This window comes from Lagopus muta, chromosome Z (assembly GCF_023343835.1).
Source record: "Lagopus muta isolate bLagMut1 chromosome Z, bLagMut1 primary, whole genome shotgun sequence".
Classification (NCBI taxonomy): domain Eukaryota; kingdom Metazoa; phylum Chordata; class Aves; order Galliformes; family Phasianidae; genus Lagopus; species Lagopus muta.
The window spans coordinates 65,727,409-65,871,587 of NC_064472.1; the positions used below are offsets into that span (position 1 = coordinate 65,727,409).

Genomic DNA, 144,179 nt, shown 5'->3' on the forward strand with positions numbered 1-144,179 from the left:
TGTTGGCTTCCAACATCTGATGCTGACCAAACAGAGGTGTTCAGTGTATTTATTGTAGCTGGTTTATCACTGTACTCATTCCTCTCTTCCCAGAAATTACAGAATATCTTACTTGCCAGTTGAGCTAGCAATAGTCCCTCTAATTCGTTAAGTGAGCTCAACTACCTACACAAAGTAAATAATTTGTCTCATTTTGCTGGACACAGTTGAGGGAACTATCAGGTCAGGGGAAGGCGATGCACTACCCCCAGGCAAAGCATGGGCAGTGCCTCTCACTGGAACAGCGATTTGCAGAATGATGTCAATCTCCACTGCTCAGTCTCTTAGGGAGATAGCCAAAGTTGTTGTTGGAGTGAGACATTTTTAAGGACCAATTAGGTATATATTGAATAAGCCATTAAAACATCATTTTATTGTAATGATTTGTATCTGCAAAAGGGTGTAAATTAGTACTGGCTTATTAAACTTTACTGTTGAAGTTATTCAAAAAGACCCATGAATAGAAGGATGATACTAAAAAAATTACACATATTTATGTTTGCACATGCAGTCACACACATGCACATGCAGTCATATTACTGGCGGAACAGCTAAAATCAGTTTCTTTTTGTCTCACACAAAATAAATGGCAAACACACAGCTTGAGAACTGCCAAGAAAGCTGATTACCAGCAACTATTTTATATTTTACAGTTCATTCTTTCACTCTGTATTTGTTTCTCTTCAGATGGCATACTCAATGCAACACAAAGTTTTGCAACTACAAAACTGGAATTCCTAGATCCTTCCTGAAGGCTTGTTATTAGGGAGGCTGCTGAAAAGTAGCTGCTGGTTGATCCTGAAATGCATAATAGTAAGCAGTTATGGAAAAAAAAAAAAAAGAAAAAAAAAAAGATTAAAAAATGTAAACACTTATGGAAAAGAAAAAAAACCCGGGACACTAATTTTCCTTATTCAGTATAGGAGGTATAATGTCTTTATAAAGTAATAATTAAAAGAAAAACAATTACTGGTGCCTTGTGCCTTATCTGGGCCTTGCAGCTGTACTTCTCCCTTTTGCATTAGCAGTGTGTGTTCTAAGGTTATGACAAACCATGAAAATTGCATCTTAAGAGGAGTTTTATTCTTTTTCCTACGATTTGATTGAAACAGACAGCTACATTTTGTGTATATATAATTAGGCAGTAAAATAGGCTTTGAAGGCAGATTTATGTTTAGTATGTGAGTCACACGCACACGAGTCTTTCATTCAGCAACTAAAGACTGATCTTTTTAATGCCTCAACTCTCTCAATGTGTTTTCTGAATGCTACATCTTGCAGGAAAGGGGAAAAAAAAAAAAAGAAAAAAAAGAGAAAGAGAGGATGGAGAAAAAAACCAAAAAGCCAAAAACCCCAGCTTTTTAGCCATATTTCTTTCCTTCTTTCTATTTTTTCCCTCATTTCCCCAAATGAAAAACAATCTGAAAAGCCAATCTAGCTAGTCTGCAGTGATTTAACCTTATGACAAACTGATTTTTATCGTCTTTCTTTCCCAATTGTTGTCCAGGGCAGCACTGAATGCTGCACCAGCTCTAGGCGTATCTAATCCCTCTCATAAAAGGCCACTGTGGCTGTAAAACTGAGACCAATGGCTTTTTCATTCTCCACCTCTCAGCGCTCCAAAGTAATGGCATCAGAGTCTCCTCTTCACGTTTTTCTTTTCAGATGCATAGTTTCTCCCTTTAATAAGTCTAAAATAGAGAGAAATAAAAGGAACACAATCACATTTTCTTCAAAGCTCCTTCTATAAATGCCTTCTGAAGAACTGAATTTAGAAACAATTATCTGCAGTCTGAGTTCTTGTGACAACGTGTACGAATATAGCAGTGTATCCTTGGAATTTTCTGATCATTCTGAAATATGTGAACATGCTAAAATGTTGGGCAGATAATACTCAAGGCTTCATGTTTTCTGCCCAGGATCACATTCAGGCATTCTTCCTCTCGCTGAAGCCTGAGGAACCGCAGACGTGATAACAGCATTACCCAACAGGCACAGTTCTCATACCTCATCTTTGCAAAGAAACCATGGAGAAAACATTGTCCTTACTTTATGCACATGCAACACAGCTTTGTCAACAACATTTCCTCCAGCACAGACAAATCATAACCCAGTTTTATTACAAAGAACATGTAAGAAGAGAAGGCAACAAATATTCTCCTGAAAAAACACTACTTTTTTTTTTTTTTTCCTCAAAAGCCTTGACCTCAGTGTTTAAATGTTTTTATTAATAATACACTCATGGATTATATTTCAGAACTAATCCCCCTTTTTGAACAGCAGTACAAGAGAAAGTTGGCCTGCATTTGATTACAAATTTTTATTTGACCTCAGAGGAATGCTTTTAACCAGCAAAATACAGAGTGCTAGATAAAAAGATTTACAGCTAAAAACAGCTCAAGCAAACTCATTTATCCATAGCAAAAAAAAAAAAGAAAAAAGAAAAAAAAAAAAAAAAAGAGGGCATTTTAGTACTCCTTACTAGTATCGATTAGAAACTATATTTTAATATCATCATTAGAAATAAAAATCAACAATGTTATTCAAAAGCTATAAACTTTGCTTCAGGCAAAATTTAAACACCATGTTTTAACTCTGAGGGTGTTATATTTGAGCACTTAAAGTTACAGAACTGTTAAATTAAAAAGGAAATGTTATAATAAAAGTTGTATAACTTACCTCCATTTTGGTTGTGGGAGAAAGGGAAGGAAGAGTAAACATTCAGAAAAACACTTTCCCATAGTCCAGATTATGACATAATTCATAAGCATCTCTGTCCTTTTGCTAGGCATCCTTGATGAATACAAGTAAGAATACACTATTTAGATGCAATGGTGTAATGATCCTCACTACATTTCTTTTAGATTCTTTTATATCACTTCTGTTAGAAGATAGTTGAAAAAATAGCACTTCTGGTTCCAAGACCCCACAGAACACCTTGGGCTTCAGGATTATAGCTGAGCATTTCCTAAGGGATTAAAACTTCTTTATTCAGAATTTTGAAATGTTTTCAGAGGCTCTCTGGACCACAGAACATCTCCATGGCTATCCACAGAATCACAGAATATCCTGTCTTGAAAGGGACATTCAAGCACATTCAGTTCCAACTCACATGCCATGGGCTGGTTGCCACCCACCAGATCAGGTTGTCCGGGGTCCCATCTAGCCTAGCCTTGGGCACCTCCAGAGATGGGGTGTCTGCAGTTCTCTGGGCAGCCTGTGCTGCCCAGCATAAGTAAAAACAAATTTCTGAAAAAGGTGGAGTGGGAGAACAGGGAACGTGTTAATGTAACTCTTTCTGGTGCTCATCTATTAGTATTTGGAAGTGACCTGAGACAGCCAGCACAGTTTAAACCAGGACAGATCATGCCTGACTGATCTGACAGAATGACAGTTTCAGTGAACAGCAGAAGGGCAAGTGATGGAGCTTACATGGAGTTGTGCAAGGCATTGACATAGTCCTGCATCATATCTTATCTCTAAATTTTAGAGATATGGATTCCGAGGCTGGACTATTCAATGGGTAAAAATGGTCAGAACCAGAGGGTTTTAGTCAATGGCTCTACATGCAGGTGTAGGCCAGTGATGAATTGTGTCCTCCAAGGGTCTGTGCTGTGACCAGTGCTCTTCAACATCTTTATCAACAACACAGGCAGTGGAACTGAGAGCGTATTTAGCACATTTGCAGACCACTAACCTGAGTGGCTTAGTTGATATGGCAGAAAGAAGGGATGCCATGTAGAGTGACCTGGAGAGGCTTGAAGACTGTGCCTATGAGAACCTAATGAGGTTCAACAAAATCAAGTACAAAGTGCTGCACTGAGGACAATCCCAGATATGTGTACATACTGGGAAAAGAACGCTTTCAGAGCAGTCTGCAGAGAAGGACTTGGGGTCCTGGTAAATTAAAAGTTGGGTATGAGCCAGGGGTATTCATTTGCAGCCCAGACAGCCAACAGTGTCCTGGGCTGCATCAACAATGGGTTGGCAGCAGGTCTGGGAGGGCATTATCTCCCTCAGCCCTGCTCTCATGAGGTTTCTTCTGGGTTTTCCTTCCAGGTCTGGGCCCCCAGCACAAGAAATATATGCAGCTGTTGGAGTGGGTCCAGAGGATGGCCACAGAGATGAAGAATCTTTACTATGAAGAAAGACTGTAGGTGTTGGTCTTGCTCAACCTGGAAGAAGGAGGCTCCAGGGAGACCTCATTGTGATCTTCCAGTACTTGAAGGAGCTTATAAGCAGGAGAGGGTCCAGATTTTAACACGGTCTAATAATAATAATAGGACAGAGAGCAGACTTTAAGCTGAAAGAGGGGAAATTTACATCTGGTGTTAAGAGGAAATTCTTTACTTGGTGAGTGGTGAAGCAATGGAACGTGTTGCCCAGAGACACTGTGAATGCTCCAAACCTGGAGGCACTCAAAGCCAGGTTGGATGGAGATGCTGGGCAGCTTCAGCTGGTGGGTGGCAACCCTGCCAATGGCAGGAGGGATGGAACTGCATGATATTTAAGATCCCTTGCAACCTAAGCCATTCTATGATTTCTCTCTAATATCTAATCTAAACCTCACTGCTTTTATATTTTAGAGCTATCTCCCTTGTCCTTCATGCTCTTGTAATACATTTCATTATTCCTTTATTCAGGGAATAAGACAAAAAGTCTGCAGTCATCCCTACTTAAAGGCTTTGAAAATATCGAAACTCTTTATATAAAGCAAATACACCTCAGATCTGTGCACGATTCTTTGGACTGTATACCTTTCCTACAGTCTGATGGCACAGAGCAGTTTCAGGCAACGGAAGGTCTGTGTTAATAGTACTTATTTATAACACACACATCTAAATGTAACGCAGATGTTCTTAATCATGTCAGAGTCAATCTTAATAAGATTCACAAACATGTCCTCAAGGCACCCTGTAAGGTAAGCAACCGCAATTACAAGAAATTACAAGCGAGGAAGCAGAAGCAGTGTGAGAAGATCCATAGGCTGAGCAGATCACTTCTTTCTTATGGTGGACATAAACAGAGCTCACTCATAACTTCCTTTCCCAACAAGAAGAAGGATCGACCAGTCACAATGATCTTTGTTATTTGTGTCACAGTTATAAAGTGACACACCAGCCAAGTTCCATGACCTCTGCTGTGCTTCCAGCTCTAGACATGGAAGCAAAGATCATCAGAAGAAGGTTTGAGTGTTGCATGCACACTATATATTGATAGACTAAGAGAACACTGGGATCTTTTTGGGTGCTGTGTAAAATTTTCTGGATTCTCAGATGACTCATGGCAGTATTGCCTTTCTGATGTTTTTTTTTTGTTTGTTTGTTTTGCGACTGGGTGTTTCTTGTCAATGGACTTCTGAATCTATACATTCCTCAGAAGTTTTTTGTTTTTCTTTTTGCTCTTCCTTGCCATTTCTTTTTGTGGTTGTTGTTTACCAGGCTTCTCTTTTTGCATTAACTTTTGTGATTGTATCTATGCAGTCAGTATTTAAGGATTGGATGTGTCTTCATAAGTGTCAACAGTGCAGTTCTACAGTGTTTAGGGGTAGCTCCATGGAGAACGTGAGTAAACCTTCAGTGTGAGTAGAGTCTCATCTGATCAATCCGCCTTTCCTTACCACTGATTATTATAGCTGCATTATCTTTGGCTGAGGAATTAAGGAAGTACCATCCATACAGTGGTTTTGTTGCCGGTCCAAGGCAAGATCACTGAGTCACAGAGAAAAGTACCATGACTTTCACAAGGCCATGAACTAATTATGAGAATGCTGAGAAAAAGAACCCCTAATCCCTCATCCTCTGTGCATTCTTCCTCTTTTTATTCATGATGTCTTCTCCTTCTCTTGATCTTAATTCCCCTTGTCCTTTTTTTTCCTGCTGTCTCACTCAGTGCCTCTGCCCGCTCCTCTTCCAGCAGATCCCTTCTTTGCAGTTGAGAGCAGGCAAACAAGAACTTCTACTCTTGTTTCTTGAAAACAATGAGAATTAATGGATGCTTTCTTACGTGTAGCTGAACCAAACACCATTTATCAACATGCCTCTCAGCCTGATTACCGAGGCACGCATCTTCTCCCGCAACACTTATTTTCTGCTTCATCACCTTCTGCAGCTCTAAAATCCAGTGATGTCAACTCCTGAACATATTCTGATAACTATTTTGTTGAGTTTTCAGGTTCATCATCTTCTAGCTCTTTTCTCCCAAAATCATGGTGTGTGCCCACCTTCCTGTCTTAATGCTGATGCACACCTGACCTTGGCTTTGAAAACTTTCACAGATTCATTCCTCACCTTGCACACTCCTAATATGTGCAATCTGATTTTATTTGTGCCTATTCCTTTTGCATACCCAGGGCCAAGCTCCAACCTGCTGTCTCTCCTTTCCCACTGGACAACAAATTGCTCTCACTGCAGCTTCTGCTAAAGGCTCCTTAAGTCTGACTGACTACTATTCTGCAAATTCCATTTCAAGACTCATCTTCCCTCTCTCTGGCCTATGACTCCTAGCCTTCTCGCTAATAAAACAATCTAATACTATTCCCTAAGCCTCAGTTTCATTTCCCCACGCTCATTTGTTCTCTCTGAAAATCTGAAGTATGGCACCCAACCACTGGCCTTGTGTACATTTTTCACCCTAGCACCACTATAATGTGGATTCTGCCTGACTAAAATACTGTTCCTCTATCCATCTACTACAAATTATAATAAATTGTGAAATATTACGTTATTTTGTATGAAAATAGCTGTAAAAAATGCACTGTGTAATAGAGTACTAAGGCTATGGCAAAAGGCTGGAAAACAGATTTTAACATGCATTGCCTGCTTCTTATCACACTCAATTTAATGAGAAATACATGTTTTTAAATATTATCTGAATGTTTACACTGCTCTACATAAATAAATAACCTCTTGTTTGAATTACTTGAGGAGAAATTGAATATATAAAGAGCTGAATGCTACATTAACGTCTGGGTCAAAGGTTTGTAGTACAAATTCTACAGCAGAATTTCACAGAACTGCGAGTTAGGAAATGGGAAAGAATCACTATATCAGTCAGTCCATTCTGACACCAGAATGGAATTATTCCCTATAGTATTCACTTTCTGTTGCTTTCCACATGATGGAAAGGAAGAACCTGTTTTGAGACACCATTTATTTCACTGAAGATTTCTTTGTTAGCATTTTTATTATTATTATTATTTATCTCCAGTTGGTGATTTATTATTATTATTATTTTATTTTTATCCTTCTTGCATTTAGGCAGCTTCTATCAGGTGTACCTTTGGACTGTCCCTATCCCCATAGGAACACACAGGGTTTTCCTAAACTCCTTCTTCCAGATGCTAGTTCTCAGGTGATGTTTTGGTGCTGTCTATAAACACTACACAGGTACTTTGTTTCCAGACGTAACTATATTTCTGTGCTGAAGCATCAGAGGAACTGACCTTTAGATCAAACTGAGAGACCCTGTGAATATGCAGGTAAAGGTAAGAGAGTCTACAGACTGTTCTAAGGAAGAAAACATTGTTAGCAATGCCCCTTTCAAAAATAAAAATAAAATAGAATAAAATAGTATCTAACATAAGTATCTGCCAAGTGCATGAATGTCTGTATCGCCAATTCCCACACTCCAGTTTATGGATCACTGGCAGGCTGTGAGACTGTAATAAATTATCCACAACGAATCTGCAGCACCAGTGGTTCGCACACACCAATTAAAATAGCGACCAAGAGGACCGCAGGACAGGCTGTGATGAATTCCGGGGGTTGTAAGGGTCTGCTAATCCAAAATGGTCGGATCAATATGATCGTTTCCAACGCACTGCTGTTAAATATGCTCATGTCTGCAAAACGCTACGTGCAGAGGCAATGCTATTCACCCAATTAACCTGGTAAATAAATCCTCAAGAGAAACAGGACTTTGCCCTCTCCCTTCATACGGAAGAGAATGAAAAAACGCTGTTTCGATCACCGCAGCCCTGGGGTGCGACCGGCACCAACGCGCACGCGACACTCAGTCACAAAGGGTGCCGTCGGAGGAAATTGTCTGCATAAAGGAGATAACGGCTGCGCTGCAATCGCTGCTAGAGTCACACGGTGTTTCCAGCCGCCGGCAGACCCGGTGCGGCCGGCTCGGCCGCGCGCCCAGCAGCAGGGCAGGGCAAGGCAGGGCAAGGCAGGGCGGCAGCCGGAGGCGCGCCTGGGGAGCGCGTGCCCGGCCAGCTGCTCCCGCCCGCACCCGGGCTCCCTGCGCCTCGCGGCCGGCCGCACGCCGGCTCTCAGCCTCAACGAATCAGAGGCCGCGAAAGCGATTTCTGTGGCGCTGATTGGCTGTCTGCCTCCGCGGCCCGGGCGGCGGCAGGGAGAGAGGCGCGCCTCCGCGGCAGGGGAGAGCGCGTCCCCGTGCCGGCCCTGCCAGCCTCGATAGCCGGGCCGCTGCTGCGGGAGGAGAATGCTGGGCTCGGTGCGGGTGTGATGCCAGCTGTCCGGGGCGCGGCTGGGGCCTCGGGTGCCTTCCGCTGAAAATAGATGTTTGCCCGTGGTTTTTCCTAGCCTACGCGATGCTGTGTCCGGCGAGATGTGGGGGGTGGTTCTCGCTGGGATTGTTAGCGGTCCGCGGCCGCGTTAATCAGAACCGGATTTCCCATTTTAGACAAACGTTGCTAATTCGTCGCCCTTTTGCCAAGCGGTTACGGGCGAGCGGGCCGGCCGAAGCCAGGTGCGGAAGCTGCCCGACCCCCGGCGGGGCTGTTGGGTGCGTGAGCCAAGGGGCCGTGCCCGCCGCCGGCCCCGCTATCAGTTCCGGACGGGCGGTAATGCCGTGGGGCAGCGGTATCCCTGCCCCCTCGTCCAGCGGCTCCGCCTCGACTCGTACTCAGACCATCTGTTGGCAGCGATTTTACTCGGTCTGGAATGATGTTCTAACCGTGGCAGATCGCTTCCCATCACCCCTTCCCCCACTCGGCGCTCAATGCAAATCGTCTCCTACTCGCTGGATAATAATGTGAAAATGACTGTAATTTCGCAGACGAGCAGCAGCCCAAAGTGAAACGTGTCTAAACAGAGGTCGATATTGAAAAATCAGGGCTATTACCTAAATCTGAAAAATACATATCATAACGAAACAGGAGCAGCGATCCGCGGGCTGACAAAGCCCAGCCACCCCGCCGGACTTTGCAGGTCCCGCAGCCGCTGCCGGGTGACAGGCGGCATCCCGCACCGGCGGCAGGCCCGGAGACATGCGGGTGTTCCCGAAGAGATAACTCGGGGAAATGTCGAGGGGCAGTGAGTCTGGCCCCGAGGTGCGAGGCGTGCCGTGTCCCACCGCCCGGCCGTCGGGCAACGAAGAGTTAAGCGCAATTTGAGGCGGAGGTGCGGCGTAATGGCTCCCCAGCTAAACAAAGAGGATGATTAAGGGGGATATTTTCGAGCGACACAAAGCCCGATTGGGAAGATTTGTGTTACTAATTCCTGTGAAAGGATGTTCACGTGGTAGTTATATGGTCGCCGGCGTTCACAGTTCAGTGCGTGCGGCAGTAAATCAGGGGCCTGGAAACAAAAGGGTTATTTTCTCTCTCTCTCCTTCCTAAAAAAAAAAAAAAAAAAAAAAAATCCCCACACCACTAATAAAGGCCGACCTGCCTAACTTAAGGCATATTGTCAAGACAGAGCACGGCCGTGGGCGCGGGCTGCTTCTGCCGAGGCAGCACGTGTAGCAGCCCCAGCCCGCCGGACTCCGAGCGAGGGGCAGCTGGGCGCCGAGCTGTTCCCGCACCGCCTCCGAAAGCGGCACGGGAACAGCATTCATCACCGCCGCGAAAGCCGCCTTGGAATTAAATTAAAACAAAATGAGAGTCTTCCTCTCAAAGAACGAATCCTGGCACAGCGGCTCTCCACCTTGGTTTTCTGTCTTGGCCCCGCTCCCCTCCCCCCCCCCCCCGGCTCTTTTTTTTTTTTCTTTTCTTTTTTTAAGCCTTAAATGTTACAGGAGGCAAATTGGAACGAGAAGTGAGATTTGCAGCCGGCGGGCTGCAGCTGGCGCTCACACGGTACGGCCCGAGGGCTGCGGGGATGCGCGCACAGCCCGCGCTGTGCCCCGCGTGTCCGCGCGTCCCGCGTGTGTGCGCCTCGCTGCCTTACAGCCCGCCGGCAGGCAGGAGGAACGGCGGCCAATGGGAAGGCCCAATTTCATAAAAGCTGGGTTCCCATTGGCCGGGAGGGAAGGGGCATTCTGAACAAAGAAAAGTCCCTTTCAGGTACCGCTCCGGTCCCACTCCCCCTCCGCGGCCGCCGCGGGGGCACGCCGGGCCCGTGCGTGTGTGTGCGCGCGTGCGTGCGGGGGGCGGCCGGGCCTCCCCGCGCTTTTGTTTTTAATTTTCCTTTTTAGAAAGAAAGGAAGGTTCATGGTATCTGGTGCTCTCTTCTTCCCAATACAATAAATCTGTTGAAGACATTAGATTTTTTTTTTTTTTCCAAAAATAAAAAGCGGCTGCAACAAACACACACCCAATGCAGTTAGAAGGAACAGGCCACCTCCATCCAGTACAGACCGTAAGTACGGTTGCGTGGTGTGTCTGTAGCACGAAGAGGGGGTGATTTTTTTTTTTTTTTTAATTATTATTATTATTATTTTTCTGCCAAGGGTAGCGTTGGGAGCCGCAGTGAGCAGGGCGGCCGCTGCGAGCAGCGAGCGGCCCCGGGCACGGCGAGCACGAGGGCAGCCGCGCGGCTGCGCGCGTACCCCGACGGCGCGCTGCCCGGGGGTGCAACGGGGCAGGGCCCGCCACAGCTCGGCACGGCGGCCGGGCGGGAGCGGGGAGGGTAGGGAGGGTGGGCGAGCGGGGCCGCCGCACGGCCCGTCACCCTGCGCGGCTCCGCGGGACGGGCGGCCCGCAGGCCCCCGCCACCCATCTTTGCCGCGGCGCAGCCAATGGCGCCCGGCAGGGTCACGTGCGGCGCGCGGTAACGGAACCGCAGCGCCGCGGGGGTTGGCGGCACTGCCTCGCGGCCCGCCCCGCCCCCCGCCGCCGCCGCCGCCGCCGCCGCCGGCTCATTAGGCGCTCGGCTTCCCCCCGCCGCTAATTAACAACGCCGCGCTGTGGCTCCGCTCCGCGCCGTCCGGCGAAGCGGGGGAGGGGCCCCTCGCCGGGATACAACGAGGGGGGAGCGGCCTGTCCTGAAAAAAGGTCGTCGGCTGCGTCTCGCCGGGCTCCAATTACCGCTGCGCGCTGCTGAGCGCCGCTGTCGGTACGGTGCTGCCCCCCCACCCCGCTCCGGCCCCTCCCGGTATCAGCGCGGCGCTCCCCGCCCCGCCCCCGCGCCCCCTGAAGTAACTCGAAGAAATCAGATCTGTCAGGACGGGCGAAAAAAATGCCACTTCCCAGCGAGCGGGCGGAATCCAGCCCGGATTTTCAGTCCTTTCTTCTCCTTTTCTCCCTTCCTCCCTTTCACTAATTTACCCGATGTTAGCACATTCTGCCGGTAACACCCGGCCGCCTGTGGGCTGTCGCACGGGATCGTTTCTCACTGCTCAGGCGGGCTCCGAGCGCGGGGCTGAAGATGGAGTGGGAAGTTGGGGATAACATTTTTATTTTATTTTTTTAAATTACTGTGACTATTATTACGATTCCGTGCTTACTCAGGAAAGCAAAACAGGCGCGCGCAAAAAAAAAAAAAAAAAAAAAAAGCAAAACAACAAAAAAACAACAAAACAACAAAAAAAAACAAAACAGCAAAAAAAAAAACAAACAAAACAACAACAACAAAAATAACCTGATGCTCCAGTTCTGACAGTGAATGCTGCCTACCGGCATGCAGAGCTGTGAGTGAGGAGCAGCATCTTTTTTTTTTTTTTTTTTTTTTTTTTTTAATTATTTTTGTAAGCGAGGAGGAAAAACCAAACAAGCAAAAAAGGACCTCTGATCCGAGTGCCAAAGTAGGGGAGATGTGTCACTGACCGGGCTGCGATGGTACTTGCTGCCTACTGCGTGATCGCTTGCTCTCTAAGTAAAATGAGACACAGAGCTGTTGCTGAGACGAGTGGGAACAGCACTTTGATTTGCTGGTTTAATTAAAAAAAATGATAAAGGACTGAAGGTAAGCATTCTGCATCTCTATGTATAAATATTTCGATAAGCGGCTGTAAAAGGGAGAGATCCCTTTAAAAATCGTTTTAACTGAGCTTTGTCAAACACACACTCATTTGCGGTCACTGAGGCCACCTTGGTGCAGATCACTTAAAGTGTATGTCTTAATCAGTTTCCTGTACAGTCAGTAATACTGTATTTAACAGACCTAACAATTGTGTGACTGCTAGAATTGCTTGTAGGACTGTAATCTTGAGCTGATGTTTCTTAAGAAAGATCTTACTTCTTTCTTCCTCTTTTTTTTTTTAACTGTGGGTTTTGATATTTTTCATTTGTGCTTACGGGTTGTTTGTTTTTAATAGAAACCGTATTGTGTGAAGGAAAATTAGGTTTCTCCCTTCCCTCGACCTCCTCTTCCCCCCTCCAAATAAATAAATAAATAAATAAATAAATAAAAAGGGGCTTAAGTACAAAAAGGAGTAAAAAGATAATACAGAAATAACACAAAACTTCAAGGGTCTGGTTTAAAGCCACAAAATCCATGGAATGTGGTGAAGAGAGAGCCTGTGTACTTCCTTTTCTGCCTCTGGTGCCTAGGTGGTGGTCCTGGGGTTAAATTACAACATGTGCTCCCACAGCTAGGCACCAGCTCTGAGGCTGCGTTTCCTGAGCTTTGTGGATTTAAATCACCTAGCTAATGGATTTTTTTTTTTTTTTTCCCTTTTCCTGGACGTGGCTTTTGAGGATGTTGGGAGACAAGTAGGTTAAGGATGCTCACTGTGAAAGCATGACAGCTACTGCCTCTGCTTTAACAAACTTAAGGGGGAAAAAAAAATGTGGGTAGCAAATGATTTCAGTCCCCCCGCCTTGGCCTTTTTTTTACTAGTTGTGTTATATTTTGGTAAGACTCAGACAAGACATGTTTGACTTTTCCTCTCCTCACAGGAAAAGGTGGATGTGGACCACAAGTTACAAACCCAGACACACCTGGAAAAGGAGGACGAGAAGAATTAAATCTAGAAAAGCCCAGCGGAGATAAACGAATGTCCCCACACCTCCAAAGGAAAGTTCATCGAATTTTTACTCTAGAGATCTCATCTTCAGGATGTCATTGAACACTTCCAGTACAGGAAAAGGTGTGGATCCAAACACAGTTGACACTTACGACAGTGGCGATGATTGGGAAATCGGTGTTGGGAATTTAATAATTGATCTGGACGCAGATTTGGAGAAGGACAGACAGAAATTTGAGATGAATAATTCTACCAATACCACCAGCAGCAGCAGCACCAGCTCCAAGGATTGTGGGGCTCTGGCATCCAGTGGGGCTAATACTACCTCAGCCTTAGCTGATGGCCTAAAATTTGCTTCTGTTCAGCCCTCCGCTCCCCAGGGGAATTCCTCTCACAAAGAGACTACTAAATCAAAAGTGAAAAGGAGTAAAACTTCTAAGGATTCTAATAAATCTCTGCCTTCTGCTGCCTTGTATGGGATTCCTGAGATCGGCAGTGCTGGCAAGAGGCAGGAAGTCCAAGGGCGCCCTGGAGAGGCAACTGGCATGAATTCAGCACTGGGTCAAAGCGTGAGCGGTAACCCAAACGGCAATAATAACAGCACCAGCAGCACCACCGCCATTGCCTCTTGTGGGAAAAACAAGGAGGAGAAACCATGTAAAAGCCAGGGCAGCCGAGGCGCCAAACGGGATAAAGATGCGGGGAAGTCCCGGAAGGACAAGCAGCACGACGTGCAGCTGGGCCCCCCCAGCGGCCCTGGGGGCGGTGGCGGTGGACAGGGCCCCTCCGGGCACCTTTATGGCTACGGGTCCAAGGGCAGTGGGGGGAGCGGCAGCCCCTTCCACTGCACCGCAGCCACTGGGGAAGTTAGCAAAGGCGCCCCGGATTCAGGGTTAATGGGGAACTCTATATTGGTAAAAAAGGAAGAGGAGGAGGAAGAGAGCCACAGGCGAGTCAAGAAATTGAAGACAGAAAAGGTAGGATAAAGCTCCTCTCCTCTTCATCCCCCCGTTTGTGACGGACTGCTTCGTGGCACACCTCCGTCCTTCCCCCACCGACGGCAAGGTGCCCCGCAGCCCGTCCCCGCTCCCGGCGGCACCTGTCCGTCCCGCACCGCGCGCAGCGCCCGGCACGCAGTGCCAGTGTCAGGCTGCGGGTGTGCGCGGGCCGTCCGCAGCGCCGCCGGGAGGCGTCGGCGGGGACGCGGGCTCCTTCCGTGGGGACGAGGGACGCCGACGGCACGGCGTGCGCGGCGCCACGGGCCCCGACGTGCGGGGCGGGCGGCGGCGGGCGGGGCCTCCGGGCCTCACGAGGGCGGGGGGTTGGGAGAGGGGGAGGTGGGGGGCGCGGAACTCTGCGAATCCTGCGGGTCCGGCCGCCGGTGCGCCGAGCGGTGACATGCAGGAGGGGCGCCGAGCGGAGGTGTGCGCTTTCCTTCATCGGCGTAGCGGAGGGTGCTTCCCCGACGAATGCCCACCGTCGCGCTCTGGGGGAGGGCGGGCGCGGTGCCGGCATCCTGCCCTGCCCGCGCGTTGAGGGCTCGGGCCCGCGGCTGCCGGCGGGGTGCCCGAAGCACCGGCAAGGTGAGCGGTGCCGGGTGGCCCGGAGTTCTGCTGGTACCGCGTCGTCTGCTCGTGCCGCTCCCCGAGCGGCGCCGCTGGGAAAACGCGCTGACGGAGCGTCCTGCGAGTGTCGGCAGGGCAGAGGTCTCGGGGAAGAAGTCACCTTTCCTTAGCGCCCGTCTGTGCTGCTCTCTCGTTTCTGAGGTGTTGAAGGTTTTTTGTAGCGTCCAAGTCGACTTTCCAAGATTGGATTTGTGTGTTTGTGACAGGAGTTACCAGTAAAAATCCGAAAATATTTTTCAAGGGCTTGCATTCGAGGCAGGAAATAACGTGAATTTCTCATTGTGTGCGTGTTACTGCTTTTAATGTAGCGTGTCTACGGATGAATTTGAATGAGCCTTTGTGACCTTGTCTGAACGCGGATGAGAAGAGAGGCAAACGGGTGTAATTCATACGTATACGTTTGCACTTTTATTTATGGAGGTTCTGTTCACTGTGAAAAGGTGTCACAAAGTCTCCCGCTCCCTCTATTAACTTAGTACAGTAGGCATTTGCTTTTGTTGCCAATGGTCTTCAAATTGCAGCTCTCTAATCTGTTTTAACTATCTAGATAAATTGCCCTAATCCAGTCCTTACAATGGCTGTGGTTAAGGAGTCAGAGCCGTTTGATTGGATTCAGTGGCTGCCTGGAATGTGGGAGGTACTGCCCTTTTGCAACCCCCTTAGCCTTTTAATCTTCCAGCCAAATGTTCACATTCAACAATTTTGTTTAGCTGGCAATCTGAACATTGCAGTATCTCAAAGGCTGCTGTCATGGCAACAGCGATTAGAGAGCAGTGTGGTTTCTCCCGTTTTTGTGTTCTTTTTTGCTCTCGGGTCACACGGGAGACCGCACGAAGGATACACATACGTGCCAGATGCCGCGCAGTGCACTGCGCTGTTTATCGTTATGGGTTTTTTGTTTTTGTTCTCGCCTTGGCTGGAGCTGGGTATGCATCACTTGCACAAAGCACCTTGTATCTGGAGATATATAGTTTTCAAGCCTTGCATGTTAAAAATCAGTTTCCATTTATCATCATGTTGTGAAAGGCACGTCTCATGAATTTGGATGTGTCCTACTAGACAGAAAGGAGTTAATGCCCGCTGAGTGAAAATCCAAAGGTTTTTGTATGTGGTGTGAAAGACAACGCTGCATTTGTTTACTATTTGAGAAAAGCTTGGAGCGGATTCCCAGGACTTGCAGTCACTGCTTAGTTTTCACAGCGTGCTTCAGTGTCTATTTTTGGTCTATTTATTCTGTTTCTTTGCTGCGGAAAGTTGTGTAAAACATGATAAATTGATCTTACGAAGCCTAATTAAATCAGTGACTGTGTTCTGCTGGCTTTTTTTTTTAATGCAGAAACCGCAAGTATGTTGTAAAAGTTGCCACTCCCCTGGTATGTGGATAAAGTCAAAGCATGCTGTAATTCTCAGATGTTTGAACTATATTCGTGCAGCCCATTCTGTGGTTAAGCCACTGGTGACATGTCTGAATAAGTAGCTTTGACAGGTAGGCTAACCACTCCTCAGGTTCTTGGTGTTAAAACCTGTTTCCATTTTCCATCCCTTATCCATGCTCTGCCATTTTTAGCACAGTTACTGTCTGTCAGCAAGAACAAATCTTCCTCTTTTTAGCCGCATTTCCGTATTTCTAACAGCTGCTACATTGTTTATCTACAGCCATTTACTTTGTGTGTGTTAGGGGAAGGTCGGGGTCTGCAGCAGTCACAGCTTAACTGGGGTACGGAAGGGTTGTATTTGGAGTGTAGAGATCTGTGTGCTTTGATGAAGATAATATGGAAAATCCGGAGCTGCAGCCCGAGGTGCTGAGCTGTGGCTTGTAATTGAATGCTTGGTGACACTCAGGAGCGAATGTCCCTCTTGTGTTGGCATATTCCTTCTCATTTGGTTGTTTAAAGGAGATGAACGTGCTGGCTGGCGTTGTCTCGCCTTGGCGCCTTGTGGCAGGACTGAAAATAAGCCATGCTTCATCGGGCGGCCTTGTGATTTGTGCCCGCTGATGTAAATCATTTAAGTACACGCTTTGATTAATGATGTGACAGAGATATGCTTTTCATGTACTGTCCCGGCTGGCCTTGGATGTAGCTTATTCACTGTGAAATAAAAGGGCAAGCGGGTCACCCGCTTCAATTAAAGAACAAAGTCTATTGTTGTTTGACAGCAAACTGTTTTGAAAGCTGCACTGGGGATCTGGCTGCTGTGGAGCAATAAGGCCGGGCGTCTGCAGCGGTGCGGCTGGAGCCTGCTGGGCCTGGCGGGCCGGGCGCGGGGCTGCAGGCAGCGCTGGGAGCCCGCAGCCTGGTGGGGAGCTGCTGGGAAAGCGCCTGTCTTCAGCATCGGTAATTTTACAATTTTAATAACTTCGTAAATACCCAGTAAAAGGGAAGGAATTGATTATCCAGATGTCACGAGGTTAACCGTGTTCTCCGCGTTAAAGGGGCTTGCTGCAAGACTGTTTTAATTATAGCTATATAAAGACTTGTTTTTCCAAAGTAGCGTTTTATAGTCCAATAAATGAAATGTATGTTAAAAGTGCTAAGCAAAATCTCCTGTAACCACAGAGGTGTTCAATAACCAGATTCAAGTAACATGGAAAGTACCATCTGTTCCTAGTTTCCAGCCTAAAAACAGGAACCGAATGGTTGACATTTGCTCATACTTTCAAGACTCTTTTCTTTATTATTATTATTATTATTATTATTTTAAAAAGTTCACCTGGCACTTTATAGAAGCTTTGTGAGATGCAGTAATACAGGAGAGGCTGTGAAAACACATGTTCGTACAGACAGTTAACTGGTTCTGCTTTCATGTAAAGAGATTTCCAGAAGCTCAGTCACTGAAGAATTCATAATAGAGATCACCTCCAGCAGGCAAACACAATAAGGGTCAGATCTTCAAAGGTCTCGCTGTTTGCTAGAACCTGAACGATGCTGTTTTTCCCAAAGAAGTAAGAGGAAGGAGGAGAGGCAAAAAAAAAAAAAAAAAGTGACTCTCAAAAGACAACTTTAGCAAGCTGTTATCAGCTAACTAATTATGTGTAATAAAACCATTTACAAAAGTTTTCCATGCACAGATTAGAGCTGTTGATTACAGGAAAACTACTCTTTAAAGATAACTGGAGTCCTGTGCTGTTTGGAGATACCACTCCTGGCTGCAGCCTAAGCGCTGGATAAAGCGCCATCCGGCCTTTGTTTGGCCCTTTGACTGAAGCTAATAACTGGTCTTGTGGCACCCATGATAAAGAACATTATCTGTGCCTGCTCTGACAGGAGGCAGTCAGGTTGGTGGTGGGCTGTGGGGACTTCTGTGCAGTGCTGGCCAACCCACTGGCTTCACTCTGTGGTGCGCTGTGCTTTTCCACAGGGTTTGGTCTCTGGGACATCTGCTTTTTGATGATGGTGTGAGTCAGAAGTCTGAAAGGCACAGGTCTTCTTGCATGTTGAAACTCATGTTGTGGGTATATAAGAAGCAGTGGAGTGTTTTTCAGAAGCCCTATCCCCAGGCTTGCTGTCACTGATGTCTGTGGGAGAGCCTGGGCTGTTCTCTATTAACTGGACACATGCTGTTCATGTCAAACAAACACCGTGTCCCTGACACTGCTGAAATGCTGCCAGGTGCAGTGCTAACACCCTTTTCTCCCTTCTAAACTACTGGGATTGCATGTGTTCCAAAACAACACAGGAGATTAAAGGCCACAAAACAGGGTCTGTGCAGCAGTAGGTCAGAATGACCTTCCTGAGCAAAGAGTGGAAAGAAATGGAGTAGGAGATCTTGGCCAGATTGGCACTGAACAGCTGCCTTCAGAGTGCCCATTGTGTAAAGAGACTGCATTGTAATGGTTTTTGAACTCTCTTTGTGTTTATATGCTGTGTTCCTGCGAGCCTTAGGTGGTGCTACCAGTGTGCATGGTATCTGAGCACGTTTCACAAGCTTTGTCAGGAGGGTATTTCTGGGAACACCTTATCCACTATCAAAACTGCTACCTTTGTCTGCATTTTTGATAAATTCCCTATTATGGGTTTCCATCGCCCACTCTTGGAGACAGATTGCCTCACTTAGCTTGGTGTGTAGTTGCTGGATGTTCTGTGTTTCTCAGAACTGTCTGTTTTTGAATTGTCAGCTGTGTGTGGCAGATTTTTCCCGTGGTACACAAGTAGGACTGCTGACTAACCCATGTCTTTGTCTGTCTTGTTCTGAACTTTGTATAGGGCATCAACAACCAGGTTATTCTTTACTTGATGTGGCTGACACTATGCCAACTTCACCGTTGTTCTTACAGAACGTTCTAATGTACATTTCATATGTCACTGCATTTCCTGAAAGGATGGAAAGGTTATCTGACTTCTCAGTTGTGCTTTATTGCCTGCAATAGAAATATGTCCTTTCATAGGCACTTGGGTAGTGGTCATATCTGTAGACACAGTGACTTCGGTTGCAGGAATGGCCGTGGTTTTGCAAAAACCTAATGTTTCTCTAGTTAAACTTACATATCAAGGTACTATTTTTATTTCTTAATAACAATCACAGGGAAAATACCAATTAAAAAAAAGAAATTGTGGTTGCATGTAATGTTCCCCGTTCGCTGGCAGACAGTGTAATGGTGGTCTATGAAAATTTCTTAGTATGATGTAATTGCAAAATGTAAATGGCTCTTTAAAATCTACAGAGCTTATTTATGTTTCTTTTCTTCTTCAATCTGGCAAACTTTTTCCCTTGTCATGCCAGAATGTTTCTGCTCCAGCACTTCTGTGCTGCAGTACTTAACTGAAAAGTGTAACAGGACAAGCTTTCACTTTTTAATTTGTCCAAAAATATGCTTGAAATAAGATAATTCAAATAAAGATTATAACTAGCTTTTGTAGCAGAACTTGAGGAGTTTTCCTAATGTATGATTTTAAATTGCAAATTTTTTTTTTATTTAATTACGTTTAAAAATTAAAACCGCAGCTTACTGTGGGCTGTAAGTAGCCATTTGGGCAAATGTGAAGTTTAAACTATGACTTTGAGCTGTGTTGTAGCCGGGGTTTCAGTAAGCACTCCCTGTTGCATTTCATCTTAATTCTGACAAAATGGTCTTGGCAATCGGAACAAAAACATCTGGATAAAGGGCTGTGAAACTATTCAGAGTGATTTGACTGACAAGCAAGTTCTTTATAATGTTTTTCATCTTTTTGAGAAAGCAAAAAGAAAATTCAAGGAGTAGGAATAGTTTCTTCTTGTGAACCTGTGCATATGTACACAGATGCATTCTCTGTGCTTACAAACAGGACTCTTTGGATAATAAAATCTGATGAAGTAGGGCAAGCCGCAGAGATTGAGATAGGATTGAGGACTGCATAGTATGTTGTTGTTCTGCTTGAAGTGTTTGATTACCGAGAAAGGTTTGATATGTCAATTTTTCTATTAGGCTAGCACACAGTGATAGATCTTGGCTTTTCTACCATCTCCCCATAGTGTCCAGTGACGCTGTTCAGAGCAAACTCATCAAGAATTTAAATTTGAAGTTCTTTTTTTCCTAGTAAATTTTAGAGTCAGGAAGCACAGTGTTGAGTTGTGTCCTTTGCGATAAACCTTCCTCAACCATTATGACTTAACAGTCTTTGCACTATATTTGCACAGAAATAATGAGTGCTGAAAACCTGGCTCCCCCCTCTTCCTTTTCCAGTTTTTGATTTGTCCTAGCCTAAACCTTATTCCCGGGCACAAACCCAGCTTTGCTGAGGTGATTCAGTCTCCTGAGAATCTCTGCTGTCAAATAATAACATAAGAAAAATGTGCCCGTGGGGATATTTGAAGCATATGCCAATAGTTGTGTGTGAATGTAATTTATTGCAGTCAGAACAGGGAACTAGAATCTATTGATTGTGGTTACTTGTTGTTTTCAGAACACTGATATTCTGGTTGTTGAATTGTCTTGTCATGTTAACCAGCAAGCAGATGGCATTATGCCACAAACGCATATTTTACTTCAAGGAACTTCAGAGGTTTTGATGTGTTTCCCCCCACCCCCCTCTTATTTCCCCTGTGGCTTCTTTTTATTGAAGAGTAACATGAGAAGACCTGGTAGCAATTTTATTGCTTTCCCATAACAGTTTGAAATAATAGCTTGGTCTTTGGTTGCCAGTCAAGTTTCTACTAGTCAGCTTTTTTGTCATGTATATTTGCAGCTTGTCCACAGTAACTGGCTCTATTTTATATGCTTCAATTAGCAGTGGAAGACTAAGCTTGAATTGGTTGCACTTACCTGAACTCCTCAAATTCACCCCCTGTCATTCTGATTTGGGCAATAGCTGGCATGTCACAGTTTTTTTTGTTTTGTTTTTTGTTTTTTTGTTGGCTGTTTTTTTTTGCGTTATCTTTGGAGTCATTTGGGGGCTCTGTTATATCCACTGACTATCATGAATTTGCACACTCGAATACCACTGCCTTCACTGATGAGTTTTAGTGGTCCTGTGTTGAACTGTGGTAGAAATTGGTCTCCGCATTCCCATAGGTGATCATTAGACAAACACAGGTTTTATGATTTTCATTGCTTCTTTCAACCATTAAGAAGAGTCAAAAGCCAGTTGTAATCTCTGTTCTCAGAGCATGCGGGTCCAGACCGAATTATTTTTGGATTTCCTGTTACCTCCTTGGCCCGATTTCTGCAGATGGCTCACGTTAAAAGCAACAATAATGTTTGAATTGGAAGAGTTAGGTCTTTGGGTTTTCATTCTTTGTGGAGAACTGTTTATTTGTGTGTGGTTTGCCACACTACATGGATAGCACTATCAAATCTGTGCTTTATTATAGGCTTACAGCAGCGGAGTAATGGCAGTAGTTGAACGTCTCAGAGTTTCATGTTCTTGCCAGTTCTCTTTTTAAGAAGGGGAATGGATCTGTATCTGTGCAGCAAAAGGTATTAGAAGGAAATGCAATTAGAAATAGATCTCATTTTTCAAGTCAACTCTGTTTTGCTGCAAGAAATTTCAAATGTGATTTAGTAAATATCGAAGGTTGGTTAGCTTACACTCAAGATACAGATCTAATGCTCCAGAGGTATGCTGGCTATATCGAGCATGTTTGACATTAAGTCTTACCAGTTGCTTTTTTGCCCAGGGTTTAATGTTAGGCAGTGTACATTGAATTGGTTCCTGGAAATCAAAGGAAACATTTTGTTGTAATTTGAAAGCAGTTTGAAGATTGTTGTTTCACACCCAGTGTTACTGAAAATCTTATTCATAGTCCTCAACTATGGTGTAGTTTTACACAATCCTTTTAAGGATTGGATTATATAAATGTATGTGTGTGTATATAAATTAATACATATTTGTGTGTATATGTGTGTACATATGTCTGTGAGTATAGGGTGTATGCATACCCACATCTATAAAGAAAAGCTACTTTTTTAATAAAAACAGCAGCTGAGTTTTGGCTGATATTCTTTATTTACATTTCTTGTCCAGATCCTTTAATGGTCTTTCCTGTGACATTATACCAGATGCCATACACTGAAGGAGAAAGCTAGCAGCTATTTCCTTCATGGCATTGGTACATTTTCCTTTACACTTTAATTTTTATACGCTCCTCCAACCTTTTTGAATCACCTCTTAAAAAGAGTTTTTCTTTTTGCTTCTGACGTATCTGTTTGCAGGTTTGTGTGTTATTGCCCGCTTTAAAAATAAGAAAACTTGATTTTTTTTTCTTCTGTTGAGAGCTTAATGCTTTGACTCTTGCTCAACTCAGCTGGACAGTCATTACATTATGTTGCGTGAGCCCTGCTTGAGATGAGTCCATGTTATAAAATGGCCATGTTACACTATGACTGATTTGATTATTCCTGTAGCAACTTGAGTCACTGCATGATTTGTATTTTGTTTTTGCCCACCACCTGCAATAGTATTTGTTTCATTCCTACTGTTTCCTTTACCATCTCTCTGAAAATAAGAGCTTCTTGGCTATGGGCTGTTATTGCTGAGATATGACTGAGAACTGCATGCACTACAGTGAAGCACATTCATTTTCAGCTAGTACCGTTTATTGCCTTGAGCATTGTAAATCTGTCAGCTCTTCACGATGCTTTCACCTCTTTCTTCATTTGCTCCAGCTTCTAGTTTGACAATGTTCCCCCGAGGCAGAATTTTAATCTGCTTCCAATTAGTTGCAAAATGTGACTCAAATTTCCACATTATGGCTGCTGTTTTACTTGCACACACACATCTAGAAACAAATTAATGCTCCTTGAATATTTATTTTTGATCCTTAAGATTTATTCTGGGAGGAGAACTTGCCAACTACACTTAAAGTACCTCCAAGATTCACCTTTATAACTTAGATTGTAATATACATTTCAGGCTTAAAATGCCTCTTCCTACTTAATGTTTACAAAACCTTTTCAGCTGATATGTAATTATTGAAGATGCATCACAAATGGATAAATTCTAAAAATGAACAGTGCTTACAAGTAATGCTAAAAACACGTTGTGATTGCTATGCCAAATCAGGACATGAGGCTTTGTTTGTTTGTTTGTTTGTTGTCGTCTTTTTTTTTTTTTTCAGAGCTGGCACAACAGATTTTATTTTTATCTTTACTTAGTTTTGCAGGATAAACATATTTGTTTGGCAGACATTGAAAACCACCTATTATTCAGAACTCCAGCAGTGATCCACATTTGTTGAGAGGGTGAGAGAGGAGAATCAGAGTTCCATTTCGTCATTAGTGCTTCTTCATAGAGACAGCTAATTATATCTGTTAGCATGCTTCACTCAGTAGGTGTCTTCACTAGTGTTAGTAGTATGCCTTTAGAAACCTTACATAAATTGAGTTTTCAGGATCCTCAGGTTATGTTTGTGCTCCCATTAGTAGTTGCATTAGGAACATGGCCTTTGCAGTTCTGTTCATTGAGGAAGTGAATTCTTGAGTAAAGTCTGAAGATCGCTGTGGAATGGGCTGGAATCTAAACCCTGCTGGGAGTGTAAACTTCAGTCCTTCTTTGAGCAAAGCTGACGTAAAAGGTTTCACAACAATTCTGTTTGATTACCTTCTGCCTGGCTGCCTTATGTATGTAGTTGCCTGTATGGAGAAACACAGTGTATTCAAACATACCAGTAGCTAAATTTATAGGTGCAAATCTTTAGTAGAGCTTAGCACTCTGTAGCTTGGCAGATTGATGTCAGCAACAGTAATAGACTTTAAATAGGCTTGTGGAATTTCATTGGGCGTATATTGCTGAAGTTGATATTGCTAAGTACCTGTCATTTCTAAATGAGATTTGCACCTGCAAATTTAGCTGTTCATTTGTAGTAATTCACTTACCTATATATGGATTTCTTTTAATGTTTCACTGTCTTTACTATCCCAAACTGGGGCTGCAGCGTGCTGTCTGCATGAGCATCTGAATGGAATTGAACACATGTGCGTAGTGTTTGGGTTCACGGTTTCTGACAGAGTGTTCTCCATCAAGGACAGAAATGTAAAAGCAAGAAATAGAAGAAAATGACCTTGATGTTATTCTGTGCTTCTTTGGGTCAGAAATGACTCTTAACTGCATGAATGGGAAGCCTACCATCTTATTTATTTCTCTAAAGATTTGACTTTCTCTGGTGGACTCCTACGATTCACAACATCATTTCATGAGGAAACAGTATTTACAAACATTGTGAAATGCTGGAGTAGTGTGACCTTTTTGTTTTCCTCATGTCATATTATTTGAAGTTCATCTCTGCGTTCGAGGTGAACTGCAGTTCCTGTGATTATCAGCTGTTCAGGAAAGGGTGCAAAGATAATTGAAGCCAAAATATAATGCATGCATTTGTAGCTTACAGCAGTGGACTTAAAGACATCTGACAGTGCACTGGTGTACCACATAGAAAACACCTCCCATGCCCAAAGGTATGTACGCAAACACATGATTGTATACACCCGCACTTTATTAACTTTTCAGTCAAAATCCAGAATGCTTTTATCACAGAATCAAAGAATGGCCCGGGTTGGAAGGGACCTCAAGGATCATGAATCTCCAACCCCCCTGCCACATGCAGAGCCACCAGCCTCCCTATTTATTATTAGACCAGGCTGCCCAGGGCCCCATCCAACCTGGTCTTGAACACCTCCAGGGACGGGGCATCCACAACCTCTCTGGGCAGCTGTTCCAGCACCTCACCACTCTCTCTGTAAAGAACTTCCGCTGACATCCAACCTAAATCTCCTCTCCCTCAACTTAAAACCATTTCCCCTTGTCCTACAGTTATCAACCCTTTCAAAGAGTTGATTCCCCTTCTGTTTGTAGGCTCCCTTTAGGCACTGCAATGAAGTCCCCCCACAGCCTTCTTTTCTCCAGGCTGAACAAGCCCAGCTCCCTCAGCCTGTCTTTGTAGGGGAGGTGCTCCAGTCCCCTGATCAACTTTGTGGCTCTCCTCTGGACCCTCTCAAGCAGTCCTCTGTCTTTTTTGTACTGGGGGCTCCAGACCTGGACACAGTACTGCAGATGGGACCTCACAAGAGCAGAGTAAGAGAGACAATCACCTCCCTGTCCCTGCTGGCCAACCCTGTGGTGATGGAGCTCAGGATACCATTTGTGTTCCAAGCTGCAGGAGCACAGTGCTGGTTCATGTTAAGTTTTTCGTTTATCAGGACCCCCAGGTCCTTCTCTGCAGGGCTGCTCTCAAGGACTGCTCCTTCCAGTCTGTATGGATGCCTGGGATTCCTCCATCCCATGTGCAAAACCGTGCACTTTGCTGTGTTGAACCTCATCAGGTTCACCCAGACCCACCTTTCAAGTCTTTTGAGGTCCCTCTGAATGGCATCCCTTCCTTTCACCATGTCAACTGCACCACTCAGCTTGGTGTTATCAGCAAACTTGCTGAGGGTGCACTTGATTCCATCATAGATGTCACTGATAAAGATGTTAAAAAGCACTGGTCCCAAGACAGACCCCTGGGGAATGCCGCTCATTACCGGCCTCCACCTGGACATGGAGCCATTGCTGACCACCCTCTGTCTGCGGCCTTTCAACCAATTTCTTATCCATCGAGTGGTCCACCCATCACATCCACATCCCTCCAATTTGGAGATAAAGATGTGGTGGGGGACTGTGTCAAAGGCCTTGCTCAAGTCCAGGTAAATGACATTGGTCACTTTCCCTTGTCCACCAGTGCCGTCACTCCATCATAGAAGCCACCAGATAGGTCAAGCATGACCTTCCCCTGGTGAAGCCGTGCTGGCTGTCTCGGATCACAACACTCATTCCTCATGCAGTCAAGCATGACATCCAGGAGGATCTGTTCCATGATCTTTCCAGGCACAGATGTGCGAATCACAGGCCTGTAGTTCCCTGGGTCCTCCTTGCTCCCTTTCTTATAAATGGGAGTGATGTGACCCTTCCTCCAGTCATCCGAGACCTCACCTGACAGCCACGACTTTCCAAATATGATGGAGAGCAGCTCGGCAACCCCCTCAACCAGCTCCTTCAGAGCCCTGGCATGCACACCATCCAGCCTCATAGACCTGTACACATTCAGTCTCATGAGGCGGTCTCGGACTTGCTCTGCCCTTACAGTGGGGGGAATTTACTGCCCTAGTCCCCTCCTAGAGGTTTAGGGATGCAGGGCTCAGGGACATGAGAAATACTGGAATCCTGGCTGCCAGTGAAGACCGAGGCAAAGAGCTCATTCAGTACCTCAGACTTCTCTTTGTCCATTCTCCTTTTACATTTACTAAAGGAGGTACGCTCGTTTTGGCCTGTCTCTTCTGGCCAATGTACCTGTAGAATGTCTCCCTATTGTTTTTCACATCCCTTGCCAAGTTCTGTTCTGCCTGTGCCTTGGCTTTCCTGATCCCATGTCTGCAAGTCCAGACAGCATCCCTTTTGAGAAGCATTAAATGCTTTTGTTGATAGCTTATAGTTTTATAAACTCCAAATGAGCTTATTGCCTTTTAACCAGCACTAAATAATGGAAGAACCTATGAGCCTCAACATTGGACAGCAGCCAAATAGCCAAAGGGGGGGGGAGGGGGGGGACACTGGGGGGGGGAAGGAGAAAATGAATGGTTTAATTGTAGAGCAAATCAGCAAATCATTTGTTTACAGATTAAGACCTATTTGGCAGCCAAATCCTATGGACAAGGAGATGAAAGAGTGAGGCACTAAGGTACAGGAAATGAGCTCTATGTTTTGTTTTTAAGTCCTGCTATTTTTCACCTCCTCCCAAAGAAGAGGAGCCAGGGACAAAGAAGGTAACAGCAGCTGCTGCTGAACATGGTGCAAGTATTTAGCAGGGAGAAAAGGGTGGGAGAAGGGAGTGTTATTGTACTGTGCACTCTGAAATCAATCTGACATCTGGAGCTGCTTCCATGTAAGGGGCACCTGTTGGTTGCAATGGGGCCTGCCCTAATTTGTTTTCTGCCTCAATGGGGGAACTGGGGTGCCCAGTTAATCTCAGAAAGTGTAATGCGTTTGCCTGAAGCCTTCTCCCTGAAGTACACCTGGGCATATTCACAATTTTTTTTTTCTTTATCCTTCTAAGAGAGTTTCATTTATTTATTTATTTATTCTAATGGGCCTTTGTTTCTGTATTGTAATTAATGAGCGGGCGGTTCAAATGGTTCAACAGTGCTCACGTTTCCTGATTTATTGTTGTACAGCATTTTTTCAAAGTACTCAAGAGCTGGTACCCCGCTATTTGAAGATTTCATGAGTGAGTGCTTTTAAGATCAAACTTAAGAAAGTATTAAAGCACAAGTGAAGCAACCTCTACTGTTTAAGGCTGGTTAAGCTTTTTGTTGGAACTTCCTAGTTTTTTTTCAGAAAATTGCAGACTTTCGATGCTTCTACCTTTCAAGCTGAATTTTCTCTGACTTCTTTACTGTAATTTTCCAACCATCACCACCATGAAAATTAATTTGGGAAGTTCAAACATGGAAAATGTATGTTAGAAAGCAAATACTCAAGTCAAAGAAAACATTCTGCTTTTATACGAAGCATCACTACTACCAAGGGAGACAGAGCCTTCTGGGAAGATGTGCCAAGATTGTTCGTGTGAAAACTGGCTTTGATTTGATCACCTCATGAACAGCCTGAAGGGGCCTATGTATGCTTGGTTACAAGTATGCAATTTTCCATCTTCAGCTACTGCAATACTTAGTGTAAGAGAAGGAGTGGGCTTAGATTAGTGGGCTTGGCAAGTTGTGTCTGATGATTTAAAGCCATTATAAAATGCTCTTTTTGTTTGATTCCCTCTAAAGTAGGATATAGTAGGTAGTGAGGTGTTTATCCTTTTGACTCACAGCTAGTTCATGTAAAGAAGAAAAAGAGATCTGGGCAAAGATTGGCTTACCAGTTGTTTGTGTCTGAAATGCAGCCAAGAATTTCACTGGGAAGAAATAGGAAAATTTTCAGTGTCTGTTATGCTGAATAATTACAAGAGGAAAGGAAAAAAGTTAAATGAGCTTCAGGTGTCGCCTTTTTTTTTTAAGTGCTTGGCACTGCAATTGGTTGTTTCTTATAGTATTATTCTTTCTGCTAACATATAAGCAAGCATAAATCACACAAAATGGCTTGAGTTGGAAGGAACCTCAGGGTTCATCAGGTTTCAAGCCTCTTGCCACATGCAGGGCCACCAAGCTCCCCAGTTAATACTAGGTCAGGTTGCCCTGGGCCCCATCCAACCTGGCCTTGAACACCTCCAGGGACGGGGCATCCACAGCCTCTCTGGGCAGCTGTTCCAGCACCTCACCACTCTCATAGTAAAGAACTTCCTTCTGAAAAGAGCAGTGCCAGTAGCCCATGCTATTAAACTTGTTCCTGGCAAACTGTAGTCTACCATCTAGTAACCCTAGGAGCTCTGTTCTTCTCAACAATTTTTTTTTTTTTTTTTTTTTAATTAATTTCTTCTGGATTTCCTTACCCAGAAAATGAGAGTCTTTGTGGTAAAGTGCATCCATTGTGTTTACAGGTGGAATCTGCTTGCTTGGGAGTGAGCATCTGTGCAAGGAGGTTACTGCCTAGAAAGTTACATGAGAAGTATGTATGGTCATCATAGGCCTGGTCTTGTGTGTTTATTCCTTTTGTTTTCTCCTATAGCAATGCAGAGAAACAGTTGTTTCTCCTGGAACATTAAACTGTGGTCCGTAGTTATCTGATATCTATTTGGTAAGGTGAACATTGAGATTGTATGCTTTGTGACTGAAAGCAATATTCTGAGTGAGTCTTGCAGAACTTTTTGTGCTGGCATTGTGATCTCACTCTGTGCGTTAGAACACTTATGGCAGAGCTGGTAGAAACACAGAAGCAGTCTATGATAGGAAGTTTGTTTCCTCAGGAGTAATCCCTCAACATGGTAATATTTTTTGCATCTAATTACAAGTGTATAATTTTATTGTTGTTGCTGCCTCTGACAGAGGCATGGATGGCCTTTACATTGCGTTGTAAAAATGATAGCACTGAAGTAATTGGTGATGTTTCATAAATCCTCATGACCAAATGATTCCTTTTTTTTCTGTGGATAAGTGAGGCTCAACTGTCCATAGACTGCTTCACCCCAGACTACATCCTAATTTTTTGACCAGTGTAGTGAAGTCAGGCTTACTGAGCTTTCCTTCCTCCGTAGTAGAGTCAAACCCAATCTTTAAGCAACGTTGCCCTCAATGTGTGCCTCAGTAAATTCAAAAGTAAAATTGCCTTCCAAATCAGCAATTTAAGCCCAAGAATATTACTTCATCTCAGAATTTTGGAAGATTTCATATAAGCTCATTTTGATTTTTTATACTGAAAGCCAAAGGTCCAGTAAGATGATAAGAAACACAAAGAAAATGCTAATGTGATTTGAACTCAGTGAGGTAAAAATAGCTAGGGAATAATATTTATGGTGGCATAAGATCTCCTCTGCCTTTGATTACATGTAACAACTTAGAACTCTTCCAAGAAAAGACTGACAGATTTAATACTGCTTCCAGAATTGAGTGAAGGATGGGAGGAGGAAACCAGTTTAAACCAATCAAATTTTTTCAGGATTTTCCAGGAACCAAACCTTTGATGAGTTTAAATACAGAAGTCAAGAGTACCTCTTTTCTCTGTGTTGTTTGCCCTACCTATGTCTGGCCCTTGGGTGTTTTCAATCAGATCTTGTCTCTGTTGCATAAAGAAGTCATTGTCTTTACTTGCTTTTGAAACCAACTCTTGGATGAGGAGTAGGATACCTGTTGTTCATTGCCATAGGTTCAGAAGTTTCAGTGCTTTATCTCAGAGAAGGTCATCCAATCTGGAAACTGGGAGTCAGTATGCCACGTTTTTCAGATATCTAGGCTAATTGGTTTTTTCCACTGCTAAATTTGTAAAGCATTATCTGAGAAACAAGGTTATGAGCAGGAAGGAACTGTTAGTTATTTTGAGATTAATTGACCTTCCTTTTAAATTACATTTTCATTTAAAAATAAATGCACTTCTTGCTTGAGGGCTGAATTACTTCATTCATTGTGTAGGGGGTGTAAGAGTAGAGCATCCTTACAAGTCTATTCAGAAGGGAAACATAATTCCTTTGCTTTGGTATAAGTCAGGCAGCACTGAGAAGAGCCAGTACTTCCAAGATCAAATCCTATTACTGTGCTGTAGAAATTCTTTGTTAGCTTTATCAGTTTGCCACTGTGGAAGTGGGCTATGGTAAATCTCGTTTTCGTGACTTAAAGCAACAAAGTCACATTTTTGCTGAATCCTCTTGCAAAAGATTTTGCGCAGTTCTCTTAGAAAAAAATGCTTGCAAATTTGTCTTGGCTGTATGTAGCCTTTGCATCTGGATGTATAGTGATGGAATCTGTGAGCTGGGCACGAATGGAGCAGTGCCAGGACAGAACTGGCAGCTGACTGCCAGAGGATGCCTCAGCCTGCAAGTATCAGTGGAACAGTTCTGTTAGCTTTCTGAAAACTGAAGTGGAGCTGTGATCCCATGTGGGGTTCTCACTGCATTTGCCCAGGGTACGGTCAATGCCCATCACTGATGGGTGCTTTCTCACATTTACTCCTGCTTTATACAGGCTTGATTGTTCCTTAGCTCTCTTCTAGTTGGGGGGGTACGGGGGAAGGGGTGAAGGGGGAAGCCCAAGAAGTCTGGGTGGTCCGATAGCATGCTTATTCAAACACAGCATCCAGCTTGTTTGAAATAAAAAGTGACTGTGTGTGTGGTTATGTGTGCAGTTTTCTGGTGATCTGTGGGGAGGTGAGGTGGGGCAGGTGGTGAGGAGCTGCCTTTGACACCCTCTGTTGGGTCTGGCTCAGCCGTGAGAAGGTGTGTGACTGCAGCCCAAAGGTCCTGAGTTTATTTGAGCATTAAGAATGATGCTTCCAGTCTCCTGATTAACCGGAGAAATTCATTAAACAGCAACAACAAAAATAAATAAAAATGAGTGCTTAGCATCTTTCTTTTTGAAGGTTACCACGACTTTGTGTTCAACTCTTTCTCCATCCACCTGATCAGTGATCACTCTTACCTTTGCCTGCATTTATGTTATAGTAATTCCCTGTGTAATTTGTTATGGAAGTGCCTTTTTCTTTTTTTCTTTTTCTTTTTCTCTTTCTTTCTTTCTTTCTTTGTTTTTTTTTTTTTTTTTTTTCTTCTTTCTTTTTTCTTTTTTCCATCTAGTGCCATATTCAGCATTACCTGAAGAGGTGGAAAGTAAGCAGAAACTTTCCTTTAAGGCCCTCCTGTTGGTTTGACAGATTGTATATGTAACCAAATCTCTTATTCCCTGTCTGTCAGTTTTCCCTCTGCTTTCTGTGGATTTATCAACCAGTTACTGAGGAAAATATTTCCAAACTGATAGGAAAATGTGTTATGAAACTGCAAAAATGTAGCAACATTTCCATGGGAGGCTGTGTGACTGGAACACCTCTTTCAGGGCTTTCATTCTGTTGAGGGAATTAAGTAGGTTTCGTTAGCCTGAAGTGACAGCGCCTTTGGAAACCTGAGTGTGAAATCTTTCTTTTATCACCCTGTCTTACAAGTGTCCATATAGACTTCCTCCTTATCAGTATTTGCAAGTTCTCCAGTGTCTGGTATCAGGGCACTGGAGCAGCTAGGGGTACACATGCAGCGGGGAGGATGGAGCTTTGGGGCATAATGGTAGGAGTGGAAGGGAATTGTTTCATGGGAGAGAACTGCACTCAGGAGGGAGGAGAACTCACCCCTGTTCTTTTGAGGGAACTCTTATGGTGGGGATGATGTTAAATCACACCTGGAGGGGTTTTTCTTGTCTTAATTGCCTGCACGCTTGCCAGAAGGCTTTCAGAAACTCATGTTCCAGTTTTGTAGATTGTTTTGGAGCCGGCACAATACAGAAACAGTCTTGTTAGCACAGCACTCTTCAGTGCTGAACAGTGTTTTGGGGATCTGTGCCTGGCCTGTTATTTGTCCAGTATACAAGGTATAATAGTTAGGGTAAGCTGTGCTAATCATATGATTCATTGTGTAGGTGGTTCAATTTGGTGGATTCTCTGCTTATATGGCAAATCCATGAGGTGGCCAGGTGAGATGGTGGTGGAAATGGGACATTGTTCTGCTTTTCATGTGGAGCATTAGCTGAGTTCTAAGATCTCTAAGGTCTTGAATTCTAAGGGAAACGCGATGCAAGGGAGTGTAAACCATCTGATAGGCGTGGGCACTCTCCAGCATTTCTGTTGCCAGTGGGAGCTTACCAAACTGAGGAATCTTGGTTTTCTTTCCCCTTTCTCAGGCCATACCCACATTACAGTGTTGTACATACTTTGTGTCACACTATGGTGTAGATTCTTTGTATCTAGTGTCCCTCAATGAACAATTAGTTCCTTTTTGATACATTTTCACACTGTGGAGAAACAGATGGGAATAATGAATACCGAAAGATTGGTTTTAATTTCAGTGTCCCCACATTTTCCTGTAAATACTTGTGCTTGTTCTAACTTGGATTTCAAGCTGCTTTCATTCCAGCGAGGGAAGACTAACAAGCACAAGAGATGTGTGTTGGCAGCCACTTATACATCAGTACACAGGAGTGAAAGCAAACCTCTGTGTTCCCTGGGTAATTGTTGCTGACCTCTGTTAGAATTCTTAATGGTTTAAACTGGCACCAGCTCCTGGTTCTCTGCTCTGGAACTTCCTCTTTCAAATGTTTACATGCAGGTATCTTGGCAGTTACCACAGTGATGACATATGCCATTTTCAGGGCTAGCGTGAATGACCTCAGAAACATGCCTGGGTATTCTAGAGAGACAGTGTATGAGGCGTGTCAGCACCCTGATGCCAAATGAACATCAAGACTATTTTGCTTTTTGTCTAACCTAATTAAAGATCTTAAAAGATGTGTTAATAAGCCACTGGTATGTACTGTGCAGAGACCTGCACCTTGTTGCTTCCCTGTAACTTGAGCTTGACTAAGTGTGTAAGTGGAAGAAATAATTGGTTGTGATGGCTGCAGCTGTAAATCGTATGTGTTTGGAAAGTGAAGGATATATTTGGCATTCCCACAAAGTCTGTGACTAACTTAACTCTGCCTTTGATTGTCAAATCACAGAACCAAAGAATGGCCAGGGTTGAAAGGGACCTCAAGGACCATGAATCTCCAACCCCCCTGCCACAGGCAGAGCCACCAGCCTCCCTATTTATTATTAGACCAGGCTGCCCAGGGCCCCATCCAACCTGGTCTTGAACACCTCCAGGACGGGGCATCCACAACCTCTCTGGGCAGCTGTTCCAGCACCTCACCACTCTCATAGTAGAGAACTTCCCCCGACATCCAACCTAAATCTCCTCTCCCTCAACTTAAAACCATTTCCCCTTGTCCTACAGTTATCAACCCTTTCAAAGAGTTGATTCCCCTTCTGTTTGTAGGCTCCCTTTAGGCACTGCAATGAGGTCACCCTGCAGCCTTCTTTTCTCCAGGCTGAACAAGCCCAGCTCCCTCAGCCTGTCTTTGTAGGGGAGGTGCTCCAGTCCCCTGATCAACTTTGTGGCTCTCCTCTGGACCCTCTCAAGCAGTCCTCTGTCTTTTTTGTACTGGGGGCTCCAGACCTGGACACAGTACTGCAGATGGGACCTCACAAGAGCAGAGTAAGAGAGACAATCACCTCCCTGTTCCTGCTGGCCACCCCTGTGCTGATGGAATCAAAGTTCAGTCAAATGGTGTTTGTTCCCAAGATGTTAACTTGCTGAAAAAGCCACTGCATATCAGTTGGCGATATCTGTGGAATCAGCATGTTGTTAAATAAAATAATTAAATACCAATTATAACACAGGCATAGCAATATTAAGATGTGGCTATCTCACCTTCCTAAAGATACAGCTTGTTGCTACTCTGTGCCACTGTTATCATTAATTAGAAATAAAAATCTAATAATGAGAATGTTTGCTCTCTGATGAAGCAAAATGCGGAGATCTCATCCCTGTTTGTTGCTGCTGTTACAAAGACTGGTGTTGTAGCAAAATCCTCAGTAGTCACTGTTAAATAAACGTATTACTGATCGGAATTTTGCTCTGCAGATTAGCAGTTCTTTGCTGCCGATATTTGCTCTTTCAAGCACCAGGATAGCCTAAAATGGATCCAGATTGTGATGTATGGCTGCTCTTGTGAAACTGCAGCTGCGAATCTAAAAGAGGATGTAGCCATGCAGAATCGCTCTTTTAGATGGTCATTAGCACCGCATAAGTACAAGCCACTTTTTCAGATAGCATTTAATCTTCACGGTTCTTCTACTAGTATTTGATGGCAATGTCATTTGCCAAGCACTGAATAACAATGAATGTTTTATTGAAGTACAGTATTCTGAACCAGTGCTTTTTAAGCTGTTTAAGTGCTTAATTTTCATTTGACTGTTCCTTTTCATGCAAATGTGAGCGTAGCAGAGAAAACTTGCACGTTGCCCTCTGTTGTGCTATTGCGGTGGGCTAAGCCTGTGGGCTAGGCTTGTGAGCAGGAGAAGGAAACAGCTTAATTTTTCCCATTTATCCAATGCTTCAGTTCTGTTCTTCATTCTCCATCTTACTTAGAGCATAGAACCACAGAATTGCAGGGATTAGAAGGGACCTCTGGGGATCATTGAGTCCAACTCCCAAATGAGCAAATGACTGCAAAAAAAAAAAAAAAAAAAATCCAATCCAAATCAAAACAACAACAACAACAATCAAACTAACCAAACAAAAAACACAGATAACTTTCTGTGTGATACTGCGATATTGTGGAGAAAGTGATCCAGCCTCTCTTCCTTACACCCAAACAGATGAAAAACCAGATTCCAGAATTCTTTTACTTAAAAGGAAAGAGGAATTAAGTCTCCATTTTTCAATGCTTGGTTCTTTCACTTTTCTTGCAAGGATCTCAAAGCAAAGTAGTCACTAGGAGTTCATCTCTGAAACATGGGTTTTAATATAGTTAACAACTACAATTACAAACGGTGAGTCTATGATTCTAAGAACCGTGGTAAGATTTTTCACTACTCTCAAACCTACTTCTGTTATTAGGAGGGAATCTGAGGGGAAGCCATGCACCCACCCGGTGTGCTTTGCTTTTTTGAACACCTGGCCTGTTGTTTCAATTTGCGAGCTATCCTGAAAATCTGACATCAGTTCTGCATTTTAAGATATAATTAAACGTAGCATACAGGCTGCTGATAAAGTTCATAATACCAAAGCCATCCCCATTTTAATGACAGTGAGACTGGAAAGACCGTGCTGTTACTGAAAATGGCCAATGCATTTTCTTATGGAATAGCTCAATCAGAAATAGCTTTTAGAGCCTAAGTTCACAATGAAAGAAATACAACTGTTATTTCTAGGTTTTAGAGCCATGGAGTATGAGTGCTACTCCAGAAGTAATGCCTCCTATTTTATGATGTTGGCTCACAACATCAGCAAGAGACAGATCTTAGTGATATGACCATAGAGGCTGAACCTTCCCGCCAGTATTCCATTCCGTGTTGTTGCAGTGATTGATGGCAGCAGAGGGGCACTCTGACAGAATGAGGTCTGACTTGGAAATGTGGCTGAACTAAAGGTGTGTAATTGAATTCTGAATGTGGAAAACATGGTTTTCATTGACATTCATCGATGCTTGCTGAACATTTATAGAGGCCAAATGGGCACAGTGAGATGGTATACTACAGCAGTGACAGCAGTAACTGTGATCACCTCTGCTGGTGATCTCAGATTTGTATGGGCGAGGCATGAAGGCTCTTGTTCATTGCTACAGATAATGGTGATGACTATGTTGAAAAACAGCGCTTTGTAGCTGAGAATTTGTTCTACCAGTTGGTGTTATTGTACTGTTTGTATCTTGCAGTTGCAGTTACCACAGAAATAAATAGCAGGTGTTACTTTAGAGTGGGCTCTGTGACATGGAAATCAGTCACGCCATAAACACTGGCTGCATTAATTCTTAAATTATCTTCAGACCGTTTGACATGATTTGAAATGTGAGTTAACATTCAGATTTTTGGACTCAGAACAGCAAATATTATACCTGTTTTAACAGCAGCAACCAAATACTGTGCAGAATATAATCGTCCTGATGCTAATTTTCAGTAGCATGCATGGCGATTCCCTTTCAATTATGAACAGTAATGACAGCAAGTGGTCAGCTTGCAGTGAACACAGAACCTAACTGAGTTTAGGTTAGCTTAAATTATCTTGTGTAAGAGTGAAGATTTTCTTTATAAGGCAAGCCACAATTGAAGAAATTTGTGTTGACATGAGATTTTTTTTTCTTTATGTGTCTGAAGTTCTTCACTTACAGTCAAAGATCCTCCAGCTCCATCTCTGTCTTACATGTCTGCTTACATTTTCTCTAGAGTTATTTTTGGTGTGCTTATTCTTTCTCTATTCTCAAACATAAATGTCTTGAGGTACCTTGCATTAGCTTTATTTCTGCTTGGCCATTAGTCATAGGCAGTTAGTTTCATTAATCTTTCAATATTCCTGCTGCCACCTGCCTTTTTAAACAGCTCCCAGCTTTTCTGTCGGTCTCCTTACAGTCCTGACAGGCTGCTGTAAGGACTCCTTGGAGCCTTCTTTTCTCCAAGCTGAAGAGTCCCAGCTCTCTCAGCCTGTCCCCAAGGGGAGGTGCTCCAGCCCTCTGGATATTGAAAAGCTAATTTTGTGCAACCGTATTCATGTCTATGTTTGGCATCAGTTTGTATTCATTTAAGTTTGAAAACAATATTATACAACGCTAATATTAGAGAATTCATTTCCTTTTTCAGCCAGCTGAACAAAAAACACGGCCTCTTAATAAATCTAAATTATTTTCACTCAGAAAATGTATATTTTTTTCTTTTATCAGCTATTCTGTGATTGAATCACTTACATACTTAATGATGTGCTTATGAAGGTTAGCAATTAGGTTCAGAAGACTTCTCTCTGAAAAATGTTTTCCCAGGTTAGCTATTAACCAGCAAGCTTAAAATCATGAAATCATCTCCATTTTAATAACCTCCATAAAATGACAGAGATCAAGCACAGGAGAATATACTGAAATCAATAACTTCAAGTTTTTGAAGGTAGCTTCTCACAGCACAGGTCCTTTTTGGACATGTGAAAGACATACGTCCTTTTTGAACATGTATCTGATAAGATACTCTCTTTGAAAATGTACTCTCAAACCATGTCTAGAATGAAAAAAATGTAGATATATACTTCTAAAATCCTGACAGCTGTTATGCTATGAACGTTAGATTTTTAAAGATCTGATGTGCATACAGCAGGCTATACTTCCAGGCATTGCTTTCACTGCAGGAACAGGAAAGCAAACACAAGTTAGCACAGTAGTACTGTACACAATGTGGAGTTGTGGAGAACTGGTATGAGCTCACACCCAGCACATCTCTACCAGCAGCTGCCATCTCCATGGCTGTGTCAGCAGAACAGTTGCGTTGGACAACTGTCCTCTCCAGTGCAAACTATTACATATAGAGCATAGTTCCATTGCTTCAGAAATCAGCCTCACACTGAGCTGTCGTGTCCCACATGCCCATGGTTGCTGGGTAGCTTCACAGAATCATAGAATCACAGAATCATAGGGGTTGGAAGGGACCTCCAGAGATCATCAAGACCAACCCCCAAAAGTGTGGTGGCATGCCAGGATGAGATCCACCAAAATAGAGACAAATCAAGTGGGGTTTTTTGGCCAGATCCAAGCTGTGCTCACCAGAGCAAGTAGACTGATGTCTCTGTGTTTTGTTCTTTGCTGAGGGACTGCTCTGCAGTACGAATACAGTACGAATACAGTACTTAACAAGCTTCCTGCCTGTGTGATTATGAACCAGTGACTGCCAGTTTGCCATCCTCCAGCAGGATATGCCACTGCCCAGGCAAGAGCAGCTGATGGGGACAAATGTCTGGAAGAACAGAGCAAAGAGGAAATTAAAAAGTGTCTGATCTGTCAGAAAGTATGTATTCTGGTGTAATTCTCACATGGCAGACTGTGTGAAAGTAGATCCATCCTAGAAGGTTCCAGCTTCTTATCCATTTGCTCAGAGGCTAATTGCTGAGATAGCTGATGTTAAGGTAAGGTAGCTCTGGAAAGTCTCATAAAGCAAATTCCCTCATCCCTAGCATAACTTCTAGTCAGCCATCTCACAAGGAAGTCATGGGGAAAGGCACAATTGTGTGATGTTTTCCTACATCTTTGAAGACTGGGAATGCACTTAAAGATGAGTTTATAGTATATTTGTACTTCTAGTATTCTATAAGATTTTGTTAGTTGTTAGTGAAACAGAGTAAATGGATGCCTGCAAACCTGGCAAATGTATTTATAATAGCATTATAATATATAATGCAATATATAATAGCAAATTATAAACAAGTCTGGTTTTGGGGGAGAGAAAAGCCATCAAACTCTTCTGTGCATGGGTGTTCCTTTCCAAATATCTGAATAATGACTGAGGTTGTATAATTGATATATTTGGGAGAGGAATGCATAGAGTTGTCGCTTTTATCGATCAAATACAGCTTTTGCACCTTTTACAACCTCCTGTATGTTAATGAAAAACATTTTCTGAGAAATTGGCTGCTTTGCACTTTGTAGCTGATGCCAGCATTTTTTTTCATGTACCAGTGCAAGGCAAAGTGAAGGGAAAAATGCCTTGTTTTAGTGCGTGAATTACTCTGACAAGCTTTCACATTGCCCCTCCTCTTATTAATATTCTTTTTGATCTGAGCTTGTAAAACAGAGGATTGGCTGTTAATCTCTGGGATCTCAAGGGCTTTTGGCAGTGGCCCATAATTGATGTGTTCACATGGCTGTTGTCTGACTACTAATGATTAGACAGCAGTGTTATCTCCCAGCTAAATCTGTGTGGCTTATAAATCATGCTCGATAAAATGCAGTTCCATTTCTTCATACAATCGGTACATTTCTGTGTACTTTGACAGAATTGCCAGAGGCATTTCATGATTCCACGACAGCTCATATTAGGTTTATTTTTTTATTTCAGTTGGACAAAATGTTTGAATTTCTATAAAGTGCACAGAAATGTTTCTTTTTGTTAAGAGCCCATCGTGCTGTGAATGTAACATAAAGGATGTGTACAATTTGGGCTGATCAGAGAACAGAAGGTGCAGGTGACTGGAACATGACATTTGAAATGTGGAATACTTGAGCTAGTGCTTTCTTTTGCTTTGTTTGAACAGAAAGGGAGCTTCATTTGTGACAGGTGTTGATCACTTTGTTAGACTTTAAAACAGTCTATGAGACAGTGTATGAAAGGAGAAAGTTAAAGGTTAGACAGATGTACTGAAGCACAAGGTGTTTCAACAATGGTGTCTGGGATTTTCTGAAGGAAATCATGTCCTTTCTTTGTCCCCTTTCTTTCTCAGCAGGAGAAGAATGGTAAACCCTTACTGAAACTGCAAACTTTTTTCTTGCTTTTTTCATGCCTAATGAGGGTCCCTAGGTACTGAGGTAAAACCAGTAAGGAAAAAAATCTTTGAGGGAGGGACATAAGGAGAGAGATCTCTGGTTACCTGCTTCTAAGCTACAGAAAGAGCAAGATTTGACTGTCTGTTTTGGGGCCTGAAACCATATGATTTGATGCTGATTGTATTGACTTTCATGAAAGAAAATTAAAAGAACACTAAATTTAGGTTTCTTGTCTCTGCTCAGACTGAATTGCTTCAAAACTGAAGCAAATAGATAAGATTTAGAGGTGTTTTCAGTACTGACTCCTGTTATTGTATTTTTCTTTGTTGTAGCTTAACTGTGGTTTAACCCAGCAGATGGCCAAACACAACGCAGTTGTCCACCATGATTCAGAAAAACAAAATCAACAAAGTAGAATTCATGGGTTGCGATGTAACTAAGATAGAGAAAATGAAAAAGATAATAGTTGTGACTATATATGTATATGTGTATATATGTATATATGCGTGTGTGTATATGTATATAACCAGTGATGCACAAGCAGTTGTTCACCACACACTTAGCAATGCACAGCTAGGACCCGAGTGCCTGGCAGATAGTGAGATGAACTCCCATCCCCCTTCAAAACTCTCTTTGCACATGGTGTTATATAGTATGGGCTATCCCTTTGGCTAATTCAGCTGTCCTGATTTTGTCTCTTCCCAGCTCCTTGCTCCCTCCCAACCCCTTGCTGTCTGAGAAAATTTTAATGGCCTTGGCTCAGTAGAACACTGCTTAACAACAGCTAGAAACATTGGTGTGTTATGAACATTGTTTTTCTTCAAGCATAGCATCATACTAGACATTTGGAAGAAAAACAGTTTTGTCTCAGCTAAAAGTAAGAGAGTATTCACCCCTTATTCTATTCCATTTACATCATGCTCAGGTCCCACAATTTCTACACATCCTAACTAATTACTCTCACCTATCTTGATTTTTTGGTATATGTACTCACACATATTATTCTTACAGTCTATGATACATCCATGTAAACTGTCCACAGTGTTTGTTTAGTTTATAACTTTAAGCTCCATCTGTCATAACAGTTCTTCAGTGCAGGACGGATGATTTACAGTGTTGGGTTGCTACATACTGAAGCTAGTAATTCTTCCTTAACCTGGATGGTTCTTGCTGTAATACTGTTAACAAGACATATAACAGCCATAACGATGACATGCAGTGTTATGTAGCAATTTTAACATAATACAATTCAAATTATTGTCTGTTCTCACTTAGCATCAAATCACTTCAAGGTGCGCAGCAGATATCCCCATCCTTCTGCCCTATCCACCACGTGAGTCCTTGAGCAAAAGCAATCCCACAAATAGGTTTGCCTTTGCCCAAGGCAGGAATAACACAGACTGTCTTTCCCAGCATGTTCTTTATGTAATCCACCAGGACTATAGCCCCTTCTGTGGTATGTAGGTGGTTTGATTGGGCAAGACCAGGTTGATTGGCAGCCCTCAATCCCTGAGGGTTGACTAACCAGGTGGCTTTTGCTAAATCTGTGTCCCAGTGTTTTAATGTCCCAGCACCCATTGCTCTCAGTATAGTCTTAAACCGTCCATTGTATCTTTCAGTCTTTGCAGAGGCTGGTGCATGATAGAGGATGTGATATACCCAATCAGTGCCCAGATGGTTATGAGATTGTTCTGGAAATGAATTCTGTTGGCTGACTCTGTTCCTTCTGGAGTGCCACATCACCACACGACTTGCTTTTCAAGACCTAGGATGGTATTTTGGGTGTTGGCATTGGGCACTGGATATGTTTCCAAGTTATTGCTTGCACCAGTGAAAACACATGGCATTTACCATGTGGGAGTGTGATGTAATTCACCTGCCAGCTTCTCCATGTTTCTGTTTTAGCCATCGTCCTCCACACCAAAGAGATTCTATCTGCTTGGCTTGCTTAATTACAGCACATTTCAGATTCATGGATAACTCTTGCAATAGCATTCATGGTCAAATCTACCCCTTGATTCCAAGTCCATCTATAGGTTGCATCTCTTCCTTTTTGGCTGGAAGTGTCATGGGCTCACCAAGCTAGAAATAGTTCACCCTTCTGTTGCCCGTTCAGATCTTCCCGAGCCACTTCACTCCTAGCAGCCCGATACATCTGTTGGTTGTATTGATCTTCTTCAGTGGCACAACTCTTGGGTACATGAGCAGCTACCTGACGTACCTTTACAATCGTGTTCTCTAACCAGGCAGCAGTATATTTCCGCAGTGCAACAGTCCATATGGGTTTGCTTCTGCACTGCTAGTTCTGCTTCCGTGGTTGTAACCACCCCCACAGGGGATTTGCCATCATCCAGGAGTCAGGGTAGAGACAGAACACCAGCCACCTCTCATTCAGAAATGCCTAAAGCCAGCTGGATGGCTTTCACTTCTGTAAATTGGCTCAATTCACCCTTTCCTGTAGGACGGCAAACTGCAGCCTTCCACCTCTAATGCTATCCCACGATGTGACAGGGCCCATCAATGAACAGGGTGTATTTCTTCTCATTTTCTGTCAGTTTGGAGCCTCTTCAGCATGTCTCTTCTCCTCTTATGATTAATTCTGAAGTCCTTTCCTTCAAGCCAGGACCTGATCAGTTCTAAGATTCCTGGATGTATTTGACCTCCACTGTGTGATTTGCATAACCCACTTACTCCACATAGCATCAGATGCATGATGTGTGGAGGGGAGCACAGGCAATCAGGGTGCCAAAAGGTGCTGTGCTTCAGTACCAACCACTTCCAAAGCAGCTCAGACCCCTTCATATACTGCCAATGTCTCGTTTTCAGTAGGAATATAAAGTGCCGCAGATCCTCCATATCCAAAACCCTAGGGGTCAACCTCAACTCTCCCCTGGGCATTTCTGCCAGAGACTTCAAGTGGGGCCATTCTTCCCAGCTGCAGAGGAGAACATGTTGATTATGTCTTGTCCTGCCCAGACTGGCCCAAGACCTACTGCACGAACTGTCTCCTGTTTAGTTTGTTCAAAGGTTTGTTGTTGCTCAGGACCCCATGTGAAGTCATTTTTCTTCTGAGTCACTTGATAGTTCACAGATAGTAATCCAGAATATGTGTCCTCCAGAAACCCACAACACCTAAGAAGTCTTGTCTTTTTGCTAATTGGTAGAGACACAGCAGTTATTTTATTGATCACATCCATTGGGATCTGAAGATGTCCATATTGCCACTTTGTTCTTAAGAATTGGATCTCATGTTCTGGGCCCTTGACCTTACTTTGCTTTATGGCAAAACAGGCTTTTAGAAAGATTTGAATTGTTTTCTTCACTTTCTTAAAAAATTCTTCTGCTGTGTTGCCCCACATGATTATATCATTAATGTATTGCAGTGTTCAGTAGCATTCCCCTGTTTCAGGGCAGCCTGGATCAGCCCGTGACAAATGGTAGGGCTGTGTTTTCACCTCCGGGGTGGTCAGTTCCAGATATACTGGATGCCCTTCCAAGTAAAAGCAAACTGGGGCCTACACTCTGCTGCTAGAGGGATTAGCGATATCACTAGTGCCATACCACTTGGCTACCTTGGACTCAGTTCATATTCAAGCTCTATTGTGTCTGACACAGCAGCTCTAGTGGTATTTAATTCAGGCCAAAGTAGTCCATTATTAGTATTCACTCTCCACTGGACTTTCGGACTGGCCATATGGGATTATTGAAGAATAAGCAAGTTTTGCTGATGATTCCTTGGTTCTCCAGTTGACAAATCAGCTGATGAATGGGAATTAGGCAGTCCTGGTTGGTGTTGTATTGTCACCTGTGTACAACTGTAGTAGATTAGCACCTACTGTTCTACCCTTAGCAACCCCACAGCAGGATTCCACGAGAGTCCAGGCAAGGTTGACAGCTGCTTGACATCCTCCATCTCCAAACATATCTTCAGCTATACTGAAAGCCCATCCTTTTGGGTCCTTGAAGTACCCTCTCCTGGGATAATCAATAACAGTTGCCTGCAGGTGTAAGAGCAATCACAGGGCTGTATCTCTGGGCATGGTGCACCTTCCCCTGCAGGAATTTTCTTATTTTTCTCATCCAAATATGTGGAACAGTCTCCGGACCCATAGCATGGGTTGGAGCAAGCACAGGACTTGTTTCAGGAATTGGATCTGCTACAAGGTTGATCACCGCAGGTGGAGGGTCCCTTGCGTTGCCTTCGGGTTCAGACATATTCTCTTCCCCTAGAGGATGCTGGATAGCATTGAACAGAGCTCAGCAGGTATAGGCCAGGCCCCAGCACGCTGCAGTGATTTGTGCCTCTTTTAGGACAGCCAAGGTGACAGCGGACCTCTTCCAAAGGTCTAGTTTTTCAGTTTTTCAGTTTTTTAATTCTGCAGTGGCTCACAGGTGAAGATCCAAACCTCTGGGGATGCCCATTGCTCTAGACCCCTCCCTGCCACCCATAACTATCCCACCTCTGGGCAAATCTCTGGGTAATATCTTTAAATAATTGTTTAATATTAAACGTAACCTGAAACATACTCGTAGAAATAGGAGCACACTGGTTTTGAACATCCTGAGGATATTCAAAATTCTCAAGAGCTGTTTTATCTTATCTAGAGAAAGAAGGAAAAGTGAAAGAGAAAGGGAGGCTGGAAAATGCCCTTCCCTCTATCTCCTCCATAGCTGGGCTCCCCAAGGAGACAAAACAAAGAATATAAAGACTAATGGCATCCACAGCATGGTTTCCGAAGCCGAGAGATGATTGCAGTGCCAAATTCACACACCACTTTAGTTTCTTCACTGCCAATTTTATGATAATATAAGCCAAGGCCACTCGGTATAGCAAAATAAAAACTGCAATCCAGACCCCAGGGATAACAAACAACACAGCAGGGAAAAAATAGACAGCAAGCAAGATGCTATACAATGTAGTTCAATAAGAAGACTCGAAGAGTTTCATAAATAGTGAAAAAAAATGGCATATAGTGACTAGCAATTATCAAACTACCACAACACCCTGTGTTAACATGCTCAGGTCAGATCTGCTGTTATCTCAACCCTTCAGGCTCCATGTTGGCTGCCAAAAGTGGCTGCTGTTGTTTAACCTGGCAGGCGACTGAGCACCACGCAGTTGTTCACTCACCACCTCTTCCCCAGTGGGAGGGGAGAGGATCTGAAAAAAAAAAAACAACCCAAAGTGGAACTCATAAAACCATTTTCTAAGACAAAGCAAACGAAAAGGATAATCATAGAATCATACAATAGCTTGGGTTGGAAGGGACCTCAAGGATCATGAATCTCCAACCCCCTGCCACATGCAGGGCCACCAACCTCCCCATTTAATACCAGCCCAGGCTGCCCAGGACCCCATCCAATCTGGCCTTGAACACCTCCAGGATGGGCATCCACAACCTCTCTGGGCAGCTGTTCCAGCACCTCACCACTCTCACAGTAAGGAACTTCCCCCCGACATCAAACCTAAATCTTCTCTCCTTCAATTTAAAATTATTTCTGTTTCATAATAATAATTATGATTATACATATATATGTGAAAATATATATAACCAGTGATGCACAGCAATTGTTCACTAGCCGTCGATCAATGCCCAGCTAGCCCCAGAGCAACTGGAACACAGTAAGATGAACTCCCAGCCCCTTCACAACTCTCCTTCTGGATGGTGTTGTTTGGTATACAATATCCCTTGGGCTGGTTTATGTTAGCTCTCCTGATTCTCTTCTTTCCCAGCTCCTTGGGGCCCCCCAGCCACTTGCTATCTGAGAAAACTTTAATGGCTTTGGCTGTGCAGAATTGCTTAGCAACAGCTAGAAACACTGGTGTGAACCAGAGTGAAGCATCGTACCAGACACTCTGAAGAAAAACAGTTCTATCTCAGTTGAAACACAGTCTTCATGCTGTAAATTTAATCCTTTAGCTTCATTCATAAGGATTTTTGCACACATTTTGTTCAGCATAGAAATAGAAAAGGAAACATTCTGAATGAAATAAGTATTAGCAGTTTCCTCCTCACAAGACTTATTCCCTCTTAAAAATCTTCACATTAGATCTATTTGAAATGCTGATTACCTCTCTTGCTGGTAAAACAAATACAGCAAATTCTGCTATTAGTTCCACTTCAGTGAAGCTATTCTGGATTTACACCCAAGTAAAGGTATGCACCAGTAGAGGGGAAAAAAACTGACTGATTTGATTCCCTGTTCAGTGGAAATACCAGTGCGAAAACAGAGGCAAGGAGATCATTTTCAACTTAGTTTCTTTAGTGAAATGCTGAATAATTATGAACGTGTATGCCTCATTTTTAAGAATACTAAGATATTAATCTGGTTCTTTAAATAGAGCTAGGGGATGGTGTTAGACTCTAGTGTTTAAATACTGTATGAACAAGAAAGTGAAACTTGCCAAAACAGAATCCAACATTCTGTGGAAAAGCCCAAGTTGGAGACCTCAGGCAGTATTATAGGAAGATCCACCTTTTACACCTAGGAAGCTCAAGGGCTAGCTAAATTGGAAGTTTTCATGTCAGTAGATACTGTTAAATGATGATCCATGAAATGAAATGATGAATTTTCAGACCAGGTGTATTTTCTTTAAAAAAAATAAACTAATAATAATTGTATTGAGGGATCAACAGCCTGAATAATGTACAGACTTCAGAGTCTCAAAGTAGAGTAGTCAACAAATGGATGGATGAGACAAAACTGACATTGCACACTGACATTCAGAAAGCCAAAGAGGTGCAAAGAAGCCTGACTAAAAGATAACCTGGCTTTCCTCGGAGTCATAGTTTACTGTGAATTATACTGATATAGGCTGACAAATCAATACAGATCCCTGAAAAGTGAAAAAATCACAAATCTATATTCTTTATATTCCTATATACACTCCGGAGTGGCTGCAAAGTCAGCTATTCCACCTGACTGTAGTCATATCATTGACTAACTTAAGGTGTCTTTTGGTACTGGATGACTACTGCTGCAGAGTAATAGAGCAAGATATTTTTGGACACAGAAAATGAAAACTTGAAAAGAAATGCAACAATTAAATGTATTTCTATAAACAAACACTTCAGGATTAGAACCATGAAAAGTAAAACAGAAATAGTCTTTGAAATGAAAACCATCACTATCATAGTTACCTCTTCCATGGTTTCACAAAATTAAATCAAATGATATCTAATCCTCTACCTGGAAATTTCTGTGCCTTCATTTTTTTTGTACTTGATCAAATGACAATATTTGATACTGGAGATCTGCATGCACATTCGGTCTAAATCAGTTTAGAGAAATTCCTTTCTTGATGCAGTGTGTATGCTTGCAGATGGGGTAGGGATCTTGAGAGAGTTTTGGTGTTTGCTTGTTCTGTGTTAAAGCTTGTCAAAGCAGTTGTACCGTAACTGAAGAAAAGGGTGAGAACGCAAACTGCACTGCTGAACAGGAGAAATGAAGTTTCACTGGAGAAAGGTGCTCTAGAGTCTCACTAAATATGATTTTCTTGGGCTGAAAGAAGAGAAATGTCTGCATTAGAGCTTTGCAGGTGGTGATTTGGAAATCTTTCCAGGCCTCTGCCAAACTTTTGAACTGACATTCAGTTTTTCACAGATGAAGCCTTTGGCAGAAGGATATTGCTGGCAGTTGTCAAATGTTAATCCTTCCCACAGTAAAACGGGTGAATGGTTGTGGAAAATCTCAAGGGTCTGGGATAGAATAGAAGATAGAAGGACAAACAAGTTTCCTTGCCTGGCATTCAGCGCCATTGTCTCTGCATCAGACTCTGCTGAGAGATTTCAGATTTTCCCATGTTGATTTTCTTCCAAAGTAGTTTCATTTGTTTTGTTGGAATGTGTGATGGTGTGAATGAGATTAGAACAAGATTTTCTGGAGTTGTTGCTCTAGAACAGCAAGATAGGGCAGATGTATCTTATATAAAAACAAGGAAATCTCTTTTTTATCCTAAGATGTAGAAGAAAATTAAGGCTTCCATACAGGGCTAATTTCCTCTATTTTTTGCTTTTCCCCTTAGTCATATGAACCAGTAGTTACTAACGTTGAAGAGCTTGTCAGTGTCAGTTTCAAAGTTGGAGGTTTCTCCTTTGTTAAGGAATTATTTAATTTTGCTGAGGTTTTGGTTTTTTATGTATATCCCATGATAGGACTGAGATCTTCTTCCCATATGGTTTCTACTAGAGCAGCTACTGGCGATGCTCACAGTAAAATTTGCACAATTTAAATGACAAAGGGTCATGCTAAGCCTTAAACCTGCTGCTCTGCCTTTCTCCAGCCTTTGTATTGGTAGATGGATTAAGTGGCTTTTGTTATGTGTGTTTCAAAATCATGTGGTGGGTGACACTGGAGTAGTGTATGACCTCACATGGTCTTAGGCTAGTATGCTATTCTTCACTGAGATACATCTTCAAAGATACATGGTCATTAATGAGGTGGATCTACACATACTTCAGTGTCTACTAATGTTATTGCACATGTTAGAATTTCGCATCATGTGGCCTTTCTGCATGGCATCTATTTTCTAGCTTGCATTTCAGGACTGATGGCAGAAATATTTCACACATTGGACATTCACCCTCTGAAAGTTTTCACAGTAGAAATGAATGACATACATAGATACAGAATGCATTATTTTGAGTAATACTGTGAATTTGTTTCTGATCAGATCAGTACTATGGCAATTAGAACCATGGATGTTCTTTGGGTTTTGCTCTTCTTTCATTCAGGTGGGTTTCCCAAGGGAATTCATGAAAGAATGCATTCCAAAAGGTCTTAAGTTCTTCCATCCTCGCTGGAATCAGAATATAGGTGTTGGCAATTGTATGATACTGTGTGTTCTTCCTCCCAGTGTGCTGAACTTAGCACTGCCCACTGAAATCCTTCCTGCTTGTCAGGAAATTATGTGTAAAGGACAGAAAATATCCATTTGTAAGCAGGATTTTAGAAACTCGCACTGCATCTGAAAGACCAGTTTTGATGAGCAGAATTTAATTTCAGCATGTGAAGTGCAAGAATAACTGAAGACAAACCCAATTTGTTATAAAGTCTGCCTGTTTCTAGTTAGAATGACATTTCCTCTCATCCATATTCTCTCCCACACACAGGCTAAAGTCATGCAACCACCAGAAGATTTTTTCATCATGTTCAGATAGGGGAGCACTCCATGGAGCGCTCACTACAGTGCCTGGCAGACATGCTTCATTCTCGATGAGCTTTCTACTACCGAGAGCCATAGCTCTCTGATGCAATCAAACACTTGGCAGTGGAAAACTGCCATGAATAACACTCCAGCTTTGTAGCCTTTGTTACTAATCAGCTCTCAAAAGCTCTTGGAATTGGGTGAATGAAGAAAATACTGCTTGAATATTTTAGTTTTTTTTCTGGAGCCTTTTGATTACATGTATAAAGAGAGCATCTTTGTAAATAACCCTTTTTTTTTTTTTTAATTATTATTATTTCTTACATTGGGTCATGTGGTAAACAGAGCCTCCTGCTCTGTATGCACCAACACCTGGGAATAATCATTCAGAAATAACAGTAAGAAACTGCAGTGTCTGCTTTTGACATTAACTTTCCTCAGTTTGACAGTCTGCCACCACCAGATGTTAGTCTGATGTGCCTGTTTTCCAGTGGAGACTGTGGCCTTCCTGCCTCCCTCTGCCTGTGATAGGTTACATCAGTGCCCTTTTGGAGAACTCATGGAAACTGTTACGTCATTACAGTGATCACTGAGAACCATACTTTGCTGTGCCTGACTGCAAAATGTGGTGGGATGATTTTAAAACATGGCAGGCCGAGCATCGTGTGAGCTCTGTATTTCTTGTAAGGTCAAGGTACTGTGCTGCTCTCTGGAGCTTCAGAGTCAGGCTGCCCAAGGAGGCTGTGGATGCCCCATCCCTGGAGGCATTCAAGGCCAGGCTGAATGTGGCTCTGGGCAGCCTGGTGTGATGGTTGGCGACCCTGCATATGGCAGGGGGTTGAAACCAGATGATCATTGTGGTCCTTTTCAACCCAGCCATTCTATGATTCTGTGATTCTTTGATTCTATGAATTACTAAAGGCTTGGTTCTGGCCACAGCAGAGCAGCAGCCCCTTCTGCTACAGATGCCGTGTTTTGGCTTCATCCTCTAGGACTCTGTTTCCTGGAAAATACGAGCATTTCTTAGCAGGTCTGTGTTAATCAGAGCAGAGCACAAATATTTGTGACAGGTTGCTCGGTAGGGTACACTGCCAGATCCATGCCTTCTTCTTAGTTGTACCTCACTGTTTGTAATATGTTGGAGAGAGAAAGAAACACCCGTCGTTGTACTCTGCATTCATTTAAAACTTTTGCTAGTCTAGTAATGATAACAAACGTTTTTTTTCCTCTGGCTTTGTGATGAGCGTGTTTTATGGAGGAATGATGTTGCACATATACGGGGAGGTTTTTCACAGCTTTCTGAAACACCGCGTAAACTATCAAGCAGGCCACTCGATTGCAATCTTTGATTTTATAAAGGCTGTCCAAAGCTTCATTCTACAGCAGCAGGCCGCATTTATCTGCCAGTTGCTGGTTGGGTTCTCCTCCAGCTTGCACAGGGCAGGCATGTCCAGCCCATGGGCCAGCACAGCTCACAGCCCAGCCTGGCCCCCTCAGCACCAACTCAGCATCAGTGCATGGTGAAGCCCATCTGGGCTGAAGGTGGGGCTCAGGAAAGCACAGTGCAGAGCAGCTGAAGTGATGGCAGACCAGTTTATGATTTTGATACATTGGCTAAAAACATCCCCATGATCAGCAAAAGATATGCAGCCGTGCTTTCCTGTGTGATAAGGGAATTTGAGAACAGGTTTCAAGATTGCTGGAAAAAGGAACGATTTGGTGGTTTATTTCTCATTCCATTTTCAGTCAGCATAAATACATTATTTGTGAATTTTCAAATGGAATAAATTGAGTTGCAGTCAAAAGGTGATGGTGCCTCTTTACTGGACTTCTGTGAGCCCTCTCTTATTGGAGAGAAAAGCCTTTGCTTCATAGTTACATCATTTTTTGGCTGTAGGTACATTTGTGAGCAACTGTTTTGAAGGATAAACTACAGAAAGAGTAGGATTTCATCAGAAATCTCTGACGAACACTTTGGGAAATCACAAAGAGCGGCTACTACCACCACTGAACCAGACTGATGCATTAGTTTCACAGCAACCAGGTCACATTTCCCAACAGCGTTATGGCTTGGGTCCCTCTATTTTTTTTATGTTTTAATTAAAAAACATTAAAATTTAAGCTTTGTTACTTTATATGCATTAATTATATATTTTCTGAGGGCTTCTCCAAAAATAATGCCTATTTTATGATAGTGGCGCACAACGTCAGAGGCAGATGTTGGTGGGATCGCAGTAGAGGTTGAACCTTCCCAACAGTATTTCATTCCATGTTGTTGCCGTATGACAGATGGCAGCAGAGGGGCAGTCTGACAGAATGGCATCTGACAGAAGTGCAGGTGAAGCGAAGGTGCGGAATTTAATTCCTGTATGCAGGAAAAACTTGCACCTATGGATGGTCATCAGCTCTGAATGTTTATAGAGACCAAAGAGTGGTTGCAGCACAGTGAGGCAGTGGGTGGTGTGTTTCAGCTGTCACAGCAGTGACAGTGTGTCATCTCTGCTCGTACAGATTAGTACGAGCACAGCGTTCATCACTGAAGAAAATGAATAGCTAATGGTGGTGACCGTGTGAAAAAATAGTGCTTTGTAGCAGAGAATTTGCTCAGTGTTATTGTGCTGTTTGTATCAGTTGTAGTTTACATGGAAATAAATGGGAAGCATTAATTCTGGATTGGCTCTAAGTCCCTCCTGTCTTCTCCTTGGTTTTAGCATAATCAAGATTAGAACCCAGGCTTGTTATACAAAGATCAGACAAAATGTTTCTGTTTAATATTTAGCACACCCAGGGCCTGTGCACGTGATGTCGGTTGTCTGTATGAGTGAAACTTGAAGCACAATAATTAATTGTTGCAATGGCCATTCGATTTTCATTTCATTTGCTCGTTATGAACAATGGCCCCGTGATTTAGTGATCAGATCCAGGATACAAAGAATATGTGGTGGAGGAATAACACTCCTTAGTCCTTTCTTCTCCTTATGTTCCATTTGCTTGCTTGGCTTTAACTATGATCTATGTTAAGATACACTTGAATGAAACAGAAATGATAACGTGCAAGGAGTCATTGTGTCTTTCCTCTTGAACCTTCCTAGAGATGTCCAAAATTAAAAGCAACATAGACTTAAAGATACTTGAAACTCATTTTGTAAGTAGCTAGACAACACCCATCTTCTGAACTGCTGGATTGAGGAAAGATTTTCCTCAGTTTTTCTGATTTCTGATTTCTGTGATCCAGATGGCCAAGTAAACATGAATTTTAGATGGTTCAGATTTGAGTGGGCACAATGATAACTTTGTTTGACTATCTTTTATGTGTCAAAAGACCTTATCACTGCAGTGAAACACCAAAAACTCTCAAGCCAAATCTTTATGCAGAAGCTCTGCTACTGGTTATATTGGAAGTCGTATGAGAAGGATAACTTTGAAGTGTTTAAATACAGGCTGTATCTGAGTTGTCTCTGTAAAGACCGTTTGTTGGGCAAACTGTACTGTTGCATGTTTTGGAAGCCCTTAGGAAACACATAGTTTGGACAGATTCATCTGTTATTTCAAGTAGAAAGATGTAAATGTTATCTGTAACCTGTAAGGTGGGTGACCTCAATGCATTTAAGAACGTAAGAATTCTAATACATTCAAGATTGGGTGGCAAGAGATTATACTTGATGGCATGTGGCTATTAGAATTGTTCCAAGTATGAATTTCTCTATGATGCACATGAAAAAAAAAAGTCATTTGTCTTTGTACTGTTTTTATTAATGTTTTAATTTAAATAGAAAATGAAGTTGCCCATTTACCAAATAAATTTCCATCTCCAAATCAGTCTCTGTCAGCATTAAGAGAAAAGATTGGCCTTAATCCCTTTTTCTTTATAAAAAGAAAGAAATTAATTTGTCTTTATAAAAACAAATTAAAAAAACACGAACAACAAAAACAAACATCCACTGTTATTTCATGCTAGCAGTCTATAGCAATAGGGAATAGACTTGTAGAAACTTAGCAATTTGCCTTGTTTAGCATGATGGATATTTTTATACATAATTCTTTGTGTGCAGCATTTGGACTGATGTCAACAAAATTGAACTCAAAACTGAAATTGCCCATAGTACACCAAATCCCTGCACACACAAATGTAGTGTATGCAAACTGGGTTTTCTTTTGTTTGTTTTTAGCTTTTTTATTATTATTATTAAATATCACAGCACTGTTATAGTAAGTTTGTCTGTTGTTTTCAGGTTGATCCCCTGTTTACAGTGCCTGCACCTCCACCTCCAATTTCCAGCAGTATCACACCTCAGATTCTGCCTTCCTACTTTTCTCCATCTTCATCCAATATTGCAGCACCAGTTGAGCAGCTTTTGGTACGGACTCGTTCAGTGGGTGTAAATACTTACGAAGTTGGAGTAGTAACAGAACCCGAATGCCTTGGACCCTGTGAGCCTGGGACCAGCGTGAACTTGGAAGGAATTGTGTGGCATGAAACTGAAGAAGGTAAATTGTTTTTTCCATTGGGCTTGTCTATTAGATATGTTAACGAGGAGACTCTGCCTGACTTACTAGTCTGTGGGAGCATAATGTACAGTGGCAATCATAGTTGTTAGCTAAGCCAGTGGGTTTTTTCTTATAAAAACAAATGGCAGATTTTTTATTACTTAAGCAATCATATTTTCCAAATGACCCACCATGTAACCCCAATTAACAACAGAATTGTTTCCCACTGCTTTGTTGAGAAAAGTATATGAAGAAAAAGCTAACAGAGTAGCATAAGTATGCTGTTTAAATGTGTATGAAGAGAGGAATGTTCGTGAGAGGCATGGGTTTATGAATGGCTTGAATTAACGCTTAAAAAGCTGGGAATGTTGGAACTGAGATACTCAAAAAACAGCACCATTATATAATGATAGAAGCCCCAGAGACCCCTCAGAAATTCTAATTGTTGCTTGTGATAACTTTGCAATTTGGTTGTTTGAAACATGCTACACGGGGGAAATGTTCTAAGAGAGATGTTCCATATGGTGAAGAAGTGCCCTCTAAACCAGACCAATTTCTGTAACACCCTCTGACAGCATTCAGCCAAGCAGGAGAGCTGGAGAGCTCTGGCAAATAATAAATGTGATTGTTTGTGGTTTAGAACAAAGTAGAAAGAAGATTATACTTTTATATGCAGATTTTTCCATCTTGGTTTCAAAAGCTCGTTATTAAAAAGGCAGTTTTCTATAGTTAATGCTAAAAATACTGTGTGTATACCCTAACCTACTGCAATTTTTGTTTTAATAGTAGTGGATTTCTCTAGTTGTAGCTGCCTGATAGTCTTCCTATGACTGTTCTTTGTTTTTGAGGATCATTTAATTCTTAGTGGTCTACCATCCTCAACTGTGAGAACAAGATTATTTACAAAAGGATAAAATGAAAGAGTGCAGCAGTGCATTGCTTCATGATAAATCCTGACATCCTGCAGACATATGCATAATGGCATTTGGTCCTTTGCAGTGATATATAAGACCTCACCCAAGTGCTCTACACCGTCCTCTCAAAAATCAATAGAGAGAGTCAGATTTACTCGCTTTTGTATGCTTTCATCCATCCATCTTTCTCTCTGCGTATGTCTACAGCAGATTCATAAGGTGCATTGATCCTTTTAGATTGTTTTTAAAGCACAATATAAATTCAGTTTTAAAATATCCCTGCAGAGATGACTGCCTGTAGCCACTCCAATTTTCCTCAACTTTCCTGTATCAACTGGACTTGAAATGTGTGGGTGTTAACTGTGGCAACATGAAAGAGCGGTAGCTGTTAATAGTGTTATTCTTGCTGAATAAACTAAACTTCTGACCCCCACTGAATTTAAGAAGTCTGTCTCGTTAGAGCTTTGGCACCAGGAGCATTAAAAAAAAACAACTGCATTCTTGTCACGATGACATTCCATTTACCAGTTTCTCAGCACTCCACTGGTTTAAAAGCTCTTGGTATTTAGTAGAAATTAAGTCCCTTAACCTTTTCCCGGTTTGTCTGAAACAATTTCTGAAAGAACTCAAAATTAGATGATGGCATGTTTGAACATAATGGTTTTGAATCTGCCAGTTTTCATGGCTTAACAAATACTGTTTTGCAACTCTGCTGCTGTGAGTGAGTATAGTAGTACATGCAGCGGGATTTAAAGCTGTCCTAGAAATGTAGCTGCTAGCATGCAGATTCAGAGGCTAAATGCAATGGATGCAGTATTGTGTTGTATGTTTTGTACTGCTGTTTTTCATGTCATACTGTTTCAGACTCCGCTTAAATGAAGAAAGTATCGTAACTTGTATTCTGTTTTTCCCCAAACCAGTGTTCACAATCAAGCCTCTATTATGAAAAAACGAGTTCCTAATGATCAATTTTGCATTTTAAATTGAGTTTTGCTGTTCAGAGCACACATATGTATATATTTAGATGTTTTCAGATTTTTTTGACACATTCATGAAAGCAGCTATGTAGCAGCTTGCCTGAAACAATTTCTGCCAGATTTCAGAAAACAGGGTGCAGATGGGTCTTCTATTTATCTTCAGCAGAAGGATGGATGATTATGAGATACTCATTTTCTCCAGTTATGATTCTGACTTTAATTAGTCCAGAACATGACCTTTGCTAAAACTAGTGTAAATCCAGAATATGCTGAACTCATTGTAACTGGTGAGATCTAAAACCATCTCGATGTTCATAATTCCCAACTGAAATATACATTTATTTTGTGATATCCATATGTTTCTTTTACATTCACTTCATTCACTGCTTTCCAAAGCCTACTAAAAACACACATGCAAACTGACATCTCTATCCATAAAATGGATGGCTTTTTTAAGGTAGAAGAATCCTAAGAAGCTAAGGTATGAAGATTTCTGACCTTGCTTTGAATTTTGAGATATTTGAATTATTTTGTATGTGTTTTAGCCACTCTGTAAGGTGAGTTGTAAGCTGATTAGAACAGGTTTTTAGGATATCTGCGTATCCTATGGCATATCAGAACAGTGACCTAAATGTGGTGCTGAGCAGCCTTCATATGCTGCAGGAGGAGCTAGCAATCAGAATGCAAGTGCAGAAGGGATGTGGTGATTACAGTTATTAAAAAAAGAGTGAAGTGAGACAGGTGAAATCCAGTGGTAGCTGTTAAACTCATTAATTCCAATACATGCTTTCTAGAGAGGAAGGACTCAAGAATGCATGTTTTGAAGGTTTTCAGAGTCTGCAGTAACCAGTTTTTTATTAGGGATGCTAAAGAAGTTCCACTGCATTTCTTCTTCACAGCCATAGGAATAGTGATGTTTGCTTTCATTACTCATGTTTTTAAGGTAATCACTACAAAGTGGGAGAAAAAGCTGCACTGGATTTCACACAAAATCACAACTGATCAAAGAGAGTGTTGTTAACTACAGCCTTTTTTTCATTTATTCCACAGCAATGGATTCAGTTGATTTGGTGAGCAGATTTAATGAATCGGACTCTTTTTCCTTGAGTCTTTCAATCCTAAGATATGTGTAGGGAAGCTGGCATCTGAAATCTGTCACATTTTATTTATTACAAGGCATTGTAACTAATCGTAGCTATGGTTTGCAAGTAAAATTTACTGAGAATGCCTGTTATTATTTCAGCTTTTCTCAGTTGCATTACTCAGTTGTGCAGTGTGTAATTTCTCCATAAGTATTCTGTCTGCATTTTTCTCTGCTTAATACTCTTGTTTAGATATGTCTTGGGAATGTATCCAAAGTACTATAAATACCTAAATTAAAAAAAAAAAAAAAAAAAAAAAAAAGAAGAAGATATTTTAAAGGAATTAGTTGATGTTACCCTGTAGTAGTGAAAAATGGTCATAGGCAGGACCAGTCTGAAAGCTGGCAGCTTAATGTGGACGTCTGATACCAGAAACAACCAATAATAGCAGAGATCTGTCATAAAAAGCAACTTGGTAGTGTTATTGGAGTATATTTTTTAGGGTTTTTTTTTCTTTCTTTTTTTTTTCCACTGATATTCTGGGAAGCAGTTGTCTGTATTTCTGTACTGAGAAATAAGGTTTATCTAGAATTGGGTACATGCTAAATGGGATAATCATCTTCTGGGAAAACAGTTTTGAAGAGAGTAGTAATTGTTTCTAACTACCTGGAGGAAATAAAAATGACCCAGAAAAAAGGAAAACCACCAACCAGCTTCTAACAAACTGTGGCCCTGGGTCATGTTCTGTTTTTGGTTCAGCATCTAGTAATAGAATCTGCCCATAGCTGTGTGAAGCACTAATTCTGATGATGTCTTGTTTGCTTTCAAACTGTGTAGGAGACAGCCATCCATCACCTTGCTGCCTTTGTGTGCAGAGCAAACTGTCAGCATGCTGTGTTGGAGTTCCTGCATGGTTGCATTGACATTCTTCTTCTTGTGTGGTTTGGGTACACAGCTTCCTGTTGTTGTTCAGTAATAGATAATGGAAAAATGAATTGTATTTTTTCACATGTTCTCTTGTCAGGGCTCTCCTGTTGTTTTTATAACTTGAGACTAGTTGTTGAATGTAATAAGTAGGAGTCTGAAGCTTGCTGTAATTAATTATACAGGATCTCAAAAATGTGGTGGGATCACCTGTAGAGGTTCCAGATCTATTAGTGTCAGTTCTGGCACTGTTTTGCAATAGAACACCTAGATGAGACAGAGACATGCTGACACTTCTGGGTGGGTTTTCCAGTCTGCCACATTCGCATCTAACATGCATAGACATTTTGAAAGCACACTCGCTGCACAGTATTGAGGTTGATTCTTCCTTCTTGAGTTCTTGTTTCCTGCTATGTGATGTTATGTCTGCAAAAACTATTTTTGAAAGAACACAGTCTGTTTTAAATGTCTCTGGTTATTTATGTGTTCATACATGTGTGTAAGTAAGGGTGTGTATGTGTGTATAGAATTAAAGGAATGAGAACTATTCTGGCTGCCTTTGATACCCCTTAGCAATTTCTTGTGGTTTAACAACCACACTTTCCTACTCTCATATATAGAAACACATGAATCCTATGTTGAAAAGTGTATCAAAAGTTCAGGTAAACAGATGCAGAAATTAGAGAATTTTTTTTTTTTTTCTTCATAATATATTTTGTCAAATAATACTAAACAATACTAAACAGAAATTCAGATAAATGTAGTTTGTAGAATCATTAAGGTTGGAAAAGACCTCAAAGACCTCTAATTCAACTGCCAACACTGTTGTCCTGAGCTCAGGCAAGGATTATAGAGAGGTAATGCTGTTTACTAAACCAAGCAATGAAGTTGAAAAAAAAGCCAACAGATAACCTTTCTGGCTGGGTGCATTTATATACTGCCTTTTATGTACCTTTAGCAATAAGTACACTGAATTTGTGGGGCCTAAGGGGCCTTCTTGATCATCTCACCATTGATCTTTACCTTATCAGAGCATGTACCTGTTTATGAATGAAAATTCTGATGTTGTCTTCTGCAGTGTTTCTTATACACACACTGCATGAAACACACAGTGATGGCCAGTGTGGAAGGGAAAGAGTGCTTGCTCTAAGCCAGTAGGGCATGAATTTCATTCTGATATTTGATATTTTATAACAATTATATGTTTGTAGCTGAAATGCTTGTTCTGAGATTACCACAAAGTGAACTGTGAACAGACTATTAGGTACACCCTTCAGTTTCCCAGTTAGTTTTCTGCTTGCTATTTCATAGAATCATCATAGAATTGATTGAGCTGAAAGGGACCCTTGAAGGCCATCTATTCAATTAACAGGAACTTCAACAGCTAGATCAGGTTGCTCGGAGCCCTGTCCAACCTGACTTTGAATGTTGCCAAGAATGTGTCATTCACAGACCTCCAACCATCCACCTACCACCAATATTTCACCACTAAACCACGTCCCTCAGTACAACATCTAAACATTTCTTGAACATTTCTAGGGACAGTGACTCAACCACCTCCCTGAGCAGCCCATTCCAGCACCTAACCACTTTTTCAGGGAAAAAAATAATTCATAATATCCAACCTGAATCTCCCCTGGTGCACTTGAAGCCAATCCCTCTAGTCCAGTCTGGTCCTCTCTAGTCCTGATAGGATGCAGGAGAAGAGGCAGACCCCACCTCACCACAGCCTCGCTTCAGGTAGTTGCAGAGAGCAATAATGTCACCTCTGAGCCTCCTCTTATCCAGAATCCCAGCTCCCTCAGCTGCTCCCCATAAGACTTGTAATCCAGACCCTCGCAGCTCTGGACAGGAGAATGGCCTCTCCAGGGTGTCAATGTCTTTCCTTTAGTGAGGGGCCCAAAACTGAACACAGTACTGAAAGTACAGCTTCACCAAGGCTGAAACCATTTACCCTTGTCCTGTCACAACAATTCTTGCTAAAGAATCTGTTCCCTTCTGTTTTACAGCCCCCCTTCAGATAGTGACAGGTTGTGGTCATCCTGTCCTTGTAGGACAGGTGTTAATTCTATGGATTATATTTGTGGCTTTCCTCTGGACTCATTCCAACAGGTCCATGTCTCCCCTGTACTGAGGATTCCCCATCTGAATGCAGTACTCCAGGTGAGGCCTCACCAGTGCAGAGTGGACGGGCAGGATCTCCTGCCTCACCGTGCTGACCATGCTTCTTTCAATGCAGCCCAGCATACTGTTGGCTTTCTAGGCTGCAAGCTGTACTTGATGCTGTTCTCACCCTAAATAGTTGAAGCAGATATTACTTTTAGGGGCAAGTCTCTATGCTATCCGTAGAGAAGTGGTTTTAAGGTGTTAGACTTGCTCTTACAAGCCAGGTATACAAGGCTGAATTGATGTAGTTTTAATGAGTTGCCATGAATCAACCAGCCTACAGTAACCAAACCTTTGCAGGCTCCTAGTCCACAGCAAACAGTAGATAAATCGTGTCAGTATAAACCTTCTCAGTGAAGGAGAAATGCAGAATGGATTATAGATGTTCCCTGCTGTCAGAACTGTAGGTTAGAGAGAAGTATTACCTCATTGAATTTAATTCTGATTCTTCTACAGAGCATTCCTTTTGTTCACAAATGCTCAATTAGTCATTAATTTGAACATTAATTTAAGGCTGTTTATTTTGGTGATTTAAAGCATCACAGATAAGTAAAGATCTGTGCATCACCCCTTGCATTCCTTCCTTACACAACTGCTTCAGATCAGGAAGCGTGTCTAAAGATGATGTTGTGTTAAATGTTAAATTTGGGCCTAATTAGTCCTTGAACATGTACACACCTTAGGTTTCTAGCTAGTGTTAGTCCTACAGCATTGTTTAGAGAGGTGTCATGGAGTTGACCAGATCAATCTATGTCCGTGCACCTCTGCTGCATTAAGGGATTTTGTTTACTACATTATGCCTGCCTGTGCTATTGCTTCAGTTTTGCAGATAGAGATGTGATGCTAAGCAGAGCATGGCCATGGTTCATTTGGAGCAAATGAGTGAGAATATCAGTGTGTCGTATTTTGCAAGAGCAGTAATAGCCAGTCTGTCTACATTGAACTAGCAAATGGCACATTCTATAGCTCAGTGGGAAGACCATCTTGATATAACCCAAGGCATGAATGAAAAAAAATAACAAATTTTAGACAGTGCTTGTATTTTTGTGTTTTGTCTCACTACTACAGAGGAAGTCTCTCTGCTCTGTTTGTGCACAGAAATATATCCCTTCTACAAACAAGCAGATGGGGGAGGGGAAGGTGCACAGGAAAAGGAAGGAGGATAACTGAGGTTAGAATCATTTGCATGGAGCTATTTGAATGTGAAATTGAGCCTGATGAAGCAGTGAGGATAGGAAGACTGAAGAAGTTGCTTTAAGGAAAACAAGAGCTTTGAATAGTTAGTGTTCAAAACCAAATCCAAAACCAAATGCTCACAAGTGAGACCAATCCCCTACAAAATACTTGTGACATCTGATGCTTGGGCTTGAGAATGGCTGGGGAAAGGTTGGCCACTGATGAAGAAAGTATCATAACGCAAGTGTTTTACTGAATAAATACCACTACAGTCAGGAATGAAACCACAATTGAAGTGATGTCTTTAACTGGTGTGAGTTGGAAATTAAACCACTTATTTTAAAATGTCCTTAGAGTCACTCAAGTTTTGTATATAGCTAAACTAGTGTGGATAAGCTGTGATCATGTAGTTTTATCACCCTGCTAAATATTGCTCATACTCCGCAATATGGTGAATAGGATGAGTTTCTCCCTGTTACATGACTGTATGCTTTCACTAACACATAAAAACACCAGTTTAATAAAAGAACGTATTTATTTTTAAATAAAAATCTAATTTTTTTTTTGTTTCCTCTGCAAATCTGTAGCAGATCTGCTTTTGGCAGCGGGACTAACTCTCTCATGTAAGACCAATGTGCAGTGTGATATCCAGATTTTCATTCTGCAGAATCAGTAGGAAGCTTACATATTGTCGACCAGAGCACAAATTCAACACTCTTTTCAGTTATTACCTATGTGATATGAACTAGTTACTAGTCCACCTGTTGGTGACATGAGGCAATCAAAAAAGCAGTTCTTTGGCCCTCAATGTTACTGAAAGATTACTGTGTATATTTTTGTTCTAAGACAGGTAGAGTGGAAAAGTAGAGGTTGAGGGTAAAGACAAAGAATGTAAAAAAGGAAAAGCTCAAGGTGTATAGCTTTCTTGATTTAGACTGAAAAACTAAGTCTAGCCTTATTAAAGCTAGTGCAGCGATGGAAACCACAGTTGAGGTTCATCAGTTTTATATCCCCAAACTCCACGAGATATCCAAGAAAAAAATAACACCTTGGACTTAAAAACAAAACAAAACAAAACAAAAACAAGGGCAGAATTTGAGCCCATTTATTTATTTGGGAATTGTCAACTAAATCAGAAGCACATTTACATAAAGATAAGCAGTATTTTATATTTACTATCTTAATATACATATCCAAGTGAATTTTTAAATGAATGTGCCTATAGAAATAAAAGCTCAAAGAATTAATTTTTAGGTCACAATTCAATACCCTTGATAAAGATGCAATCACCCACACACAAAGTAGTGTTTTCAAAAAGCATTATTTTCCTTCCCCTACATTTTTTTTGATAGATTTCAGTTCTTAAATTAGTTTACTAGGACTCTGCTTTTCATGATATTTTAGTGTTCTTAAGAGATTTTGTTCTGAATTTTTTTTTTTAAGTTTTATTATCTGTATTAGAATATTTGCTTTTTCTCCAGTAATTTAGCAAATGGTATAAAGATACCCAAAACACGAAGTGAAGTTAACTTATTGGGAAATGTCAACTGGTAGCACTGAGAACTAGTGTTGCAGAGAAACACTTCCAGATCAGTCTTTGGTTAATCTAGAGGTGTGCTTTTCTCCAGTCAGTTTAAAACTTCTGCATTTAAGTAGGTTGAAACAAGTAATTATGTTTTACTGCCTGTTTACTTTCCCCTACAGTGACTGAGCCTATACTGCTTAACCTTGCTTTCATACAGAACTGGCATTTGTGGATCCTTAAAAGCCCGAGGGAAGCTGTGACACCCTCTAGTTGGGAGATTTGTAAGTAGAAAGAACAATCTCAGGTTTCACTAGAGGAGCTGTTTTCCTTCAGGGTGGTGATAAACTGATGTCAATTTGTAGAAGAGTATGAGTTCTGATACGTGTTATGGATTTAAAAAAGGCTTTATCTTGCTCTCTACAATTTTGTTAAATTCCTGAAAAGCGTGACATGACTCCTCAGAAGGTCTGATTTCTCAGAAAGTTTCACAATAAATTAGTTCTTGTTTCTTCAGAAATTTTGTTCAATCCAGTATTAGTGGCTGTGAAACTGGTTCAATCTGTGTGCCTCCAAGGCTGTTTCTTCAGAAGAACCATAAGCTATCAGTAGACTTGATTTAGCTCTAGAGAAAGAAGTGTAGTGGTTAATCAAAATCAAACAATAATTTTTTAAAAAATATGGGATAATGGTGTCAAATCCTAGGCTTGAGACCTCTATTTAGATGTGATAAAAGCTGAATTATGGTCAGTGGAGGCTACTAATATTTGCTGCTTTGTGAAAATCAGATAATTTTGTTATGAACTCTTTAATAAGGAATGACCTTCTGGCACGGTCAACATGCTCTTGAAAAAGTCTTTCGTGTTTTCCATTATGGTATGAAGGACTTAAATGTCTTATAAGTTAATCTTATAAAAATTACAAATTCAGTATTTGTAAGCACATTGGACCAGTGTGACTTTTAAGTGACTGCATAGGTCTTTGATGGCAGTCACTCCCTGAACTTTCTCAACTTGGTCATTACTTTTGCCAAAGCATGGACCCAGCTAGGCCCCATTTTCTCCTAAATAGAGGGCTGTTTAAGATGGAGTGAAACATCTTTGGTTTTGAAACATAATGATAAATTATTTCGTTTCTATTTAAATTGGCAAGTCAGAGTTTTTGGAAACATTGCTAGCTGAGTTCTGATGAGGAGAGAAACAAAGGCAGCAAAGTTTGCTTCACAGATGCTGATGCAAGGCAGAGGTACATCTAGAGTGCTGCCAGCTGCAGCTGATCCAGTGTGTGAAAAGCTTCTGGCATTTGTTTAACAACATACATTTTCTTCCAGGGAACTTCTTTTGCAAACTTCCCGAAATAAACCTTCATGTCTTACTCCAGGGTTGTCTCCTAGCCTTTGTGTATTTTTGTGTGTCCCAAAAGCTGTTCAGTTTATTTCTTTAAATTTTTGTTTATCCAGAATGTTAAGTCTTGAAGACCTCAACATCTACTTGTCATACCAGAGAAACTGTAGGTGCCATCTCAGGTTTAAAAGACGTCTTCAGTGACTCTATACGTTCCATGCAGATTCCTTCATATTTATGAGAATGAAGCTGCTTAGCATTTCTGGATATTTATTCTATGAAAACCAGTCTGGGGCTGTTTCCAGATGAACTGATAGGCAGGTTCTCCTTCAGATAATGATTACAGGTGGCACAAAGGTTCAAATTTATCAACTGCTTTATCAGTTTTTATGAATCACAAAGCTGAAGACTAAGTTCATTTCTTTACTCTTATCTTAATTCTATCCAGTCAAGTGACTTACTGAAGGAGAGGGACTTAGAAGGGAATTTGCTTCAAGACTGTAGGTGGTGATCAGGTTACAAATGGTTCCTTATGTCTAGACAAGGAAGTGACAGGAAATAACAAAGAGAAAATGTTCTTGTATCCTCAAAAGGGTTATAGTGGAGGAACACGGCTAGCAGTGCTGTGAAAACCAATCTGCATTTGGACAGACGGCTTGATGCATGCAAAGCTACTAATTTATTTCTAGCTCCAAGGAGATTTAGAGTCTTTGCATTGTTGGCAGTAGCACACAATGTAGTTGTTATCCTGAGTAATCTTCCGTCTAGCTGTACTGGCTGGTAGCTAGGAAGGACTGGAGTGTGCACTGAATTAGCTGAACCAGACAGCTTCTCCTGAAAGTTGCTCTGGGACTCCTCCAACTTTTTGGTATTTTACAAGAACACTCACAGGTTTTTTTGTAATTAATAAAGTCACTTAGTCACAAAGTAAGTAGGTGAGTATGAAAAGTAGATGACAGAATTAATGTTCTTCAGCTGGCAACATTATGTGGTTATTGGGGGCTCTCTGTAACAGATTTACTTTTGTCTGTTTTCTGCCTCTTTCTTTCACAAAAGCAGTTTTGTAGATCTATGATTTTAAAATACTTTTTTAAAAAATGACCTGTGTATACCAAGACATTTGTTTGCATTCCTGTTATTCAGTTTGGCAATGTTTGTGGACAGCAGCTATTTACGCTTTGGAATTTGGGCCATTAACATACCATTGGTGTAAAACTAGCTTGATTCACCAAAAACTCTTCTGAAAAGGGATATGGCATATTGTTCTGCAATTAATTTATTCAGTCAACCTAACGGTTAAGCTTGGATCAGCTTTGAAGGGTAATTTTCATTGCTGGGGAACATTCTTGGCTATGAATGAATGCATGAATAATCTTTCTTTGAACCTTAAGATGCACAATAGACACAATAACTCTTGAGTTGAACTTTACAAGTAGAATGGACTGATTTATGAGCAGCTGTTGAAAGTGCATCTAGTCAAATTATTTTTTAATCTTTGAAGCAGGAACATGTAGTATATTAATTACTGTAAACTGTTGCCGTGGTGGACATAGGAAAATTATGCAAGTCTTTACTACGAGCTTTTAATTTATAGATTAAAACAGAAAGTAGTAAATTTGACAAGATACATTGCCATAAACTGAGAATCACTTGTCAGGGCTCCAGCAGACAAGTATCTGGAGGTGTAACTGCTCAGCCTGTTGATCTGTGTAGGTTAACTCCCATTTAGGAGATGTGCAAGGACTGTGTATGTTCCCCAGTGCCAGCAAGTTTACAGACCTGCCTAAGTGCCAGTTTCATTTTATGTTAAAGCTGTGATTAGAAGTGACCAAGGATCTGGCAAGAAGTTGTTCTTACTCTCACTGTTCAAAGGTTTAAGGTAGATGTAGAAGAGGGGCAGGCATCACCCACTGACTACATGGAGATTGTGTTGTGTTTATCTGCTGGGGGGCTCAGTTCGCTTCTAGGATCGAGAGATGTCTGTTTTGTGATCACCAGTAGTGCTTGATGTAGCACCTTCTTAATACTGGAGGAGAGAACTGTTCTTTATTTCTGAGTTTCATTGTCTACCATGTGCTGTGCTAGGGCATATGTTGGTCATCTGTTGGACACTGTGAGTAACTGAAGTTGTATAATGAAGTTTGTATTTTAAGGAGTTCTTCTCAGAATTAGTTGCAGAAGAAGCAATTTTATTTTATTTTCTGATAGTTAACAGACCAAGCAGATGGGAGAGCAGATCTGGAGTGATTTCTCTGGCTAGCTGCCACGATTCTGCAAATTTTGATTTGTGTGGATATATAACAGTTTTGTTTTTCCCTTTTTGAAAATGTAAGCCTGTAAGTCTTTGGGAAATTAGTCGCTGGTTTCCTTTTAAACGCGCACTTACGAAGCAAATGTTGTAGCAGTGTGCCAAGCAGACCCTGTGTTGTGTCAAGTAGGAAGTGTAGCATCAGCAAACTTCATCGGCTGTGAAAGGCTTAAATGGGTGGCGGAACAAACTGTAACCACGGAGTAGTTGTAGAGCACGTTTGTTTTATTCGACCGACCGGGTGCAGGGGGGAGAACTTCCTAGCCTGCGCACCAAAAGTAGATAAACATCTCTATTTATAGAGGGAACACATGCATATTCATGTACAAGGAGTGGTTATTACAATTAATTCTGGAAATTCATTACAGTATTCCATGCCTATTCTATGCCCCAAACTCCACCCCTAACTAATGACCCCATATTGTTCCCATTGTTCGTGCTCAACTACTTTACAATTCTAACAGTGTAACAGGTTAGCCCCTTATTCAAAAGCACTCCTCAAAGTGTCATTCCTTCAGAGCTCTTCAGGGAAAACGTTAAAAGAAAAAAGAAAAAAAAAAAATTGAACTGCAGTTCATTACAGTTTGCTACGGAACATGATTCATAATTCTGCCCACGTGAAATTTTGTATGCCATTTGACCTTGCCCTGTTTTGAATTTGAAATTAATGAGGCATTCAAACTTGCAAAATCTGCATTAACAGCAATGTGTGATTTAATAAAAAGTTGGAAATTGGAAATTTGACGTTCACAGGGGGAAGGATGAAAAACAGAACTTGTATTTCACTTTTAGTCTCCCCACTTTTCCTACTTATGCTCCTTCACACTAGAACGATCTGAAAGAAAAGAGTCACTTGAGCATTTAATAACCAACGTATTGTTGATGACATCGCCCTAATTACACACCAAGAGAGCTACATTTAACAGTAAAAAATGTTAGGGATTTAAGTTTGTGAATGGCAGCCAGGGTTATAGTTCTTTCTTTTTTTTTTTTTTTTTTCTTTTTAGTATCCTTTTCCCTTGGAAATCTAAAGAACTCAGATTCTCGCTATTCAGCATTTGAATCTTGGAGATCAAAAGGCCTTTTCTTCAAAGAGTTTCACGTTGTTATTTAAATGGTAATTGGTTCTGTCCATAGTGTGACTGTGAGCATTTTAACCTTAGCAGGTTTTCATTATTTTCAATTCGCTGCTTCTAATGGAGGGGGTGATTTGGAGAATGACAAAGATTAACTGCAAATTTGGAAGCTAGTTATGAACGGCAAGAGCTGGTAACTTTCGGGAAGACACGTATGCTGTTGGAGAACACATGTCTTATAACAATTTATTTTGCTGCTGTGACAGTCACTGTCTTCTTTACTGGTGACTTAAATCTGGAGTAGCTCCTCACTGACAAGGGAATGTTTCTGCATAGCATAGACTGTGGAGGCATAAACTACAACATTTGTTACTTGCCTGAATACTTTTGTTTCAATACCATAATCTTTGGAGATGAAGTCTTGGCGACAAAGCTCCGATCTCCAGGCAAATAGTATTTGAAGAGCAGTAACAGTAATATGTGGTGAATCTGAGCTCTGCAAGATTTTCTAGGTAGAAGATGTTGAGGCCTTGTGATGTGTTTACAAGACAGTCATTTTGCTGTAATTTCTATTCACTTCTTGCTTATAGGGATTTTGGTCCTCTCTCTGGATAAGTGCATTACCTTTAGCTGTCCGTGTGATGAAGAATCATGAAAACTGCTATCCCTGTTGCTTGGAAAATGCTCAGATACTTTCTCCAACAGGTGTACTGCAATCCCACAGCCACTGTACTTAGCAAACAGGACCTGGTAATCTCTGAAAAATCTCTGAGAAAGCTAAGACATGACTGTATGTCTTGTGTTGGGTGAGTTGGTTCTCATTCAGCTGAAAAACAAAGAAAACAAAAGATCCTTAGATATAGTTACCTCTAAAATGGCTGGGCAGTACTCAGGGTTAAGAGGTCTTCATGCTAAATATTAAACAAGAACCTACAAGCCTGGATGAGAGAAACAAACAGATGAATGGTGTAAAATGCACTGTTCTGTTTGTGTAAGGGAGGAGAAGCCCCTGAGCAATCTGCTCAGAGGCCTTTGTGCTGGTGATGCAGCACCATCAACTGCATCAAGGCCCTCTGTGTTTCCCAATATTGTTAGGGATGTCTTCCCATTCACATGTTCATCTTCCACCAGCACTAGACCACCCAACATCATCTAACTTGCTGCCTTTATTCCCTTCAGTCTTTCCCTCCCCTCTGCCAGACATATGGTGCATGTGCATTCATGTTTTTGCTTTCTGTTCATGGAGGTATCCAGCTGGGAAAATAAGTCTGTACAATACTCTGCCTTCAACTGGCATTTCTTATAAATTGCAACAGGAACACCTCTGTTGGAGGCTTAATAACAGGTAGAAAACAGCTCTACATATCAAGTCTCATCAGGACACAGAAACTGTTAACATATATCCATACAGAAAGGGTTGGAGTAGAAAGTTCTTATAACTTGGGGTGTTGGTTGATGCATTTAAAATGGATTTGTTGAAAGCTGTTTTTGCTTTTTTTTTTTTTTGATAAAAGGCTCTACAGAAATGTAGTGATTTCAGCATTGTTTCTTTTTTTTTTCTTTCTTTTTTTTTTTTTTTCTCCCTGAATTGTTGTTTTAGAACAACCTCACAACCTCACAAGAGGGTACTGTTCTAAGTAGTGAAGGGAAAAAAAAAGAAAAAGAAAGGGCAATGCAACAATTTTTTTCATTGATCTTTAAAATAACCCTCATCTCTGGGCTGATTCCTTTAAAACTGTCTAAAAAATATGTAAGAGTTAATTGTTGCTGTAGTACAAGGTGTTTAGGACAGAAATTTCAGGTCAGCTGCTGTGCATTTTTGTATGAAACACAGGTTTGGTAGAAATAGAGTAGTTAATAGCATTATGTTGCTAACCACAAATTTGTTTCTATTTTGCCCATAGCTCTGTTGAGACGCAGGTCTTGTCCAAGGAACCCTAGGATGGTTTTGGTTAGAAAACACGTCACAATAGTGAAATGTTCAATGTGATGAATAAATTCATTGAACTGAGGTTTTTTGTTATTGTTTAAACTGGGAGGGCTGGGATGGGAATACTGAGCCAGGTAGGATCGGAGACACATGGTATCACAGGTTGCTCTATCCTTCGTGAGAATGGCGGAAAGGACAGGAAACAGAGAACTTAAATTGTGGCAAGGGACTCAGGTCAGGTATTAGAGAAGCATTTCTAACAGGAAGGATAATGAGGCATTGGGGTAATCTGTCTGGCGACTTAAGGAGGCTGCCAATTAGATCTGTGCTGACACCTCTCAGAATAAAGGATTCTGATCAAGAACCAGCAAGGCAGGTGAACCAGACAACTTCTTGAGATCCCCTCAGCTCTCCAAATCAAGGGCTCATGAGAACCAAATACGGAACAGAGAACAACTCTGTTTTGGACAGCCTAGTGATGAAGAAACCAACTGTTGAATCTATACATCTGAAAGCGGGGGAAAAAAAAGGCAGCATGAGTGTTCTTGACTGGAAATTTACCTTTGTGCTTGGCTTAATCTTGTGTCTTTAGTACCAGTATCAATACCAGTGCCAAGCTTGTATCTCATAATTTGGAAAGGCACTTCTCCAGTGATCTTTGATTTTTTGTACCAATCTTTTAAAGTTATCTTAGGAATTACGAGGGAAAGATGTGTTCCAGACATAATGCAGCATATTGAGATCCAAGAATACCACTGATTCTGAGTGAAGTGCATAAATAACACTGATTTTCCTTCCGTGATAGCAGCTGTTGGTTTCGCTTTGTGAAGTCATAAAGTTGCACTATTCTTCTCCTTTAGTTTTTCAAATTTTTAATGGCATATTTTTCCAGCACTAAATATGTATTAGCATTTATTTTTCCTTTAAGGGGTACTGGTTTCACCTCTTCAAGTTTTACTTGGAGATGAGATAAAATTATTTTCTGATTCTGAAAATATGGCTTAGTATATTTTATGTACAGTGTCTGCAAAAGAATTGACAGCCAACCATAGAGATATACTTTTCACTCTTCCCACTTTCCTCATTCTTTCCATTATTTACTAGGACCTATTAGTGTTTACATTTTTCCTGGTTCTGTGGTGTTTTCCCCATGAATGTGTTTCTGTGGCAGTGTAATAGCAAAATAGCAAGCTTTACCAAACAATGTTCCCTTTTGTTCATCATTCATTTAATTATTATGATTTTCAGTACAATTTTTTATGCTAGTCTGTGTATGATTAAAGAAAATACAGCGTTTTCAGTACAGAAGTTTCTCTAAGGAAACAGTTGTTCAGTGTGTTATTCTTTGAGATTGCTTCAATGTGTGATTCCAATATGCCTTATTAGAATGAAAAAAAAGGTCTGTATTAATAGTCTTTGTAAGTTCAGTGGTTCAGTCACCAAGTAGTTTTATAAAAAAGGGGGATGGGAGGGGGAATGACATTTTCACAGCAGCGAAGCATAACATGATATGACTTTGCAGAACTGAAGGTTAGTCAGAACGGTCTACCTGGCAACAGGGAGCCATTGCTCAAAAGCTTTTTTCAGTGTCCTTTCGATTTTCTGACCCTTGTCCTCAGAAATGAAAGGATAAAAGTGGCAGTTTTCTGCCAGCCTACCAATCCAGTCAGCTGAGAAGAGACCGCAAAAAGCTGAGCTTTTGGGTTTCCTTGAAGCAGTTCTTCTGTATGCTCAAGCCCTTGGAATCTGATTCAGTTCACCAAGCAGCCTTTTATCTGGCTGTTCCCAAAAGGCTTCCTACTAAAAGAGTCTGTTTCTGCTTGTGTGTATGGTACATTTGATGCTGCAAAGAAAAAGGAAGTGTCTTGGAAGATGCTAACTGTATCTGGGCTGTCTGCCATATGATGAAGGGAAAAAGACATTCAGTATATTCTCTACAAATGTTTTTCATGGATGTTCATTAAAAATCTAGACTGCGCTATTTACTGAGTAGTGTCATGTCTTTTTTAGGTGGTGAGAAGAATATATCACTTCCTCTTACTAAATCTGAAGTCCTTCATCTCCACTGTTGTTTTTTTTTTTTTTTTTACAAAAGCAAGTGTCTCTCATCTGTGGCATTTCCATAGGTCATTCTAACATTTCTTATTCAAAATTCTGGCTTTTCAGACAGAACAGGAAATGTCTTTCAGGAGAAAACACCCCTTTAGCCATGGACAAAAGTTAAGTTCCCAGGAGAGGCAGAAGGACCTCTGTGTACTCATGTACCCTTAGCAGTTACCATAAATAGATAGACTTACTTTAATCTTTAGTACTCTCATCCAACTGTCAGAAGGGGGACCACAAGGAAAAAACCTTGTTTCCATAAACCAAGTAACTAGGTTAATGAAATACCCAAAAGATCGTTTGTAGAACCTTTGAGCACTGTGAAACTGTGAGCAAATGATGCCATGCCTCAACTGCCTCCTAGGTGAGAAGAGGGGCTTCTGCTGAAGTGATGATAAAGGCAGCCAACTGTCATTCCTATCACACCTTCCTGAAGTGTTATAAACTCCTCATTGTGGCATCTGTTGTTTCTGCATTTGCTTGTCTGTGATTCAGAGAAGTGGTCCATTAACAGGAGCCAAGGGGTGGAGGCATATGGAGGTCTGGCCTTTCCCCAGTAGCAATCTTCCTGTCGGTGGTGTTGTCCTCTGCTCCTCATTAAATCCTAATTGTGTGTGTTTCTACTCCATTATTCCTGCTAGGTTTCCTTAATCTCCTTAACCCCTGGACGAATGTTGCGCAGAAAGTATTGTGGGAGACACATGGGGAAGACAGTATTCCTTTTGCTAATTTCTTCCTGTTTTCAGGTGGTCACCTGCAGGTGATTTGGTGTTCTGAAACACAAAGAGTTTGTAAGTCAGACAGGTGGGTTTAAAGGCTGTTGTAGCCATACAAGCAGTGCAGAAGATAAAGAGCAAGGGAGAACTCCTTCTGTACAGTTGTCTCCCAGCTTGTAGGAGGGTGAATATTTACCGTGGTGAACCCTCACAATTTCCAGTGCTTTAATCTCGTATGTTAGCGAAATGGAACTGCATTCACATGCAGGGACCAACAGAACCAGATTGTGTATGTTTGATACATTGTGCTGCTACTCGGTGAGGGGAGAAGCCCACCTGAGGGATGTAGTTTTTCCATGCAGTATAATGATAGCATCATTTCACCTGCTTCCTTCCTGACAGAAGCCATTAGCTCTGGTGGATTAGTGGCTGTCTGAGTGGAAGTTGTTCTGACAAAGATGATCACCTAAGGAGTGAGCTGTAGTTTTCCATTAGGAGGGAGGTCAGGAAATTTATGCATCAGAGGATTTGAAAAGAGAGAACAAAACATTCCCAGAAGCCTTGCTTTTGTGTTCTGTCAAAAGCAGCTTTCTTCATGTGGTCAGAGGGAATGCAAGTGGCGATGAAATGTGTAGTGAAGAGTTATACTTAATCTGACTAAATATTAGGCATAAAATATCAGCCTTTTGCTTTTGCAAGCACATATTTTTAAGTGGTACAATTTTTTTGCCTTTTGATCTTGCTCAGGGGTTGCAGGAATTTAAATCAACTGACATTTTCAGTATTGTAAATAGGTGGCATTAAGGATTATGCTTGTTTGTTCTGGTGACGGTTACCCTAGCTTAGACATGGCATTTATTTTTCTGTGAGTTAGACTATGTTACTAAGCATAATTCATAGCACAGTGGCAATGAAATTCACCAATATTGTCATTGAAGAGACTGGAAATTAAGTTGTTCAATGCCAAATACTAAAAAGAATTTAAAGGTGAGAGTTAGAAATCAGAATTATTCTCCAGGTCCTCTGTAAGGTGCCCTTCCTGGTGCGAGTTTGTGAAGAGTCTAAGGGAAGAGCAGAATTTTCCTCATTAATTCATGTGATGTGGAAGTGAAGCAAATCTCACAGCTTGTACAACAAAGTTTTTATTGCTTCATAAATTTTATTGAGAAAGAAATTAGCTGGTTTCCTCTGTGTTTTAAAGAGAGTCAATTTGTGTTTATTGACATAGGGGAAGCTCATCTGTGTTTAAAAATAGATTTGTTTTCCATTAGAAAAGGCTACACTTGCAGATATTTGTAATGCTGTCATCTTAACTTAGCAAACCATGGCTCAAGATTCCATGGTTTCTTAATTTAACAACAACAGTTTTTCTAGCTGATTGGTTTTGTGATAAGTATGAAACACCAAGAAAGAGGTACAAAATGTTAAGAGAGCCACTGTGAAGAGCAGATGTGCCTAAGCCAAGAAATGTTTTTGTTCATTTCCAAGAAGTTCTCAGCACTGCCTCTGGATGAAGGCTGCTGCCATATTTATGGAAGCACTTCAGCAGTACTTTCCTGCTTGTATAAAAACGAATGTTGGCTTGGTATGTTACATAGCGACAAATATATTCAAGAATTCATTTCATTTAAGCTGTATCATTCAGTAAAAGTTCTAAAACATTTTAAAACACACAAAACATACACAGCTCTATTTCAGTATTTTAATATAGACGGGTCTTTATTTGAAATGAAAGCTTAGTGAGTCTGAAAAATGAAAATGTCTAAGCAGAGCCTCAAAATGTCACCCATTGTTTTCTCTGTATTTGCAACAATGAGTGTACAAGCTGGGATTTATGTCCCGAGCAATAAGTTAAATACCCCCACACCTCCTTGGAATCAATTTCTCACGATCACGTGTGCAGATTGTAAACCACGGCTTTTACTCTGTGAATAAAGTTTATGTTTCCTTATGCAGAGAAGGCTGCCATCCCATGCTTCCTACTTTCATTGTCTGTTTCCCTACAGCACACAGAAGCCCAGCACACCTGCGCACACAAATGCACATTCTGAAGGAACAGCTTTATGCTCTGTCAGTTTTGTTTTATAAAAGCTCTGTTTTCTTTATTGCCTTTATCTGTTACATCTGTAAAATGTATTTAAGCAATGACAAATTTCTCTTTTGAGCCTGGAAAATAAATACTGTCAGGCTATTGGTAAGAGATTTGTTGGAAATGACTGTTCATTAAATTGTAAGGAACTGTGGGTGAGGCTAACTGTCTGAAGCTGCTGTGAGTAGGTGGCTTATAGGCTGTTCTTGGTGAATATACATCATCAGAGAGACAAATGTGCTTCATCAGCCTCTTGTTTTGTTCTGCTAAAATGGATAAAATGAGTGTTGATTTTGGAAAGCTCAACGAAATCACTGTCATTTTTCTAAATCAGATATCATTCATCCTACAGAGCATCCATGAAAAACAATTTAGGTTAAATATAGCAGCATTGCTTCTCAGTTTTGTGAGCTGACAATGATAGCATTATATCTACTTCCCTTTAAAAAAAAAAAAAGGGGAGCTGTTCAGAGCAGTCCCTATGAGTGATAGCTAATTGACAGCAGTGTCAGCATGAATCCCTTTTCTTACCTACACTGCAAGTACAGTTCAAGGTGCTGGAGTATTTTATCATTTCACACTTCTATTCTTGTTTTTGTCAGCAACATCTTATGTCCCTATACAGACCAGAAATGTGATGCTGCATGCATTGCTATTATTTATAAGGAAGGAAATAAGAGAATATTCATATAGGTAAAAAGTCGATTTATTAATATTGTGACTAATCAATAGTATTTATGTAAATAAATTGAAAGGCTGGGTATATTTTATTTTTTATTGTAGTACCTTAGCACTGCTGGTGTTTCTGTGTGCTTTTCTTACTGCTCTATCTATTCAGGTATCCACCCAGATAACTGTGAAACTTAATCTTCATGAGAATCTGAAAACACTCTATTTGATGGACTACAAATTATTAGCAGTTCTCATTCTTCAGGGTGTATATATGCTTTCAGCTGAAATCCAGGGAGCGAGGGGAATCCTTCACTTAAAACAAGCCTTTAGTCTGCACTTGATCTCCTCAGGTTTTGTATGAAAAGCCATGCTAGACTGAATGACAGCTGAAAGAACAAGCTGCTGTATCAGGGGATTTAGCAGAAGGAAGCTGCTGTTCTTTCAACCAGCACCTTGACAGAAAGCTCACTGAATATCTTTCCAGCTCCGTCCAATTGTGAAGTCATTGCCTGAGAAAACATGTAGATGAAAGTATAACTTGGAGTGCCTCTCACTACCTTAACAGTGATAATCAGGTTTAAAGAAGTAAACAAATATTCACATACAACTGTCAAATGATGTGCTGTAATTAAAAATGAGATCAGCCTTTCCAAAGGGCTGGATTTTTTATAACAGAATCACATAAAGCTATAGGTTAGTTTAAAAGAGGAGCTGCTCTCTTCCTTCTACTTATCCAGTACCCAGGGAAGTTGATTTCAGAGTCACTGCAATATCACTTCTATCAAAACAATTCTTTAAAAACTGTTTTATCCTCCCTTTCCTTTTTTTCATTCCAATTTTAACTTTGATAAATATTTAAAAAGACTGAGAAGTCAGCTGCCTGTAAAATCCAGCAATGTTGAAGTTCTTACCCAAAGAAGGGGATTCTGCACATTTGGTAACAATACGTAATGACAGTGTAAGTGGTGTGTTGGTGTCAGCAAGGTTTATGCATGCAACAGAAGTGATAAGCAGTTGTTTAGAAATAATTGTAGTAATTAAGGCTGGATGTTTTCAAAGGCAAATCAGGATTGTTCCTTGTCAGATATGCAGAAGTTCAATTTAAATGATCTTTAGACCTCAGGAAAATGCAGGGGAGAAATAATGACAGGGAGTCAATTCTGAAAGTGTTCTTGCATTTTGAGCATGTTAATAATCTTGAAACTCTACAGAACGGGTAAGGAAAAACACCCTGTTTGTCCACTGCTAGCATATCGTGGTTCCACAGAGGATATTTTAAATCAGATCTGTTTTAGTCACTAGTTTTCTAATACCCTTGTAACACTATGGAACATACCAATGTTGGTGTGACAGCTCCATGAGTCCAGAAGGCTGCAGTCAATGCTGTGCATAAAATTGTTTAGGGAGATCGTTTTTAGTGTGTAAAGATGATGAGACCATCTGTTTCAATGCTAGTTATACCTTCCTTTCGTACAAGACTGTGTCTAAGGGCTGATCTATGTTCCTGACGAGTATTAGCAATTAAGAATGTGTTACTCTGAGGGAAAAGGTTCCTGGGCCATTGTTGCACAGCTCAGTCAATAAACTGAGCTGCTCACAATAGCCTTTCTTCCTTTTTGAAGCCTTCGACTTGCGCTAACTTTATCAGAGAGGGAAAAAAAAACAACACCAAAATGTGGACAATAGGAGCTGTGGAGTTTGGCTTGGGCCAATTGCAAGGAGGCTGTAAAAGCCACCAGGGAGCTTGATGGATTGGCTCTCACGCTGCAGTCCTCAGCACAAAGCAGTAATGGCCCTACCCCCTGTGAGAGGCTGGATGTGCCACCTGGGGGTCACAGTTTATCAGCCTAAGGGACTGACGTTTCAGATGAGGCCAGAGTGCTGTGCGTAATTCATACAGAAATTTGTGTGTAGATGCAAGAGCAAAGCAAGCTTTGTCTTGGTACCACTTGTCTTGACCATAGAAGGAATTAAGTCATGTCTGACCTTACAGCCTCTTTTTTGCTTTTACTGTCATAGAAGAATATTATAATGATATTGAAATATGTGTTTTTGTCGTGTTAATTGTACTTGCATGAAGGAAGGCATTGCCTTTGAAGACCATTGGGGGATATTTCATTGCCAAAAGAAACAGAGAGATTTTAACAGATAAGATTAAAATTCCTAGAACACTTAAAATTCTACCTACATTTTATACAACGTTGGTTTGTCCTCAGTGTCTGAATAGTTATGTTTTTAAATGTGAGAAAGGTCAAGGGTGGATCAGCTCTAGTGCATGACAAAGCCCAATGAAGCTATAGGCAGCAGGTAAGGGAAAACGTACATAGCTCTTATTAGTGAGGGGAGAAATAGGAACTTGCTACACAAAGGACACCAGAAGGAAAATTATCCAAGCTGTGACAAAAGAGAAGTCTAGCAGAAAGTGTCCTGATCACTAATGGGAAATCTGTTAGCTGCTAACTCCTCTTGGCATTACATCAGTATTGATGAGTAGCTGGGAGAGGCTAACTGGTTAACTAGGCATTTTACTAGTTTACTAGTTTAGGAGGTAATTTGAAGCAGGGAAAACAAAATCACAGTGAGCTGCTCTGCAGAGCTGTGACACCTATTGAAGCCAGTCAGTTGATAAGTAGCTAACTTTTGTTCCGTCCCAGCAAAATGAGTACTTCGCTTCACTAGATGCTAACAAAAGTCCTTTTAAGTTTCTTCTGCTCAAGGAGAACACCATTAGTCATAGTTAATTAAGCTTGTTTACAGAAAAAGACTGGTGTCTTATGTGTGTTATTGAAAAACTTGCAACTGTTCTGGCCTTCTGTTTCCCTTGTAAAATAATTCTGTAATAGAAAAGGCATCACTGCCTGATGTTTTTGAGAAAAAAATAACCCATGGGCTGTGGGATCAGAGCTGTAAAAATTGTAGCAGTTAGCCACCTTAATTTTTTAGATCCTTTTTGAAGATTGAAAATGTATAATTTTTGTTATGTGGTTTTGAAATCTAAAAGATGGAGTTTCAAGCATGGTTTTGTTTTCCATCTGCTAACTATAGCAAACAAGGGTCCTTAAAATAATGGTACTCCAGATTCTAAACAGAAGAAATTGTGTAAGAATTGCATATCAAGATGAGTGTCAGACCTTTAAGGGTTTTTGTCTGCTTTTCCTAGACAGAAAAGTGGAATGGTGGGCCCCACTGTAACTCAGTTAATTGATTCCCTTTAGGTGCATGGGTGGGAAAAGAAAAGAGGGAAATCTCATTTATATTTGCAGGATCCTTGATTATACACTGATTTCAGATGTATGTATTTTACTGTGAAATGTCATGGTGGAGTGTCAGAGTCTTAATAGGGTTTGCCTCCTCAAACATAAAGCACATCCTTGCAAACCCTGCTAAATGAAGAAAAGATGAGGTGCTTTTTCCCATGTTAACTCTTAGGAGAACTTGAGGAAATCTTAAACGTTCTTTCCTCCCCTTTGTCTTGGAAGTGTTTGTGTCATGTGTTTACCCTCCTCCTAAGGTTTGGGAAAGGAGGACAGTGAAGCCTTCGTGCAGTAAGTGAAACTTAACACAGGCAGATATACACACTAGCATACATGTGTACGTAAAGTGCAGCTCAGTAGATTTCAGTATTTTCAGCCAGCAGTTTAAAATTGCTATTTTAAATTCCAGTGAGCGGAATAATAGAGAAGTTATCATGTCTAGGAACTGCAGTTGGCCTTTGTAAAGAATGGCTTGTTAGGAGGTTTTGTAATTTACTGAGGCCACAGCTGGCTGCCAGCAGAGCTACAGGAATGTGTTCTCTCTAGAGCCTGGTAGCTGGAGATGAAAAGGATCCAAAGCTGTCACAAAAGCAAATAAATGCTTTGACTTTAAATGAAGCATCATAATTTATAAGAGGCTCTGCTTCTCAATCCCAGTGAGGTATATGGATCAGCCACAGCTCTTTGAGGTTGAGCAGAATTGTCTGCCTGGCTCTGCTGCAATTCTGGTATCTGCAGTCTACAGATTTGGAAGCATTTTCACGGTTTGGGCTTGGAATTGTTTCTTTATTCATGCTGTTTCTTTCCCACAAATTCTCTCTCTTTCCTTTCCCACTTCTTAATGTTTCATTAGCTGCTCTACTGTTTGATAAATAATTGTACCACTGTTTGCACCTGGCAGGTCTTTATCGTGATGCACAGCACTGTGGGACTAATCACCAAGACGCTTGGAGGTTTATGGGTGCCTTTTGTCATCAATGATTTGTTTGGTTTTTACCATCTGAGTGAATTGTTCTTGCAGTCTTGTTCTTCAATTAAAAGCTGGGGGACAGACTTTATTGAGATGTCTTGGTACTCCACTTATGAAGAAAAAACACATTTAGGTTTTTCTTTGGTTTGGTTTTAAAAGATGCACACACATGCACACCCGCATTAATGTATACCAGCTTCCTTACTTCTGCAGCTGCTTCTCAACAGTCTGCTGATTAAAACAGCAGGCAGTGGTCTGGTGTCAGAAATGAAGGATAGGAAGGAGGCAGATGATCATTAAAGGAACTTCTGAATGCTTGTCAGAGTGAGAAAAAAATGGTTTTGTTTTCCCTTTATGGTCTTCCTTCTCCTATTAAACAAGTGTTTTGCCCTCTGCTCCAGTCCTGTTTTGCTTTGCAATTTACTTGCTTTTAAGAGTGAAAGAGTTTAGGAGAGAAATAACTAGATGAAGAGATCCTGTAATTAACATCAGGTGCAGGAAGCGAGTAGGACAGATGAGTTCAAAAGCCCTATGTTCTGTTGCTTATCTGGTATGACATGTAGTCTAGCAATACAAGCAAAGGCAGTGAATTGTGCATGGTGTTTTATTTTTATTTCTTTTCCTTTACTGGAAGGCAGAAGTCTGTCTGTGTGTTCTACAGCACAGCAATACAGAAACAGAAATAACTCTCCTTGAGAAGGGAATGGGAAATTCAGGGGATTACAGAACAGCATTTCCTGCTTCTAAATTTAACTGTGACATGTTTTAATCAGTGTATATGAATCACAGTTATGATTATGGGAGTAAAAGAGGAAAAAGATGTGGTTTTCCTTAGAACACACAGATGTCAAACGATTTTCAGTGTAGATTTTTACCATCAGCTGAAATAGAGTAAGACTGCAATTTTATTTTGAAGCATCAGTGGAACAGTGAAGTCGTTCAATTGCGCTGGCCAAAGAAAAGGTATAAAAACAAATTCAGTTATCATCCGGAGATGAGAAACCTCTGGTTAGTTTATAGTAACAGTACTTGTGGTTTTTCCTATAAACACTATACATATGTAATCTCACATTGAAGAGGTGTGACAGCAATTTATCCACAAGTTTTTTCCTAAACCTGCCAAAATCTGATCGCTTTGATATAAGTCTTAGAGGAGAAAATTCTGCTAATTGCTGTGGCTTCGTAGTTTTCAAAGTCACCACTTGAAGTAGCTTGTATTGTAGTAGAACCGTTAGGTAAATCTACAAGCTATCTGACCCAATCTGATCTAGTTTCTGGGAATATTACACACTTTTCTTTGAGCCTCTTATTGTTCTTTTAGTAAGTGTAAAATTTAGCCTTGTATTTGGTTGGGAGCATTTGTTTCCCTTTTAGCTGTCGCCTTGCATTTAAGTCTTGTTTGTCATCTAACTTGTTTGGCAGCCTATCTTTGGAAGAAACATGTACTGAAAATAATGTAATGCCATAACAATTGTTATAACTGATAAGGGATCTTACTGATTAGAAGCTGCCAGTCTCCCAGAGCCTCCATATCTGACCATTTTGGTCATTGTTTTGTCCAGAGGCAATACCATTTCAGATCACCCTCAGCAAGAAGTCTAATGTGCTATTTTATTTTGTACTAAAGCTTGAAGAGAATATTGCTGCCAGCGAGGCACTAAAAACAAAAGAAGCCTGAGCTTCTTTTAGCTGACCAGTCAACTAAATATTGACCAACTGTCTTCATGAGAAAGAAATAGATGACACTGAGTAAGCTAGAGTCTAGTTTTCCAAGAAGCAAAATGATTTTCCCAAATCAATACAGCTCATCAGATTTCAGAATAAAGGCTGCAGAAGATGTGACAGTGATGGAAGTGGCTGTATGTTCTTTTGTGTTTGAGCATGTGGACTCGTGGGGGAACAGGTTTTTTCATTTATTTCAATGCTTATTCTACGTGCTCTGGCATAAATCTTTACATTAATAAAATGTTATTAGGTGGCATGCAGAGGTACTCGTCTCACTGCTCCAGCTCCATGGCTTCAGGAGAAATTCGTCGCTCTGTAATTGCTGCTTGTTTCTGAATGCAATTGACAGTATGTCGTGAATCCGGGGAATGTATGTTTTGCTTGTATCTCATTAAAGGCATAATGCAGCTTTTTGGAGCTAATGTGGTGTGATTGCAGCTTTAAATAAATTGTGCTAATGACTTCATGATGAAAAGGAAAGGAGAGGGCATGCCACTGAATAAGGTATATGTCCAGCTTTGGTTGACATTACTCAGACCTTACTGGAAGTCTAATGGATGTGAACAGAGTTTGTTATGCTGCTGAAGAGGCTGCTGTAATTTATGTGGCTGGAGCAGCACTGACTTGCGTTAGTGTCCAGCAGGGCAAATTGATCTTAAAGAGCAGGTTTTAGCCTTCCAGACCTTTTAACCTTTAAACTTACTATGCTTTCATAAAGTACTAAATTAACACCACAGTTAAGTGTCTCAAAGGTTTATGACTGTGCCAACGGTAATTCATTATGTATATTTTCCTTAATGCTGTCGTATCTTCTCAGCTTTATTGTTATACAGTATTTGTTCACATAAAGTCCAGTGTCCAGGATGACTAATTGCAGATCTGTGCTCCAGATGGTTTAATTACAGGATGTGGTTAAAGTGACTTTTCAAACATACAGCAAATGCAAAGTCTTGGATTTCCAGGCCACCTGACAGTCATTACATCCTCAGACTTGCTGATGTTGATGTCTGTTACATGTGCACCTGCTGTAGATGCAGTTAAGTTGTTCTTCCATGCTCGACAGCGTGTGATTAAAGTAGTAAATAAATTACATGTCTACAAGATCAGTATTCAATATAGGAGACTTGATTTGATACACAGAATGTTTACTGTTAATTTTAGGTTACTTTCTTGATAGAAGCAATCAGGAAAAAATAAGCCATTTGCACTGGAAGCCTAATGTAAACATTGTTCTCCATTTTTCATGCCTGAATGAATTGCAGGTGTATATATGGATATGGAATTTATGATGATGAAGTGGATACTTAGAAGCAAATGAGTAAGGCTGCTCATGCTAAACAAATTGCAATAAAAAAGCTTGACGCAATCCTAAGATTATAGATTTTCATCCTTCTGCTTTTTTTCACTTGAAATAATTCAGTTACTGTCTGAACAGTGAAGTCATGGATTAAAAAATGTGCCAGTTGAAGAATAGAATGTGTTTAATCCTTAGAGGTATACTTGCTGATGATGGTTGTACTCTGGTTTGGCTATCCCCAGCATGTCTGTATTATTTGTACTTAAGAAAGCAGGGACAAAAGGCAAATGAAATATGGTTTGCCATCAGATTTGTGGGTTCAGTGATCAGAAAGATGTGAGGAACCGGTTTAGCTATAATGTTACGTCAGCTGATGATGTCGTGCCTTCTCAGTCTTAAGAACTGCATCTCAAGCTTGGAGACATGCTGTGTGACAGGACTATTGCTGCAAGAGTGTTATAATGAACTTCAAGAAAAGTAATCCTACAAAAATAATTACAAAACACAATGTACTTTGGCAGATCTTCTCTTGACGTCAGCAAAAATTGTATAAAATAATAGTGTAGTATAGAAAGGAGGTAGAACTGTTAGCCAAATGGGAATTAAACTTATGTTTAAACAGTAGTTGTTGGTAACTGAAAGGAAAACAAGTGATTCCTAGATTTGGAAGATGGTGTAGGTAATCTTCGTCAAATCACTTACAGAAGTGTTTGGAAAGTGTTTGTGCAGATTAGCTTTCGCCAGAATTTTGATGATACTTTTGGCCAAATTCTCTGCAAAGAATCGAGGGAACAGATCCTTTTTAAGAAAGGAAAACACACGCACTGTCTCTTTCAGATAAGTAGTCTTTTGAGTTGTCTGGCAATACAGTCAACTAAAATAGAATTCAGTCTCAGTTGTTATGTTCCAAACAAAAAAGCAGCCTATGCTGTAAAATATGAAGGCAAGCTTTCCATCCTGCTTACCTGAGAAATATCTACTTAAATTGGACTTTGAATGCGTTTGTTTTCTAAAGCCTGTATTTAAAACAGTTGTGATCTACATTCAAGATACTAATGTGAGAATTTGATTCCTTACAGCATGATCTCATTTTCAAAGTTTTGAATACAAAGCTTAAAAATCCTTAGCTGACGTTTATTGCATTAAATGAAGCCATGAAAGCAATAACTAACTAAGTAAATAAATATTTTTTCTTAGACTAGGTCCCTAAGTCTTTTTTTTCTTTAGAGGAAAGGATGTCTACAGGAGTGTATGCTTGTGAGACTTAAGGATATCCTTACGAGCTTGACATGGCTGATAAAAGTGCCATATAAAGACAGTTAATATGCTCACACTCCTCTTTTGGTGCCTTATGATAACGATTGCTTACTTCAAAATAGCACCTCTGCATTTTTTTATGCTCACTGTGAAAGAATATAACTGTTATCAAATCAAGAGGAAATAATGTGGATGTCTTTGTTTTCAAATGTTTATGACATTATTCATGGTAAATACCCAATGACATTTTAGTGATGTTCTTTGCTGTGCAATTACTGAAAGAATTTAAGGGTAGGGAAGGGAAGCAGCATATATACCCCATCCACAGAACTCATAAGAAATGTTTCCTTTCTGGAAGTGATTTTATTACAAATCACTTTTGTAATATCTGACCTTTTGTTCTGTAATAAAACACAAGAGGAAATCGTCACCGTTATTTTATACAGTTTATTATGTTATTATCTATCAGGACTGCTTGTGTGAGGTGGTTTTGTGCTTTTCTAGGCATATATTAGTTTTTCCTAAGCAGTGTTGGTTTTTTTTGCCCAGTCTAGCTACCCATGTTCTGGTTGTTAAGGTGATGAATGAACTGAAAATATCTCAGTACATCCAACATGTATAAAAATACCAATATTCATAATCTCTTTTTGCTTCTGATGTGAAGGGGGAACTTCCATTAGTAGTGGTGGACATGAGGTGACAATCTGTGTGTACTTTCACTTTATGTTAAGAGTTTTGAATATTGTTCTAACTTGGCTAATAAAGGATTTTGGCAGGAAAGAGATGGACAAGCTTATGGGAATTGAACTGTAAGGCTTCTAAGAAATGTGACCCCATTTTCCTCTGTGAGATTGCTTTTGGCAGTCGCTGAGCATCAATTGTTGACCAATTATTGTGTCTAAACCTTAATAATAATAGGGGAGCACTGGTTAAAATTTTTGACATTTGGGAAAGATTATTTCTTATTTGTAGCTACTTTATTCTAGCATATTTGACCATGAGAAGTGCAAAGTGTATTGCATTGTATTGTATTTCAGAAATACTGTGAGTAGTTGTGTAGTTTGCACATGGAATAACAATAATGAATTAGATTAAGACATCTGTTCTTTTGGGATAAGCTTTGCTTTATTAAATCTAAATCATGTGAGTTGTGCTCTGACAATTGTTACAACTGACTTGACAACCTTAGCATTTGTAATGCAAGAAGCATTTGTATGTTATTTATAGATATTTATCAGTATTGTAGGACTCTACCTCAAAAAAACTGGACTAGATATTTTGGCCAAATTTCCTGAATTAGAATTTGAGAGTCCGGATACCCTTATATATTCTGCATTACAAACATCTGATTTCTTCTTCCATTATACAGTAGTGGTTGTTTAAGGTTGTTTATAGCCTCTTGGGCATTATTTTAAAAGTGAAAATACATTTCTGTATTCAGATAGTATGAAACTCTTGGGATTTTCAGACTGCCCTTACATTTTCACTCTTATTCAGACAATTCTAAGAAAATGATTTTTAAAAGATTGTTGCAGGCTAATAGGCAATGGAGCTGTGAAGGATCTGGAGCACAGGTCCTATGGGGAGTGGCAGAGGGTCCAATTTTGAGGGTCCAATTGATGCTTGGCTGAACATGGGCCAGCAGTGTGCCCAGGTGGCCAAGAAGGCCAATGGCATCCTGGCTTGTATCAGAAATAGTGTTGCCAGCAGGAGCAGATGATTATCCCTCTATACTCAAGAGTGCTGTGTTCAATTTTGGGTCCTTCTCTACAAGGAAGACAGTGAGGACCTGCGCTGTGTCCAGAAAAAAGCAATGGAGTACTGAGGGATCTGGAGCACATGTCCTATGGGGAGTAGCTGAGGGAGCTGGAATTGTTTATTCTGGAGGAGACTCAAGGAAGACCTTATCACTCTCTGCAGGGAGGTACCAGAGGGAATGGCTTCAACTTGCAACAGGGGAGATTCGGATTGGATATTAGGAAAAACTTCTCAGGAAGAGTGGTCAGGCATTGGAGCAGGCAGACCACTGTCTCTGGAGGTGTTCAAGATATGCTTAGATGTTGTATTAAAGCACAAAGGGGAAATCTTGGCGGCAGGTGGATGGTTGGACTAGGTGATCTTGGAAGTCTTTTCTGACCTTGATTCTATGAAATGCATTTCTTGAAGTTAAACTGAAAATGCCTTCAATGTGTGTACTGACTCTGAGACATACAAGGAAGTGCTGGCTGAGGTTCTTTTTTTGTGGCTGAGCTTTGTATGAGGACTAGAATTCTGGATCAAAGAAGCTTGTAATAGTACACGCTGACTGAATTCAGCAAAAATAATCCTTTATCTTCAGTGATGCAGTTAACATACAAAGTACACTATTTACCTGTCTCATATCCTTTTTCATTTCTCAGTACTTGGGTCTCTGCCAGTTGCATGTTGCTTTCGGGGTCAGTCCTACCTCTCATGTTACTTCTATTCTTTCGACCCATTTCTTTGATAACTTTAGAAGATTAAATGAATTACTTTCACTACCTGTTCTGCAGAGTCCTACCTATGGTTGTGTACTGTGCTGTTCATTAGGTAAAGGAAATTGAATCCCTAACACAGTTACTCTAACACAGCATGGGGATTAATCTTCCCTCGCACTTAGGTACTGGGACATTCACTAAGTCTAACAAACTTAACGAGATGGTCAGTGTAACTGACGGCGAGAGAGGAACTTATTTATGTTTGCCTGTGAGGTATTGACTTTCTTACTCTTGGAGGTCATTTGAATGTCTTTTAAGAATTACTGAAATGTTTATTGATTTCAGGGTTTAATTATTATGCCTACTCCACATCTGCTCCTTCGGTCTCTTTTCTGGTAACAGATAACAGACTGTGTAGTTTCTACTAAAAGTTAACTCAGCTCTGTTAATAAATTAATGTATAAAGATAGCACACATTAAGAGAGAGACAAGAATACAAATATTGAGGAAGATGGGGATTTATTTAGTGTGGAAGGAAAGCACTAGGACTGCCAGTGAAGCCGCCTTTCCAGGTACGTGGATGGCTTATGGGGGCTGAGTATGGGACTGTTCCAATAGCAAAGCCCGATTTCCACTTTGGGGCTCTGAGGTGTGTTGATACAAACAGGTTTCAAGGCACAGAGTAGTGCCAGCCCTGCAGAATGATGACAGACCAAGTGATCCAAGTGATCTTAGCACTGAGGCAGCATTGACTCCCTCCTAGAAGCCACAGGAATGGGACAGAATGGTGTGGGATGGCTGCACCATAGCCATGTGGCTGCAGGCATCTCTGTCAATGACTGGGTCTCCAACACACCAGAGAGATCACCAAGATGCCACAGCTGGCAGCAATGCAGGCCAGGGACCACTTCCTCCTGCAGTCCTGGCCCAAGCCACGAGCAGAGAAAGCAGTATGGCCGCAGTCCTTCCAGCTCTTCGAGGTGCCTGGATAGTGATCCAGGCCTGAAGAGCCCTTGCATGCAAAATCCTGCAGCCATCCTGTTGTAGGGCTGGCTGAAAACCGCATGAGGAATGATTTCTAAATCTGCTGCAGAGAATTTTCAAGGAAATCCCTTCTTCCTTTGTATCTCAACTAACAACACTTCAAACGCTTCCTTGATGTTAAAAGGCCCCTGAGGAAATAAGCTGCTAGCTGCATGTTTACTTTACCTTGGCTCAGCACAGAAGGACAGTTTGTGTGCAAAATTGGAAATCACACTGCTAAGACAAAGCAAGCAGACAGGCTAGAAATGTTTGGCACAATGCCATTATTATATCTGTTATGTAAAAGCTAGAGTTAGAAGAGGGGAAGCGTAAAGGAAAAACAAGTCACAAGGCTGGCAGCTGCAAATTAGTGTCTTAATGCCTCTTACAGGTCAGAAACGTTTTGCTCTGTGCCTTTCTTTGATAAGTAAAATACATATGCTTTTACTGTATGTTCTAATGAGAAGAGGTGACTCGTGCTTATGTGTGGTTATGAATTAAAGGGGTCATTATGTCAGCTAGTCCATAAACAAGATAAGTTATCTGTTGGAGTGGAGGCTGAAACATTTCCCATCCCCCCCCGTTTATCTTTTGGTCATTTAAGATAGCCTTACCACACAGGCATTTTAAAGGGATAATTTGAAAATCATCCAAGATTCAATTACCTCTAGGTGGGCGGATGTATTTGCATTTAAAAGGGATTTTAAATGGAGAAGCAATTAAATTACAGTATATATGTATTTAAAAGAGACCTCTTTCTACATATCTTCATTGCTTTTTCTCTCAGTCTCACTAAATGCTTGTGATTTCAAGTCTAGTCCCTTGCTTTTCACAGATGAAAAGGCAAGGCAAATAATAGGTGCTTCTGTCTGTTAAAGAGAGCTTACATGTGTATGTGTACATGTTTGTGTATTTGGATGTATGCAGTTTCAAATAAATAGAAGCGTCATTATCATATCGTTCAAAGCATATTCTCCTTGGTCACCTACTGATTTAAACACTGTGACTGGTGCTCAGTTTATGCTGGCTGGCTGCCAAGCAAAAGCAATTATGTGCAATAACAGCAAAATTAAGAGGTGAATGTTGCCGTTTTACAGCAGGACATGGCAAAAACCATTTCCTTCTGTCAGCTCTGTCTTGGTTGCGCACAAAGTCAGGCATGCACACTCTCATACACATATACGTACGCACACATATTTGCACGCAGGCTCTTGTTCTTTTTTGTTTGCTCTCTTTCCAGTGGGTTTCACCTCGAGGTCACTGAAACTAGGAAAGAGGAAGCGTATAGACCACAGTGTTTGAAAGCAAACAAGAAAAAAACTCTGACTTTGTGGAGAAGGAAAAATATCGGAAGAAAAACAAAACAAAACAAAAAAATCCTACTCCAGTTGTTGTGATGTTGGCTGTGATAATACTTTGTTTTTCTCCCACTGGCAGGTGTCCTGGTGGTAAACGTTACGTGGAGGAACAAGACTTACGTGGGAACGCTGCTGGACTGCACAAAGCATGACTGGGCCCCTCCCAGGTAGGCAATTGTTCTAATTGTGTTTTTTCTCTGCTGAATGTGTTTTCACTCCCACTTTCCGTCGAGAGACTGTATAGAGATAATAAAAACCAAATGGTTATAATTGAGAACATGCAGCCATGAAATGAGTAATTCTCTCTTCTCCACTGAAAACTGGGGGCCTGCAGGTGGGATGTTTTATTTGCTTTTGTTTTGTGTTTTTGAGAGGGAGTAGGAGATGCATGGGATTCAAGCAAAGGGAGATAAATATATATATATTTCCATAGGTTTGGAAGAATTTTCTCTCCATTGTAATTAGGTAGTCTCATTTTTTGCCATTATTGTCTTTTTTTTCTTAATCTCGTTCTTTTTGAGACTCCAACACTATTATTTGGAAAGACATCTGTGCTTTAATACACATGAAAGTCATGAAAGTTCTGTTATGGGAAGCAGTGTTATTTTGACATATCTCTTCAGTTCACAGCTCCTTCTGATGACATCTGCTCTTGTTTACATTTAGGTTTTGTGAATCTCCAACGAGTGACCTGGAAATGCGAGGAGGAAGGGGTAGGGGGAAGCGGGCAAGGTCTGCTGCAACTGTGGCTATACCTGGAAATGATACAAGTTTCACTGAGTCTAGGGGACTTCAGAGTAAGAATCGAGGTGGTGCTAATGGAAAGGGAAGGAGGGGTAGCCTTAACTCAAGTGGACGCAGGACACCCCCAAATTGCTCTGTGGATGAAGTCAAAGCCAGCCCCTCATCAACAAACAAGAGAAAAACTAAGCCTCCTATGGAGCTAGACTTAAACTCCAGTTCAGAGGACAGTAAGTGTGGAAAACGTGTTCGTACTAACTCCAGGAGCACTCCAACCACCCCACAGGGGAAACCAGAGGCTACTTTTTTGGACCAAGGCTGCTCTTCTCCAGTGCTGATTGACTGTCCTCACCCCAACTGCAACAAAAAGTACAAGCACATTAATGGACTACGATACCATCAGGCTCATGCACATTTAGACCCAGAAAACAAACTGGAGTTTGAGCCTGACAGCGAGGATAAAATTTCGGACTGTGAGGAACCATTGAGTAATGCGGCACTTGAATGCAGTGAAGCAAGCACAAATTTGCCAGGCTTTGATCCACTAAAAGCACCAACATCTCCTTCCTCTGTTACTACCCCAGGGACCCCCAAGGGAAAAAGGGAACCGACCAGCAATGGCACCAGTTCAGTTATCAGTTCCAAAACTGGCAAGAATTCAGGCAAAAAGAAGGGTCTGAACAGTGAACTGAACAGCCTTCCAGTAATTTCTAACATGTCAGCCACACTGGATAATTGCTCTGTAACAGATGGCAATTTGCAAACTGAAATGCCAAAACTGGAGGCCGAAGGGTTAATAGACAAGAAGAGTTTGAGTGATAAAGGCAAGAAAGCTAATAACTGCAAAGTGGATAAAAACATTTCCAAACTGAAAACAGCCCGGCCCATTGCCCCAACGCCAGCACCGGCTCCTCCCCAGTTAATAGCTATACCTTCTACAGCCTTTACAACCAGCACTACAGGGACAATACCAGGACTGCCCTCTCTAACAACTACTGTTGTTCAGGCTACACCAAAGAGCCCTCCGCTAAAACCTATTCAACCAAAGCCCACAATTATGGGAGAGCCAAGCACTGTAAACCCAGCTCTCACATCACTCAAAGACAAAAAGAGAAGGGAGAAGCGTAAGCTAAAGGACAAAGAAAGCAAAGAGAGTGGAAGCCCTAAAATGGATTCTAAGCTGGGAAAGCTAGAGGATTCAAAAGGGTCTGGGAAAGATTTATCTGGACATTTTTTAAAGGACCATCTCAATAAGAATGAAGTGTTAGCTAATGGACTTTCTGAGTCTCAAGAGAGCAGGATGGCAAGTATTAAGGCTGAAGCTGATAAGGTTTACACATTCACAGACAATGCGCCCAGCCCTTCTATAGGGAGTGCCTCCAGGATGGAATGCAGCACTTTGGTGAATGGACAATCTTCAATGGCGCCACTGCATGTGTTAACACAAAATGGTGCGGATAGCGCTGCTGCTAAAACCAACAGCCCTGCTTACTCTGATATTTCTGATGCAGCTGATGATGGTGGCTCTGACAGCCGGTCAGAGGGTGTGAGGTCAAAGGCCAGCTCTCCTTCAGATATCATTTCCAATAAGGACAGTGTTGTAAAAGTACATTCTTCAACCGCATCACAGTCGGCACAAGCGAAAGAGTCCCATTCTCCCTATTACCATGGCTACGATCCTTATTATTCTCCAAGTTACATGCAGTCTGGACAGGTCAGTGCCCCAGCAGCTGGAAACTGCAGTACCCCACAGGGACTGAAGATCAAAAAAGAGGCAGATGAAGAGGCTGAAAAGAAGGAGAAGGGGGAACCGTCAGAAGCCAAGAAGAATGAAAGTGGTTCCTCTAATTTGCAGCCACAACATCAGTCAGTAATAACACAAAGACACCCTGCACTTGCTCAGTCACTTTATTATGGACAGTATGCCTATGGGCTCTATATGGACCAAAAGTCCTTAATGGCCTCTAACCCTGCTTACAGACAGCAGTATGAAAAATATTATGAGGACCAGCGGCTAGCAGAGCAGAAGTTGGTACAGACTGGGAGGGACTGTGAAAGGAAGAATGAACCTCCGTTGAAGGAAATTGGAAAGGATGATAAGCAGAAAAATATTCCGTCTGCAACTATTTCAAAGGCTCCTTCAACTCCGGAGTTGAGCAAAAATAACACTAAAATAGGGTCTTTGGTCCCTAGCAAAGGTGAGGAGACAAGCAAATCACAGATCCTTTCCAATCACCAGCAGCAGCTTCAGTCTGACAGTTTCAAAGCCAAACAAATGGAAAACCATCAGCTCATAAAGGAGGCTGTGGAGATGAAATCTGTCATGGACTCCATGAAGCAAACGGGCGTAGATCCAACTACAAGATTTAAACAGGTGAGATCACAGGAAATGGAACAAGAATGTCTTGGTTTGTCCTTAAAATGTGTGGGATTTTATCCCTGATTTTGCCATGTTCTTCTACCTTTGCAGTCAAGCGAGCTCCACCATCCTTTTTTCATGCTGGATAGTACTGTGGTCTATGAATAGACCAATAGACCTTTCAGTTGAGCTGCTTGAAAAGAGAAAAAAAGATCTAGCAAGGTGGTGACAGGATCCAGACTTAAGACTTGAACAGACTATTTTAAATTACATGCATGAATAAAAATAATTAGATTACTCTTTTAGATGTAAAAGCTAAGCAATTTGCTTAGTTCAGAAATGAGACATTTCAAGCAACATAAGCAGCTTCCATTGTGAGAGGACTTGAAGTAGATTTGAAACATGGTTTGAAGTGTTTCCTTTTTTTTTTTTCTTTTTTTTTTTTGTTAAATGACAGTTGGCATTTACAAAAGATGGGTGAGCTGGTTCTTTGAAGAGTTGGCTTGAAGCTCAGCTAGTTATCTTAACCCAAGGTGACCTTTTTGAAACAGTTTAGTTCCCCTTCTCTCCTCAACCAACCTCAAACCCCTACGGACCCACACAATGGATGAAATCCTTTCTCCATTGAAGTCAGTGATAGTTTTGCTGTTGACTTCAGTGGAACCAGAATTTCATCCAGTGGCTCATGCTGACCTTCCTAGATGTCAAATTTCCTTCATTCCAGGCAATGTTACTGACTCTGTGTTCTGAACTGAAGCCTCAGCGCTTAACACTTTCATGTTCTGGGGTATGATACAACCCAAACTTCACCCTAGCAGTCTGTCTTTCAAGATGCAGTGGGGTCAGGTGAATGGGAGTTGGAGAGCTCTAAAGGAACTGGGATGGCACAGGCCTGAGAAGAAGAAGATTTCTGCTGATTCAAATGAATTTTTGAACCAGACAGTCCAAGCGTCTAATTCTGTGCTTATGTTTTCATTGCATGTGTATCTGTTAGAGCAGTGTTTGCACTTAGCTGTTCCATATTTTGCATTAAAAAAAAAAAAAAAAAAAAAAAGTCTTGCTATTATTGTTCAGTACTGATGATTTAATGTAGTCTGGTAAATAAGTCACCTTTTTAATTCTACAAAGTGTCTATGAACTGTTTTATGTAATATATTAAGCAAAAAATGCATTTGTGATACCTTGTATGTGTACCCTAAGCCTTGTGTTGACACTGTGAATGTTTATCCATGTGTAATTTTACAAACTTAAAACAAGACTGCCAACCCAGAGAAGCCTGCTGAAGTGTCTGACCTGGACTGATTTATGAATGTTTGCAATATCTGATAGCATAATCATCTTTTCAGCTAGATTTGTTTTTCGCATTCATTGTTCCAGGTAATCTAAATGCTCTGACATATCGTTAGGCAGCTTTAATTTCGTGGTTCGCAGATATTTTTTGCTCTCTACTGGGAAGATATCTCCATGGGCTTTAATTAAAATGTTTTATGAACAGCATGGTCTCAGAACTTTGGTACAATGCATACGTATTTCATGATTAAAATAGTTAAAGGCATGAAGAAGGATATAAAATGAAGCAGTTGAATTAAATTTTGATAATAGCCTCTTAGTCTTTCATGGGAATATTGGTTTGTCTCTGAGCTCAAGGCACTCTGTAGCAAGCAAATCTCTATGTAATATGGATATGTTATTAAACTAGTTGTTAAAAGTGCTTTAAGTGAAATGTGAGGAATATCAATATTGATTTTTTTTCAACATACAAGTTTAGAACAAAATTTTCTTCTCCTCCATATTAGGATCCAGATACACGAACATGGCATCATTATGTCTATCAGCCTAAATACCTTGATCAGCAAAAATCAGAAGAACTTGATCGGGATAAAAAGTTAAAAGAAGACAGCCCTAGAAAAACACCTAACAAGGAAAGTTCCCTGCCTAACCTTCCTGTCTCATTAGCAAGCATTAAAGAGGAGCCTAAAGAGGTCAAGCGTTCTGATTCTCAATCAGTGGATGAGAGCAAGATAAAAAATGATGATCGAAAGACTCCTGTAAATTGGAAGGACTCTCGAGGTGCTAGAGTAGCAGTTTCCTCACCAATGAGTCAGCATCAGTCATATATCCAGTACTTGCATGCTTATCCTTATCCACAGATGTATGATCCCAACCATCCAGCCTATCGAGCAGTCTCTCCTGTCCTAATGCACAGCTATCCTGGTATGTATTCTGAAATTTGCCTTGTGCACTCGTTAAGATTTGCACATTCAAAGTGTAGTGAAGCTTGAATTTTATTATTTCTGATAGTAGCTAAAGTAAATCAGAAGCTTTGTGGGTGACGTTTGTATTGTTAGTGCTTCCACTTGGGAAAGTTCTATAGATCAAACAGATTTGACACAAAATGTTCCTTTTTTGAACTGTCACAGTTTCCAGCCAGAGTTTCCTCAATCCTTGACTGTCTGCTGTTGCTGTTAGACTGATGGATAGGTTATAGCCTATAAAAATATTCTAAGCACTTACAGTCAAAACCATTATAGTTACTACTTCTTTCACTTAAAGAGGACCCATAAATGTATGAAATGGCTATCAGCTCAACCTTCTTTATAATCTCCATTCCATAATCAGCCATCAGGATAAAGTAGATATTAAAAAAAAAAAAAAGAAAAAGAAAAAAAAGAAGAAGAGCAAAGCTTCTGTCTGATAGCCACTTGATCTGATCTTGATGTTACCCTCTCCCCTGGCATTCCCTTCTGCTACATCAGTGCAACCAAAATGTGAAAACAGCAACCTGATATTGTATTTCTCGTTTACCTGCAGGGGCATATCTCTCTCCAGGATTTCATTACCCAGTTTATGGGAAGGTGTCAGGGAGAGAAGAGGCGGAGAAAGTCAGTACCAGCCCAAGCATCAATACGAAATCAACCACTGAGTCCAAAGCACTGGATTTGCTCCAGCAGCATGCCAGCCAGTATCGCAGCAAGTCTCCTGTTGTAAGGCTTCCTCTGTTGTTATTCAGGAGTGGTGCATTTGGAGATGTCTAAAGAACACCATTTTAAGAAGCATACGATCTGGCATCAAGTATTGAATACATAATGCTTCTTTGTATTACTGCTTAAAATCAGTTTCAAGTCATGATGTTTCTGTGACATAAATTAGAAGTGACACATGTAACAGGGTTCTTGTTCTCAGAGTCTGCCTAACTTAAATGAACAGACTTATGTGGAGCCTAGATTCAGAGATACCTCCTGGTGCACAGTTTATTGCAGTTGGTAGGAAGCTTCTGTTTGGAAACAGAAAACGAAATGGGAAGTTGAGCTGTGGGATTTGGTAAGATACCCTGCTTGTATTTGCCGTGAAGCCATATCTTCCAAACAGCAGATTATTAGTCCTCATCTATGAAGATTTCCAATGTTGGCACAAACACTAAGACTTTCAGACAAGTTGGTGCTGGTTTTAATTGCGAGCAAGTCACTGGCTTTCATTCTATTTTCAAAAGGTCTTTCTAGCTATTCAGACAGATTTGATCCTAGAGTGTTTAAAGAGGGCTGAGAAGTCTCTACATCAGTTTTTCACCAGCTTAAGTAGGTTGTTCATGCATTGGCAAGTCAGCCAAGCTTATGGGTATGTGAAATGGAAATCAGCATGGTGACTTCATCCTGCAGTTTGTTGTGCCAGAATCTCCGCTCATTGAATTCTTCTGTTGGGCAGATACACCAGCTTTATGTTAGAATCGAGTTCAATAATCCATTGAATTATTAGCTTCACCATTTGAATGCGGAAGGTCCTTGGCATTTAATGTTGGCAAGTGTTTTCTTTTTTGTAATTGTTGTTGAGATTTCCGTCTTTAAAAAAATAATAATAATAATTAATTAATCTCACATCAGTTTTCTACCACCTTTTATTGCTAGCCCGTGGAAAAATCGGCAGCTGAGCGTGAACGGGAAGCAGAAAGGGAACGAGATCGTCATTCACCTTTTAGCCAGCGACATCTCCACACACACCATCACACACATGTTGGAATGGGTTACCCGCTTATACCTGGACAATATGACCCATTTCAAGGTGAGCAGAAGGTTTTGACTGATGAGATTAATTTGCCTTGTCAAGTTGTTGCTTTGACATTGCAAGTCATGCCTACATTAGGCATTTTGAATAGAGATCCCCTTGTTAAATCAAAAATGCATTACATTTAAGAAGAAAGTTTGGAAACTCACAACTAGGACTGAAAGTAAATGAATAGTCTCATGCCTGAAGAGATACCAGGTTTTGTTACCAAGACTGCTGCTTAGAATATTATTAAAGATGTACCAGTTAGGCTGTGTCACTTGTGTGCATGTCTTGATTACTGTTGCAAGTTGACGTTAACTGGATGAAAGACACTGAGAAACAAACAACCTCCTTTTTATATAATTAGGATTGTGTAGGCAACGGAAGAAGTATAGCAAAGACAAAAGCTTTTTATAATGAGGATATTTTATGTACAAGGCATTGTAGTCACAAGGGTTTGAGCTTGTTATAATTCCAGTGTCTGAAAGAGAACTCTTTGTATTTTGTCAGATGCAGCGCATGAAGTTGCAATCAGGGAAAAGCAGCACAGTGACACATGACTCATTCTCTCTAGGTTTTATCCCAGTCTCTGACCGTTTTTCAGTGAGTCTGGATTCTAGTTGAATTAAAAGGAGGTTTCCTCCCATGCAGCAAAGTACGTGCTATCACAATTGCTGGCTAAAACAGCATTAATTCATTACGTTCACTTGGTGTCTCAGCAGCTATTTTTCCTTTGTAAAAGTCTTGACATGTCTCAGTTTGATTCAGTGATGCCATATGCCTACGGGATGCATCATGCTTGTTCAGTAGGAAAACTATAAAATGGGAAGTCATTATGAGAGCATTGTATTCTGAGCAGCTGGCATGTCGTGTCTGTAATTGACGGTGACTTTTGGTACTTGTTGTTTCCTGGTACCTGTTACTTCTACTGAGCTTACTGTTTAGGAATTCATACAAACCATTTAGCAGCATGCAGTGCAGTACTTGAAAAGGAATACAATCAGTAGAAATGTTGTATTTTCTTGTAAAATATCTCTTAAGGACATTTCAGTATACTTAGAGGAAGGCACATAGCTCATACTAGCCAGGCTTCCTTAATGCTGTTGCCTGAAACATTTGCCATTGGTGTAATATTGACACCACACCATTTCCTAATGGTGCTTTCTGTTTGTTTGCCTTAGCGATACTTCCTACTTTTTCTCACAAAGACCCATTAAAACCAGAAGTACATCAACATTCCTTCATTTCTTCTTTCCCTCAGGATTGACCTCTGCTGCCCTTGTTGCCACTCAGCAGGTGGCTGCGCAGGCATCTGCATCTGGTATGTTTCCTGCACAAAGAAGGTAAATAGCCAGTAAATCTTAAGTTATATATCTTAACACAGAGAGAAGAAAGCAAACAATAGATTTTATAACCTGATGGTTTGAACTTCCTTGTGTGAGGAGGAAATAAGGCTGGAGCTCTGGGATAATCATAGTTTTATTCTCATTGAGGTCACATTTTGTCCTGTTTTGCCTTTTAATTATAAGGTAGTTGATGAACAGGGAACAAGTAGTCTGCCTTCTGAGATTTTCCATAAATTACAAGTATTGGTATTGTTAAGATAAAGTGATTCTGAAATTATAAGTTAAAATCCAGTTTTATGTATGTATTTATTTGTTTATTAAAAGGGATTAAAACTTCATGTTCAGTTACATCTGTGTCCTATGAGGAAAACTTTATGAGTCTATCTCATCTGGTTTGGCTGATTTTACTATCAGAGAGTTTTGCCTCTAGGTTTTACTAGGTTTTCAGTAAAGTTTACTCTCCAAGTGTCATCCTTATTTTTCAAGAAGGAAGAGACTTTTCTGTACAATAATGATCCCATTTCAGCTGCAAAGCACAAAGCACCACAAACAGGGCTCTCTCGTTGCTGCCCTGTTAAGTCTTAAAGTTTGATTTATTAGTATTAGTACTATAAAGTTCTGTGGTTATGGTTGTCTTTCTGAAAGCTGACTCTGAACACAAATGGGCATGTAAAGCTCTCAGCTGAAATTATTTGAATAAGAAAGGTTGCTAGGTCAGAAAGGTCTGGTGCACACTAGGGTTTCAATGTTAGTGCTTTTTACCTGCTAATATGTTCCTGGCAGGGGAAGGAAGAGGACGTGGCTTGGATGTCTTTCCTGCTTGGGTTTGAGAGTGCTGTGCAGATTTCATTTCACAGTTTATCCGAGGTGCAGAAAATGTTAGGAAAAAAGAACAGCACATACTAAAACGTTCTTCTTTCTCTTTTCAGAGAATGATGAGTTTGGAGATGTACATTGTCATGTGACTGGATCACATGAGGAAGCGCTTTATTACAGACATCAGTTCCATGGTGTTAATTTGAGATGCCTTAATGGCAGGCAAAAACCAGTCATTTCATTTTTGTAAATTGCAGATTTTATCACAGAGTAACAAATGTTGCTGTAATTAGACTTCTGTTTTTATATATATATATGCGTATATATATATACATATATATATAAAAATATATATATATTCTTTACTTTTTTTGTATCAATAACCAGGCTCACACACAGGGTCTGCTGCTAAGTTGCAAACCACCTAGTAAAAGGAGAAATGTATTTGTCATGTTTAGAAAGTGTTAACCACAAAAGGTTGTTTGTTTCTTTTCTCTTCTTCTGTTTCCTTTTTTTTTTTTTCCTTTCAAATTGTAAATAAATAATGTTATGTATCAGTGTGCCTGAACCTTGCGTACCCTTCTGATATTTCCCACAAGCTCTCAGAGAGGCTAACTGTGATGACACTTTGGTACAATGTAGATGTCTATTTGGTGGCTTCTATTAAGATGCATCAGTGTAAAATGTTACTGTATTCGCTGTTTCATTGTAATTGTGTATTGTGAAAAATATACCTTTGGAAGGCATGGGGATCTTAGTACCACAAAAACTGTGTTGTACATAATGTAAAATTTTTAAATGGAAAATAATGAGCATCTGTGAATAATGAAATGTCTTTTTTGATAATCTTGAATGGCAGATAACCAATAGCCTGCATAACAGAAGACATCTGTGATTGTTCTATTACTTGAATAGTCCTGCAGTCTTTTTTTTAATGTTTACAATTATCCAGTTTTAGAAGAGAGACTTTAATGCCATTGCCTGGTTACTTGTTTTATGCTGTAATCTAGTTTATTTTATGTAAAATGTATATTGAATGCTTTCATTTTTATACCTGCCTTAAATAATTTGGCAATCAGAATAAAGAAAAAAAGTTGTTTTTGTACTTTCTTGGTGTCTATGGGCCACTTCAAAAATGTGTGTAGTAGGCGTAGGTAGCAGAGCCTGAAGTTGCCACACAACTCCTAGTCTGTGTCTCAGAAGCATTCCCTGGGACTCAGTTACCAGTGTGCCCAGCAGCGATTCTCTGCCTTCCTTGCTGGGCCTGCAGTGCTGTCTTCTCCCAGGGGCAATGTGGGACCCAAGCAGCAGACCGCTTTCTGTTGACCCCAGAAGGCTTGGAAGAGGCCCATGGTAGACTCAGGTGGCATTTGTGGTACTTGAAAAGGCACTACAGGTTTGCCTTTTTTAGCACAGCTGTGTTACTATAAAATACAGGTGATTTTTGTGTGATATCTGTATTGCCCTCAAAAATAAGCAGGTGCACAAAAATGGAGAACATATAGCTTAAAAGAAAAAGGCCATTGCTGTGCTTAACCATTGGTACCTGTATTACCACAAAATAAATGTATTTTGTGGCCATATCGCCTATGTTGTTATATTGCACTAAACACAGTACACAGGATTACGAAGACACTAATTGTAACTTGAAAAAAAAAGTCAGATTTACTGGTCAGGTTTTTGAGGCTTTAAATTCTATCCTTTCCTACATATCCCAGTTGTATCACCTGTTGAAACTATTTTTTAAAGTTTAATATTGTTTTGGTTTTTTTTTGGCAGGGTGAATTAATGGAAGTTAGAGCTGTTTATGAAGTCCATTCCATTTCTCCCGCCTTGTGAATACTTAATACAGATGGATGAATTAAAGGTCCTCAGCAGACAAGCACACTTGGAGTTTTTATATTGCTATGATGAATCTGCCATTCATATTGCTATAATTGTTTTATTTTTGTAGGCGTAAAATCAGTTCACTTAGTGGCTAGTAGTAAGGCTTGTTGATTTTTAATATACATTATTTGTCTGTGGCTAACTTACATCTTGTTCTGAACACGTTCATAAGGCTCACAGTGCTGACATACCACAAACTAGTTTCATCAGAAATGGGCAGAAAAGGGTGCTTTTTTTGGAGATGGGGATATTGTGAATACAGAACTCCAGAAAAATAAGTGCCTTATGACTTCTATATTAAAAGCCTAGGTGGCTTTTGTACTGAGATATGCCATTGATTTCTTTTCTGTCTAGACTGCTAATGCTTCTGCAGCAAAACAGATCTTACAAATTCACACCATCTGTGATTTTGATTTGGTGTGGCTTAATATTGTGTTGTAGGTAACTGGAATGAATTACTCTGATTGACACAGGGTAAGCAGCAGCTAAAATAATATTTAATGTTATAGCTTTATTATGTCCTTGAAATCTGTAAGAGAGGCTTATGGTCATTGCCATTTATTGTCTTCCTCCACTAAGGTTAATTTTTTCCCTCTATCTTCATAACTTTCCTTTCGATTTAATGCTTTCCACTTCCTTAAAAGCTATGTAACTGGTTCAGTACTCCTCAAAGCCAAAAGCTGTTCAGCTACGTGTCCAAACTTGACATGCAACTGCTGTAATCATCTAATCCCTGTATACCCAAATGATGAGCAGAATTAAACAATAATATGAGGAAGGCAGTTTACAAACCTGGGAACTAAGGGCTGCAGAAGCTGATAGCTGGCAAAGGGCATCTGAAGCAGTGTGGTACAGATCTACTTGTACCTTGGGCAGGGCTTGCATTCCTTGTGACTTGCAACTAACAACCCTACTGCTCTGCTCTTATAGCACCTACTATCAATGAACCTACTCTGTCTTTCATCAAAATGTTGCCAGACATCTCTTAGAGGTGAACTAGGGCTTTGTTATTACACTTACTTCTCTGAGTTTCTAATCTGTCCATGCCATGCAGCTAGAGGAATGAAACGTCTCGTCAGTGGGAGCCCACCACACCAACCCACAAAGCCCAGCCAGGGAGCTATTGCCTGTGATGCTTGCACTGGGAAAAAACAGATGTGAATCGAGAGGCGGTAGGTTGTTTTGTTTTGTTGTTGCTTTTGATCAGTCTTGCAATTCTGGAGGCTGAAATAGGATGGAGATCTAAAAGACAATTGGATGGCTGTCCTAGCTAAACTATTGAAAATGGGGCTCAAGAGAAACATTTTTCCAGTTTTGTATGTGGCCTTGGGGAACACTTAAGAACTTACAGAACTAATTCTGTGCTGTTTCCTGCATCCCTTGCTTCTGAAGGGTGTGTTGCGTGGATGTAATCACTGGGTCATAAGTCTCCAACAAATGCTGGCAGTGCATGTGCCTTCAGTAGGTGTGAGATGAGAGAACACATGAATCCGTACTAGAATGTACCATGTACTGCTGATAGTACAAAAACTGGCATAAAAAAGAGCTTCAGAAGTGCATTTCTGCAGTTCCTCAGCCTGGCTGTTATCAGGGAGGGTGAAAGAATCATGCAAGAAATCTAGTGCTTATTTCCTAGTGGCATCACAATCTTGCCACTGATTGATCACAGCTAACAAATGTACTGTCCTCATCATTCTGCCTCAGAATATCTCACTAAATAATGGTTTGCCGTGTAAGAGCTCTCTTGCTCTTTCACACCTCTCTCCTACTCTTCTCTCTGCTTGACCACTTAACAAGCTCTCAAGCTTTCGTCCATTCAATACCATCAAAACTCAGTCTTCCTGTATGTATTTATGAGATATTGAGATTTATGATCTCAACCCTTGATTACTTCTCTGCCTCTTTCCTTTTATCAACCTCCCTTTCTGAGCTGTTTTTAAATATATCTTATGCTGTGTTAATGCATCCTATTTCTCTTCAGCCTGAAGTGTTGTGGATAGTCTTGTTTCACCGTCATATAGAACAGGTCTTATTTATAGCTCCTTCTGAATAATAGCAATGGATGATTTTAATATAACATAGATGATAGTGTAAGTTCTCCTGAGTAGCTAGAGCAGACCATTATTAACAAGGACATTTTTAGACCATTATTAACTAACAAAAGACGTAACAGTTTTAAAAGGAATTTTGAAACCATCTAATAACACAGGAACTAGAAAAAAATATCAAGCCCATAGAAGCAATTTGATGGTGTAATCAGAGAGAAATGGAGGTATACAGTCATTGCTTAATGAACCAGCTTTGCTTTTATTTAGAAGGAAAACTGTTTTCTTCATTTGTTTCAGTTTTAATCTTTTACGTATCTTTCTATATCAACGCTCCGTAAAATCACCATGAATTATGATTTTCTTTGATGGTTTTACTTACATCAGCATTTCCTAACTTCACATAGTTTTAGCCTTTTCTTTAAGTTTTTTTGTTTTGTTTTGTTTTGTTTTTGAGCAAGTCCTACTTGTTACTTTTACTGAGAAATGCATGAGTATATCATTCAAGAGAAGTCACATTTGACTCGCAGAAGCAGCATAAGCTATCTGCTTCAGTTTAAATGGAAAAACCCCAGGTCATTTTATGTTCTTCACCGCTTTCTTTAGAGCATGAGATTTAGAAAGTCTGTTTTTCATGGAAACTGGAAAACAAAAGAAGTCTAATAACCTGTATATGTTTTTCAGCTCAGTTTCAGGACACCTTTACTGATCCAGAGACCATTTTCTGCCTTACCATAGTGCACACAAAGTCCTTTCTAACCTATCCAGTGTCTTTCAGAAGTTGACTCTGTTATTCTGAGGGAGGGGAAAGCTTTTCAAAGACACTATTTTTCACCTTCTCAACCATTTTAAGGTAGTTTGATGGTTGTAGGAAACCATTAAAATCCTTATAGCGACTCTTAGGAATTGCAACCAGCTAAATAGTGTTCTCAACTCTTAAAATTCTTATCTAGGCTGATAAATGAGCAAACTCAAGGATTTTGCACAGGTAATTATTACTTGCCACTGACAATATTTATCATGTAGAAAAGTTGTTATCCACTGTAACGTCGTAAAGAAGTGCTCTGGGAACTTTGAAAGCAGATGTTATTATAGACAGATGAACTGCTATAGATTAAGGTGATAACTAGTTCTGTTTCAGTAGCTACATGGTGTTTTCAGCAGCTTTGTGAAATATTTTGAGGTGATATAATGGTGTGTGTTAGTTATGTGATTTCCATCATTTGAATTTGCTGATGTAGAACTGTGCTTGTTTGTAGTTTTCAGCATAATGCTTCAGGGTTGCTTTGTGAAACTGAGTAGTATAGTAGCGCCTGATGAAAAAAGAACTGAGGAAGCAACAATTCTCTGAAAGCCTTTTTAAACCCTGAACACAAATTTCAAGGTATGCATGTTGACAGATAGAGTAAATGGTTGCAGTCCTTGGCTGGAGAGGATGGATGGGACCAAGACAGTCCCAAGGAGCCCCTGCCCCAACCTGAATGTGGTGAACCAAGGACCTGCAGTTTGCTGCTGCAAGACTTGTTTTGGAACTATTTCTAATAGAAGAGTATGCAGGAGATGTGCTTCAGTCGAACCCTTGTTAATATTTTCTTAATTAGCCCAGTGCAAGCCAAAACAGTGGAAATAAATAAATAAAGATAAATAGCCCCAGAGTTTTCTGATCAGAGAACCTCCTAGGTAGTACTTGCTGCAGTTTGCATTTATAAAACTTTTGTCCACGTGACACTAGAAATAACTTGAGGGAGGAAGGGAAGATTTTCCTCTCCCCCATGCCTCATGAATGACTGAAAGGGACAGGATTTGCACTTAGTTTTAAAAAGAACTGGCCTTTAATATGCGTGCTGAGTCTGAGTAATTTTCTTGAACAGAACCGGTTTCTACTTGATAAGTCTTCATTCTGCTGTGCTGGCCTTCAGACATCTGCCTACCTTATTCCTTTGAGTATCTGTGTTTCCTTGGTGACAGCAGAAGGAAGCAGATCAAGGACTAGATGGACTGTAGGGATGGCCTGACAGTTCTGCTTTTCCATTGCTTCTGCATGCCAGAGCAAGGCTTTTGTAATTCCTTTTCTCCTCACCTTTCCCTACCTCTGTCTCCAGGTCAGTTTTAAGTGTTTGCAGTGATAAGCCCCATCAAGCTGCTGGTCTTTTAAGCAGAGCTCCAGACAGAAAGGTCATTAAAATGTCAGTGACACAATATGTTTTCCATGCCTTGATTTGGGATGTAACAATTTAATACCAGGCTTTGCCTCAAGTATCTGCTGAGCCCCTTAATGATCTTCCTACTTTCAAATGAACTGGTTTCCTCTAATAGAGAGTTTGCCAAAATCCTCAGCCTCTGTAGATGTCTTGTGACTTACTGATGTCAGATGGCCATTTTACATTTTATGTATTGTAATTTAATGTTGATGAGTAGTTCAGCACCAACATAACATTTTCTCATTCCCTTTCCTCAAAGAGCAGGGGGAGAAAATAGTAAAAAAGGCTGAAGGAGAAGGACAGGGAGATTGTTCCCCAATTGCTGTCATGGGCAAAAGAAGTGTAGCGTAAGACACTGAAGCAATTTGTTGCCAACTAATAACAGACCAGAGCAATGAGAACTAAAAGCAAACAAACTGAACCACCATCTTCCCATCCATATTCTTTGTTCATCTCCCCACAAATGCCACAGAGGAACAGTGGACAGTGGCTGCTGTGGTCAGCCGATAACACTCTATCCCTGCACCTCTCCACGGTCACTCTCCGCCCCTGCTGCACGTGGGTCCCTCCCATTGATGCCATCCTTCCCAATCTGATCCTGCATAAGCCCCCCAGGCAGCAGCTCTCCAAGCACTACTTCTGCACCGTGCCACTCTTCAGGCACTGCTCCCCCAGCCCTCGTGCTGCCCCATGGGCTGCTCTGCCTGGGCTGCAGCTCCAGCCCAGGGCTGCTTCTGTGTGGTACCCACAGCTGTACCTCCTCCAGGCCACATCCACAGCTGCATCAGGGGCTCCTCCATGTCCACATGTGGAGATGCACTCCATGCAGTGCCCATGGGCTGCAGAAAGCTGCTGCTCAGTGTCTGGAGCATCTCTCATCCTCCTGCCCCATCCTCAGGGCACACAGAGCTGCTTCTCTCACACAGCTCGCTGTTCTCTCCCAGCTGCTGTCGAGTGACAATTTTTCCTTTCCTAAACCTGCTGTTCAAGAGTGCAATCAGCACTGCTCATGGCCCAGCTCTGGCAACACTGGGTCTTTTCTGGAGCAGTTGAAGATGTCTCTGATCTGACATGGGACAGTGCTGGGCCCTGCTCACAGAACCCCTGCAGCACTGCCGATACCAAACCTAAGTAGATCATTTGAGTTACATACAGAGAGGGAAGGGAACTATTAAAGGCTTGTCCTGGTGGTTAGGCAGGACAGGACACTTTGACACAGAAGTCACCAAGCCAAAAACTGCTGAATCTGCCCTACAGATTCCAGTGTTAAACTCTACTGAAACAGGAGGATTTGGAGAGTCACAGGTCCAGCAAGATCACCCAAGCAGAATAAAGAACAGTGGCACTACATAAGTCACTAACCAACCTAGGGTGTAGTTAGAAAACACTGATACCGTGAATTGCAGTGCTCTAGTGCATAAAGCTCTGGTGCTGGACAGATGGCTTCCCACAGCTAACATAGAACGTACGTCTTCAGATCCAGTTGGACTGTCCTGAATGCTCAGGCAGCTGCTGTATGCTTACAAGCTGCTGCTGGCTCATGAGTTGTCATCTCAGTACAATTTGATTTCTTCAGAATCACGGGTCTGCAGCAGCAAGAGACACAGTGTTTGTTATGCCACAAGTGGTGGAACTTACTGAGTCCAAACAACTTACAGAAGATGAAGCAGCATAAAGCATGAAGTAGCCTGCAAGCTCAAGCATGGCCATGACAACTTAGTCTATAGAAGACACTATGCTTGTCACATCTCTAATAAATATGCAATTCCCCTATTTCCAAGAGAATGTGATTTCTCTTATTTTTGAACTGCTATACACCAAGGACAGGTCTCTTCGTCTGCCACGTGAAGACAGGAGTTACTGTTCTACAGAGAAAGGGAACATAATTGCAGAGTAGAATATTGTCAGCTAGGAGACTATCCGTCAAATCAGAGGTGTATTTCTGCATTTGCACTCCCAGTTGTGGCAGTAAATTGAAAGCTTTGGTTCTCTGTTTTCTTGTTAAGTAGATCAATTCTCATATTCTTTTGGGGCACATGAAATGGCAGTATTAGATTACTAGCCATCAGTAAGAAGGGCCTATATCTTCTCTCATTAACTGGCTGGTACACATTGTAAGAATCCATCTTGAGTATTTTTCTCAGTGGGAAACCATACTTTTGTTCTTACTAGATCTTTTATTTTGGCTGCTGCATTTTCAAACAGCATGCAACATAGATAAGGGAGATCCCAGCTGAAATCTTCAGGACAGCTTTTCATATGTTTTCAAAATTTGTATCACACTCTCATATTACCTATCCCGGTATTTGACAGAACCAGGCTCTTTCCAGTGGTGCCCAGTGGCAGGACAAAGGCCACAGGATGAAACACTTTGCTGTGTGGATGACAGCAAGCACATTGCAGTGGATGATGGATCAGTGTAACGCAAGCGTATGGAATTGGTTCTGGAGGGGGGGGAGTGGGAGGGATTTATCAGAGCAGTGCAGGACCACTTTGCCACTTGCCCTTTCACACACCCACACCCCTTTCTAGACTGTGGTTATATTTACTCTCCCTTAGTCCCTAGTGATAGCTTCAAGGTTGGATGCTGTTCTTGAATCTCTCTGTTCTAACACCATCAGGAGTAAGTTGCTAGCTAATCACCAAGGAAAAGAGTCTTGCAGGACAAGTTATTCTGGGACAAGTGCAGCTAGTAAAGACAAGTTTTTAATGGCTTTCTGGCCTATTTGGAATTTCATACGTTCAATAATTAGTGAACTTCTTAGTATTTTCCTATTTGAAGTCACTAGTAGGCTGTCTCTCCTATGGCTATTTACAAGTTCTTATGAAATTATAGGTCTTTGAAGCATCTGTCTGTAGTTTAATTGCAACAGACTCAAACGTTATGTGCAAGGGAAGGGCTACGTATAGTTTAATCACAGGAACTGTAAATGAGAGTTGTGTCAGGCTCTCCTCTTGTGTATGTCCTAAACAGTGAAAAAGGCAAACAGCCTAAAGGCAGATGTGAGTGTAACCACATCTATTCCCCTCACAGCAGTGGGGTGACTGGGGCTTCTGTAAGGCCCTATATGTGCAACTGCATCGTGCTCTGCACCACAAGCACAGTGCAGAATGTCTCCAGAGACCACAGCTGTAGTAAAGAGAAGTGGCTGTATTTCATTTGTTTTCTTAGAAGTGTAAAGCCATGAATAACGTGGGAAACTGACATAAGCCTACGTAGCAACTCTTGACTTCTAGATCTGCCAGTAGTCACAAGAATGAATAGTCTCAAATTATTCTGTTACAGAGGTATTTATATGTTTAGCTGTAGGTTTAACGTGGCTTTATTACCATGACACAAGGCACAGGACAGTCTGGATTTAAGAAAAGTTATGGGCATTATTTTTAATGCTTCTGGGTGCCAACAAACAGCAGCGAATATTTCTGCTCTTTTATAATAAGCTAGTTCAGACATAGCAAAAGAAGGAAGGTTTATTTTTGAAAACTGTGAGTAGTCACAACATAATGGTTTCGTTATCTAAATTTCAGTCACAACAAGGACAAAAAAAAAATCCCTCTTGTGCATGCTGAAGAGCTTTTCAGTCCTGAAAAAAACAATACCATATTCACACTAATGTTTGCTTGCATAATATATTGACTGTAGACACACTGGCAGTTTTACATAATAACTTAAAAGCAGTCTTGATCATCTGAAAGGTTATAATTGTTCTTCCCCTTTCCTGAAAGGGTAATGAAAGGACAACTAAAAAGCAGAACTATATAGTTATTTTCTAACTGGCACTAACAAATTTAACCAATTATAGAGTCCATTCTGTAAGCAATGAATGTATGGCTCCCAATTAATCTAGTGTACCTCTAGGCAAGGTCTAAATCAGCTGGATACAGCTAAAGCAATTTGCACACAGCTAAAAGCAAATTGGAAAATAAGTGTTCCACGCTACTGCCTATCTTCCCAAGCCAAATACACAATGGTATGCTGGCAGCAGTGCTCTGTCATGTTATTTGCAACTATCAATTTTAATTATAACAATTATTGATTAGTTGGGAAAGTGAATAACCTAATGTTCAAATGAGATTGGCACAGCTTCTGGGGATCTTTCTTCCCTTTCATGCATACGTCTGTGCAGCATTAAGAAATACTAAGAAGATACCTGCTTCACTTTACTAAGCTTAGCTAACTGTGAAGTTGCAGCAGTGATTTTTGTTGTTATTTTTGTTTACAACACAAGTTGATAAGAATTGAACAAGGGCTCAGTTCAGGACTGCAGGCCAAAAATTCCAAATGTAGGCACGTACCTATTTTCTTACTTAACCACCCAAGCAAATGAGCTGCTTTGTACATGAAGAGTGCTTCTTTTGCCCAATGATTCCAGCTATTTGCTAACCTACTTTTAGAAACAAGCTGCTTCTTTTTGTAGAACAGTGCTTCTCTTGGAAGAGAGAAAAGAGGAAATAGTCCAATCCTAGATGCACTGAAGGTTGTATGAATTTCAGCTAAATAGAGCCAAGAGGAGTATATCCAGAATGGAACAGGGTTTCAACCACAAAAGCTGAACAAAGGTCCAAGCTTTTGGTGCAATGCTCTCCTTTGCTATGTTGCTCAAGACTCAGTATTCACTTGGCGTGATCCAGCAGGCAGACAGCTACTGGGCGCTGCATGCCAAAGACTCCCTCCAGGAGCATTATGGACTGCCTTCTCCAAAGCTGGTGGGCAAAGGGATGTTCCCCTCCATGACTCAGTCTTTTCCAGAACTGAAACCTGTAGCTATTGGGGCAGCTTAATTGGACAACAAGACTTCTCCACCAGATCAAGAGCCAGAGAGCTTGCTAACAGCTCTTGACATCGGAGAACACAAACAAAGCAAAAAATTTCGAAGGTGTTGGAGTGAATCCTGGATGTGCCAATCAGGGGAATGGCCATGTCTTGTAACAAACAGCTTCCTGAGAGAAAAAAAGTGGAACCGTTCACTAGACGTGTGTCTCATTATCTGATCACCTTCAGTGTATGTACGCAATGGATATGATATCTCCTGCTCTGTATCTTGTGTTTCCAAGATCTTTTGCTCAGTGTCAGGACTTAGTATTCTCATTCAAATTATTTTACCCCATATTCCAAAGCTTACAGCAGGCTCTGCTCAATCTTATAAAGGTGTGCTTAAAAACAGAGCCCTGTCCCAGCCTTTTTCTTATTCCTTTTTTTCTCTTCTGTTGCATTAAGGGCAAAAACCAAATAGCAGTTTCCTGCTTAATAATATTTAACAATTTAGCATTGTTGTATCACAGAACCATGAAAAATTACAGTTTACAGTCCCTTAGCTGGCGCAGGACAGTGCAATTCAGTTTGTTAGGCCAGGAATTGATAGTTATTTAAAACATAGTATTAGTATTAAAATTGCTGTGCCTGTCCATAACTTCGGGATCAGAAGCATTCTCCAAAGAACCATGCTCCCACCTACAATAAGTGCTTTTCACTTCAGATTAATATGTCTTCATTTGCCCTGTCACTGTGCAGACAGAGTGCACCTCAAACCAACTGAGGTCAAGTAGGAGTCCAACTAGGCAAATTATTTTTACATTTAGAGAACGTAAGGTCAGTGCACTGGGGGGATTTGAGCACCAAAAAATGTGTAGATGTAGGATTTTATGGATTTCCATAAGTACTATCACAGTGCAATCCAGGGTAGTTAGGTAGTTAGGCATCTGGCAACTGTGCTTGAATGATCTTGAAAATGCTTTTGAAAATGCAGCTGCATTTGCACCAGAAATGTTCAGGCATTGTTGTTTTCTCCCTCTCCTGCTGCCTCAGGTCTGCTGAGATGTCACCCTAGCAGTAAGATGCAAAACTATAAAGTGCAGTAGCCTGCAGGACAGCTGGGAGCCATTCTGCTGACTAAGGCTCTGGGAGGCCAGTGGCCCAGGATGAGTGGCACCATGTCCACTGAGTGCTGGGGACCTGTTTGCTTGGCAGTCTGTGCTGCATGACAGATAAAAGAAGTCAAAGTGAAAACCAGAGAGCATTAGACAAACCATCTCCTGGTTGGCTTGAGGTGGCCACAAGCAAATACATGGGAAAGAGCGAGAAGAAACCCATCTATGCCAGTATTCTCCCACCTTCTGACAGTTTTCTCACCCTCTTTAATTTTTTCTACATAATTATGTACAAACTTTGAATTCAGAGTGCGAGTTCATTCTCCTGTTGGATGCAATATGAACTTCCTGAATTTACAGTGTTCCTTGCCATGGATTTTCCATGTGCACTGCACATTGCATTGAGACCTGCTGACTGCGATGCCTGTTACCTTTATTTGACAAACATTGGACTCTTGAACTGAAAATCACAGCATACAATTTCTCTAATCACCTTCCCTCTGTGTCTCTTGTGATCTTTAGACTTAAATGTGTTTTCTCGTAAGTGCTCTTTTTTTCACACTGACAGCCAAACTAATTGTTGTGGGGTTTTTTTTTTTGTTTTGTTTTGCTTTGTTTTGTTTTGTTTTCCCTGTTTTCCTTTTCTCCTCTGTATGGAGTCTTTAAATCATCCTTATCACCTTCTTGAACATTCTCTGAATGTCATTTACTATTGTAGAGGCAAATATCCATCTTTCCATGGTGAGAACTCCCCATTTATTTCCATCCTTTACCTCCTGAGTTTTAGGCAGTTACATCTCTATTTGTGCATTTATTCTGGTGAATTTCCTTAAAAAACATAGTGTAGTGGTTTCAGAATTAATTTCCTTTGTGAAGGATCATGTGATGCTGCATTTTGGATTTGTGTGAAAAGTGGTGTTGCAAACTCAACAATACTTCTGTTATTGGAGAGCAGTAGTAGCACAGAGCCAAGGTCTTTTCTGCATCTGGTGCTGCCCTGCCAGCCAGGAGCTGGGGATGCACAAGGAGAAGGGAGGGGATACATCAAGGACAGCTGACCTAGACTGGATGATGGGATGTCTCATACACTATCATGGGAGAGGTGCTCAAAGTGAAGCATTTGCTTTCCCAAGAAACCACTATGTGTGATGAGCCGTGCTTTCCTGGAATTTCTGCCTGTTGATGGGAAGTATTGAATGAATACCTTATTTTGCTTTGTGTGGCTTTTGCTTTACCTAGTAACCTGTCTTTATCTCAACCCATGAGTTCTTGCACTTTTACCTTTCTGATTCTCTCCCTCATCCCACCTGGGGTGAGTGAGGGAGTGGCTGGGTAGCAGCTGCCTGCTGGGTTAAACCAACTCAGTATAAGGCACGAAAGGTTTGAGGTGATGACAGTTTTAGTTGGAGTGTAGAGATGTTATAGCTGTTTAGCTGCTAATTGGCAGGTTCCTGTGCTTGTCGTGGGGCTTGCTTGCCTTATTGTATGCTAGAGTTCAGTGCTTGTTAGTGACTGCTTTTGCTTCTGCCATTTGCTGTACTCCCTTAGCATCTTGCTTTGCTGTGCCTGGGAACATTTGGTAATAGTATGTGCCTGGGCTGTCAAGTGGATGGGGTATCACTGCTTTTCCTGTGCTGCTGTATTGGACAGGCTAGGATTCCAGTATGGCTTGAGTCAGAAGAACTGTGGCCCGTGGATGAGTCCACATGGAAACATGTACATCTCAGTGTGTCTGTGGCTATGGTACAGCAGGTGCACCTTGTAGTGTTCATGTCTGTGGATATGGTCATACCAGAATACTTTGAACCATTTGTCTGAGTGGATAAGAACATTATACAGTAGGTATCTGAAGGTTCTATGGCCAACGGATGAAGCCATGCCGGAGTAGGTACACTTTGAAAGGATTGTAGTCAATGGACACTCCCAAACTGGAAGGGACAAGGAGAGAAGTTCTTTGCAATGTTAAATGCTTTGGCTTGATTTGAATAGTCAAGGAGTGGAGATTGTAATAGTAATAATAAGTCTTTAAATTGTTGTAACTCTTTATTTAAGTTACACGTTATAAGGACATTCTATAGCAGGAACCACTTGAATCAATGGAAGATGAACCTCACAAGGAGCAGTGCAAGTACAGCAGTGACTCAACATGAATTGTCTTTGGCACCCAGTAACTCCATGCAACACACTGCTTCTGCTGTCCTGAGCATCCACCGAAACAGACAGAAGCTAAGTCGTGGACTAAAAGAACTCAGTGGACATTTTATGGATGTGATATATCTGTGTATCAACTGAAAGGTTGTAACTAATGAGAATGTATTGGAAAGTGTAGGACATGAGCATGACGTGAGTGATATGGAATAAGGGGTGGATATTGTCATAGTTTTGTCTGAAATTGAGTCTTTTTTTTTTTTTTTTTTTTAAAGACTGATTTTATGCTTTTTTGCTTGTTTTTTTGTTTTCAAAAATAGTGGGGATAAATCAACAATATTTTAGTTGTTGCAAAGCAGTACTTACACAGAGCCAAGGACTTTTCAGCTTCTCACACCACCCTGCCAGTGAGGAGCTGGAGGTACACAAGAAGCTGAGAGGGAACACCCCAATTGATCAAAGGGATATTCCATACCATGTAGTGTCATGCTCATCAATAAAATACTGAGTAAATAAAGAGGGAGGGTGGGATGTTGGGAATAATGGAGTTTGTATTCCCAAGAAACCATTACATGTAATGAGCCCTGCTTTCCTGGAAGTGGCTGAACATCTGCCTGCCAATGGGAAGCAGTGAATGAATTCCTTATTTTGCTTTGCTTGTGCACATTGCTTTTGCTTTACCTAGTAAACTGTCTTTATGTCAACCTATGAGGTCTTGCACTTTTACCTTTTTGATTTTTCTCCCTCATTCCGCATAGGGAGAGTTGTGTTACTTAGCTCCCTGTTGGGGTTAAATCACAACATGGTGAAAATCTCTGTCAAAAGCCTTTTGGAAAGCCCACTAAACAATATTGTTTGTGTGAGCTGGTTTTCCATTTTGTCCCCTGGAAGACTGTCAAGACAAACTAAGGCAGAATTTCTCCTGCCAGAAACTCTACACAGAAGCCAAATCCAGAAGAGCATTTTGTGTTTGCATACAGCAGGAAAGAGAAGTCATGAGCACTTCAACATTTTAATCTAGTACTGTGAACTGTAATGTGATTTCATACAGGCCTGTGTCATACTAACAGGCAATGCCTGAGTAACATCTGATTTGGCACTGTAAATCCAGTAGTGTTCAGGATTCAAACTATCATAATTATAGACTCACTAGTAGTGCACTGCCCAGTTCATCTAGTTCGCATTCAGTGAGCTAATGACTTTTTTATTGCTATAGCAGCATTCAATCAGAATTCACACAGCTAAACCCATGAGGGAATTTTGGCCGTGCCTAACTAGAATTCACACAGCTAGTTTATAGAATAGGCAGCGTATTATTAAGAAATTACAGGTTCTTTTAGATTGCCAAGAAGTAATTCACTGCCTACGAAGTGTCTCAGGTGGCAAGGTTAACCAAAAACAGTGCAAAGCAGTTGCAAAAAACTAAGAGTGATGCAGCCAGGCCACAAGTACACTAAATTATAAATTAAGCTCTTTAGAGATTACTAAATTTCCCAGAGGAATTCTCAGCATAGCCAAGTGTGTGAGCATTACACAACAGGATTCCCTACTTGAGAGAAAAGAGTTTCAGCCCATCAACTGATCCCAAGAAGCAACCCACATCTAACTTGTCTACAATAGTGTCTTCCCTAATATTCCCTCTCCCTTAAGCCATTTTATTTCTTATTCTGCCGGAGGACCTCATTACATAACTCTGTTCTGCTTAATGTAAAATTCTCTCTCCTGACTTTTAAAATTATGGGCTAAAAAATCAGAATGCATGCTCAGTGAGAGGGTGGTTGCACGTTAAAGGTGAGTAACTTTTGGGATGGAGGCATGTTTTGGTGTTACAGTGAGCGCATAATGAGCAAAGTTTACCTAAAGAATGCTATCTTGTCAAGAAATAATGGACTCTTGGCTGAGGGGTAGCAGGTAACAGTTTTTTGGTGCCTTGGCATCACCAAATCCCCATCCTGGTACTGTTTTTCTTAGAATCAGTACATCATGTGCACCTGATGTTACCAACATCTAAGGTTGCCTAGGGAGCTACTATGGATCACAGAACCTGGCTTCAGAGTCTCCAATTTGCTCCACCATCTGTGCCATTTTATGGCATACAAACTGTATTCAGCTTCATACTCCTGTGAACAGTTTGTATCTTGGTTTCCAGTGAACAATGCTATACCTTAAGCAGCTATTCCACAAGCTAGAACAGAGCAGGTGAGACACAACTGTCTTAGAACACTTCACAGAAGACAGACAACTTAGGAAGGTGAGAATCATGCACCAACAGCGGTATGTTCTTAAACCCACCTCAGTGTTGAGCTCCTAGAATCACAGAACACTCAATCTGAGGTAAGTCAGATCAGAGGAGGTTGCTCAGGGCTGCATCCTTATGGGTTTTAAGCAATTTAAAGGATGCAAATCCCACACCTCTCCAGTTCTCTCTTCCAGTGATTCACCACATTTATGGTGAAAACTGTGTGTCTTTATTACATCTAGCTGAAGTTTCCTGTGTACCAACTTATATCTGTTTTCTTTCCTACTTCTTTTCAGGTTTGGGCAGGATCTGGCTGCACTTTTTCTACCCTCCTACAAAGTAGCTACAGACATCAGTCAGATCTCCTGTCAGCCTTTCTTTACTAACACTGCACAAAACAAGTAACTTCTAGTCAAAAGGAAGTTTATGCATCAGTTTGATAACAGTAGCATGTTTTAATTCTTGTCCTTACAAATGAATGGGACAGGACCAGGATGCGAGTGTAATTCACATGGAGTTAGAATAAATATTTAAGATTTTTTTTTTATTAGATTTCTGCAGATTAAGTGATTAGATCTAAAAAAGTCACCCTGCGAGTTACAAATGATTTGTTAAGAACTGACTGAATGGTGTAGTATATACAGCACGCACTGGGGCAGAGAGTATGTGCTAGGAAGTTCATTCCTAACGTACTGTACCAGAGTACTGACCTCTGAGGGGGCCATTAAAAGCTAATTAAAAATTAAAGCAAAGTAGGTTTCACCAGGTTGGGCTGGAGTGATTTCAGTACTGTGATACTGCAGAGTGTCTGACATGAACTTTGCAAAGATTTTAACTGTTAACTTACACCCTCCACAGCCTATGCATTGCTTTTGATGTCCAGCAGTAGGGACAGGAATCAGGAGCACAGCCTTCCCTTCCCATTGAGAGACTTTGCCCCTGGGACTGATCATTCTGACTGATCTAATGGAGTGTTAGATGCCACGCCATGTATCTCCTCTGCCATTTTACTACTTTTCATATATAAGTGAACCCAGCAGGGAGCAAAGTAGGAAAGTGAGCTGAGTTTTTCCAGTCTGCTAGTTATATACAGTCTTCTCTCGGTCACTCCGAAGAATACCCTGATGTACATTACCCAAACTTTGACTATGGTATAAAGAAGATAAAAGCCAATAAGCTGTAATCAGTTTAGAGAATAGCAAAAATCTTCCAGAACTGCTACTTTCAAAAAATTCCTGCTATCTTGATAGGAAACACAATTGGCAGCTCACATGAAACTCTGATCATGGGAAGTCTGACATTGACTGTCTGCTTAGGTTATGATCCAAATCCGAATTCCAAAGCATTCAGAGCCAAGAATTTGAATACAGGCTGTGTGTCCTCCCATCTATAATCCTGGAATTTATTAGACGAGTGTGTTTATTGAGGATCAGCTGAGATACTGAGTGCAAACTGAACAAAACTCTAACTTTTCTCGACCATAGCCCAGGCTCCAGTGTTTAGTTCAGAGAATGCAGTCAGCCCAAATATATATTGACTTTGGGTGCAGGAAATGTGGGTAACTCTTCCTTTGTGGGATATATCATGCAGTAGCCTTTACACCTGTAGATGCTAATATCCTGTTTTTCCATAGATTCATAGATTAATTCTATTCATAACAGGAGTTCTTGTGCAGGCAAGCACACGAAACTAAGTGCAAACAAATCTCCTTTAAGAATAAATTAATTTTCTGCATGTGTGGGGAAGAAACAATTCTGCCTTAAGAAAAGAGTAGAATCCAACCCATTAAATATTTTCAATGTTGAATGTAGTATTTCCTCCCCACCGAATATTTTGTTCATATTTATTTCAGAAACAATAGTACAACTCTGGCAGAAGGCTTCATCCTGGTTTTTAAAGGTAGCAGTGCTAAAAATATCAAGCAAACCTGGGCAATGTGAAAAATGAATAATAAAAAAAAAGCAGCTAAGGACATTCTTGACAATATTACTGGCTAAATATGACCCATCTTGAATAATGCACCCATTTCACGAGTATTTAGGTCTCTCACAGTGGTTTTGTAACATGATAAGATGTATCCAAAGACGTCTTTTGAAAAAGAGCATAACATTGGATCTTATGCAAAGTCTCCATGAATGAGCGTTCATTAAGAAAGCTGATGGTTGGAAGTAATTTCACATTAAAGGTCATTACTTTCTGTTTTTCTTATTTTCAGTGTGACACATATTACCTATTTCTATTTGTGGAATTTAATCTTTCATATCATAGAATCATGGAATGGCTTGTGTGGGAAAAGACCTTAAAACCTTTCCAGTTCCAACCTCACCCTTCTGTGGGCTGCTTACCCCTGCCGGATTGGCCAGCCCAGAATCCCTCTGGATGGCATCTTTTTTGTTGTTGTATCACCTGCACCACTCAGCTTAGTGATGTCTTCAAACTAGCTGAGAGTGCATTCAATCCCACTATTTAGGTCATTGATAAAGCTGTTGAAGAGTGTCACTCCCATATACACTAATCACATATATCTGTTGGTATACGTGCACGTGCATATTGAAAACTACATTCTGGATTTTCAAACTATTAGATTTTCAAAAGGCATAAGTAAAATAATTCATTAACCTTCCTGTAACTGTGGAAACTTGACAGAATCTATTTTTTAAATAAACCAGGGAGTATCAAGAAGTTTTTTCAGTACACACAAAGGCTGCTGATGTTAAAGTGGAGCTACTGATTGCAGCTGGTCCAGAGCACAGCCCAGCACTAGCCAGCACCTGCAGCTGTTGCCAAAAGATACAAAGCAAGAATTCCCAGCAAGCTGCAAGGAAGACCACCCTGCCTCCTGTTCCAAGAGGGAAGCCAGCAGCACGAGCTGATGTAGAAATAGTGGTTGGTTGACAGAGACTTGGGACTGAGTGATGGTTGTGTTCTTCATCACCATTTCTAATTTGTTCACAGATGTGTAAAATGTGTAATAACCTACTGCCTTTTGACACTGCTGCAGCATTACTCAGCTGGGCCAGTGCCAATCATGGAATAGCCTAGGGTGACCAAGGATGGGATTTTCTTTAGGGCAGTCTCCTCTTGGCCACTTCATCTCCCACCTCTCAGCCACCTATTCACCAGACTCAGTGCATGTGTGATTCTGTCATGCAGCACACTTTCTGAGGAGTCAGAAGCTGACACATCATGAAGGTTCAAGGGGACAGTAAAAATGCTGAAGTGACCAAGATCATTTTGCTGGTCTTACTCTTCTCTTTATGCTACTTTGGCTCTGTTTCCCTCTCAGTATGTGAATTCAGATTTGTGTTCACATTGCATGTACAGTCTTAATTATTTTAAATTTGCAGTCATGTCAAGGCAATAACAGTAATTTGGCCCAATGAATCAAGCAGAGAGTAAAAACATGCTATTCCCAAAGATATTAATGGTCTTTGTTTTCACTTAGAGCAGGACTGTCTTTGGAGCAGCAACACCAAATTTCACAGGTTTGGGCTGATTTGCTAATGAGAAATTTACACCACCATTTACTTGCCTCCCAATTCAACCCTCTCACTTTTCACTGGAATTAATGACTCCTGTGGGAACAGAATAAATTGGATGCATTTCTCAGGAGTAAAAAACATAGTGAGCAAACTTAAAAGATTTTGAGAGCAAAGTCCACCAAGGATGGAAAAAACACACACCAACACCAGAAGAAAGAGTGTTCGGTATCTTACTGCTGTGACTCATCTGCTGTGGCTGGTGCTCCTCAGTGATGGAACTGCCCCCCATCTCAGTGAAAGCAGAGCCTACAGAAATCCCATTTTAATGAGCCCTCTGTAGGTCTCTTGCCATTTGACTTGTAGTGGTTCCTCCTGAACGTCCTAAGCCACTGAGGTCTTCACTTTGAGCACTTTGGCAGAAGAACTAGGGTGGGCCCCATGGATGCTAGCCCTCAAGAGAAGCCCCCTCATGTCACGTTCTTCTGGCCTGAGTCACAGTGCAGGCACCAGGGGCTCGGAAATGCTTCACAATGCACTGCTGAATCTTGTTACATGGCTGACCTGCTTCAGCCCAAAGGAAAGAAAGCCTGCATTAGCATGTGAGCAGAGAAAGTCAAAATGATCTCATTCATGGAGCTTTCCCCCATTTATGTAAGGGGAGCTGGCCCCCACAGCAGAGTGTGTCTTTCTATGGGCCACACAGGGCTGTCTGCTTAATTTTTCTCCTTCTTAACCTTTGCCTGTCCATGGGACTGAAGAGCAAGACAAAGCCAGGATTCTGCATTCTTCTTTTATATCTTAGCTACAACAGTGAGGAGCTGGGAGGGTTAAAAATGTTTGCATGTCCATGGGGATCGCTTGGCAGCAGAAAGCTGTCCTGGTGTCTGTGCCTGCAGGCTGTGAGGAGTGGCTGGCCTGAGAGCAGCAACCCTGCCAGGTCACACATAGAGCCGGCAGCCAGGCCACCACAGCTGTACAGCCTCAAATGTAAGCTACCGAGCTTAAATTAATGATAAAAAATGGCTTCTAAATAATAAAAGTCCCCAAAGCAAAACTTTCATCTAATACTACTAATTGCTTTTGAATTAGTTCTTCTCTATAATGCCACATTAGCACAGCAGCGCATTAATTATTGAATAATATTTAAATCATTTTGAGGCAAGAAATATGTTCATCTAGTACATCTTTTGGATGGGAGATATCTCTTGTAGCATGCTACATTTTAAAAGCATTCTTTTATTTAAAGTAAAATCTTTTGTTTGCCTCTCATCTTTCATAACTGCTCATTTTTCTGAAGACAAGGCTGCAATTGAAATACAGAGTTCAGAAGAAAAGTATTGTATTTTAAATCTAATAATTAATTCTTTTTAAAAATTACCTCTCTTAGCAAATTATTTTCCGAGCAGTTTGTTGCTCTATTGGTTGACAGCTTAATAAATTGCTTTTTATGGCAGTCTACCTGGATTTAATTAATTATTTATGATGCTAATAAACTAAGCATTCATAAAAATATACTGACTGTGCCAGCATGGGTCTTGATTCCTCCTTGCTGTTGAATAGATAAATTTCTCATTCTTCTGAAAAAGAATGTCACTCTTCTGCAACTTCATGTTATGAGTATTGTGTAAAAGTTTAAATTACTTGCCTTAAAGTAGTGAAAGAAAGAGATGTACTGTGGAAGAAATATATTAGTAAAGACTTAATTCTCTTATTATTAAATTATTCCACAAAACCTATTTTGTTTCCTTGTAAATATTTAAAAAACAACTTTATTATTTTGTAATATCTTTTTTGTGTTGCCTCATACGAAGTACATTCGGGTGCTTATTCTTCTGAGTTCAAACCAATGTTTGTTCAAGTCTGCAAGCTTGGGTCCATTGGGGTATATGGTTATTGGTGTGTTGGCACAAGAGATGCAGCTCCTCAGGAGAGAGATCTTAACATAGTCAGAACATTCTGACCATTCAGCCTTACAGAGTGTTCCAAAAGTCAGAAAACTGGAATATATGTGTACTGACATATACATAGGCAAATCCCCCAAAATATATGACTTTTTTCTCCTTATAGGGCAGGTATTGAAGGTACTGATGCCAGCATGGCTACTCAGGCCCACACCAGAGATGCCCTGTTAATGTTGTAGGTGTGAGTGGGCAACATAGCACTGAATAAATAGTGGATTACTGGGAAAAGAAGAGGTATCATTATTGGTGGTCTACTTGGTATATGTACTGAAAATATTCTTCACAACTTCTAGAAAGGATTCTTCTTCTCTTCTCACTATTTCTTCAAATGGTGTACTGTAACCGTTCACAGAATCACAGAATGGCCCGGGTTGGAAGAGACCTCAAGGATCATGAATCTCCAACCCCCCTGCCACATGCAGAGCCACCTTTAATAAAAACTAAAAACTAAAAAACTAGACCAGGCTGCCAAGAGCCCCATCCAACCTGGCCTTGAACACCTCCAGGACGGGGCATCCACAACCTCTCTGGACGGCCTGTTCCAGAACCTCACCACTCTCTCTTTAAAGAACTTCCACCTGACATCCAACCTAAATCTTCCCTCCTTCAACTTAAAAACATTTCCCCTTGTCCTGCTTATCTACCCTTTCAAAGAATTGATTCCCCTCCTGTTTGCAGGCTCCCTTTAGGCACTGAAAGGCTGCAATGAGGTCACCCCGCAGCCTTCTTTTCTCCAGGCTGAACAAACCCAGCTCCCTCAGTTTGTCTTGTTAGGGGAGGTGCTCCAGTCTCCTGATCATCCTTTGTGGACTCCTCTGGACCCTCCCCAACAGCTCTCTGTCTTTCTTGTACTGGGGGCTCCAGACCTGGACACAGTACTGCAGATGAGGCCTCACAAGAGCAGAGTAAGAGGCACAATCACCTCCCTGTCCCTGCTGGCCACCCCTCTTCTGATGGAGCCCAGGATACCATTTGCTTTCCAAGCTGCAGGAGCACACTGCTGGCTCATGTTAAGCTTTTTATCTATCAAGACCCCCAGATCCTTCTCTGCAGGGCTGCTCTCAAGGACTGCTCCTTCCAGTCTGTATGGATGCCTGGGATTCCTCCATCCCATGTGCAAAACCGTGCACTTTGCTGTGTTGAACCTCATCAGGTTCACCCAGGCCCACCTTTCAAGTCTTTTGAGGTCCCTCTGAATGGCATCTCTCCCCTCCGCTGTTCCTTGAGCTACACTGTACGATGCTCTAAAGATTGAAATGAAGTGGCTTCTTAAGTACTAAATGAATCACAGGAGCATCTATGTTACCGTGTATACTGTTAAATTGGAAAGAACTGTTCTATGATATCACAGTCAGATCAAAGCAAATACAGATCCAGGATATTATGAGTCTTTTTGAAGTTCCTGAGATTTTATTCTATGTTACTTCCAAGCACACAAAACACAGGAATACAATTGATAAATGATATAGATTTACCAAGGGTAAAGAGTGTTTGATCAAATCATCTTTTATGGTAAAACTACCTGCTCAGCACTGAGGGAAGAGCTGGAGATGTCATCTCCCTTGACCTTAGTATGGTGTTTGGCAAGCTTGCCACAGAATCCTCACTAACAAGCTGCTATGTTGGACATGTGGAACAGAATGTTTGTGGAAAACTGGCTGAAATGACTGATAATTGATGTCCCAAAGTCAAGATGACAGTCATTCACAAGAATTAATCCTAGAGGTGGATACCAAAATGGATTGTAAGCAATACCTTTATCGGCCTAGAGCATCCCCTAGTCAAAGAAAGGCTGAGAGATCTTGGACTCTTCAGTTTGAAGAAGACTGAGAGGGGATCTTATAAATGCTAATAAATATCTAAAGTACTGGAGCCAACTTGATATGGACAGACTCTTTTTGGTGGCTAGCAATAATAGAACAGGGAATAACTGGCAGAAACTGGAGTGCAGAAAATTCGATACGAACAAAGGAACTTCTATTCTTGGAGTAACGGAAAACACTGGAGAGATTCCAGAGAGGCTGTGGAGTCTCTTTCTCTGGAGATATTCATGACCTATCAGGATGCCTACCTCTGTGATCAGCTATAGGGAACCTGCTTCAGCAGGGGGTTGGACTCAATGATCTCTGCAGATTCCTTCCAACACCTACAAATCTGTAATTCTATGATCAATATTAGAGGATCTTTATATACACAGGGATGAAGAGCCACTGCATTGAGAGGCATCAACAGGCTGGAAGATTTGACTGTGAGGAATGTCACTGAAGTTTGAAAACGTTAAGCTTAAAGTCCTGCACCTGGATGCAGTAATCTCAAAAACACAAGCTGGAGTCTGACTGGATAAAGGCCCTGTGTCAACGGTTTATGGGCTGGTCCGGCCCAGTTCTGTGACCAGCAGGGCGGAGGGATCTGCGGATCCGCGCCTCTGGGAAAGGGGAAGCAGGGGACCCCAAAATACTTGAAAACAACAGCACTGATCTGAGGTGGAACAAATGATTTTACTAAATATAGTATTAGTAAAATACAATGAGAGAGAGAGAGAGAGAGAGCCTGTTTGAATTGTATAGACCTCACCACAATGCTGGGGTGAGAAGTGCAGTCCAGTTGAGAGACTGAAGTACAGACGGCGAGGTGCAGATGGCGAAGCGCAGGCGGCGAAGCGCAGATAGCGAAGCGCAGACAGCGAAGAGCAGGCGAAGAAGAGAGATCAGGTGACCTTGTTTGGAGTTATATCCCCTTGCTGACCGCAAAGTCTCCTGGGGAAATGTAGTTCTTCTCCGACAGACGAACATTCGGCAGATATCAAACCCCACCCCCAGTGCATTACATGATGTTATGGTGTGGAATACTGATGACCAAAAATCATAAAACCATGACACCCTGGAATTCCCAGTGGTCACCAATGTGATCATGAAATAGCTGTGTGCCATGCATAAATGTTGGCTGGAATTTGAAAGACAATTTGGAAGGAAGTCTGAATGTTATGGTTTCTGACTCATGAACCTTTCATGGATTTGTTAGTCTTCTTAGCAGAACTGATGAAAGGCACCATAATATTGCATAAACATAAAAACAGAACTTTCTAATACTCTGCAAAAGACTCAACCTTGGTGGAAAACCTCAGTACAGTAGACATACAAAACCTACCAGAGATTTCCCAAAACAGACCCTATCATAATTATGAAAGCTGCAAATTATTGCATAATGATGAGGTGACAACACGTATAGATGATGTAGAGGTAGCACCAAAATTTTTTATATGTCACTAAGTAAGTTCTGGATTCAAGAATTTTCTAAGGATTCTCAGTCTTCTGCAATCAGAGGTTTTTCTATATATATACTACAAAAAAATTTTGCAAAAGCTTTAAAATTACTGTTTCTGATGGATATTATCGTAGAATCATAGAATGGCCTGGGTTGAAAAGGACCTCAATGCTCATCCAGTTCCAACCCCCTGTTATGTGCAGGGTCACCAGCCACCAAACCAGGCTGCCCAGAGTCACATCCAGCCTGGCCTTGAATGCCTCCAGGGATGGGGCATCCACAGCCTCCTTGGGCAACATGTTCCAGTGCCTCACCACCCTCTGTGTGAAAAGCTTCCTCCTAATATCTAACCTAAATCTCCCCTATCTCAGTTTAAAACCGTTTTCCCTTGTCCTATCACTATTCTTCCTCATGAACAGCTGTTTAAGTGTTCCCTTTAGGTATTGGTAGGCCACAGTGAGGTCTCCCCAGAGCCTTCTCTTCTCCAAGCTGTTTATTATCAAGCAACTGCTCTTCACTTGGTTCTTCAGTGATACCCTTGAAGCATACTGGAGTTTAAATTACTTATATGAGAGAAATTTATCTCCAGATGCAGAGATTTTAGAAAATTCTTGAATTCGTAACTGGATGAAGTGGATATCTTCTACAAATCTTGTTAATCTCTTTTCTTACTCCACATTTGTTTGGAAAACAGGAGAGTAAATAGGAGAGAAAAGGAGTGTAGCTGTTTCAATCACAAATTGGATCTGTAGAATGGCTGAAAACATGAAAACAAACTCTGGTTGGAACATATACGTAGGGTTCTTGTTTGTACATGATTCTGTATGGTTTACATACGAGAAAAGAATTTTAAAACTCCCTCTGAGACCTTGTGTGGTTTTTTTTTCCCAAAGATAAATTCTTTCAACCAGAGTGCCACAGAACTCTTGGGAATCTGTATAAACTATATAGGAAATTTTGTGATGGGCAGCAGCTGCACTGACCTGACTGAGACTCTTTCTTTTGTGGAAGAAGTCAGATCCCAACACAGAGTTCACCTGTACTCCAGGTGACTCGCAGGTATAAAACAATCTGAATTGTTTGTGTGGGAAATCACAAAATCCAAATCTGGAGGAGGCAGTTTTCATTGTCTGACTCACCCGGTGCTGTAGTGTATATGAAGAAAGAGGTAGAAGAGTAAGATGAAAGAGTAGTATTTCTGTCAGTAGAAGTATATCCTCTGGAGCAGAGCAGGCAGAAAGTACCCATAAGGAATGCAGGCTTAGGAGCACCATATGTTGGATAGGAAAAGGTGGGAGATTAGGATGTGGGGAAATCCTTACTGAGATAAAGGGAGGGATTCAGTGACGTGAAGAATTAAATCTCAGGGATAAAGAATGAGTGTGGTAGGAGAGAGCAAGTAAGAGTCAATAGGGTGCAACGAAAGGAAACAGATAAAGGAATTTAAAACAAGCATAAAATCATTGGAGAAGGGGAGAAAAAGCATGTGGGTCAGAAGTGGGTGTTGGGCATAAAATCATGGAAGAAGAAATGGAAAATAAATTCTCCTTTCAAAGAGAAAAAGAACAAATAGTTACAGAATAGAAAAGCAAGGCACAATATGCAAAACAATTAAAAATCTAAGATAAATAATATTGTAGAGAATGGAATAAGTCATAACAGATACAAAAGCAAATAGAGGGAAAAAGCCTTAAGAGGGTAGAAAGATAAGTCAGAGAAAAAGATGACTGATTGTAATTGGATTTATTTATGTGTCTGCATTTAACAGTGTTCCTGTGACAGATATATTACGTCTTCCTAGATTTTGGTATTAGAAGCAGTGACTAACTATAGACTGCTACAGTCCATAATTTATCACATTTTATGATTATATTACTGGTGGAAAAACCCTTTACTAATGCTATATTAACTTAATCTGAGCAGTAGAGGAATTCTGTAGAAAAGGATAACTGGTAAAAAAAAAAAAATTCAACCCCTCCCCACCCCATCTTTCAGTCTTTTGGAATAGAATGGGGTACAATTAAATTCAGCTGCTACATTTACTAAAAAACCAAAAAAGAGCTCATCTCTTTTCAAACAGCAATTTTTTGTTATAAGCCCTCTGTTTACAGCCCATCTGAAATTTGAGAGTTGTGTACCCTGCACACAGCAAAATCAGCAGCTTCCACTTAAGATGCTTTATTTATTTTTTTTTTTTTTTGCAGTCTCTTGCTAGTGTACTTAGCAGAGAATGATTAAAACCCATGCTCTATTAGAACTGTTGCAGTGTTTAAACAAGGAAGTCTGTGTTTGTTTAAGAGAATGGGAAAATGGTTATCTTGACAGATTAGACTGAAAAAACAGGTCGGCTGCAGTCTAGCACAGATGTTCAAATTTGCCACTTGGCTGTTTTTTGAGATCTTCTAAACAAAACTTTTTTATGTGCTTGTGCCATTGCTCTGTTTGACACCTGACTGAGGAATGTGATTAAACACTTTTGCCAGGGATTATGTCTCTCATGAGCTAGTGTTCACAAGGATGAAGTTTCCTCTTGTCTGTCTAGCTGTGTCATAGATAGCTGAGGGAAACATCTCAAAATTATTAGAGACCTTGGGAAGCCCTTTGTAAAAGGCTGGTTCATAATGATTGGGACAGAAAAGCAGTGAATGATTTAATGATTTTTTTTTTTATTTTATTTTATTAGATCTAGTGTCTCCATTTACTTAGTGACAGAATACACAGAAGTGATAAACATATAATTTGTCCATAAAATACTGAAGCTTTCTGCAAAATACATTCTAGTCTCCAGGTTGTAACACATATCTGGATGAAAATAAATGTTACACCCTCAATCAGTGTGAGATTATCATTTTCTAATACATTTGGGATGTGTGCTTCAACTGATAAATACATACAACTGTTTGCTTAAACATTTTATCAGCTTCCATTAACAATATCATCTTGAATTAGTTATCCCCATATTGTATTCATGACAGAAAAGGCACTTTTAAAGCCACATCAATTTTCATTTCTCTCAAATCTACATACCTGTAGATGCAGTTTTGCTCAGTAAGGTTAATGATATTTCAAAAACCAATAGGAAGGATTTGAGGGATAAAGGACTCCAACCTAGAAGGAAAGATCACTGCAGTGCTCAGACTTGTGACAATCATATTTGCCCACTACCATGAGTGAGAAATACTTCATGTAAGCATGAAACTGGAACTGGAAACTTCTTTCTAATTGCTGGTAGGATTTTAAATATTACTTTTATCATGATTTTCCTGTTCTCTTCTCAATCTTTAGACTTAGGTATTGGGTGTTTTTTTTTTTTTTCTTCTCTTTTTTTATCTTTTTTTTTCTCTGAGATTACTTAGAACAAGCTGCTTATGATGGAAGTCATTGCTTGAAACAGCTAATTGTTACAAGATGCTAAAAAATCTTCAGGATTTTAGAGTGTGAAGGTATGCAAATAGCGATTCTTTGCCTGAGCAGTAGAACAAGTTGGCTTTGTATGTCACAGTACAGAAATAAATATTTTCTACGGAGCAAAAATGGATCCAAGGCTTTCTTAACTTCTGAACAATCTCTCCAGAGACTACAGTCCTCCAGGCTGAGCAACACCAACACTTTCAGCCTGCTTTTGTGGGGGAGGTCCTCCATCTCTCTTCAAGACACATTCCAAAGGTCCACATCTTTTTGTGCTGGCTACCCAGACCCAAATTCCAGATGTAGATCCATGAGGGCAGAGGGGAACAGTCCCTTCCATGCTCTGCTGCCCTCCCTTGTTGATGCAGCCCAGGATACAATTGGCCTTCTGTGCTGCAAGCACACACTGCTGGATCATGCCCAACTTTCCATGCACCAGTATCCCATGTCCTTCTCTGTAGGTCTGTCTTCATTGTACTCATCACCCACACTGCATCTGTCCTTGAGATGGCCCTGGCCCAGGTCCAGTACTGTGCTTGGTGTGTTAAAATTCATAAGGTGTACAATGACCCATCTTTCATGTATATCAAGGTCCTACTGAGTGGCATCCCTTTCCTCAATACGTCGACCGCACCACACAGTTTGGTGTTATCTGCAGACTTGCTGAGAGTGCACTCAATACCACTGTCCACATCACTGACAAAGATGTTAAGTAATGCTAGTCTCAGAACAGGCCATTGAGAGCCACCATCCATTTCTGGTTTCCACTTGAACTGTTGGCTGCAATTCTTTGAATATGATCATCCACCTAATTATTTATCCACTGAGTGGTACATCTATCAAATTCACTTTTCTCCATTTTAAAGATGTTGTGTGGAACACTGTCTGTTGCTTTGCATAAATCAATTGCTCTTCTTAATCCACCAATGCTGTAAACCCCTAGTAAAAGGCCATCACGTTTGTCAGCTCGCAATTTATATCCTTGCCTCGTTGGCTATCACCAATCATAGCTCTATTCTCCATGTACGATAGGAGATTTTCCAGAAGGAGTTTCTCCATGATTTTGTCTGGTAGAAGCTGGACTGAGTGGCACATAGTTCCCTGGGTTTTTCTTCTTTTTTCCCTCTTTACAAGTGGTGATGATGTTCCCTCTTTCCCAGTCACTGAGAACTTCAGTGGAATGCAGCAACTGTTTAATATGATGAATTGGGTCTCATCAGTTTATCCACTACCTCCCTCATGACCCTTGGATGCATTTCATAAGGTCCCATAGACTTGAGCATGTTCTGGCTCTTGTGGTGATCTCTGAACTGATCTTCTCCTGCAGCAGATGTTAATTCATTTTCCCAATCCCTGCCTTTAGATTCTACAAGTTGGATGGTATGTCTTCAGCCCTCGCCAGTGAAGACTGTGGCAAAAAATTTCTTGAGTACCTGAGCTTTCCACATCCTGGGTAACCAGGTCCCCTGTTTCTTTCTGGAGAGGGCCTAGATTTTACCTAGTCTTCCTTTAGTCACTGACATCCTTGCAGAAACTCTTCTTCTTGCCCTTGATGTCCCTGGCCACATTCAATTCTATCCCGGCTTTGGCTTTCCTAAATTGATTTTGCCTTTTCAGATAGTGTCTCTGTTTTCCTCCCATGTTACCTATCCTTGCTTTCACATTCTATAGGCTTCCTTTCTTTCGAGTTTGACCTGGAGCAACTTGTTCATTCTTGCTGGCTTTCTGACATTTTTGCCTGACCTCCTTTTTGTTGAGGTGGATTACTCTCAAGCACAGATGAGGTGATTGCTGAATATTAACCAGCTTTCTTGGCCCTTCTCTCCAGAGTTTTAATCCATGGTACTTTACCAAGTAATTCCTTGAAAAGGTCAAAGTCTGTACTCTTGAAGACCAGGATTATGAACATATTGTGAGTCTCCTCAGTGCAGTAATAATGTCAAACTCCACCTTTTTATTTTCACTGCAGCCCTTGAGCTGTGAAGGTTCAGCCTCTACAGCCATCCCATCTACATCCATCTCTGACTTTGTAGGCGAGTGTAATAAAACAAGAAGCATTACTTTCAGAGAACTCCTCCTAAAATATATTATATAGTTAATGTGTAAGTAAGAAAATTTACTTAAATTTTTACTGTTTTTTGTTTGTTTGTTTGTTTATTTTATTTTAATATAAAACATAAAAAAGAGAAACCAAAACATAAAACTAGGGATGTGTGATCTTGTTCTTGTGAAACTAACACACCAGACTGGTTTGATGGCTGTGGCTCTTGGTGATTTCCCAAGGTGTTTATCAGAGATTTTTGATAAAATCTTACTCTCCCTGTGCTTCAAAATAGTTATTCACAAGTGTATAAGCTGCCAAAAAGTGATGACATGGATAAGATGTGACTATGAAGTGAGGGATATTTCTCTACAGCAAGAGAGGGCTTGTAGAATTCTGATAAAGGGACATGATCAACTTTTGGTTGCAACTCAATTTATTCCATTTGAAAATTCACAAATAATTGTTTATGTTGACTGAAAATGGAGTCAGGAATAAACCCCAAAATTGATAACGTTATCAGCAATCTTGAAACCTGTTCTCAAATTCCTTTATCACACAGGAAAGCATGGCTGCATATTTTTTGCTGCCCACAGGGATGTGTTTAGCCAATGTATCAAAATAATACTGATTTGCCATCACTTGAGCTGGCCCTGCACTGAGCTCTCCTGAGCCCCGCTTTCAGCCCAGATGGGGTTCACCATGCACTGATGTCCAATTGGTGCTGAGGGGCCTGGCCAGGCTGCAAGCTCTGCAGGGACATGGGTTGGGCATGCTTGGTGTACAGGCACTTCAAGGGGAACCTCAGCACATTGTGTCCCTAGAAAGTGGGAGATTTCTCCATTGAGATGCAGTGTAGGTATCTCCTTACTTACCTGCCAGTGCTGGAACTTGCTCCCACAGCCCTAAGATAGGGCTGTGGACAGTAACTGTAACAAGAACAAATCAAGACTAAACAACCAAATTTCCTTCTGTGTTAAAACATTAAAATAATAGCTACAGATGATACATATGAAATGGTTTTAAGTTGAGGGAGGGAAGATATAGGTTGGATGTCAGGTGGAAGTTCTCTACTATGAGAGTGGTGAGATGCTGGAACAGCTGCCCAGAGGATGCCCCATCCCCTGGAGGTGTTCAAGGCCAGGTTGGATGGGGCCCTGGGCAGCCTGGGCTGGTATTAAATGGGGAGGTTGGTGGCTCTGCCTGTGGCAGGGGGGTTGGAGATTCATGATCCTTGAGGTCCCTTCCAACCCTGGCCATTCTGTGATTCTGTGATATCTTGACTTTAGTAAGGCTTTGTCTGTGTATTGCACACACTGCAACAGGAGATGCGTTGCTGTTTGAAGTGTTGTGATGCAGGAACAAATCTGACGGGCATATATTGTCTGCACAATAGCTGTCAAAACCATGGTCACAGGCAGAGTACATGCGAAGAAGAGTTACAATTCAGATGTTCTCAGGTCACTTTTCGTTGTATCAATCAATAAATTACTTAATGAAACATAGTATATGCTCTGTTAAAGTGCACAGTTTCTTTCAAACTAGAATGTGCAAAAAGTGCACTGAAGCATGAGGCTGGAATGCTAAATTATCTTCACAAACTGGCAAAGTGCACTGGAAAACACTGGCAAAACAAATTACATAGGTGAATAAAAATAAACTGCGCAAGTCCCTACAGGGTCTTATCAGGAATCAAAGTGAATGATGTCAACAATGTCATGCTATTTTGAAAGCATTAACACACCATGCTGAGATAGGAAATAGCGGTCTGTAGCACATGAAATTATGTGCCATTTACGTTTGAGCGATGGGAAGAATTTAGCTCCTTACCCTGCCCATTTTTTTATGATTCTATTTTTCAAGATATAATCCAAGTATAGAAAATCTGAAGGGGGTTGAAAGTGGTGAGAAATAAGAGATTTCAGCTTAGATGAGAATCTGATCAGAAGTGAAATTCTTAAATGGTGTAAAAGAAGAAATGGAAAATAAATTTATGCTTTCTGTCTATCATGGACAGACGGAGAAGCTGAAGGGGAGATATGCATTACCCATCAGAAAGGCAGACTGCTAAGGACTTTCATATAAGGCCGTAACAGAATTCCTTGAAGTGAAAAATACTGACCATCTAGACCATCACTGATTCTTGATGCCGTGGTAATACCTAAGATCTGGAGGCTAATACTTCAAGCTGAGATCTGGTCAACATATAGTACCTACCCCCTCCCCCCCCCACACCCCCCCCCCACCCCTTTTTTTTTTTTTTCCTAATTAAAATGGTTGTTTTGGGGAGCTTTTTACTTTTGCATTGATTTAGCTTGGACAGTGATTGTTTTAGTATGTGCTAGCTCTGCAGGGAACTGATCTCTTTCTATGATTGTGAGATTTTGTCAGTGCCAGCAAGTAGGCTTCTATTGGGCATAGGACATACCTTCCCACAATGTGTAGGCTCAGATTTGGCCCATTTATTTTGAGCAGCAAGAGAATTTTAAGGAAAAGATGTGCGCCATTCTCTGTAAGCTGACTTCATTGACAAAGAATGGCCTTGGACACACTGAATTTACTGCTGTGTCTTTGGCCATCTATTGTGGACAGACAGGAAGGCATTAATGTCTTATCTCTTGCAAAGAAATTCTACCTCAAGCCAAGGTCAGTGCAAGGTCATAGAAAAAACTCTTGGCCTCTGCTTACATAGTGACTAGCCTACTAGCTTGTACAAGATCTACTGGTTCCCAACATAACCAGCTTCTGAGAGCATAAGTAATCACCAATGATAAATGAAAGAGATAAGAGCTTGTAATACTTTCCCCTTTTACAAAATCCAGCTTTGTCTAATTTCACATGATTGGATGAAGCTAAAGACTGGAAAACTCTAGCTGATTTTATTTGTCAGCACAAAGTACACCAAAACATAGAAGGAATAAACTTAATCCTAGCCACAGTTTTACAGCCCAGACTGTAAATTGTGAGCACGTTATAATTGGTGAGCATTATGCAACCATTCTTCTCCAGTAAAAATAGTTACCAACAGTGAGCTGCTTAGAAAAGTTGCTTTTTTTTTCCCCCTGATTTGACAATTCTTAGAAATCTTGATGTATATTGATGCATATATAGAATAAAACATTCTCCTGCAGACCTGGGATTCAACCTTGAAAGGATCTGACATGACAGAGCAGAGAGCTATCTGTGCATCTCTCTAAGTAAATGGGTATGAGAAGAAAAAAAAATATTTCGAAAATAAACATTTGACTTATTACAACACAAAAATTTTCAATAGTGATATTCACATACTGGCTCCAGGATAGGTACAATATGTTTGCTGAGAGTACATTTATCCAAAGATTTATCTTATGGCAACAAATATGCTATTTAAATTTCAGTGAAGCTGTTATGAGTTAAGTTAGCAAAATATAAATTGACTTCCAGGGTAACATCAATCAGCTCCAGGAAAGGAAGCAGGGAGCAAGCAAGGCAGGTGTCTGGGGAGAGAGGAAATGAAAATGAGTGACAAATACTGACTATGGAAAAACTTAAGTATAGAAAGACTCAAGAAAATAGCAGGGAAGTAAAAATTCTCTCTACATAAGTAACGCTCCATTAATTTTGAGTCCTTAAATAAATACGATTCACATTGTTCATGTCTATCAGAATTCTCCTTCACATTGCTTCAGCACACTGGTTGCTTCATATTCCAGTGAAGAAAACTTAAACCATGTGAAAATACTCAATTTACTGTACATTTTGTTACGTTATTGCCTCTTTTTTTTTCTTTTTTTGATTGACAATGTGAGAGTACATACTTCATGCAAAGCAATGCTTTTAACTTAAATCAATCCGAAGTGAACATATTTTATGCATTTATGCCTGTAGTCTAAAAAAAGCATTTCTAAAAAACAGCACTGCCTTTTAGCTATCCAGTGAACGAGTCACAGGAAATGCCCACACCTCAGCCACTGAGCATTTACTTGCAATGTCTTGAAACTGCTACATATTTAGGGCTCTCACAGCTGCTGTAGTCTTAATGAAGTGGTTAATGATGTGTGAATTATAGATTCTGACAATCACTGTAATAAAATCAACAGGACTGCATCCACAGTCTACCACAGCAGCTAAATAATGACAACACTGTCTGCTTAGTGTAATGCAGTATCTTTAAATACGGTCTCATTCTTGCATTCTTGTACTGAGAAATTCTTGTCACTACAAAGAGGAAAGTGAGCAGTGAAGAACAAACTGATATACATGACAATTCATTTCTTTCAGTTTGAGAAATAAATGCTCTAGCCACAAGAAATTTGCAACTAAGGCATCAGGTAAAGCAATGCATTTTTCACTGATGTTGTAAAAGTTTTTCTATGAGATCCTTCATTGAAGAGAAGAACAACATAGCATGTAGAGGACTTAGTAAAAGTTTGCTGATTTTTTTTCAGTTTGTCTTTAAACATCTGAACTTTTTCTTCCCAACAGTTTTCCTCCAACAATTGTCTTCACAACATAGCAACACAGCTATGGAATTGCAATGTGTTAGTGCTGGGCTGCACTTATATAGAAATTACTACAGTATGTGTATATGTCCGGGGAAATTTTCACATGCTCAGCTGATCAAAAATAGAATGTTTTTTGGTTTGGTTTGGTTTGGTTTTGGTAATGAATTTTACAGCAACTAATTCTGGAAAAATTTTAGGCCTTTTGTATATACATATTCTAAGTAATGTTTATTACTGCCTGATAGATTGAAAATAAACAGTAACGAGTCTGTTAAAAATCAAGGCTATTTTTCTTCTCTTGTTTGCTCTTGGTTTTGGTTTTTTTTTTCCAGTAGTCCAGGGAGCTGACTTTCTCTCCCTTACTAAACAGGTACTCAAGCGAGAAAAAAACAACTAAGCTGTATTTGCTAGCTCACGTAATCACTTCCTTAGTTTTTTCATGGTTCAGGCAATATCAGAGAAACAAAATGTCTGAAAACTAAAAAATAACTTTGCATGTAAAAGAAAGACCATTGTGACTCAGCTACCAAAGAAGAATTTACCTAGCCCACGCACGGACTTGCATACATATTATTGATACAATAAGCCTGGTTTGCTAGGCAACATTTTTTTTAAACTGTGTCAGTTATCATGTACAAACTAGACAGTTTAACTTACTTTGGGGAGCACAACCAAAATACTCAGCTAGTCTCCATAAGTTGAGGGTCATTTTTCCTGCATGACAAAAAAAGTGTGCAAAAAACATCAGCTCTTGTTTTTCTTAGCAAGAAGGCTTGGATGCACACCCTGCATTTGCACTTCTACACTTTCCACTCTTCAGCTTCTGCCTCAATCCTTTGAACACACGGATGTGCTTATCTATTCATGCAGGAACACGAGTTTGAATAGAATAAGAGAATCACAGAATCATTGAGATTGGAAAAGACCCCTGAGAACATCTAGTCCAACTACTACCCATCACCACTGTGCCCACACAACCATATGCCTCAGTGCCACATCTCCATGTTTCCTGAACACCTCCAGTGATGTTGTTTCAATCACTACCGTGGGCAGCCTGTTCCAGTGCCTGACCACTCTTTCTGAGAATAAATTTTTCCTAATGAGCAGACTGAACTTCTACTGGTACAACTTTAGGCCATACCTCTTGTCTTATCACTGTTACAAGAGGTCAAACCTTGCCTCATTAAAAAAACCTCCTCTCACGTACTTGTAGAGAGTGATAAGATCTGCCCTGACGCATCTTCTCCAGACTGAACAATCTCAGTTCCCTTAGCAGCTCCTCATAAGACTTGTTTTCCAGAAAATTCACAGTTTCATTGCCTGTCTTTGCACACAGTCCAAGGCCTCAATATCTTTCTTGTAGTGAGAAGCTCAAAACTGAACGCAGCACTTGAGGTGCAGCCACACAGATGCCAAGAACAATTATCTCCCAGTTCCTGCTGGCTACACAATTTCCGGTACAAGCCAGGATTCCATTGGCTTCTTGACTACCTGGGCACACTGCTGGCTGATGTTCAGCTGGTAGTCAACTAACAGCCCCAGGTCCTTTTTCCTCTGTGCAGCTAGCCAACCACACTGCCCCAAGACCTTAGCAGAGTATGGATTTGTTACTGAAGAGCAGGATTCAGTATTTGGTCTTGCCAAAGCTTATACAATTGGCCTCAGCCCAGCCTGTCCAGATCCCTCTATAGGGCCTCCCTGCTCAGGCAGATCCCTTTCAACTTAGTGACCTCTGCAAACTTGCTGATGGTGCACTCAATCCCCTTGTTCAGATCATCAGTATGGAATAGGGCTGGCCCTACTATCGACCCCACAGTAACTCTTTTCTTAGCTGGATTTCCTTTCTTCAGCATTTCAGTTACTACATCTCTTCCAGTGATAACTGTCCCACCCCTCTCAATTAATGCTTAGTGCAATCCTAGGCAACAGTCATTCTCCTTAAATCTACTTTACTCATATCCAAAGGGAAAATTATAATTGATCTTTTCTGCCTTTCATATCCCATGTGAACTGGGAGACCCCCACCAGCAAAACTGTTTTCTCTTCCTCTCTCCTTGGGCAATTCTGAGGATATGGGGCTGGTTTTCTGCTGCGAGCAGATGTTGGAGACAAGATAATTAAGGAAAGGCAGACCAGCTGGTAGGAACATTAGTTTTCCAGCAGGTAGATTAGGCAGACCTTCCAGTTGTTTCTCTCTCTCAAAGCTTATTCTATTTTGTAGAGATGACAACCAATGTGGAGAGAGTGGCTATACCTCTTGGGGAAAAATATGTATCCCTATAGAAAGTAGAAATACACTCTGTTGACACACATTTGAAGTTATATAAACATGTAGGCTTAACTTCCTGGTAACACTCATTATTTTTTGTATCACTTTAGTGAAAAAAAAACACCAAAATAAAAAATCACATAGACATACACACACAAGCTTAATAATTGCAATCTCAGTTTACTAGATGCTGCACTGCCTTTTTCACTTCCATTAGCAGCAAATCCTAGAAAAGTAGGAGCAGTAAAATTGCTATGTCAGGGAGCTTGTAGGCATATGCTTCAAAAAAGTATGTGCAATGAGAATAAATCTCTAGCAAGCATAATGAACCATCCACTTCAGACACCCTAAGCAGTTCCATATGCTACCAATATTCCCATTCACTTCAGTCAGTCCCTCACAGAATAAAACACCTCAGCTCCTAAACCACATGGGAAGGGCACAGCTCTTGGATCAACAGCCTCCAGCACAGGAAGTCCAAAACAAATGTGAAAAAACAGAGTCTGTTCAGTGTACTGAAGCCAAACACACCCTTTTATTGTTTTGTGGTGTTGTTGTTGCTGTCATCATTCAGAAAACAAAAAGTGGGTCAACATTTTACGTATAAGATTTTGCATTTTATTGGATTTAGCTTTGGATTAAGATAAATATCCCACACAATATTGGTTTTATTTAATTTTAGACCACCCACCTAGTGGAGAAAAAGCGATTCAATCATAGAATGATCCTCTGCTTCATTACCACACAAAAGAGGTTTAGAAAAGCTTAGGATAAGCAATGGGATTTGTGAGCATGTTTTTGAGACAAACCGTAGAGATTTTTGAGGTTTGCTTACAATCCCTTGCCTTTTTCAGCAATCAGACAATAAAGGACCTTGGAGAAATACATGTCATTAAATGATTTAGTTCTGGCCTACAATGGTTGTTATTGATACCAACAAAACCCGTGCTTTCCATCTATCATATCTTTAAGCAGTATCTCCAACTAGAAGAAAACCAGCTTATTATGTTTCTGGTTTTGTTTCTGTTTTTTTCCAGGGTGGAGTGATTTTCCACCCTGCTCCTTTTCATTTCCTTTTGATTCTCAGAAGTGCACGCTTTGTTCTGTTACAAAATGCAAATTGTATGAACTGCTTCGGAGCTGGCAGTGGCACATAACAGATTACAAAGATGTCACTATTTTATGAAGCAGAAAATCTGTAAAATGCAACAAGGTCCAAAACTGGAGTAGATGCTTTCATTGTTATTAGTCTTTTTCAGGCCCTTTGGGAGCCAAAATGTTTTCATATGGTTCAGTGATATTTAAAGTGACATCTTGGTGGACTGCTCTGATGCCTTTGTTCAAGCACAGATCTCATCAGTGCTATTTTGCAGTGGGTGTAAACTGGCATGACGCCACAAAAATCAATGCGAATCATATTTTTCTATTGAGAAGCTTTCGTCAGTGGAGTCAAAGCTTTCACATGCAGTTTGCAGAAGAAGATAGTGGCATACATTTTCACAGTCAGTAACACAGCTTTCACCATACTTTTGACGGTTCTTGTTTTATAATTTGTGCAGTATTCTTCTCATGAAACATTTGGCAATCTGTAACTAGCTGCACACAGCTGCTGCTATTTCAGAAGTCTTCAATGAACTGCAGTTACCCCAGAACCCCTCATCCAAATTTAGATTTTCCACAGTTGTAAGCTTTCATCTAACTAATATGACAACATTCACAGTTGCTGCACTTCAGGAGAGAATGTTGCAGAGGAAAATATGCATTACTGTACTGAAGACCAATAGGGTAAAGAAGGAAAGAAGGATTCAGACAAGTAATGTTCAACACCTGTCAGAATAGAGACTGCTTATATTACTGGATATTTGCACAAAGTTCTCTGCAGAGGATTCAGATTAATATTTTGTTGGTGTTTCTGCTCTACAGAATTCATAACTTTGAGTTCAGACTAATCAATAAATAAAATACAACATCACAAGTTGTGAAACATTCCCTTGGAAATGTGCCCCATTTTTATTACTACTATGTCACTTAAAACAGAATTATTTGTCTGTCTTCATGACCAGGTATAAAAGCAATGCCATAGCTGGCTGTCAGATAAAGCAAACTCAATTCATGTCCTATAATGACAAGGTCATGCACCACGTAGAACCACTTTTAGGTTTTCTTTGAGTAAGATCAGATGAAGAAAAGCTTGCATCAGAATATTTTAAAAAAAGAGCTATTGAAGGGTTTGGATGAGTCATTCAGTCTCACCTGAGAATACATGCAGATAAAAAGAGTATAGCTTTGATGGAGACGCTAGTGAATTGGTTATGTTTTCATAATGACTTCTTTACATTATTGAATACAATGGGAAATTTAAGGCCAACCGCAATAACAGTTTCTCATGAAAAATTAACAAAGAATTTATGGAAATGTAGCAAAAGTCCCAAAGCAATTAGCTTAGATTTCTCTAGAGTCTGAGAAAAGACTGGATAATTGCAGGCAGAAACTGCATAAAGTGGCTATTTTCATTATCACAAGATAGAGAAAGTCCATTTTCATCACAATGGGATATAATGATGTCAAAGCTAACATGGAGATATGTTTAAAGAGATTGAGGCAGAGTTTATGGGATAGATTGATTTACATGGCATTCATATCCATATTAAAGATCCTTCTTAAAGTCATGAGGTATATTTTACCTGGCATATTCAAAGGAAGAGCTCCTTCAAGTTATGAGAAAAAAAATACATTACAGTCTCTGAAAGTTGATTCTACATTACCACTAGAATTCACAGGAATGAATTTAATTTGTCGTGTATGGAGAAAAGTGAAATTGTACTACAAATTGACAGATGAGAATACATTTGAAAGTACCCATCATACATATGTTCATACGAGCACTTATGGTGCTCTGCATAGTTTGGAAATGGAGCAGTTGTAGCAGTCCAAGGTCATGTGAGAATCACCCTTAAACTTGTAAGAACATAACTGAGAGCTCCTGTAATCCTCATTGGGATCCTCAGCTTTATTTTCTGTTTTGCCTATGAGCAGTGTTGGTGCATTTGATTTTATTTCACTTTTCTTTACATGACACACTCTCACCAATCTAATTACGTCTCACATGAACTGGAAAGTCATATTCTGGTTGCATGCCCATGTTTGAGTGATTTATATTACATAACACAAGCAGCCTCTCATAATCGCAGATGTCCTTTGGAATGTCATGTCATTTTGATCTGCACAGTATTTCCTCCAAAGACCTCAATAAATGGTTGTAGGTAAAAGTTTTCTGTTACAGTACAACATAATTTCTGCACCATTATAACAATCATGATGCAGTTACAGGCAGTGTTGATATCTGAGAAGATTTTATCTACACGGACAAGTCTTACACGTTCTTTCAGTTGAACGACATAAACAACGTTCAGTCTACGTGTTAGGCTTGATTATAGCCTTGTCCATATCAGTGTAAATCAGAGCAACTATTTCACAACAGTGCAAATTTCATTATTATGGGCTAGCCATTTTTCCACTAATCTTCTAGTTTTCCTCTTCCTGAACAGCTACATACATTGATATGTAACTGTAACAGCAGCTAATTAAATCCATCTTAATAATGGACTCAGAATTCATAATTTATCCTAACATGTTACTCATTTTCTCCATTGAATTTTCTGATAACCTTTGTTTCATGTCTGAGCAGAAAGGATAAACAGATTCACTGTTTCAGTTAGCAGGAGTTATCTTGTAGTAAATCAGCACTCATGGGTAGCTGCTTATCACCTGCCTGTGCACACACAACTATATTTATGTATCCACACAGTTTGAACAGTTTGCACATTTTTAACTCTTTAAAAGTATGTAGGATTTTATTGTTAAGTATGTTACCCTATTACATATTTGCATCAGTTGTTAAATAGTTGGTAATTAATAATTCCAAGAGAAAATACTTAAATGTTTCACAATTTTATGGGGGTGGGGGAATTTCTGCTTTTTTGCATAGTTTTGCACTTCCTCAAAAGATTTATTCTAAGCAAGAAGAAAAAGTAGGTAATGAAATAAAGACATTCTACAAATACATGCCTGTAAACTTGCAATGTCCAGAAAAATATTTGATTCACTGATGCAACACTACTGAAAGACTGATATTAAGCACCCTTCGATCTGATCTGAAGATTCTGGATGGTTTAGATACTGGTAGGTCAACTGAAGGTATTGCTCAAGGGCTAGTTTAAACTGTAACATGTTTTGCTTTACAGATTATCAATTCAGCTGAACAGCAGAGGAACATATTCAGAGAATTACATAAACAAATACATTCAGTTATACTGTGGATTAACCTAAAGTGAGACATTTATTTTAAAATGTGCCTACTACTTGTCCTCATTGATTAAATGCCCTTAAGAAAGAGAGTCTGAAGAAATAGGAGACATTAAGATTCAACATACCTCCTCCTTTCCTTTTGATGGTTGACACATCCCCTGGAGTGGGAGATTGGGCAGCTGATAAGCTAACATTGAATTATAAAGCACATTGTGCAATATCACTGTCAAATGAAAAATCTTGCAAAGTTATAACTTGCTTTGAAAGCACAAAAATGTACATGGTGCAGAATTATTCCATCTCCTATGTGGAGAATATGAATGCATCTATATATACATATAATGTTCACATTTGTATGTCAGAGACCAGCTCATGGTGCAGCACAGCTTGCAGTGAGATGCAGTATCATTGATCAGGAAAATAGAAGTGTCTGTGTAGGACTGTTTCAATGTTGTCAGAAAGCCAAACAAGCAGGCTGTGACATCTCCATTGACTATGCTATAGACTTTTCTGAAACCAAGTCAAAGAGTAGAGAATTTGCAAGGGAGAAGTCTCCTTAGCCCTGAGCTATGCTGGGTTTTAGAGATTGTGTGTGAGCTTTGGAAGGACTAGGCAAAAATAGTTTTGAGGTTATTTAAAATTAAAAAAAAAAAAAAAAGTTATTTATTTTGATGCCAGCCTGCATACTCCTCTTTGGCTATGGGATAGTCTCCTGCTGATTACAAAACATTCCAAGAAGGTGAAGATCTCCACCTTATCCAGAATGATCACGCACCACAATCTAAAGCTGCAATATCACAATGTCTTCAGCTGCAACCTTGCAGAAAATGGTCAGGTGGGGCCCACCATCAGACTGCAGCCTCTAGGACATCCCTGCACTGTGGCATGAGCTCTGGCCTCCCTGCCTCAAAAAAAAACTTGGCCGATTTGAAGACAGTCTTAGCTTGTAGCATTAATTGTCAGTTGCATTTTAATTGTAGGTAGCTAACTATGAATTTTAACACCTCTTTTGTTAATAACATGCTGGTTTGTCTCGTCACCAGGTATTTAGTCTGATGTATGTTTCTGTGCTGACCTATGTTTGATAGCTCAGGGTCAGCTATCAGATCCAGCTCTCTGACTTAGTTGGCTATTTTGGGCTCCAAATCAATCACACTGTGCTACAGCATGGACATTATTTTCCGTCACGCTGCGGAGCCTTTGCAATTATTAAGATGCCACTGAACATTCACTAAGAGACAAGCTTTCCCCTTGAAACATCAATCTAAATTGACAGGAAAAGGAAGGGCTAAGGGTGAAAGCATTTAGACAAATAGAGCAATTATGTCCCATATCATTGTTAGTACATTGAGCTTGCTGGTGTGCTGCTACCACTGTTAAAAAAAATGGTTTTCACCGATTAGGAGAATTAATGAAAGCAGATTTTCCCCAAAGCAGTGCGCTCAGGAGCCACGCACACAGTGCCCAGCCAGTATGCTGGCTGGCCTTCTTGCAGGGCACTGCAGATGTCAATGCACTCTCACAGAGTTGCTGGTTTTCACATTCCTATTAGAAATTTTAATATCCTGGATTTCCAGTCTGCTTTTAAATTTAATTGACTTGGCTGAATTACAACATTACATTAAATGTCTTTTCCTCCCTATTGCTCTAACTTCAAATTCCCTTTTTCATCTCCCACCTGGAAGTTTTATGCCTCAGAAAGATAAGAAGAAAAGCTCAAAATATCCTCCTCTCCCCATGCACATGCATACCCCTCTCCAAATAAAGACATTTGGCACAGTTGATACCTAGGGCTCAAAATCATGAGACCTTCATGCAGATGGCAGGGAAGAATGGAATAGCTGTCATGTAAATAAAGAACAGACAATGAAGTTCATGAAGATGAGGAATATTTCATGTAGACAGACTATTAAAAAGCACAAGTAAAAGCACCAAGTAAGCAAAGTGGACGACTAGATGTTTATCACAGGATGACTTCTACTGAGCTATCACTTATGGCTTGGATGAGACAGGAAGAGCTTTAAGGGGAAGCTGCTTACATTGAGCATCTGCATGGTTCCTACAGTGGCTCTGAACAGTGAGACAGTGAAGGAAGTATTCAGCAGCCAGACACTGACATTGGTGTCGATTAAAGTGTCTTTGAGAGTACTAGCTGATTTTCAACTGTTACTCCAGAAAGCTATAGTCTTCCCAAGTTCTAGGATCACCTATGCACAAATCTGTTGGGTAACCATTCAGCTCCGTCATTTTACCTGTGAGACTACACCTTCAGAACAGTATCTTGTTTCGTATCTTTCTTTGGTGCAGTAAAGACACAGACATACTAGAAGTCCAAATGAGGGCCACAAACATGGTTAGAGGTCTGAGGCACCTAATGTGCCAGGAACACAGTCAAAACTGGCAATAGCCCTGATCATCATAGATGATGATCAGAAGATGATGGCCCAGATGATGTTTCCAGGTCCTTCTCTATTGTGTGAGACTGTGAGCCATGACTCACATTAATGTCAACTTCATATTGGTCAGTAGAGCAGAGTAGGATAGAATATAATGGAACAGAACGTGCTTTCCAGCTGCTTATACTGTTCTACTCCATTGTCTGGCATTTTGGCTTTACTCTGCTCCAGGTGAGGGAGGCACCTTTTGTTGAGCAATGAGTTAACAATGACTCATTGCTCCAATGTATCTAAATCCCTCTATAAGGCTCCTTGTCCCTCTAGCACTTTGCAGTTTAGTGTCACCAGCAAATTTGCTAAGGATGCATTCCACTTCTTCATCCAGAAAATTTATAAAAATATTGAACAGAATGGTACTTAGAACTATGGAACACCAATAGTGATAAGCTGCCAGTTAGTTGTAGCCCCATTAATTAAGACTCTTTGAGCCCTACTGCTCAGTTTGGTCAACATCCAGCAACCATGCCCATCTCACTGCTGAACAGCTTGTCTAGAAGAGGGACAGTATCCAAAGCTTGCTAAAATCAAGAAAGGCTATATTCACCACCATCCTTTGATCCACCATCTGTGGAGGCATTCAACGCCATGCTGGATGAGGCTCTAGACAGCCTGGTCTGGTGGTTGGTGGCACTGCATGTAGCAGGGGGTTGAAATCAGATGATCATTGAGGTCCTTTTCAATCCAGCCCATTCTATGATTCTATGATTTTATGACTAAATATTTCTACAAATATATGACAGTAAGAGGAGGGCTAGGAAGAATCTCAGTCTCTATAGGGATGGGGACAGGGAAGGGGAATAGAATAAGCCCTGCATAATCTGTGATGAGATGGTTTTGGACCTGCTCTGAAAGCTGGACACTCTCAAGTCCATGGGGCTGGATAGATTGCACCCTAGAGTGATGAGGGAGTTGGCAGATGTGGTTGCCAAGCCACACTCCGTCATCCTTCGACAGTTCTGGCTAACCAGGGATGTCCTGGTGGACTGGAGACTGAGAAATGTGATGCCCATCTTCAAAAAGGGCCAGAAAGATGATCCTGTTAGCTACAGACCTATCAGTCTCACTTCAGTGCCAGGGAAGGTTATAGAATGGATAATCTTGGACCATCATGGACCAATTAATGGTCAATCAGAGAATCAGGCTCAGTCAGCATGGGTTTGTGAATGGTAGATCCTGTTTGACAAACCTGATTTCATTCTATGACAAGGTGACCTGCTTAGTGGATGAGGGTAAGGCTGTCAGTGTGATCTACCTGGGCTTCAGTAAAGCCTTTGACACTGTCCCCCACAACATTCTTGTGGAGAAGCTGGCTACCCATGGTTTGGATGGGCGTATACTCTACTGGGTGAAACACTGGCTGGATGGCCAGGCCCAAAGAGTTGTGGTCAGTAGAGTTAAATCCAATTGGTGATCAGACATGAGCGGTGTCTCCCAGGGATCAGTACTGGGGCTGCTTCTATTAAACATCTGATTTATTACTGATCTTGATGAGGGGATTGAGTGCACCCTCAGTGAGTGTGCAGATGACACCAAGTTTGGGGGGAGCGTTGATTTGTGTGAGGGGAGAAAAGCATTACAGAAGGACCTGGATAGACTGGATCGACGGGCCTATGTGAACTGTATGAGTTTCAATAGGACCAAGTGTCGGGTCCTGCATTTTGGTCTCAACAAAAGCAGGTAACCTGCAGGCTTGGGGGGGATTGGCTGGAAAGCTGCCTGACGGAAACAGACCTTGGTGTACTGATGGACAGTCAGCTGAATATGAGCCAGCAGTGTGCCAAGGTGGCCAAGAAGGCCAATGGCATCCTGGCTTGTATCAGGAATAGTGTGGTGAGCAGGACTGGGCAAGTAATTCTGTCCCTGTACTCAGAACTGTTGAGGCCCCACCTCAAATAATGTGTTCAGTTTTGGGCACCTCAATACAGAAAGGACATTGAGGTGCTGGAGCAGGTCCAAAGGAGGGCAATAAGGTGGGGGGAGAACTTGGAGAATATGCTGTACAAGGAGAGTCTGAAGGAACTGGAGCATTTAGTCTGGGGAAGAGGAGGCTGAGAGGAGACCTTATTGCTCTCTCAGAGCTGCTCTCTTGCAGAGCGGGGTTGGTTTCTTCTCACTGGTGACAGGTGACAGGATGAGAGGAAATGGCCTCAAGTTGAGCCAGGGGAGCTATAAGTTGAATATCAGGAAAGACTTCTTTACAGAAAGGGTTGTTAAGCACTGGAATAAGCTCTCCAGGAAGGTGGTTGAGTCACCATCCCTGGATGTGTTTAAAATCTAGGGTACTCAGGGACATGAGTTAGAAGAGGATTGTTAGAGTTAGGGTAGTACAGTTACATTGTGATTGGACTCAGCTCTGGTGAGGCTGCACCTCGAGTACTGTGTCCAGTTTTGGGCCCCTCACTGCAAGAAAGAAAGACATTGAGGCCCTGAAGTGTGTTCAAGGAAGGGCAACAAAGCTGGTGAGGAGTCTGGAGCACAAGTTTTATGAGGAGCAGATGAAGGAGCTGGGATTGTTCAGTCTGAAGAAAAGGAGGCTCAAGGGAGACCTTATTGCTCTCTACAACTACCTGAAGTGAGTTGTAGTGAGCTGGGAGTTGGTCTCTTCTCTCATGTAACTGGTGATAGAACTAGAGGGAATGGCTTCCAGCTGCGCCAGGGGAGATTTAGGCTGGACGTTAGGAAATACTACTATTCAGAAAGAGTGGTCAAGCACTGGAATGGGCTGCCCAGGGAGGTGGTGGAGTCACTGATCTTGGAGGTGTTCAAGGAACGTTTGGATTTTGTGTTGAGGGACATGGTTTAGTGAGAACTATTGGTGATAGCTGGATGGTTGGACTGAATGATCTTGTAGCTCTTTTCCAGCATTGGTGATTCTTTGATTCTGTGATTCTGTGACTTGATGACCTTTCCAACTTGTGCAATTCTATGATTCTATTCTATGATTATATAGATATGCTTCTTCTGTTAAGAGATAAACACAGCAAGGAAGATAAAGGAACAAGGAATAGCAGACTGCGCAACTGTAACATTGTAAGTTCCCATCAGGTACTTGACTGATCTTAGAAAACCAAAGCCATTACTGTGCAAACCGAAATAATCCATTATCATGCAGCAATAAACCTCTAATGTTCAAAATAACCAAGTGAATGATCATCTAAAAACATCCCTTTTCTTACTGAGATTCATACTGTTCAATTCATGATGCTAGTTAAAATGGTCTTTTATCACA

The 144,179-nt window shown here is 40.9% G+C and overlaps 1 protein-coding gene across 7 annotated transcripts; it reads left to right on the forward strand.

The window, feature by feature from the left end:
• Nucleotides 1-10,328: 10,328 nt before the first annotated feature.
• ZNF608 (zinc finger protein 608) lies at nt 10,329-111,742 on the forward strand. Of its 7 annotated transcripts, none has more exons than XM_048930608.1 (10): nt 10,329-10,589; nt 13,070-14,114; nt 52,993-53,248; nt 87,666-87,753; nt 88,253-90,701; nt 92,483-92,900; nt 93,498-93,670; nt 94,589-94,742; nt 95,989-96,048; nt 97,003-111,742. In XM_048930608.1, the coding sequence occupies exons 2-10, from the start codon at nt 13,230-13,232 to the stop codon at nt 97,137-97,139; spliced, it is 4,620 nt and encodes a 1,539-aa protein (XP_048786565.1). In that variant the 5' UTR covers nt 10,329-10,589; nt 13,070-13,229; the 3' UTR covers nt 97,140-111,742. The 7 variants fall into 7 exon arrangements, with proteins under 7 accessions (XP_048786565.1, XP_048786566.1, XP_048786564.1 ...); XM_048930609.1 differs by lacking the exon at nt 10,329-10,589 and adding an exon at nt 11,894-12,134 and having other exon boundaries at nt 95,989-96,070; nt 98,669-111,742; XM_048930607.1 differs by lacking the exon at nt 10,329-10,589 and adding an exon at nt 11,894-12,134.
• The last annotated feature ends 32,437 nt before the right edge of the window (nt 111,743-144,179 follow it).

What these genes read in the sequence shown, in the direction of transcription:
- ZNF608 (XM_048930608.1), top strand. Translation starts at nt 13,230, where the DNA reads ATGTCATTGAACACTTCCAGTACAGGAAAAGGTGTGGATCCAAACACA. An exon ending in GTGGCATGAAACTGAAGAAG is followed by an intron (nt 53,249 to 87,665) that starts GTAAATTGTTTT and finishes TCCCACTGGCAG; the next exon opens with GTGTCCTGGTGGTAAACGTT. An exon ending in ATCGCAGCAAGTCTCCTGTT is followed by an intron (nt 93,671 to 94,588) that starts GTAAGGCTTCCT and finishes TTTTATTGCTAG; the next exon opens with CCCGTGGAAAAATCGGCAGC.